Consider the following 144,179-nt stretch of genomic DNA (forward strand, 5'->3'; position numbering starts at 1 on the left):
TCTCTCTCTCTTTCCCCTGATTGTATGGCCCACCTATGATGTATGTATTTTTATCCATGCCATCCACCAAGTGGGATGCACCCACTGTCCAACCAGGGCCCACTTTGCTGCCCGTTTGGGTAGGCCCTATTTGAAGGGAAAACACAAATATCAACCTTGATTCAAAGCTTGTAGGGCCACACATGTGGACCCAACCCTGCTATATGTTGCTGCCCACCGTCCAGCAGGTCTGGACAATGGGAAAATATAAATATCAGCTTGATTCAATGTAGATGGGCCACGTATACGTGGGACCCACCTGCTGCACGTCCATCCTCACCATCCAGCAGGTCTAGACGGTGGAGAAAACACAAATATTTGCTTGCTTCAAGCAGCTGGTGGGCCACACGTGTGGACCCACCTGATATATATATTTTATCCATGCAGTCCATCCCTGGGACGGTGGGTCACACGTGTGGATTTTCCAATGTACATTTATCTCGTAAGAAGCATAACCATAAGCATAACCCACAACAATAACCAACAACATCAACATATATCCATTATAAACAAAAAAACTTTGAGTACAATGCATAAGGGAAATACAATAGCAATATCGGAAGCTCTAGAAGACAGCTACATGCTTCAATCTCAATGCTACTGTGGCGTTGTAGCGTCACTTGGACGCAACGATGGTGCATAAGCTTATAGAAGCTTAGAGGGTGGTGTAAGTGTGTGCGTAAGGTAAGTACAAAGTATGCAATATCAGAGCAATGCGGAAACATGCCAGTAAGTCCATAAATACCATCAGCCTTATCTAGGCTATGCAATATAAAAACATAATAAACCAATACCATATACTGAGGAAGCAATGTAGATCAACTATGCAATGTAGAGATATAGTAAGCTAAATATCATATATTGGGGATGTAATGTAGATTAGCTATGCAATGTGGAGACATAGTAAGCCAAATATCATATACTGAGGATGCAATGCAATATGCAAATCCTGACGAGTCCACGAATACCGTCAGCCATATCTAGGCCATATAAATGTAAAAACATAGCAACCCAAAATGTTATATGTTGCGGATGTAATGTAATATGTGGTGCGAATGAAATGACCAAGTAGGAGTATGTAGTGGGGATGATAGCACGTAGTATCGCAGGCTATGGAGTCCATCACAAGGGACTTCTATCCAAACTAGTCTTATACCTAAATTTGGATAACCAGACTGAATGTGGTAAACTCCTGATCTCAGGTTGGTCACGCGCCCCAACAGAAATCCTGGCCACTGCGAAGGTACACACGATGACTTAATTGCGCACCACCAGCCCGAGTGGATAGTGAATGAATAAATGAATAAGTCAAATGCTGAGTATGCAACTCCTACTCAGTAAGTTCACATATCAGTATAGCTCATCTCTAGGATATCACCGGGGTCTAATACACTCCACAATGGTTGCCGCCTCCCTAACCGTACAACCAGCAAGTGGAAAAGACCTCACTATCCTCCTAGCCAATAGTTTACGAATACCTACCCGGCTTATCGATAACAGACCCATTTAGGAGCTGGTCATACTCAGCCTAGCTTACAGCCCCCTCACTAGGGCGGATAAGGCCACACCCCCTCCCACCCGATCACGACACAGTGAGAGACGCCGCTTACTGGTATTCGGCACTCAGGCACTCATGTATCCACTCGGTCTAGACGTTGAAGTATCCTCCAATACCAAGAGGATTCTGGGACTCTCACCCAAGGACATCCTATGTACCCATAGTGCTAGAACTAAATATTTCTGATATCTCATCTGGTTATCCACGATGAACCTGTGGAGGCCACAGCCCTGATATCACTAGGGCGTTAAGTGAACATGTCACACAAATGCCAGATGCATGAGTCATACAATCAAATCATGCATCAATCCTAAGCATACCATGCGCTCATGTGAAATGACTCCGCTTATCAAGGAGTCTCATAAACAACCTGCCCTATGGCCCTATGGCATATGTAATGGTCAATCACATCTCATAAACAAACATGTGGATGATGCGTATAGGCATGTATCATGATGTTATGTTGTCACATACTCATAATCGATATCGATAACTAGTATCAATAATTGGCATCGAGAATCGGCCTATATGCAAGGCAGGGTCCATAGATGAAAAGCTGGTTAAAACTAAAATATAAAGATCGGCCCTCGACCGTGGATATGCCAAATCCGGTAGCAGGGAGCCATCTGCCTACGGTGATGATGGACCATGCAACATCAATGGGGCCCAATGATTTAGGATGACCCAGAATAATGAGAATAGGCCTAATAAAGGCCTAAAGGAAGGTCACAATGTAGACATTTAACCAACAGTGCTCCCGAGGAGTGGCCCACATAAAGCCAAACGTATAGTGGGCCCATGACCTCACACAAGGGCCTAATATACATCACCATGGGCCTCACTCAAGGACCTAATACACATCATGATGGGCCTCATTCATGGGCCACATATACATCACATCAGGCCTCATCAAATGAGCCGCAAATACATCATATTGGGCCTCAACATATGGGCCAATATATATATCACATCAGGCCTCATTAAATAGGCCCCAAATGCATCATATTGGGCCTTGCCAAATAGGTCACAAATACATCACCTGGGCCTCATCAAATGGGCCTCATATACATTAAGTGGGCCGCATCACATGGGCCTCGTATACATCAAGTGGGCCACATCTCATGGTCTTCATACACATCACAATGGGCCCCATTACTCGGGCCTAATATACATCACAATGGGCCGCATTACATGGGCCTTAGATACAACACATCGGGCCTCATCATATGGGCCTCATATATATCATTATGGGCCACATCACATATGGGCCATAATTACATCACATTAGGCCTCATTCATAGGCCACACAAATATCATATTGGGCCTAATGGGGCAGCCCATGATTTAGTAAAATGAAATGGCAACATGCATAACATATACATCAAGGTGGGCCTTACGGGTCAGCCCCTGTAGTCTATAAAAATAGATGGATGGTGTACTTACAATACACATATCAAGGTGGGGTCCCACAAATCTGGACGATGTAGATAAAATGCATCACGGCGGGGTCCACATCTGTTGGGCAGCATGGATAAAATACATCATAGTGGACCTGCTACCACTGGACCGCATGATGAAACACATCAAGTGGACCCCATTGCCACTGGACAGCGTAGATAGAATATGTACATTATGGTGAGGTCCACATTCAGAAAATGGACGAACGATGCGGCTGAAACACGTACACCATGGTGGGCCACGTCTAAGAAAGGATGGCCAACTGGGATATAAAACACGTGTGTTGTATGGGTCCCACCTCCCTATCTGGACGGTGAACTACATGGATGAACACATGCATCAAGATAGGGCCCACCATCCAGTCTGGTGGGCCACGTCAAAATGGATGGGCGGTGGGATATAAAACACATGTATCAATGGTGGGCCCCACGTGGCACCATCCAAAATGTACGGTGTAAATATACAATGCATACATCTAGTGGGCCCCACCTCCACACGTACAGCACGTGTGGAGTGGGTCCCACACGGACGGTTGAGATATAGAACATACCTCATGTCAAACCTTGCAGACATTAGTCCAGTTACTGGGCTACTGGCTAGCAGATGGACGGTTTGGATATAAGACATACCTCATGATGGACAGCTGGATATACAACACTGCATCAAGGTGGGCCCCATATAACTTTTGACGTCATTGCAGTAGCTGGGAGGGCTACTGGCCCACCGTCCAGATGATGGACGGCTGGGAGATGATGGATGGCTGGGATATAACGCATATCTCGTGCTCAGACCCATAGCTATATGGCTGATGGGAGGTACCCCAACCAATCTAATTCCAGGCAGGTGGGTCCCACGTGGGGCCCACCACAATATTATATTAATATATTATTATATTATATATAATATTTATATATATATATAAACATATACTTCACGTGGGTCACATCGTCCAGGAGATTGGACGGTGTGGAGGGAGGTACGCCATCCCATCAGCTTCCATCTCAATGTCCACAGATGGACGGTGAGGATAAAATAAATATATCAGGGTGGGTCCATGTCAGCATGGCCCACCAGAGATCTGAATCAAGCTGGTATTTGTTTTCCCTTTCATACGTTCCAGCAACAATTGTTGTTAGATGCCTGAGCCTGGATGGTCAAGATCAGGTGGGCCCGTGGTCTAGACAAAATGGATGGACCTGTGGATGTGGGACACACATCATGGTGCATTCAGCGCACACACACATTAAGGTGGGTCCACGCAGTGTTCCACCGGGTTTGGATTAAACTGATATTTGTGTTTTTCCTTCATCTAGGCCTGTCCAAACAGACGAGCAGCAAGGTGGATCCCGCAATCGAACGGTCTGGATATAACTCATCATGGTGGCCCACACACACAAACACACATTGGGTGGGCCACACACCTCATCATATCATCACCATACAAAAAGGAAAAGAGAGAGATAGAGAGAGAAAAGAAAAAAAGAAATGGCTAAAATGGGAGGAGCTTCGCCACTATGAGCTCCTCCATGTACATACATCAAGATGGGTCCCATCACAAGTGGTCCCTAAATCAAAATCATGATCTAGAGCTACGAACACCCACCGATTTCGCTTCTTCTAAGCTCCATGGACTCCTTAGCTCCTGGGCTTTCCCTTTGATGGAAGTTAATGAAGGTTGGAGGGTGAAGATGGGAGATAGAGTAGTAGGGAGTGGGCCACACATGTCTCTTCTTATGGAAAGCTTGGATGTTGGCTCTCCCTTGGTGCTTGGGAGAATGGGTGGAGAATGAGAGAGAGAGGGGTGTAAGGAGAGAGGGAGAGGTGTGATGGGTGTGAGTGATGGGTGTACTTAAGAGGTATGGTTATGTTGACTTTTGGGTGAGAGAATATGGGTGTTGTAATTAACTTGACTGATGTGATGTTTGGTAGAGATTCTCTTCAAATTTGCAACGGGCAACATTTTCCTCGAAATAAACATGGGCCCATAACTCCTGGCCTGGGTATCGCATCAGTGCACAAGACACGGCATTGGAACCACAGTGATGATGCGGTTGTAATGGTACAAGTCTCATGTTGAGTCGACTCGAATATACGGGACGTGACTTAGGATCACCCGCAAATGCCGATTATAGGACGCAATTTGTCGAAATTCGACCGAGAGGACCACGGGAGTCTACAAAATGGTACGGTCTAGGATACGGGTCTTACAGTGGGGATCACCGCGATATATGTGTCTTATATCCACACCATCCATCCACTTTGCTAGACGCAGGGCCACCTGTCATACGTGCAGGGTCCACCTGTTGTACGTGCAAGGCCCACCTGCTATATAGGGCTCATTGTGATGCATTTGAGGCCCAGGTGATGAGGCCCAATGTGATGTATATGTGAGGCCCATGGGATGTGGCCCAATGTGATGTATATGTGAGGCCCATGGGATGTGGCCCAATGTGTGGTATATGTGAGGCCCATAGGATGTGGCCCCACGTGATGTATGTGAGGTTGATGTATAAGGCCTAATGTGATGTATGTGAGGTCCTTATGTGAGGCCCAATGTGATGCATTTGAGGCCCAATTGAGTTATGTGAGTCCACCATGATGTATGTGATAATATTTATGATGCCCGTCCATCTCCTAGTTAGCATGACGACCATGGACCCCCATTATAAGGTAGGTTCTTAATGGGCCATGCCTTAGGAGCAATGATGGTTAAATGTCCATATTGTAAAAGCAATGGTGGTTAAATGTCCATCTTGTAATCCTCCCTAGGGCCCATTATTAGGCCCATTCTCATATATTTGGGCCCCCATAGTGTTACTGATCTAGTCTTAGTGGGCTAAACCAAACCGTTGGGCCCCCACTATTGATTATGTTTCCGTCATGCCTTGTAGACTTATCCAAGTCATAGAGCCCACCTTGTGCAATTGGGATCTTAAGAAACCCAATTTGCTACGTGATGGAATGGGTGAGGAAGCCCACTCCTTATTCTTGAGCCCATACTTGATATGAGTAGGCCGTCGAGGCCCATCCTTGTTATGAGAAGAGTACATCATCATCATATAACATGCTTAGTGTAACTTCATTATACATGCCCATACACATCATATATATGTTTGATATGAAGAGTGATTGATCATAGCATATGTCATTGGGCAGATTGTTTATGGGACTCCTTGATAGATGGAGTTACCCCACATGAGCACGTGGTACGCGCAGGATTACTACATGACTGGATAGTGTGAATCATGCATCTCACATTTGTGTGACATGATTATTATATGCCCTAACGACATCAGGGTCGTAGCCTCCACAGGCATATCGTGGATGGCAGAATTGGACACCGAAAATATTTTGGTTCTACATGGGGCGCGATAGATGTCCATGGGTGAAATTTCCTAAACCCTTATGATACCAGGAGGTTGCTCCAATGTCTAAACCGAGTGAATGCATGACGGCTAAGTGTCGAATACCAGGAGACCGCGCTTCCCACTGTGCCGTAGTCGGTTGGAAGGGGGTGCTACCTTACTCGCCCGAGAGGAGGGGCAAAGCTAGACTGAGTTTGACCAGCTCGAGGAATGGGTCTACTATCGACGTGCCGGGTAGGTATCGGTAGACTACTAGTAAGGTGGATAGTGAGGTCTCATACACTCACCTTATTGCACGCGATAGGGTGGCAATCTAGTTTAGAGTGTACTAAACCCCAGTAATATTACAGAGATGAGTTGTATTATTATGTGGATTCAGATGAGGATTGGTATGCTTGAGTTGCATCTCGCATATAACATTAGATATGTAGGCCCTGTATCGCATAGCCTTGGTATGGCTGATAGCATTCATGCCTTGCATCTCTAGCCTTAGTATGGGTGATAGCATTCATGTCTTACATCGCATTGCCTTAGTACGGCTGATAGTATTCATAGACTTATCAGCATATTTTCGCATTACTCTGATATTACATTCTTGGCATATACCTTCCACACACACTTACACCACCCTCTAAGCTTTCTATAAGCTTATGCACCACCGTTGCGTCCAGGTGACGCTACGACGCCACAGCAGCATTGAGATTGGAGTGTGCAACTATCTTTTGGAGCTTTCGATATTACTATTGTATTTCCCTTATGCATTGTACTTAAAGTTTTTTATTATAGTGGATATGTGGTGATGTTGTTGGTTATTGTTTGTGGGTTATGCTTATAGTTATGCTTCTTACGAGATAAATGTACATTGGAAATCCTCCTTGTTGGATCCTGGGATTGGAACCTGATATATGGTGCCAGGAGCCGAGAATGGGGTATTATAGAGGCTGTCGGTGCCGGATTCGGCGATCAGAAATTTTGTGAGCCTGGTTTCCGAGTCTAGGGCATGACAGAAGTTGGTATCAGAGCATAACTTAGGAATAACGGGGAACAACATCACATATCTGCTATGAGCTTAGGACAATTAGGTCCCAAGTGCGTAACCTTCCAGTTTAGTTCCCTAACATCTAAGCCTTCAAGGGTTCTTAAGGCTGATAAGCGCCTTTGTTCTTTTTTGTAGACCATGCCGCCTAGGCGAGATACCCGAGGCACCCGAGCAACCCAGCGGTTCCCGCTCCACCACCCACAGTTCCCGTTCCCCCACCTGACCCTCCTGCTCCCACGCCCAAGACTCTTACAGATCCTGTGCCTCCGTCTGAGACCAGCGCAACCCCTATTGTATCAATCAGTGCCGACCAGTTGCAGTAGATGCTTCAGGCTGTGACAACCACCCGCCATGGGCAGGGCAGGCGCCCACTGAGACCCCAGAGCAGGAGTGTGTGAGTGCCCTTCTATAAGATTTCCTTCTACTCAATCCCCCGCGATTTTAGGGAGAGCCTGATCCATCTGTAGCTGAGAGATGGCACTCCCAGGTGTAGAAGATGTTCGAGACCATGAGATGTACGACCCAGCAGTGGGTCCCTTTGGCAGTGTATATACTTGAGGGTGAGGCCAAGCATTGGTGGACCTCCATCGCCCGTGCTACAGGGCCTGATTTTGTTTGGACATGGGAGGACTTCATGGACTTGTTTGACCGGAAGTATTTCCTCGACCACATTCATCAGCAGCGTGCGCTAGAGTTCAAGACTCTAGTACAGGGAGATATGACTGTGGCATAGTACGCGGCTTATTTTATCACACTTTCCAGATTCACTCCGTACTTAGTTAATGATGAGGGATGGAAGGCCCGCCATTTCCAGAACGGCTTACCTTACGGTCTCCAAGGTCGTGTTGTTAGGCATGTGCTCCTAACTTTTGAGGAGGTAGTACAGAGGGCTCAGATTTATGAGGCAGAGTGGGACGGTTCACAGAGGGATCGTGATCAGAGGAGAGACCGAAAGAGGAAGGCCCCCTCTCGTAGCTCCCTGCACCAGCAGCATCGACCACGGTAGAGGCACATGGGCCGCCCATCGTTCTGAGGGCTAGCAGCACCTCCAGCACCACCCCCGAGGCAATTCACTGGTGGCTGTTTTAGGTGTGATGAGATGAGGTACCACATCTGGGAGTGTCCCCACCCTAAGCAGTAGCATCAGCAACCGAGAGCACTACAGCAGCCTCCACCACAGTAGCAGCGACAACATCTCCTACCACTGAGGCCCCCACAGCAGTAGCGGCAGCACCAGCCTTTGAGACCACAGCAGTAGAGGCAGAAGTTTTAATCGCCTCAATGACATCAGCAACAGCAGCAACCTCTGAGGGTACAGGCACCTCCCCAGCCGACTCAGGCTAGATTCTACCCGGCTTAGTAGGACCCGCAGTCATCAGGAGGGTCGTTGAGGGTATTCTTCCCATCTCTATATGCATCGCTCGAGTTTTATTTGATTCCAATGCATCTCATTCCTTCATGTCTGAGGACTTCTGTTATTCTACCAGATTACTGTTAGAGTCTGCCTGTGATAGATTACTAGTGTCAACGCCCTTAGGGAAGACCACAATGTTAGGCCGACGTGTTGGTGGGGGAGACTTTCTTACCTGCCGACTTCTTTGTACTGCCGACGTTAGAGTTTGATGTCATCTTGGGTATGGATTAGCTCACCAAGTACCACGCCATGTTGAACTACTCTGTGAGGACAGTTATATTCTGTATACCCGGCTTACCGCAGTTCCAGTTCGTTACCGAGCCCAAAGGAGAGTTGTTGTCTTATTTGATGTCGTGTGTCATAGAGGAAGCCTAGCAGTGAGCATGGATCAGTTGTCGATTGTCTGTGATTTCCCTGACATATTCCAGGAGATTCCGGGGTTGCCACCGCATCGGCATATTGAGTTTCAGATTGATCTTGTACCCGGTACCGCGCCTATCTCGAAGGGCTTGTATCGTATAACACCGATGGAGTTGCGAGAGCTGCAGAGTAGTTGGACGAGTTGCATGAGCTAGGCTTCATTCATCCAAGCAGTTCACCATGGGGAGCACTGGTACTATTCGTCAGAAAGAAGTATGGCTCTTTGAGGCTCTGCGTGGATTACTGCGAGCTCAACTAGGTCACGATCAAGAACAAGTATCCACTCCCAAGGATAGATGGTTTATTTGATCAGCTGCAGGGTGCACAATTTTTTACAAAGATTGACCTGCGGTCCAGTTATCATCAGATTCGAGTCTGAGAGGAGGACATCCCGAAGACAGCTTTTAGGATGTGCTATGATCACTTTAAGTTTCAGGTCATGTCCTTCGAACTGACCAATGCGCCCACCATTTTCATACAGTTGATGAATAAGGTCTTCCGTCCTTATCTTGATCAGTTTGTTGTGGTCTTCATCGATGATATTTTGATCTATTCGAGGACCCACGAGGACCATGGGCAGCATATGAGGATTGCATTACAGACCCTCCGTGCCCACCAGCTGTATGCGAAGTTGGAGAAGTATGAGTTTTGGCAGGAGAATGTGAAGTTCCTCGGTCATGTGGTGATGAGGGAGGGTGTTACAGTGGACCCCTTGAAGATAGATGTAGTGCGTCAGTAGGGCCAGCCCATGAACGCGTCCGAGACACATAGTTTTCTTGGTTTGACGAGATATTATCGACACTTTATTGAGGGATTCTCTCGTATCATAGCACCACTGACCAAGTTGACCCGAAAGGGCACAGAGTTTATGTGGAGTGACGCCTGTGAGCGAGCATTTATGGAGTTGAAGGACCGCCTCATGTCCGCTCCTGTCCTTACTCTTCCCTCTGGGAGTGAAGGATTTGTTGTATTTACCGATGCTTCGCATGTGGGTTTGGGTGCTATCCAGATGTAGCACGGGAAGCCAGTGGCTTATGCGTCTCGCCAGCTCAAGGTCCATGAACTGAACTACCCCACGCATGATTTAGAGCTGGTAGTAGTCATCTTCTCACTGAAGGTGTGGAGGCACTATCTCTATGGGGTCAGGTTTGAGCTCTTCTCCGACCACAAGAGTCTGAAGTATCTCTTCTCTCAGTCCGAGTTAAACATGCAGCAGATACATTGGATGGAGCTCCTGAAGGACTATGATTTTCATCTTTAGTACCACCCGGGTAAGGCGAACGTGGTGGTGGATGCCCTTAGCGGTCGGCCATGAGGCTTGGTGATGCATATGATGATCAGGAGTGTAAGATGCTCGAGGATATTGCAGCGTATGACTTCGAGTTTGACTTGCAGTCTTTTATCGTTTAATTATCGAGCCTGTCGATTCACCCCTCTTGTCACAAGGGTGATCGAGGCTCAGCAGTCAGACGAGTCACTTCAGAGTTATCGAGTAGAGGCGACATCTGAGAGTCAGTCAGATTGGCGGATTGGTTCTGATGGTGGACTTTGCTTAAGAGGCCGATTATGTGTCCCGGATATTCTGGAGTTACGCAAAGATCTTATGACCGAGGTACACAGATTGAGGTTTTCTATCCACCCTAGCTCGATGAAGATGTACTGCGATATGAGGCGATAGTATTTTTAGGCAGGGATGAAACATCAGATCATTAGTTTTGTGGCCGAGTGTGACACTTTCCAGCGTGTCAAGGCAGATCATCAGAGAACCCCAGGTCCATTGCAGCCGTTGAGCATGCTGACGTGGAAGTGAGAGCACATATCTACCGATTTTATCATGGGCTTGCCGAGGACTTAGCATGGTCATGACACCATTTGGGTTGTCGTGGATCGCCTGACGAAGTCGACACATTTTCTCCTGATTCGTGCCACCTGGCCTGGACCGACTTTCCAGATTGTTCATTGATGAGATCGTGAGACTGCCCGGTGTTCTGGTTTCGATCGTTTCTGACCGAGACCCGAGGTTCACATCTCAATTTTAGAGGAGCTTCCAGAAGACGATGGGGTCTGCCGTACAGTTCAGCACCACGTATCATCCGCGGACCAATGGGCAGACTGAGAGGGTCAACCAGATCCTGGAGGATATGCTCAGAGCTTGCGTGATCGATTTCTTAGGTAGTTAGGATGAGCATTTGTGTCTAGCTGAGTTTGCATATAATAACAGCTATTAGGTGACTATTAGAATGGCTCCTTTTGAAGCCTTATATGGTAGACCGTGTAGATCTCCCAGTTGTTGGGCTGAGGTTGGAGAGCAGCGTATCCTAGGTCCCGAGCTTGTGCAGAAGACATCAAAGGTTATTGATATCATCAGGTAGAGGATGCGCACAGCTCAGAGCAGGCAGAAGAGTTTTTCTAATCGTCAACGCCATCCCTTGGAGTTTACAGTTGGGGACTGAGTGTATCTTAAGACCTCACCCATGAAGGGTGTGATCTCGATTTAGAGCGAAGGACAAGCTTGCCCCAAGATTTATTGGACCTTTTGAGATTACTACGCGCGTTAGAGCCATGGCCTATATGCTTGCCTTACCACCTCAGTTGTCTGGCATCCACAACGTTTTCCATATATCTATGTTGCGGAAGTAAGGGTCAAACATTATTCCAGTTATTGATTCGCAGCTGTTGGAGGTTCGTGAGGACGCTTCTTACATTAAGTAGTCAGTTCGTATCCTTGATCGGAAAGAGCAGGTCCTTCGGACCAAGGTCATTCCTTTAGTGAAGGTCCAGTGGGGTCACCATTCTGTTGAGGAGGCGTCTTGGGAGTACGAGGTTGAGATTCGTGAGCATTATCCCCATCTCTTTGATGAATGAGTATATGATGTATGTTGTATGCTGCCTCTAATTATATATGATGCTATAATTTTCTCTTCTCTTATAATTTATGTCTAGTTGCGTGACGGTGTAAAATTTGAGGATGAAATTTTTATTAGGAGGGAAGAGCTGTAAGGCCCGTATCCTAGTCCGTACCATTCCTTAGACTCTCACGTTCCTCCCATCAAATTCCAGTGACCCACAACCTGTAGTCAACGTTTGTGCGTGACCCTAAGTCGCATCCCGTAGATCTGAGTCTACTCGACTCGAAACTTATACCATAACGACCATGCTGTCACCGTGGTTCTAACGCCACATCTCACGCTCCAATGCGAAACCCAAGTTAAGAGATGTGGGGCCATGTATATCTCGAGGAAACGCAGCGCGTTGTGAATTCTGAGAGAATCTCTACCATCTATCACATCAATCTGTCAAGTATAACCCATCACTCACCCATACCTCTCTCTTCACCAAGTTAAATAAACCCATACCTATCCCATCCCTTTCTTACCAATAAGTCAAGGCAACCCATACCCCATGCCACCTCATGCCCCCAAAAGTCAACAAAGCCTATACCCTCCATGCCACCTCCTATTACAACATCCTCTCTCCCTCTCATTCTCTCTACCATTTTCCAAGCAACCAAGAGAGGGTGGATGTCCAAGCATTCCCAAGGAAAGAAGGACCCAAAGTGTGGCCCACTTCCTACCCTTAAACTCTCATCTCCACCCTTCAATCTTCATATCCTCCATCAAAGTAGAAGTCAAGGAGCTTAGCATTCCAAGGAGCCTAGAAGAAGTATAATCAGTGGGTGTTTATAGCACTAGAGTAGTGATTTTGATGATGGGCCAAGTGAGGCCTACTGATTAATGGTAGGGATTTCACTTTAGACCCTAGGTGTGGCCGATGACCCACCATGATTCATATGTTCATCCCATGATGGGGCCATTCTCCATGGACACCATCATGATGTTTACTTTTTTTCTATTGTGAGAAGGTCATCTAGACCTTGCATTTTTGGTGAAAAAGGGATCTCCACCATTGATTTTGATTGGTGGGCCCACATGTAATGGGACACGCTTAACGTATGTTTTGTAATGCATGGAAGGGAGGGCTCATAGTGGCGGAGCCCTCCATCTCACATCTCTCTCTCTCTCTCTCTCTCTCTCTCTCTCTCTCTCTCTCTCTCTCTCTCTCTCTCTCTCTTTCTCTCTCTCCCCTGATTGAATGGCCCACCTATGATGTAAGTATTTTTATCCATACCATCCACCAAGTTGGACGCACCCGCGGTCCAACCGAAGCCCACTTTGTTGTCCACCTTGCTATCCATTTTGGTAGGCCCTATTTGAAGGGAAAACAAAAATATCAGCCTTGATTCAAAGTTGGTGGAGCGACAAACGTGGACCCCACCCTGATGTATGTTGCTACCCACCGTCCAGTAGGTCTGGAAGATGGGAAAATATAAATATCAACTTGATTCAGTGCAAATGGGCCATGTATACGTGGGACCCACCTACTGCATGTCCATCCTCACCGTCCAGCAGGTCTGGACAGTGGAGAAAACACAAATATCTGCTTACTTCAAGCAGCTGGTGGGCCACATGTGTGGACCCACCTGATATATATGTTTTATCCATGTAGTCCGTCCCTGGGACGGTGGGACCCACCCTGCACATGTGGGGTCTCCACCGTCTAGCTGGGATGTGGACCCCACCATGATTTATTTATTATATCTACACCGTCCATTACTTGACGTGGGGCCCACATGTGATGCATATCTCTTATATCCACACCGTCCAGTGGTCTGGACGGTGGGGACCACCGTAATGTATGTGTTTTATATCCATGCCATCCGTCCGCTTTTCTGGACACAGGGCCACCTGCCGTATGTGTAAGGTCCACCTGATGTACATGCAGGACCCACCTACTGGCTGTGCAGGGCACATTGTGATGCATTTAAGCCCAAGTGATGAGGCCCAATGTGATGTATATGTGAGGCCCATGGGATGTGGCCCAATGTGAGGTATATGTGAGGCCTATGGGATGTGTCCCCACGTGATGTATGTGAGGTCGATGTATGAGGCCCAATGTGATGTATGTGAGGCCCTTGTGTGAGGCCCAATGTGATGCATGTGATGCCCAATTGAGTTATGTGAGTCCACCATGATGTATGTGATAATGTTTATGATGCCCACCCATCTCCTAGTTAGCATGACGACCATGGACCCCTATTTTAAGGTAGGTTCTTAATGGGCCATGCCTTGGGAGCAATGATGGTTAAATGTCCACATTGTAAGAGCAATGGTGGTTAAATGTCTATCTTGTAACCCTCCCTAGGGCCCATTGTTAGGCCCATTCTCATCGATTTGGGCCCCCATAGTGTTACTGATCTAGTCTTAGTGGGCTAAACCAAACCGTTTGGCCCCCACTATTGATTATGCTTCTGACATGCCTTATAAACTTGTCCAAGTCATAGAGCCCACCTTGTGCAATTGGGCCCTTAGGAAATCCAAATTGTTACGTGATGGAACGGGCGAGGAAGCCCACTCCTTATTCTTGAGCCCATACTTGATATGAGTAGGTCGTCTAGGCCCATCCTTGTTATGAGAAGAGTACATCATCATTATATAACATGCTTAGTAGAACTTCATGATACATGCCCATACACATCGTATATATGCTTGATATGAGGAGTGGATAATCACAACATATCCCATTGGGCGGATTATTTATGGGACTCCCTAATAGACAGAGTTGCCCCACATGAGCACGCAGTACGCGTAGGATTGTTGCATGACTAGATAGTGTGACTCATGCATCTTGCATTTGTGTGACATGATTACTGTATGCCCTACCGACATCAGGGTCATAGCCTCTAGAGGCATATCATGGATGGCAGGATTGGACACCGAAAATGTTTTCGTTCTACAGGGGCACGATAGATGTCCCTGGGTAAAATTCCCTAAACCCTTATATACCAGGAGGTTATTCCAACGTCTAGACTGAGTGGATGCATGAGCACTAAGTGACGAATACTAAGAGGCGGCGCTTCCCACTGTATCGTGGTCTGTTGGAAGGGGGTGCGACCTTACCCACCTAAGAGGCGGTAAAGCTAGGCTGAGTTTGACCAGCTCGAGGAATGAGTCCTCTATCGACGTGCTGGGTAGATATTGGCAGACTACTGGAGAGGCGGATGGTGAGGTCTCTTCCACTCCCCTTGTTGCGCCAATGAGGTGACAATCTAGTTTGGAGTGTACTAGACCCCGATGATATTCCAGAGATGAGCTGTATTATTATGTGGATTCAGATGAGGATTGGTATTCTTAAGTTGTATCTTACATATAACATTGACCATGTAGGCCTTGCATCGCATAGCCTTAGTATGGCCGATAACATTCATGCCTTGCATCGCATAGCCTTGGTATGGCTGATAGTATTCATGCCTTACATCGCATAGCCTTGGTACAGCTGATAGTATTCATGGACTTATCAGCATGTTTCCGCATTACTCTGATATCACATTCTTGCCATATACCTTGCGCACACACTTACACCTCTAAGCTTTCAATAAGCTTATGCACGATCGTTGCGTGCAGGTGACTCTACGACCCTTCGGCAGCATTGCGATTGGAGCATTTATGTGCCAGGGTGGTCCATGACCAGTCGAAGGTGGCCCTTGACCAATTGAGGATGGTCCACGACTAGTCGATGGTTACGCAGATTTTGCGCGAACTGCATAAATTTGAGTTAGTTTCTGGAAATTTCCAACTCGGTGCTAAAGTTTAAGTTGCCAAACTATAAATAGGGGTCCCTAGAGCTCTCCTAGGCATCATTTAGGGTTTGGGGAGTGGAGCACAAGCGTGGAGAATCTGTCGCTAAGAGTTTTTTCTTCCCTTTCCTTAGTTGTTTTTATGCTTTTATTAAGAGATTTTAGTTCAATCATGTCTATGGTTGGCTAAACCTCTTAGTTAGGGCTAAGAGGTGAAGCTTCTAGCATGATGGGATGTTTCTATTGCTTTGATTCATATTTATATTGAACTCTCTTTGATTCTAGTTTGATTATAAGGAATACTTTCAGTTTTTAATGGTTTGTTATGACTCAAATTACAATGGATCTGCAATAACTTTGAGTATGTTCTTTTCATGTATTGAGATTATGAATTTAGGTAATCTTGTTGTTCACCATCGTCCCTTGGGCATGGTCGGATGATGAAATCCTCCCTAACTTTCACAACTCTCTCAGATTGGTTATGGGATTGGTAAATCCTGTTGTTTGCCTTGTCTCCTGGGCTTGGTTTTGTGACGGAATCACTTCTAGTTCTCACACCTTTCATCCACTGAGAACCAGATCAAAGGAAGTTCATATTTGATTTTACTGAGATATCTTCCAATTGGATGGGATGGGACTTCGATTCCAATCGTGTGACTTGAATCAAGCATAGATCTCCCTGATCTCTACAAGTGGATCCTTGGAAACCCTAGTTTCCCACCTTTGAATTTCTATATTTTTTAATTAAATCTCTCACAATTACTCTCAAATATTTCAGATTTGTGTTTTCATCTTTTTCTAGTTCTTCTTCTAGTTACTCTTAGAATACTCACGAGATTAATCCCTGTGGATTCGACCTCAGTCTCACCAAGATTATTACTACATCACAACCCTACACTTGGGATTATGAACAAGTTTTTGGCGCTGTAGTCAGGGATTAATGATTGCATTTTTCTGAGACTAGCTAGTTTTAGAATTAGGTTAAGATTAGGGTTTATCTATTTTTAGGATTAGGGTTTGTTTTCTGTTTTTAGAAACTTTCTAATTCTAGGATTTCTTTCTAGAAACTAACTTACTTTCTAATTCTATGTTTAGAAACTTTCCTAATTTGATTTTAAAAACTTCCTTTTTCCTTTTTTAGAAACTTTCTATTTTCTATTTTTAGACACCTTCCTTTTTAGAATCTAGTTTACTTTCTATTTTTATTTTTAGAAACTTTCTAATTTTAGAATTTCTGTATTTAGAAACTGACTTGTTTTGTTTTGTTTTGCAGGATTTAATTAGGAACTTCTAATCTGGTAACTTCTTTCCAATTCTCTCTCTTTCTATTTCTAGATTCCTATTTCGTTCTTTTCTCTTTTAGGTTTAGGTTAGAATCTAAAATTGAGGGCTGAGAGTGTTTCATGCCCAAGTGGGTCCGTGATAACACTTGACGTCTTTTGAGTGAAGGAGGATTGGTTGAGGGATTATCTATCCATCACAGGATTACACACCACTCAAGATCCTTAGAGTTAATTGAAGTGATGGCTGTAAATCAACCGAGAAGACAACCTCAACCTAGGGTTGAGGAAGTCTAGGATGAGAATGAGGTGCACCAAGCACCCCCTGCCTCGTGCTTTATGAGATTATTTATAACCGGCGGGGGTGAGCATGCCCTCATGTATTGTTTTTCCAGAAAATGCGGGACACATGGATATCAAGCCAAGGGTGATCCAACTCCTTCCAAAATTTCATGGACTTGAATCTAAAAGTCCATATTTGTACTTGAAAGAGTTTAATGAGATCCTAGCCACTTTATATTTTTTGAACGTGTCTGAGGACACGGTCAGACTGAAACTCTTTCCCTTTTCTTTGAAAGAGAAAGCTAAGACGTGGTTGCATTCACTAAGTCCCAGATCTATTGGCATATGGAATGACATGATAAGGGAGTTCATAAAGAAATTTTTTCCACATCATAAAACGAACAGCCTTAGAAAGTCAATCATGAACTTTGCCCAGGAGGATGAAACATTCTTCCAATGTTGAGAGCGATTCAAGGATCTTATCAGTTCATGCCCACAACATGGTTTTGAAATGTGACGCGTTACACACTTTTTCTATGATGGACTGACATCTTCCATGCGCCAATTGGTCGAGACAATGTGCAATGGGGAATTCATGAATAAAAATATTGATGATGTGTGGTACTACTTGGACAGACTTGCTGAAAATGCACAATCATGGGACACGTACCCCAAATCAAGCACCACTTCTAGGCCCACTTAATTAAAGGAGAGGGGTGGATCATACCTTCTGAAAGAGGATAATGATATTAATGCTAAAGTGGTTAATCTCATAAGGAAATTGGAGGCCATGGAACTAAAGAAGGATAAGGTTAAGGAAACTATTTACGGTATTTGTGCTTGCAATGTTCACATAACTGAAAATTGTCCAACAAAACCTGCCTTTCAAGAGGTGCTGAATGAGCAATCTAATGCTAAAAATAATTACCAAAGACCTTTCAATGGACCTACCTCCAATACATACAATCCCAGTTGGAGAAATCATCCAAACTTTAGATGGAAGAATGGACAAACTGCAACTCCTCAAGGTTTTTTAATCAAATTCAAAATCAAGTGAAACCTCAAAAGGATCCGGTTCTAAAACATATTCAAAACCAAGAGCTTATCACTCAAAGTATATTGCAAACCCTTCAAAACATTTCAAAGGCCATACAAGGGTGGGAAACAAAAAATTCAATTAGGGAAAAAGGGATTCTTCCAGCCCAACCTTTCCCCAATCTTACACCGCAATACGAAATAAGTGATCCAAGATCTTCAAATCAAATGGAGCAAGCTAAGTCTATCACCACTCTTAGGAGTGGGAAGATAATTGATAAATTGCTTCGAACAAGAAACAAAAGCATTTGATTCGAGGGATTTCATTCACTCAATACTAAACAAAAGAAGATAAAGAGGATAATCACAATATTATTCATACCAAATTCGTTTACATCCTTTCTCTCCTTTGATTCTAAAGTAAAATGTTTATAAAGTTATAATACAAAACCCAAAATGCAAATATTGAATCATGATCTTCAATATGCTTCGGTGTATCGGCATCAATATGCCGGTGTGACATGTGTCTTTATTGCTCCTTTGATCTAATCTGAAGCTTTTCATTGATCTCTGGTTGCTGAAGAAATCATACATATGTCACTACATATAGGTAACATTATGGCTGAAAAATAGCCACTGTACATTGGCATGCATTGTGCACTCACACATGTTGTGCGCTCGTGCACATTGTGCACTCGCTTACGTTGTGTGCTCGTGCACATTGTGCGCTAGCATAGTTGTGTGCCAAAAAATGCTTGTTCCGTACAACAGATGTGGATGCTACCTGTATTCGCCTAAGGTCCACTTCTCTCCTTCTCCTTCTCTTGAATCTTGTGTTAATGACCCATATAGAGGGGTGATGGGGTATATATAGCCTTTCCACACGTGCGAACGTGCAACCTGTCCATTGTGTGCTGAACCCTATTACGTGGTCACTTCTTTGTGCGGATGCCTCTGTGCGTGATCCCATGTGCGTAGCCCTTTGAGCGAATCACCTTTGTATGCTGCCCTGCCCTTTGTGCGGACCACCTTTGTGCGCTCCCCTTTATGCGGAGCTCATTGGGCAGCCCAATTTGACATAGCGCATAACACTCTTACGCACAACATAAATCTCTTTCTTTCTTTATGCCTCAACAGATGCCCCCTGGATCCTACATTTTTTATTTTTATCTACAAAATAATAAAATGTGGGATCAATCACTTAACATTTCAATTAATCTACTCTCCTTTTTTCGTTGTGTGCAATCTTCAAATCTTCGCACAACGGATTTTGCACACAAAGCAATTTGTGCATAACGGAACCCGTAGGCCTATATAAACCCGGTCAGGGTTCATTTTTCACATTCTTCGCTTCGTATCACTCCTCTTTTGTCCAAGCTTTCTTGCTCACTAAGCTTTCCTGCGCACAATGAAAATTTGCACACAACGACAATTTACGCACAATACTTTCTGCGCACAACGAACACTTATGCCCGATAAACTCCTTGCACAAAATAGACTTGCGCACAGTGGACTTTATGCCTTATTAGTTCCTTGTGCATAATAGACCTGCGCACAATAGGATTTCTGTACATGTGACCTTAAACTTTTACGCATCTCGAACTTCTTCCAATGTCTTAGTTTATTTACTGAACCTCTATATTTATAAATTTCACAGATCTCCCATGGCCCACTCTAAGAGACCTCATACTTCCCCAAATGCTGCAATCATCAGACCTTCGGTCACCTGAGATTCATACTCAGAAGAGGGCTAGATCTTCTGAAGGCTACTCTTCTTTCTTCAAAGAACCAACCCCTTCTATTATCAACTTCGCTGACCAAATTCGGCACCTGTCTGACCACATTCGCACAGTCGTTCTAATGAGAGAAATAGAAGGACCCCCTACCGAAGGTCAAGAATCCGATTGGGAGAATTGGTTAAAATATACTGCCAATTTCCAGACAGACGAAACTGCCTTGCCCCCGCTGAAGCTTCCCCTTCTCCTTCAATTTCGAAGCAGAGGAAGAAAAAGAGTAAAGACGATCCAAGAGAAAATCCAAGAGCACAACAAAAGACGCTTCCAGAACTCTTGAGATATGATCAAGTCCCAAGCGGATGTAATCAAATTCTAAAATCCCTACAAAGACGAGACCATAACCATCCCTCTACACCTTCAGCATCATCTGTCAATGATCTAGAGCGAACCGTCTGATTATATGACCTAAAACCGACTCTTATATTGTCAAACTGGGTCATAAAAGAGCCAAAAATTCTCAAAGGCTATCTCACGGAGAAATACTTAATCTAGACAACAAGGCAGATATCGTATATGCATTTTCTTACACCATGCTACAATCCTCACACCATATATACCACTCATTATTTTGAGACAATCCAATAGCATTTTCGTGCCCGTGATTCTTTGTGGGGCAAAGATGAATTTAGGACATGTGGTCTCTGGGTTGAACGCCCGTATTATAGTTCATAGACAAGGCAATTCTAAAGAAATATGGGGATGCTCTTGTCACGACGAACATATACAAACCTATAGAAGCCACTTTCGATTTCTTCTATAAGGATACTCCAATTTACAAAGGCTTCTTAAAGTATTGGTCTTCCACCACAAATTCCTTCCATCTCTCGGTTGGTGAAGTGAGCATCACTTTGTGGGATCTGTATAGGATGGCCAGTTTGCCTATCTCTAGGTCTTTTTTAGACGAATACGATCCCACAAATGAGGAATTTTCTTGTGTTGCCCCCAGTAGAGTTCCTAAGATTTCAGCCACCACCATTGAACTTTTACGCGAGACGTCTTACTTCCCTAATGTTCATACGATATCCCCATGCCAGTGGCTCGCACATTTCTCACGATTTCTACTGTAAATATCTTATTATCCCTTTTCTTTTTCAAGGCATCTGTATATATATATATATATATATATATTCTTATTTTCATATCTTTTCTCCTTCCAGGTTTTCTGACATCCACTCAGCTGAATTAGAAGCCATTCGCAAGAAGATAAAAGGTCCAGCCAACTTTACTACTGAAACTAAACTAGCTGCTTTCTTGGCTTATTGGCTAAGTTTGGTCATTCCACCCAGTTTAAAGTGTTCAGATTCTATTCGACCAACCCTGTTTGTAGCAGCAGACGCCATGGCAAAAGGCAAGAAGAAGTATTCTTTGGCCCCTCCCGTGTTATGTTCACTGTATAAAGCTTTTAGAAATGCTGCGGCACATTACTCAAGCCCAGCTATTAGAGCTACATCTTCTTTTACTCCGTGGCATTACTTCTCAGGTTAGCTAGCTGTATATTTCCCTTGGACTTATGGTGATCCAAAGAAGGCTTATGTTCACCCTAAACACCTACCTTTATAGTATTTCCTCAGATGAAAGATGGTGAGGAAGGGATATGAATGGATAGTAAACAAGATTGAAAATACAAAATCCATCAATTTCTTTCCATTTTATTTGGATTATCAAGCTGAGGACAGAGAAGTCGAAGATAATGACAGTTTGGAGCCCATTGAAAGGCTTTTCTTCCTTTGCATCCACTCTTGTAGCTTGCCTATGCGAGAAGGAGTAGAATTCTGGAGAGAGCCATATTATCCGAGTAGGTTTTCTAAACAATTTGGTAATGACCAAGCCGTGCCTCAGGTAGGAGAAGAAGTTACGCGGACAATGAGAAGTTACGGGGTTGGCCCATATAATTGGGCTTTAATATAGAAGCAACTCTTGGTGAGAAACTTTGTCTCCCATTTCCTCCTCACAGGGTTCAATCATCGAGTGACAACCTCGTACTCTTGGATGCGATAGTGGATGCACCATTATTACTTGGTGCGCAATTGCTTTCCTGTGGACCGTCCTATCTAGGTTCCTCCACGGTTGAGAAACTATAGACCAGAGCAAGGGATCAGATATTTCATTGAGAAGGATCACGCAGCTGTTCCGGGGCAACTCTGTCACAAAATTTCTGTGGAAAAACTGATCAGAGAGATAAAGCCACTAAACACTTTGGAGGGATGGATTGCTTTTAGATCTCCTCTTGATCTCATAAAGCGAAGAGGATGGCAGGCCACTCCCCCTGATGAATTTGAAACTCCTAGCGTTATTCTACCTTCCCCCACTCGTGAAAGAGAAGACCAGCCTGATCATCCTACCCATGCAGTCTCTCCTACCATAGAGCCCACCGCAACTACAATTTCTCCTGCCACAGATCGTACAGTAACTGCATTCTCTCCTATCATGGGTCACACAACAACTGCGATCTCTCCTGTTATAGCAACAACTGTAATTTCTCCTGTCGTAGATCGGGTTGTTGCCACCACATCACCTATGACTCACTCACATGCTAAGTCATTATCTCTCGAAGTTCTAGCACACCAATTTCCATGTCCTGTTCAAAGTGCTTGTGTTCTCCCTGTGAAGACTGTTTACAAAGGGAAACAAACCATCTCGGAGGAGGATAGTTCGTCAGACTATTCGGCCAATACTCCAAGCAATGAAACATCTTCCTCCACAAGTTTGATTGATGAAGGGGATGTCCTATTGGATCAAGGAGCTAATGCTGAGGTAAACATTGAAGAAGAAGGTGAGGTTAGGGCTGAATCTCCATCCCCTGAAATCCAATCCAATCATCCGGATGCTCCTCCCCCGATTGTAATGACTTCTTTCGAAGAAGAACAACTTGACTATTAAGGGTCTGGCTGTTCTCCTGGAGAAAATATTTTCATTTCTTTTAATGCTTCATATTCTCCATGCATTATAGAAACCACTAATGTAACTGCTCTCGAGGCATCTAGAGTGAGAGAAGCGGAAATCCCTCCATCAGAGATTCAAGTAGGAGTGGAAAATATATTTCTTCCCTAAAGCACGGAGGTGAGTCAAGACATCGCAGAGATCCCACCCGTGGTCACTGCAACGTCTGACATTCCTGTTCACGCCAATTGATCTCCTACTATGCAACCTCCTCTTATCCAACCAGTAGCTCGGAGTTTGGTATTCTTTTTTGACCCGATTGATGTTCCAAATCCGATGACTCTGGATTCGAGTACCGGAGGAGCTGAAGAGCTTTCTTTCAATGTCATCATAGCTACAGACATACCCACATCTGCAGAACCAGGAATCTGTTCTATTCAAGCTACTTCTGCAATCGCCTCTGGACAAGGTATATACTCTCTTTTCTTCCTTTCTTTATATTTCTAGATATATGTATCCTCTTTTTAATTCATAATTCTTCTCTTGTTTTTAGCTTTAGTTGTACCAACTCCAAGTGGTCTAAAGGTTCCAACTCGGTAGCTACAGTTTCTGATAGACTTTCATTGGAGAAGGTGTCACCTCTCATGCTGGTATTCTTTAAGAATGCAATCTTTGTTATTATAAGTGCTTTTAAGGATCTAGCCCAGTGGCCCTCTTTGGACAGTGCCTTAGCCGTTCTTGACCATTCAGCTCATCTGGCCCATATTAAGGTTCAATCCCTTTATGACTCCTTATCACAGTTTTATGATTCCACCAAAAATTTAGAGGCAGCACGAGGTGTAGTCATTGCTCCAAAGATTTTGAATCGTCAAAGAGAACTAATGCTGCTCAAGAAGAAACTTTCTCGAACAGACAACATCCTCTCCAATTGTGGCAATGGTAATCAATCTCTTTATGAAAGGTTGAAAGCTTCTGATAGAAATAAGACAATCATCGATGACCAAATCGCTCTTCTGGAGAAAGAGATTATGCTGCTCAAGGTTCGAAGAGAAGAAGAGGAGTCAAATATTCATCAAGTCAGGGAGGAGCTTGAAACGAATACTCAGATTGTCGACATTGAGAAGGCTGAACAAGTGAAGAATAGGGAAGTTGTTGCCTCTTTAGAGTTAGAATTGGTCGACGTTCCTAATCATGCCAAGATTATTCTTGAGGCTGAACATACGACTGTTACAACACAAATTCAGTTAAAAGAGGAATTACAGCGCTATGTAGAAGCTTTAGGCATGTCTGAGGATCTATAAAATTATATTTTTCATGTAAATTTCTTTGCTTCTTTTTGTGTTGTAGTGTGCGGATGAATTGTAATGTTTTGTTCAAAGAAAGCATATTCTTGGCAATACAATCATTTGTTTTGGGGTACATGTTAATGCTTCATTTATCTACAATACTTTCATAATCATACTTCATTATATCTACAATTCATCATATTTATGAATCATAAAACATTGCTATATGATGTTTATTTCAATAGGCGGAACTATTTCTATTTTAAAGTCAGTAGAGTTAGTTTTGCACACAGTTTAAGCTCTTGAGTAGTGGAGCAATCACAATTTTTTAGACTCATACGTAATTGGAGTCAGGTCTTATGTGAATGGCCTTAGTAACTCTCTAGAGTTCATGAGGCTTATCACTGCCCGGGAGTTCACAAACTGCGATCCATCAGAGGGGCCCAGTGAAGCTACCGGGGCCGTGAACTTAATGGGATTTACGCGCGGGGTTAGCCGCAGTAACTCTCGAGAGTTTACAGGGTGTGCAAGGCTACCTTTAGTACCAAATTCAAGGCTGCCAGTCCATTAATGAGGGGGTGTTTTTTTATTCAGACCCTGTCCTCATGAGTTACTACTGAAATCAAGCTAAAGACCTGGGGGGTCTTATTCTATTCCCCGTTTTTCTTCGTTTGTAAGTTCGGACCCATTCATGGGAGGGCATTTTCATCCTCATTCGTAACATTGTCGGAGAGCTTATAGATGGCATTGGCCTCATGCGTGACTAGCTGTAGAGGACTTTTTGGCCTTTAGAGGTTTTTAGTCACTAGCTCCGTCCGCTGCCCCATGGGTATGCATGTGATGTGGCCTATAGCTTTTTAGGGCCACTGGCTCCACACTACTGTTCGAATAATATATATATATATATATATATATATATATATATATATCTTATGCGTAGTTGGTCATATAGGGCTTAGTTAGGTGGCCTTAAATGATGAGCTATCATAAAGATCTGCATGAGCTTGGCCGCATAGACTGTCCCACTGCCATGAATGGTGAATCAAGTCCACTGCCATGAATGGGGAATCAATAATTGATACATCACTGTTTGCTTGCTAGGGCTGATAATATTTTGATGATATCTGTCTTTATTATCAAATTGGCTTGGCGATAATAACAATTTTGATAGGCGGCCAGTAATGACAGTGATGGCTACAATTTTAGTGATAGTCGTTGATGGTTAGTCTCGATATGCTTGAGAATTTGCCTTTTATTCATCATATATGAGAGGAAGAATACAAGGCTCCACCTTTTAAGGTTGTTTCATCATTTCATCTGTAGATGCCCCCTTTTTATGTAGAAGTATTATTCTTATAATCTTCTAGATCAAAATCTTTTCCGTTGTAAAGGATGATATTTCTTAATGAAGCGGGCGTTGACCAGTATACTAATGCCTCATCCATCCTAATCCATTACTCTGTATGCCCCATTAGAATAAACTTCAGTTATGATGTATGGCCCATCCCATTTAGGGTCGAACTTGCCCCTTATCCTGCGGGTGACCACTATCGCTCTTTTCAACATCAGAACCATGTCACCTTTCTTGAAGGATCGATGCTTTACTTTCTTGTCAAAGGCAGCAAAAATCCTAGCCTGATACAACTGTAATCGCTGCTGAGCCATTAGTCATTTTTCATCAAGTAGATCCAATTCTGTCAGTCTTATTCTTGCATTCTCATTATCAGTAATTGATTGGTGCACTGCTATTCTGAGTGAGGCAACTTGCGTCTCAATTGGCACGACAGCTTCTACACCATAAACCATCGAATACAGGGTAGCTTGTGTTGTCATCCGATGAGTGGTCCTGTAGGCCCATAAATCTTCTTGCAACCTTTCATCCCAATCATGCTTATTCCCGGTCGCTGTCTTTTTCAATATTTTCACAATCGTCTTATTAAATGCCTCTGCTAATCCATTGGCCGATGGATAGTAGGGTGTTGAGAATGAATGATGAATATTGAATTTGAGACATAGCTTCTCCATGCCCCTATTCTTAAAGGGAGTGTCATTGTCAGTGATGATTTTCTTCGGGATGCCATGACAATAAATTATTGTGTGTCGGATGAAATTAATGACGTCCTTCTCTTTAACACTTCACAATGCAATTGCTTCGGTCCACTTGGAGAAATAGTCCATTGCTACCAATATGTATTGTTTTCGTTTGGACGACGGTGGATTTATGGGGCCAATAACATCAAGTCCCCATGCGGCAAAAGGCCAGGAAGTAACTGTCTAATGAAGACCTTCAGGGGGTATATGTATAATGTCCCCATGAATCTGACATTCGTGGCCCCGCTTCGCATAATCTATAGCATCTTTAAACATTGTGGGCTAATAATATCCCATTTAATGCACTTGATGGAATAAATTTTGCCTAGCTTTATGCATCCCACATTCTCCGGAATGTGCCTCTCGCAATACTTGACCCGCTTCCTCCTCGTCCAGACATCGCAGCAATATTTCATTGTAAGATCTTCTGTATAACATCTCATTACACATAATAAATCTTTTCGATCTCTATTTAATTGTCAATTTCAACACTTGATCTTTTGGCAGGATATCATACTTGAGATAATCAACAAAAGGCTTACACCAATCGTCTGTTGTCACCTCTAGACACGATATGGGGAGTGCTTCAATGGCTTCACTAATGATTTCTGCTGAGGGTAAAAATCTTCTTTCTTTAATTATCACTTGCAGGGGGCTTCGATCTAGGTAAGATAGCGTCGCTGATAAACTAGCCAAAGCATCTACCTTTGCATTCTCGCACCATGGTACATGCTTGATCTCGACGTGCAGGAATTGTTCTAACAAATGTTGCACTTTTCGACAGTATGGTAGAAGCTCTTGTTTTCTAGTTTCAAACTCATTCGTCAACTGATTTATAATCAGCTTGGAATCCCCATAAATTCGCAGTGTCTTTATCTTTAATTCGCTGGCTATCTCCATTCCAATGATGAAGGCGTTATACTCGACTTCATTATTCGTGCATGGGGTACCCAACGTGAAAGAATAAGGTAATAAATTGCCTTGGGGGTGATAAATATCACTATGGCACCTGCTCCTGTCGCTCGTGATGCACCATCAAAAAACATTTGCCATGAATTTGGCGATTCGATCATCATGACTTCTTCATCGGGAAATTCATCAAGAATGACTTCGTTATCTGTTACTGGGTGAGCCGCCAGAAAATCTACCACTACCTACCCCTTTATCACTTTCGCTGACTCATACGTAATCCTATATTCTAATAGCAACAACATCCACTTTGCCAATCTCCCTGATAACATCGGCCTTGTCATTAAAAAACTTGATGGGGTCTGCTCCATATATCAGGATTATGTCATGGGACAGACAATAATGTCTTAGCTTCTGGACCATGAATATTAATGCCAAACATACTTTTTTAATCGGCATTTAATTACATTCTGCACCTATTAAAGTTTGACTTAGATAATAGAGTGTCGTTTCCTTCCCGCTTTTGTTCACTTGTGCCAACAAGGCTCCCAATGAATTTTCAGCCGCTGATATATACAGGATAAGAGGTTTACCCTTCACCTGAGCTGTTAGCACTGGAGGTTGCTTCAACAATTCTTTAATCGAGTCAAAGGCATTCTAGCAAGACTTGTCCCATATAAATTCCGTTCCTTTCTTTATTAAGTGAGAAAATGGCTAGCATCTTCCTGCCATATTTGAGATGAAGCGGCGAATATATGCTAATTTCCCTTATAAGCTTTTTAATTCCTTCAACATTTTTTGGGGGCGGCATATCTCGAATAGCCTTAACTTTCCCTGGATCAATCTCGATTCCCCTTGCCTTACAACAAAATCGAGGAATTTCCCTGATGATACTTCGAATGCACATTTGCCTAGGTTCATCTTTAACTGTTTCTTTCAGAGTCTGCAGAATACCAAAGTTAGATGCTCGCAGTGCTCGTCGTGGTGGTTTGATCTAACCACTAGATCGTCCACGTAGCACTCAACATGTTTGTGCATTATGTCTTGAAATATGTTATGCATCACCCTCTGATATGTTACGCCCGCATTCTTAAGACCGAATGGCATAACTTTATAGTAATATATCCCCAAGGAAATTTTGAAAGTTATTGCTTCTTCGTCTTCGGGGGCCATTCTTATTTGATTATAACCGGCATAACCATCCATGAAGGAGATGACAGCATACTGCATCGCACTGTCAATTACTAGCTTAGTAATTGGCAATGAAAAATCATCTTTCAAGCAAGCTTCATTTAAATCTCTGAAGTCAACACAAACCCTGATTTGTCCGCTTTTCTTCTTTACTGGGACAACATTCGATATCCATTTAGGATATTTGACTTCTCTAATGAACCTGACTTTTAGTAGCTTGCTTATTTCTTCTTCTATCCGAGGGACCAGGTCCAGATGAAATCGCCTTTGTGCTTGTTTGATCGGCCTCTTATCTTTGGAGATATTCAATCGATGCATTGCCATTGACGATTCTAAGCCTGGCATTTCTGTGTATGTCCAGGTGAAGACATCTTTGTTCTATTTCGGAAGCTTGATATACCAATCAATTTCTTCTTCTAGTAGACTGACACTTATGAATGTATTTTGTGGTTCTTCTTCCGTTCCCAAATTTATTTTCCGCAAACTGTCAATTGTCGGTTGCCCCCCATCTTCCATCTGCTTCGACACTGTTTCGGGATTTCTGACCATCTCAAAGTCTGTTTCTTCTACCTAGTTGACTGTAACCATGTTTACTGAAGCTTCTGCCCCCAGTCCTCAAAAATTTTCTCACTTTTTCTGATTAACTCCGATCAAAATCTAGATTCCCTTTCCGTAGTTTAAGCCAACTGGTTCTTCGTAATCAAAGCCCATATTCTTCATGATTTTCCTACTTGCCGGACTATATCTCTCAAGATCTTCAAATGTTAATTTTCCATGCTTCACATCACTGTCGACTGTTTCTTCTGTCTTTACTTCTGAGGGGGCATAGAATTCAATTGACTCTGGGTATTTTGCACTGGGCTTGACGTGAAATCTTTTCAGGATGAGGGGAATGGTTTACTCCTTTCAACATATGGGAGTGGCACTGTGTAATTAGACTACAGAATCTCCAACTATTCCGGTGATAATAATGTTAACGGTGGTTGTCCCGGCTGTCACAGATGCTTTGGTACAAAATAGAACTTCTTTCTCGTCTTTTCTGTTCCAGACAATTCTGTCTCTTCTTCCTTTACTATTTCCATACAAACATTTTCTGGGGCCTTATTCTCACCGTTTCTCTTTTCTTCTCTATTGAAAAATTCATCGTAATAACTAGCGTTTGTGAAGAAGGCTTCAGCTTCTGTATATAGGCTCGCATCAGCTAGCACTTTGTGTTGCACCCCATCTTTGCAGTATTTAAAGCACTGGTGTAAGGTGGAAGGTATGATGCCATACTAATGCATCCATGGTCTTCCCAGAAGGAGATATATATATCGTCACTATATTTATAATGTGGCAGACAACAATTGTAGTTAACTCTCCCATTTCCAGTGTTATTTTGATCTTACCAAGTGCACGCTATCTATCTTGATTAAAGCCTTGTATCATCATTCCACTAGGGCGCAGGTTCGAACGTCGATAACCTAATTTATTCAACATTGTTAGTGGTAATAGGTTTACCACAGACCCATTATCGAGCATTATTCGCTTGATCTGTTTACCACGGATATGACCCATGATCATCAATGGCCTATTATGTTCCCCATCACAAATTAGGTCATCATCGAAAAAGGAGATAATTGGCATACAATCTCTGTTCCTCATTCTCCATCTTGGTCAGCAACTTCCCTAATATCATTGTCAGATAAAGCTTTAATCAGGCTTTTTCAGGAGTTTTCTGACAATCTTAAAGCATCATAGACACTCAGCCGAGCTGGTATGCCTTTCAAGTGGCTTATGATGCCCTAAATCACCTTCCCTGTTTCCTTCTCTTTTTCTTTCTTGCCATTGTTGCCATTGGAGTGGTTCTTGATTACTTCTACTCTTGGTTTTCCACCTTTCGGATTTGGTGGACTGGCTATCTTCTTCCCCGATCGTAAGGTAGTCACTGTAACTTTCCCCATTATTTTCTGATTATCTGCCTTTGTTCTTCCTTGAGAGTCTTCTCGCATAGTAAGCACATTTGTTGTCACTCTTCTATCCCTTTCTTTCTCTTTCCCGACTATTATCTCCCCCCTGTTTATCATCCTCTGTATAATACATTTCAACGTGTAACAATTTTCAATCGGATGTCCTACTAAATGATGATAATGAAAGAAATCTCTTTCTTTTGTTTTTGATGCTTCTTCGGGGCTTTTTTTACAGAGGTAGCTTGATTATTCCGGCTTTCAGCAACTGGTTCAAACTTCTTCGGGGCTTTTTTACAGAGGTAGCTCCTCAGAATTCAACTATTAGAGTTTTTTGTCGTAGAAACTTCCTCTGGGACAATTCAACTCTTCTTTCCTTTCTGTCTTCTTACCCCTTATTTCTCTCGCATCTTGGCTTCTTTTCTCATGCTCGACCACATTTGTAGTCAATTTCTGAGGTCCTCTTCTAGCTATCTCATAGTTGAACACCGACATTTTTCTAGTCATCAGTTCTAAGGAGTGCGCTTTTATAGCCAAGTCGCGGAAGTTTTCGATGTCAACACTGGTGAGACCAAATGCTATTCTTGCTTTCATAGAGTTCAGGCACATCTTTACTTGTTCTTTCTCTTCTGGCAACTGCCTGCAAGAAGCCCCCAAGGTCTTCCATCTGTTTATAAACTTTTTAACCGGCTCTCCTTCTCTTTATCGCACTGAAGCTAGTTCTGTAATACTAACATCATGTTCTGACAAAAAGAAGTTTGATATAAACACGTCTTGCATTTGTTCCCATGTCCTCATCGACCCGGGTGTTAAACTGGAATACCATTTGAATGCCTTGCTCATCAGAGAAGACCTAAAAAACCGAAGGCAATATTGGGGCACCATGGAGAAATTCCCTATACTAGTGATGAAGTGCATTAAATGCTCCTCCGGTGATCCATCCCCATTGAACTTCTGAAAATCAGGGTGCTTGAAATTATTCAGGAATGGAATGTCTTCTACCTCTCTTGGATACAGTGTCCGATATCTGGACCTTCATGTACCCTCATGTTCCCTTTCTAACTTGACTGCTTCCTCAACGACTTGTCATATTTCTTCCTGGGTCATTGCTCTCATAGTAGGGGCAGATCTGTGTGATCCTGTTCTCGGCAGCTGTGACCCTTCGTGGTCTTGTTCTCGCTCATTCGCGTTATCGGCCACTGGGGGCACCGCCATTTAGTTTATGTTATGTGCAAGAGTTTCGAGAGCCTCCCGGAGGTTTCTGCATTCTTCCATCAGCGTTCTCTGTACCTGTGCCATTTCAGCTATGGGGTCTTCTGTAGTCGGGGAGGGCCCTTGATTTGTCTCGGTCACATAGACAGCAACCTCTCCCTTCCCTAAGGAAGCGGTAGTCGAGGCCGAATGAGAATGTATTGACGTTATAGGGGTTGCTGAAAGAGGAGACTTGTCTGATCTCCTTATATTTCCAGAATAAACAGTTGATCGAGGCGACATGAAGATTGGCGATGCAGAGATTGGCGAGCCTGCCAGTAACGACTTACCTTTCTGTTCACTTGTCCACCAAGAATTTCTAGTAGGCAAAGTAGGAAAATTGTGTATTATTGAGGGGATGACAGTTCGCTCAGGATAAATTGCCGACGGGGCAAGTTCGGGGTGTTTCCTAGCTGTATTTCGTGTTATCGGTCCCCTAGCTCTTCTCAGTGGTGAACTTGTCCCGGCAACAGTGACATTCCGAGTTCTTGTCCTCCTACGAGTGACAACGATCCAGTCATTTCTTTCTTCCTGTGCTACCGGCAAAGCAGTTATGAGTGCAACAGATGCTCATGGTTCTATGCTCTTGACTGACACTGCTTTTCCTATGCGACGCTCGGCTTGTTTATCGGCATATTCGATAACAAACCTTGTCGCAGTGAAGTATAAGAATGTTTTCTTTTGAATGGTTACCATTGGTTGATTGTAATTTTTTTCAATCTGTTTGATCATGAAAGACAGCATAAGTCAGTGTTTGAATTAAATTACATTCTACTTTAGAGATGAAAGGGAAGATGTTCCCACTGAGAGTCGCCATTTTGGCGCCTTAACGACGCCAAATAGTAGTGACTATCCTGTATAAAATCCTTATGTTAGTATTAACGGAATAGTCCCTAGCAGAGTCGCGATTTTGTTTCGAATAAGAAACAAAAGCATTTGATTCGGGGGATTTCATTCACTCAATAGTTAACAAAAGAAGATAAAAAGGATAATCACAATATTATTCATTCCGAATTCGATTACATCATTTCTCTCCTTTGATTCCAAAGTAAAATGTTTACAGAGTTATAATACAAAACCCAAAATGTGAATATTGAATCATGATCTTCAATATGCTTCAGTGTATCGGCATCAATATGCCGGTGTGACATATGTCTTGATTGCTCCTATGATCTAATCTGAAGCTTTTCATTGATCTCTGGTTGCTAAAGAAATCATACATATGTCGCTGCATATAGGTAACATTGTGTCTGGAAAACAGCCATTGTGTGCTGGCATGCATTGTGCACTCACACATGATGTGCGCTTGTGCACATTGTGCACTCGTGTACGTTGTGCGCTAGCATAGTTGTGCACTGCACAACACTGTTCCGCACAACAGATGCAAACGCTACCTGCATTTGCCTAAGGTCCACTTCTCTCCTTCTCCTTCTCTTGAATCTTGTGCTAATGACCCATATAGAGGGGTGATGGGGTATATATAGCCTTTCCACGCGTGCGAACGTGCAACGTATCCATTGTGCACTGAACCTTATTGCGTGGTCACTTCTTTGGAGTTGCCATATTATTTCGAACAAGAACCAAAAGCATTTGATTTGGGGGATTTCATTCACTTAATAGTTTACAAAAAAAGATAAAGAGGATAATCACAATATTATTCATTCTGAATTCGTTTACATCCTTTTTCTCCTTTGATTCCAAAGTAAAATGTTTACAGAATTATAATACAAAACCTAAAATGCAAATATTGAATCATGATCTTCAATATGCTTCGGTGTATCGGCATCAATATGTCGGTGTGACATATGTCTTGATTGCTCCTTTGATCTAATCTGAAGCTTTTCATTGATCTCTGGTTACTGAAGAAATCATACATATGTCACTGCATATAGGTAACATTGTGTCTGGAAAATAGCCAATGTGCATTGGCATGCATTGTGCGCTCACACATGTTGTGCGCTAGTTCACGTTGTGCCCTCGTGTACATTGTGCGCTCATGCACATTGTGCGGTAGCATAGTTGTGCACCACACAACGCTTGTTCCACACAACAGATGCGGACGCTACCTGTATTCACCTAAGGTAGACTTCTCTCCTACTCCTCTTGAATCTTGTGTTAATGACCCATATAAAGGGGTGATGGGATATATATAGCCTTTCCACACGTGCGAACGTGCAACGTGTCCATTGTGCGATGAACCCTATTACATGGTCACTTCTTTGTGCGGACGCCTCTGTGCGCGATCCCATGTGTGTAGCCCTTTATGCGGATCACCTTTATGCGTCGTCTTTTAAGCAGACCACCTTTGTGTGCTTCCCTTTATGCGGAGTTCATTATGTGGCCCAATCTGATGTAACACACAACACTCTTGCACACAACATAAATCTCTTTCTTTCTTTATGCCTCAACACAAATCTATTCTAGTAAGGGCTAAAAAGCCTAAGGAGCTAGAAGAGGACAACAATGATAGACCTAGCACTGCTCCACAAGAATTGGAACCAGAACTTCAAGACAAGCCGGTTGCCCCATTCTCCTAACGGTTGATTGCACCAAAACCTCTCTCTTACTCCTAGGACATTCTAGAGGTGTTGAAATAAGTGAAGGTCAATATTCCTCTACTAGATGCAGTTAAACAAATACCTTCATATGTAAAATTTCTAAAAGGCTTGTGCACGACCAAAAGACGGTAAAATATTTAAAGAAAATCTTCTTAACTGAAAAAGTGAGTGTCATCCTAAAGCAAGATGTGCCACTGAAATACAAAGATCCCAGTAGCCCAACCATCTCTTGTGTAATTGGGAACTATTGGATTGAGCACGCACTTCTTGACTTAGGAGTGAGTGTAAATCTGATCCCTTACTCGGTATATGAACAACTAGGTTGGGTGAATTGAAACCCAGTCAAACTACATTACAACTTGTCGATCGATCAGTTCGTGTACCAAGCGGGATAATCGAGGATGCGTTGGTCCAGGTTGACAGATTCTATTACCCGGTTGATTTTATCATCCTAGATACTCAACCCATCATAAACATGAGCACTCAATTTTTTTATCATTCTTGGTCACACATTCCTTGCCACATCAAATGTAATATTAATTGCAAGAATGAAGTCATGAGTTTGTCTTTTGGAAATATGACATTGGAGTTGAATATCCTTTTCAACACAGGTAAACAGTTAGAGAATGAAGACGATTTCCACGATATTAACCTAATTAATTCTTTTGTGGAAGATAGAGCACTTCTGACCTTATCCTTTAACCCTCTAGAGACGTGTCAGGCCTGCTCCCATAATTTTGATGATGACATGATTAAGGAGATGGAGACCATGCTGGATACTGCACCGGTCTTGAAGTTAACTGATGGAGGCCATAATTTGAAGAATTGCCACAAACTGATGTAGTGCCTCTACCCTCTAACCTCAAGGCACCAAAGCTTGACCTAAAAATTTTGCCCTCTGATTTAAAATATGTCTATTTAGGTTAAGATGAGACATACCCGGTGGTAATTTTTCCCACCTTGAGTAAGAACAGGAGAGTATGCTCATCTCTACTCTCATTGAGCATAAGGGAGCCCATGGATGGTCAATTGCGGACCTCAAGGGAATTAACCCTTCGATTTGTACTCACCGTATTTATCTTGGGAATAATGCAAAGACCTCTTGGAAATCACAACGTAGACTAAATCTAAACATGGAGGAAGTGGTTAAGGCTGAGATTCTTAAACTATTGGATGTGGGTATCATATACCCGATATCCGATAGTTAATGGGTGAGTCCAACTCAGGTGGTTCCCAAGAAGTCTAGAATCACCATCATAGCCAATGTCAACAATGAACTCGTGCCAAATAGAGTTACTACTAGTTGGAGATTGTGCATCAAATACAGAAAATTGAATACCGTCACAAGGACCACTTTCCTTTGCCCTTTATTGATCAAATTTTGAAAAGGCTAGCTGGTCATTCCTATTACTGTTTCTTTGACGGGTATTCGGGCTACAACCAGATAGAGATAACCCTTGAAGATCAAGAAAAGACCACGTTCACATGTCCTTTTGGCACCTTTGCTTACCGAAGGATGCCATTCGGACTGTGTAATGCCCCCACCACTTTTCAATGATGTATGATGAGTATTTTTTCTTACATGGTAGGGAAATATCTAGAGGTCTTCATGAATGACTTCTCTGTCTTTAGTCCATCTTTTAGCGATTGCTTAAAGAATCTTAAATATATGCTGAAAAGATGTGCATAAAAGAATTTGGTACTCAATTGGGAGAAGTGTCATTTCATGGTTCGTAAGGGAATTGTTCTTAGATACATCATCTCATCTAAGAAAATCGAGGTAGATAAAGTAAAAATTGATCTTATCTCTACCATACCTCCACCCAAGAACATACGAGACATGCGATCCTTCTTAGGACACGCTGGTTTTTACAGGAGATTCATAAAGGACTTTAGTCACCTCTCTCATCCTTTATGTAATCTACTTCAAAAGGATGCACCATTCGAGTGGACTAAGCAATGCTAGGAAGCCTTTACTAAGCTCAAGGGCATGTTAACCACTGCACCTATCATGCAGCCACCCGATTGGAGCCTTCCTTTTGAACTTATGTGTGACGCATCTGACTATGCTCTTAGGGTGGTTTTAGGCCAAATAAAAGACAAGAAGCCCTATGTTATTCATTACGCAAGTAGAACTCTAAATCCTGCCCAAGTGAACTACTCTACTACGGAAAAGGAACTCTTAGCCATCGTGTTTGCTTTAGACAAATTTAGGTCCTACTTGATCGGATCCAAGATCATCATTTACATAGACCATGCGGCACTCAAATATCTTCTTTCTAAGAATGATGTTAAGCCCCACCTGATAAGATGGATCCTCCTACTCTAATAATTTGATTTAGAAATAAAAGATAAAAAGGGAGTAGAGAACGTAGTGGCTGACCATCTTTCCTACCTTAATCTCTCTGATTCCTTTGAGACGACACATATAAATGACATGTTCCCTGATGACCAATTGTTCAAAGTCTCCCATTCACCTTGGTTTGCTGATATTGCTAATTATCTTACCACAAGTTTCACGCCGACACATTGGACTGCGCAAGATAAGAAAAAATTCTTCATCGAGGTTCGTAAGTTTTTCTAGGATGATCTGTATTTGTTTAAATATTACCCAAACTAAATCTTAAGGAGATTTGTGCCAGATAATGAACATCCAAGTGTCATCTCCTTCTGTCACTCTGAGGCCTATGGTGGTCACTTTTCTGCTAAAAAGACCACGGCCAAGATTCTACAGTGTGGCTCTTATTAGCCCACTATGTTCAGGGATACTTATGAGTTTTACAAAGCTTGTGAGCATTGTCAGAAGTTAGGAGAATTGTCTCATCGAAATATAATGCCTGTGAACCCCATTATTATCATAAAAGCATTTGATTATTGGGGTATCGATTTTATGGGACCATTCCCCCAATCTATTGGAAATTTATACATTATACTCGTAATAGATTATGTCACTAAATGGGTTGAAGCGATTCCTTGCCGGAACAATGATCATCAAATGGTCATTAAGTTTATAAAAGAGAACATTCTTTCCCGGTTCGGAATGCCTCGACCTATCATTAGTGATGGGGGCTCACATTTTTGTAATAGGCCATTTGCGAACCTAATGAAGAAATATGATATCTCTCACAAGGTGAGCACTCCATACCACTCACAAACAAGTGAGCAAGCTAAGATTTCCAATAGGAAAATTAAACACATTTTGGAGAAAACGGTTAACCCTGATCGAAAGGATTGGTTAATCCGATTGACCGATGCTTTATGGGCTTACCGTACTGCATTTAAAACCCCTATTGGAATGTCTCGCTTTAGAATTGTCTATGGTAAGACTTGCCACTTACCTGTGGAGTTAGAACATAGAACCTACTAGGCGATTAAAATTTTAAATTTCTATCTGGATAACGCTGGCTCGCTACAGAAACTATAATTGAATGAACTCGAAGAAATCCGGAATGATGCGTATGAGAACTCGAGAATTTATAAGGACAGGATGATGGTGTTTCATGACTAACACATTCTTCAAAAATCATTCATACCAGGTCAGAAGGTCCTCTTATACAATTCTCGGTTACATCTCTTTCTAAGTAAGCTCCGATCTCGTTGGACTAGCCCTTTCACTGTTACTAATGTATAACCTCATAGGGCTGTTAAGATTCAGAATCCAAACAATGACAATGATTTTAAAGTGAATGGACATCGATTAAAACCATTTGTCGAGAAATTTGATTCAGATGACACGTCCATACCTCTGAAATATCCTGTTTATCAAAATTGATCTTCTAGTCTAATGGAGGTATAGTTAGGTTTCCTGCTTTCCATTCTAGCATACTTTGCTTCCGCCATTTTAGGATGGTTTGTTTTTTATTGATTAACTCTTTTGCTAACCACTTTCACGCTGAGATCATTTGGAAAAGGCCTCAAAATTTCTTCATTAGGTACTATCTTTCCATCACTCCTCTTTCAATTACATTGTCTCTTTTGCAAATCACGATTATTTCTTTTACATTGAGGACAATGTAGAATTTAGGTTGGGGATGGGAGATTAGGTAAACTAATTAGTGTTTTCTTAGTTTCGAGCAAATTTTGTAAATTTTGTAAAATTTTTAAAAAAATTTCAATGTTTATCTGTTTGGAAAGCGATAAGTTGTGTAGTTAAGACTATTTTGAGTATGATGATAAGATAGAAATCGAATTTTCAATGTTGGAGTTGGAGCAACTAAGTAACCTATCACTTATGGTTCTTACACTCAATTGATTAAGAGGATGTTCGAATATTATGTTATTTAAATTGTTTCTGTGAATAGTACTAGATTTTCTGATTGTTAGTATGGTGATCATTGAAAGATATTGAGAACCGAGTCTGGAGAATTTTATCCACCTTAAAAGAAGAGAGAACCAGTTAAAAAATACAAGATCGGCAACGAGGTCATAAAGAATGAAGAATGACAACATCTTTGAGGTAAATGAAAAATGTCTTTGAAAAGGATGTAATGTCTAAAGAAGAAGAATAAATATAAATGATCGTCGATATAAAATTAAAAACTGGAAAAAAAAAAAAAAAAGGGATAAGTTCGAAATCAGTACTTGAGTTTTCAACCACTCTTAAAGTGATGAGCATGACTAACATTATGAAAAGATAGTATTTTCACTAAGCACATTGAAAAACTTGATATACGAACTATGCTCTGACCTAACAGATAAAGGACTTACTTGATTGATTTCTAATGTGATTCAACTTCAGGTTTTCAAAATCTCAATCTCTCATCTTGAGTCTACTCATTCATACTTGATTACACAAAAGATCATTTTCTGAAATAGGTTTAAACATTGCGCATTAAAGTTCATTTTTCGTATACTTTGTTTGGGACTAGCAAAATGCTGGTTAGGGATTGTGTTGAGGATCAAATATTACATATTGGACCCCATTTATTACTTGGTTTTATGAACATGATAATGCTTAATGTTCTATTTTAATTATGTTTGTGTTGCAAAGTGAATTTAAGAGCTTTGATTGAAAAGGATGTTAAAAGTATAGATTTAACGCTTAAGAATCACTAAAGCTAAGAATGGATCTTTCAAGACCAAGAATGAAGAATGCACATACTGTAGATCCAAGAAAACCAAGTCAAGAATGAAGAGAATTGAAGTTTTGAAGTGAATTTTCGTCATCTTCAACCAGTCCTGGCTCCTGCTCGACTAGTCCTGGCTTCTACTCGACTAGTTCTGGCTTCCGCTTGACTAGTCCTGGCTCATGCAGAACTAGTCGAGGAAACTTTGACTCGAACTCTAGCAATAGCAGATTCTAAATTTGTGCAATCTTTGACCAGTCGAGGGTGGTCCACGACCAGTCGAAGGTGGCCCTCGATCAGTTGAGGATCGTCCACGACTAGTCGAGGGTTACACAGATTTTATGCAGACTGTGTAAATTTGAGGCGATTTTTGAAAATTTTTAACTCGGTGCGAAAGTTTAAGTTGCCAAACTATAAATAGGGGTCCCTAGGGCACCCCTAGGCATCATCTAGGGTTTGGGGAGTGGAGCATAAGCGTGGAGAAGTCAACGCCAAGAGTTTTTTCTTCCCTTTCCTTAGTTGTTTGTATGCTTTTATTAAGAGATTCTAGTTCAATCATGTCTATGGTTGGCTAAACCTCTTAGCTAGGGCTAAGAGGTGAAGCTTGTAGCATGATGGGATGTTTCTATTACTTTGATTCATGTTTATATTGAACTCTCTTTGATTCTAGCTTGATTATAAGGAATACTTTCAGTTTTTAATAGTTTGTTATGACTCAAATTACAATGGATCTGCGATAGCTTTGAGTATGTTCTTTTCATGTATTGAGATTATGAATTTAGGAAATCCTGTTGTTCACCATCATCCCTTGGGCATGGTCGGATGATGGAATCCTCCCTAACTTTCACAACTCTCTCAGATTGGTTTTGGGATTGGTAAATCCTGTTGTTTGCCTTGTCTCCTGGGCATGGTTTTGTGATGGAATCACTTCCAGTTCTCACACCTTTTATCCGTTGAGAACTAGATCAAAGGAAGTTCAGATTTGATTTTACTGAGATATCTTCCAATTGGATAGGATGAGACTCCGATTCCAATCGTGTGACTTGAATCAAGCATAGATCTCCCTGATCTCTACAAGTGGATCCTTGGAAACCCTAGTTTCCCACCTTTGAATTTCTAAAAATTTTCATTAAATCTCTCACAATTACTCTCAAATATTTCAGATTTAGGTTTTTATCTTTTTCTAGTTCTTCTTCTAGTTGCTCTCAAAATACTCACGAGATAGTCCCTGTAGATTCGACCTCAGTCTCACCAAGATTATTACTACATCGCGACCCTACACTTGGGGTTGTGAACAACATTGAGAAGTTAAGGGTCAATCAAGGGCGGATTGATCTTAAATCAGACAGGTACGTTCTGTAGCCCAATGTTAGGCAATTAAATGGTGAATCTTAGGCAATCAAGAGATGGTGTTCTCAGACACGCTCATGCTAAATTTGATTTAAATGGTAACACTCAAGTACTGAAAAGTACGAGGTGTTACAGGGTTGATCTTACAAGATGATTGTACCTTATATGACATTATTATCCGCTTTCGGTTCTTCATTAGAGGTGGCAGGATAAAATTTGGCTTGTGTGGACTGTTGTCTGAATGGTTGTCATCCTTAAGAGTTTGCAAGCCGTGATGTTTGCTAAGGGCGATTCTGTTGATTTTAAGGCGGTCGAGACGGTGCAGAGAGAAATACCTGCGGATATGAGTGCGATGGTTTGGATGTCTAGGGTGACTAAATAATTTGGTGAGTTGATGTAAGGGATGGTATTCGTGAAGATGTCTGCCGGAATGGTGGTGGCAATTGCCCAATGTCTCTGAGTCGAGTCCTGCAGAACTTCATCTTATGCCCGTATTTCCAGTAATATGTACAATTCCCTGCAAACCGCCGCTCTTGATTGTTTGGGGCAGTGGTCCATTGCATCTTTTCTGGTGGTTGCTACTAAGAGGGTGCGGTCCTATTCTGATGTCCTCTCATCTAGGCACAGGTCTATTCACTGTCTCTTTCGGCTCATAGTGTTGCGCAGCACGCCAACAACGTAGTGAACCGAGGTCCAATCTCCGGTCTTACCCACAAACGATTAACAGAAAGAAATATAAACTAGAAAAAGAATCAAAGCATTCCAAACAAACCATAAGATAAGATATACGTGGAAAAACCCTAACAAAGGTTAAAAAAACCACGGATGCAAACTTCCACTATGAAGAAAAATGAAGATTACAAGGCAATATACTAACATCTCCCTTGGAAGTACAGAGAAAACCCTTTGCCCACACCTTAGAATTATTTTTCATACCTTAGAAAAACCCTAGGGACACCTATTTATAGTTTAGGCAACTTGCCTTTCGAACCTCTGTGAAAATCGACTCAAAAATCCGTAATCCGCATCAAATCCAGAAATGAATCTGCATAACCTCGACTAGTCGAGCAGGCTACCTTGGAACCCAAAACCTGATGCTTACTGGACTTTGAGTCGAGCTAGTCCTTGACTGGTCGAGTGGGCCACTCGATCGGTCGAGCAGGGCACTCGACTGGTCGAGCGGCCCCCAGATGTGGCTCACATCTTAACAATCTTCCACTTGGAGACACATTGCCATAAACCTTCGTCTTCTACATCTGGAGTGCACCACCTCTCCGTCTTCAAGCCTGAAGACCAGTCAAAGCTAAATAGAGCTTCATCTTCTCCCGTGTGATCGCCTTGGTTAGCATATCCACAGGATTCTCACTTGTATGAATCTTCTCCAGAGCAATCGATCCATCTTCCAGTAACGAATGTATGAAGTGATATCTGATGGCAATATGCTTGGTCCTTGAATGAAAGGCTGAATTCTTAGCCAAGTGTATTGCACTCTGACTGTCACTGTACAGCTTGCAATCTACTTACTTCTTACCCAACTCTTCCATGAAACCTTGCATCCATACCATCTCCTTGCACGCTTCTATAATCGCAACATATTCTGCTTCCGTCGTACTAATAGATACTATCTTCTGTAACTGAGAGACCCAATTGACTGCAACACTACCCAGAGAAAAAATATAACCTGTAGTGCTTCTTTTGTTGTCAATATCTCCTGCCAAATCTGAATCCATGTAGCCTTGTAGCTTGATTTTCGATCCTCCAAAACATAGCCCTACATCCTTAGTACCTACCAAGTATCTAAGGATCCACTTCACAGCTTCCCAATGTTCCTTCCTGGGGTTGTTCATGAACCTGCTAACAAATCTCACTGCTTGAGCAATGCCTGGCCTCGTGCTCACCATAGCATATATGACTCCCAATAGCTGACACGTATGGGACTTTAGCCATGTAGTCTCGTTTCTCCAGCGTCTTTGCCCCTTGCTCCTTAGATAGCTTGAAGTGGTTGGCTAATGGAGTGTTAACCGGCTTAGCACCTCCCATATTGAATCAATCAAGTACCATGGCTATGTACTCTGCCTGTGACAAAACTAGTTTCTTGTTCCCTGTCACGCTTTATCCTCATGCTTAGGATTTATTTTGTAGCTCCTAAATCCTTCATGGAAAATTCTCTAGACAGTTGTATTTTGAGATCTGAGATGTCCTTCATGCTTAAACCGGCCACAAGCATATCATCAACGTACAGAAGAAGGATGATGTATGACGTATCAAACTTCTTCAAATAACAACAGTGGTCTGCATGACATCTCCTATAACCATTTCCCGACATGAAACTATCAAACTTCTTATACCACTGCCTCGGGGCCTGCTTCAGGCCATATAAACTCTTCTTCAGTCTGCACACCTTGTTCTCCTTTCCTGGTGCCACGTATCCTGTCGACTGATGCATATATATCTCTTCTTCAAGGTCCCCATGAAGAAAGGCTGTCTTAACATCTAGCTGCTCTAGATGTACGTCCTCTGTAGCCACTATACTCAAGACCATGCAAATCATAGACATTTTCACTACCGGTGAAAATATTTCAGTGAAATCGATACCTGCCTTTTGTTGAAACCCTTTCACACTAGTCTAGCCTTATACCATTTCAAACCATCATGTTCCTCCTTCAGTATGTAAACTCACTTGTTATGAAGAACTTTCTTACCCTTGGGTAGAGTGACTAGCTCCCATGTACAATTAGACTCAAGAGAGTCCATCTCATCATTCATGGCCTACTCCCACTTAACCCGTGTATCCGACTGTAATGCCTCTTCAAAACACTCTGGTTCACCATTATCTGTTAGTAGTAGATAATGTAAGGAAGTTGAGTATCGAACCGTGGGTCTCCTCTCCCAAGTAAACCTCCTCACAACTGGTGTATGCGGCTTTGCCTCATAATGCTCTTGTGCATGATCATCCTGTGGCGTTGTAACACCCGTGTCCGATAACTCTTCTACCTCTACGAATTCTTTCTCCTCAGCCTTATTTTCCTGCACACTGTCCTTATGCATCACTTTTTCATTGAAGACTACGTCCTTACTTTTGATGATTTTCTTATTTTCTATATCCCAAAACCTGTATCCAAAATCATGCTGGCCGTAGCCTATAAACGTGCACCTCCTGGACTTCACATCCAACTTGTTTCTGTGCTCTACATCAATGTGAACATATGAAGTACAACCGAACACTCTGAGATGTGCAAGGTTCACTTCTTTCCCAATCCACGTTTCTTCTAGTAGCCCACCATCCAATGGTGTTGAGGGACTTCTATTAATGAGGTATGCAGCAGTATTCACAGCATCTGCCCAAAAGATCTTGGGTAACCTGCATGTAACCTCATGCTCCTGGTGCGCTCAAGGATGGTCCTGTTAATGCGCTCAGCCACACCATTCTGTTATGGTGTCCCTGGAATCATTTTTTGATGTTTGATTCCATTTGCTACACAATACTCCTCAAATCTCTTATCACAGTATTCCCCTCATTATCAGATCTGAGACATTTTACTGTTTTACCTGTTTCATTTTCTACTATTATTTTTCACTTCTTAAATACATCAAACAAATCAAATTTATGTTTTAAGAAATTAATCCACAGTTTTTTACTAGCATCATCAATAAAGGAAACAAAATAACATAAACCATCAAGAGATAAAACCAGTGTCGGTCCCCACACATCAGTGTGTACAAGCTCCAACAGATGCACCTTTAGAGCATGTCCTATCTTCTTGAAACTTACCCTTGTCTGCTTGCCATACACGCAGTCCTTGCAGAATTTGAAGTCAATAGACTTCAACCTTGGTAGCTTCCCTTTTGACAATAGCACTTTCATCCCTTTCTCACTCATGTCTCAACCTTTGATGTCATAACTGCCTATTCACTTCAGTTGACGCGACTGCGAGTAAACTATACAATCATGAAGTCACGTATAAAGTACTTTCCTTCTTGCCTCGAGATATCACCAAGGCACCTTTTTTGATCTTCCAAGAATCACTGGTGACTGTCGTCACATAACCGGTATCGGCCAACTACCCCACTGAGATCAAGTTTCGTTTCAAACTCGATATATGTCTGACATTCTTCAATTTCAAAGTTGTTCCGTCTTTCTGATTTATATGAACGTCTCCCTTTCCAACAATATTACATGGCTCATCATCACCCAGGTAGACTCTCCCAAAGTCACCTAACACATAATCACGTAGAACTTCCTTGCACGAAGTGGCATGAAACGAAGTACCCGAGTCTATGACCCAAGACTCATTCCTCGCATCAAGAGACAAAATCAATGCCTCTATGTCACTCTCCTCAGATAGATTCACTGAATCCTTCTCGCCTTAAGAGCTTCCTTCATGTTTCTTAAATGCCCTCCAATCACATTTCATGTACCCCTTCTTGTCGCAATGCCAACACCCGTCTCTGTCTTTCGGTCCCTTGGACTTCTTCCTCAACTTAGAACATTCATGTTTATTACCTCATTTGTTCAGCGATCTTCCTCTTCCTTCAACGTTTAGAGCATTCCTAAAATCCCCTGAAACCCCTGATGCCTTTCTTCTAGATTCTTCGCTGAGAATTAGACCAGCCACATCATTAAATTTCAGCTTTGTCAACCCTAAAGAATTGCTCACAGCAATCACCAAACCATCCCAACTGTCTGGCAAACTAGATAAGATCAATAACACCCTGACCTCATCCTTAAAAACTATACTAACGGATTCCAACTGGCTCGTGACTGTATTGAACTCGTTTAGATGTTCAGCCACACTCCCACCATCTGACATCTTTATGTTGAATAGCTGTTTCACAAGATGAACCTTGTTGAACGCTAAGGGTTTTTCATACATGGTGGCTAGGGCTTCTATTAATTCTTTTGTATTTTTCATCTTGGATATGTTGAAGGCAACGCTCTTAGACAAAGAGTTTCGGACAGTTCCTAAAGCCTTCCGATCCAATAAAAACCATTCATCATCTGTCATCTTTTTTGGTTTCTTCTCTTTTCCTCCTAGAAGAATATAGAGGTCCTTCTGATACAGATAATCCTCCATCTGTATCTTCCAGAAGGCAAAGTTTGAACCATCAAACTTCTCAATTCTAGTCTTCACTTCTTCCGTCATCACTCCCAATAGAACTAAACCTGGCTCTGATACCAGTTGTTACGCAACACGCCAACAACGCAGTGAACCGAGATTCAATCTCCGATCTCACCCATAAACAATAAACAGAAAGAAATATAAACTAGAAAAAGAATCAAAGCATTCCAAATAAACCACAAGACAAGATAAACACGGAAAAATCCCAATAAGGGTAAAAAAACCACGGATGCAAACTTCCACTATAAAGAAAAATGAAGATTACAAGGCAGTATACTAACCTCTCCCTTGGAAGTACAGAGAAAACCCTTTACCCACACCTTAGAATTATTTCCCATACCCTAGAAAAACCTTAAGGACACCTATTTATAATTTAAGCAACTTTCCTTTCGCACCTCTGCGAAAACCAACTCAAAAATCTCCAGTCCACATCAAATCCAGAAACGAATCTGCGTAACCTCGACTGGTGGAGCAGGCTGCTCGACCAGTCGAGCGGACCCTCGATTGGTCGAGCATGGGCCACGACCGATCGAGCACCTCAGAACCCAAAACCTGATGTTCGCTGGACTTTGAGTCGAGCCAGTCCTCGACTGGTCAAGTGGGCCACTCGACCGGTCAAGCAGGGCACTCGACTAGTCTAGCGGCCCCAGATGTGGCTCCACATCTCAGCACACAGGGCCTTACCAACGATCTTTGAATACTTTGTTATATCTATGCAACAAAATCTGGTTCTAATGTTCTAGCAAATGCCTTTTACAAATTTCTGAACTTTATATTCTTCATCTTTCACTACCTTCGGAACATAACAGGATAATTCTATGAATTTTGCCTCATACTGGGCTACTGTCATAGTCCCTTGCTCCAACTTCGAAAACTCTACCATTTTCTAAAGATGATAAACTTTGGGAAAATATTTGTTATGGAACTTGCTCCTAAAATCACTCTAGGTCCACAGATAAGTAGTTGTGACCATCCTTTTTGTTGCTCGCCACCATATATTCACTTCTCCTTGTAGCACAAACTTTGTCATCCAGACCTCGAGTCAGCCAGTCTTCTGCTATCATCGGATCTGAAGCTCCCTTAAACACAAACGGTCGTAATTTCGTGAATTTCTCCAATAGGTCCACTCCACCAAGTTGTTCGTGCCTTACAAAAGTTGGATTCCTCTGTCATAGAGGAGTCTAGCCCATATTAACTATCATGTTCATTTGGGCCGTAATTTCATGTTGTTGTTGTTTCATCATGGCCGTTAATTGAGTCACTAATCTAAATGTGACGTCCCATGGCTGGGGACTGGGTCTAGCAAAATTTGTGTGCATAGAAGTTGTCAATAATGGAAGTTGCGCACTAAGTCCAGCACCACCTGGATTTCCTCTTAAAGGGGCAAGATTTTCCGTATCATCTACTTCTTCCAATTTTCATCTTATTCTCCAGCTAGCATTTCAGATTCTAGTGGTGCATTTGGGTCCACCGTTGGTTCATGATGAATAACGACACTGGTCAATGGAGCTATATTTCAGATATTACGCTTCTTCTTTGGGACAATCGCATCTTATAAAAGAACTAAGTTTATAAAGTAAAAAATTCTATGTTATCTATCTCTATCCAGCAGAGGGTTAAAGACGTACAAGCATTCGAAGTTTGTGTATTTAATTATACGCACAGTTCAGAGTGTTGGCAGTACCTAATTGGTTTCTAAATCATTTCTCAATTATTACAAACAAGGAAAATCTTAGATGTAGAGCTTCTAATTTCAAGGATCTATCATTTATGCAAGTGTGTGCCTACAGGTCACTCTTTGTTTAATGAAAGCCTCTCTTTGATACCATTTTATCACGCCCAGCACTTCGAATACAAAGTGTGCACCCTCAGACTCAAGTTACAGTCCATAATGTGTGCACTAAGTGCACATAAATCCACCAATCGTACAATTATAAAGAGGCACAATTACATGTATTCTAGATGATCATCACATTAGCATTCATACACCCAACTATTTCCATTTCACTTATTATCGCTTCATCTATAAGATTCTCATTCATAAAATAAACTATCAAAACCAATTTAAGCCCACCCATTTGGGACTTTATTCAACTAAAATAATCAATGATCATATAACAAGGTCATGGATATAAACATATCTCGAATTGAATTATATCACCAGTAACTAAAATTAATGAAAACTAAGATTCCTAAAGATCCATTGTATAATTGATTAAGCCGTCTAATGCAGTGAGCTGATCTTCCGCCAAATATGGCCATTGGCCTTGAGTTTCATCCACCAACCCGGCCTTATTTTTCGGCACCTGATTAGATCATCCTACATTGTTCATCTCTATACAATTTTTTATCAACAACGTTACCTGGCCAGGCTAGTGAGTGAACCTAGCATGGTTCATACATAGCATAATATAAGATAGCACAACCAAACCATATTATATGTATGCAGCATGAGCATGGATGCAATGATGTCATGAGATGCATGCCAAGTGGGATGATCGTCCGCTTACTTGGGTTGAATATCTGTCAACTCGAAAACTACACCCTTCAGACATCCGCCATAGATAGTCATGAGTAACTTGTACCCGTCAGACATCCACCATAGGTAGTCATGAGTAACTTGTACCCGTCAGACATCCACCTTAGTAGACATGAAAAAATCATACATCTACTCCATGAGTAAGCTTCCACAATCGTGGGCATTTGGTAACGAATTTACTAGCCATAACCATTTAGGGGGATCCCATAGGAACTCAAGGTACAAGGTGTGCATGCATTTACATGTACAGTCAAATAGATACATCTCTATCTGAGAGGAAACACAGATTCAAGATATCAATGATTGGCATATGTTCATATTTAACATTCATCATAACCTTCCAAGTCATATATCATAAAGCAAGGATCATAATATACAACGTTTCAACAATCATACAGGAACCATATCAATCAAAGCAATCTCAACCATCAAATCATCTATCTTAATCACGTAGATATGAGACATGTCGGGATTTACTCGCCTATCTGTGGTAGGATCGAATCCTTCAAAAAATTGAACGCGTTGGAAACTATACTCTAAATCCCTATTAAGATGATTTAGCATAAAACAATTCAATCATATTATTTCAACAAGTGGGGTCCACCTTTGATCTAAGCAAGATGACCCAACATCAAATTCTAAATTTTAAATTTGGAAAATAACCAGGACTATTGATCAATCGAGACAACTCAAGAGGCCTCGATCGATCTTTCAATCGTTAAACCATTGATCAATAAAATTTGAATTTAATTTTCAAAGTCTTTTGACACTTTTCATCATTCTCGATCGATCGAACCTTGGTCGTCAATCGATTGAGCTTGGTTGGATCAAATTAGTTTGCTCATTGGATAAATTTGATCGTCATCGATCGAATGAGTTCGATCGATAAGGATTGCTCGAGGATCCCCTCGATTGATCAAATCTCGAGTTCGATTAGTCAAACTAGATTACAAATTTAGAATTTTAGTCGCTAGACAAAAATTGACCTTCTTTAATCGATTGAATGTTGACTTCAATCGATCGACCGAAGTTAGATAGGTTCTATTAAATAGTCCAATTTTCTAAAATATTTATAGTTTTTCTTCTTCTTCCATAGTTTTGATGGATTCCATTGATTATGAAATTAGGTCCAACCCATCCAATGATTTTTCTCATAGTCAAATTCAGAAAAACCAAAGGATCATTCATATTCGAATATTTGGCATCTATAACCGATTGTTGAAATTTGTTTTCGACAAAAGCTATTATTAACTGTCAGACTCGTATCCTAGCCCGTACCGTTCCGTAGGCTTCTACAGTCCTCCCGGTCGAATTTTCGGGACCTACGATTTGTAACCGACATTTGCGCGTGACCCTGAGTCGTATCTCGTATTCCCGAGTCAGCTCGACCTGAGACTTGTATCCTTGTGACCGTGCTGTCGCCGTAGTTCCAACGCCGCGTCTTGCATGCCGATGTGATACCCAGGCCAGGAGATGTGGGCCCGCGTTCAGTTCGAGGAAAACACCGCGCGGTACAAAACCCAAGAGAGCATGTCCCATCAATCCCATCAATCAAGTACATGTCCCATCCCCAAAAGTAACCCCTAAAGTCAACTCTCTCTCTCCGCCCTTACCTATCAAGTACACCCATCACTCACCCATCTCTCTCTCTCTCTCTCTCTCTCTCTCTCTCTCTCTCTCTCTCTCTCTCTTACAACCTCTCTCTCTCATCTCTCTCTCATTCTCCCAAGCAACCCACGTCCAAGCTCCATGGGAAAGAGCTTGTGTGGCCCACCTTCATACCTCCCATCTACACCATCCAAGCTTCATCTCAACCCTTAAACCTTGTTCCTTTGGAGCTAAAGATGAGGAGGAGTCCAAGAAGATCAAAGGTGGGTGATTTTGTTTGGATTTGATGATTTGAGGGCCCACATATGGTGGGACCCATCTTGATGTATGCATTATATATAGAGGGGCCCATAGTGGTGGGGTCCCTCCATCATCCGATCTCTTTCTCTTTCTCTCTCTCTTTTTCTCTCTCCCTCTTGTGATGCCATGTGGCCCACCTGATTTATGTGTTTCATCCAGCCGTCCAGCTGGGACGGTGGATCCCACCTGATGCATGTATTTATCCACGCCGTCCACCTGCATGGACCCCACCTGATGAACTCGTTCATCCAGACCATCCAACGGTGGAGCCCAGACGAAGGAAAATCATAAATATCAGCTTCACCTGGGGCTGGTGGGTCCCACACGTGTGGACCCACCTTAATGAATGGATTTTTGTTGGTAGCCATCCATCTACTGCTATTGACGTCGGTAGGGTATGGTCTGGAGATATGTGTTATATCTATACCATCCATCCATTTTATCTGGTGCGTGGGACCCACCCACATGTGTTGCACGTGTGGGGTGGGGCCCACCTTAGATGCATATATTCTATATCAACACCGTCCATCCAGTTCAGCACTAAGACGTGGGACCCCAGCAGCAGACGGCTGCTGAATTGACGTCAGCAAGTTCTATGGGTCCCACCTTGGTTGTATGTATTGTATATCCACCGCCCATCCATTTCACATGGCCCACCTCACACGTGTGGGTGGGATCCACATTGATGTATTTATTATATCTGCACTGTCCAGATCTTCTGGACAGTGGCCACACCTTGATGTAAATGTTTTATATCCACGTCGTCCATCTAATTTTGCTGGGACCCGCCTTGGATGAATGTGATCTATTTAAGTCGTCCATCTGTTTTGCCAGCATGGGACCACCATGATGTATTTATTTCATCCACACCGTCCAGATTGTGCTGGACGGTGCTGTCCAATGTTTGGACAGTGTAGATTTACATGGACAGTGTTTGGACGATGCTGTCTAATGTTTGGACGGTTCAGATTTACATAGGCAGTGTTTGGACGGTGTTGTCCAATGTTTGGACAGTGCTAATTTACATAGATAATGTTTGGCAGTGTTAATCATCATTAGTGAGCCATGTGCCCCATAGAATGATAGTGTATAATGATACACATGTTACACCTACAACTATTGAAATGATTTTTGGTGTAACCCAAGCTCTCACTTGAGGCCCATTGGTGCAGCCCATCCATGAGGCCCTCTTGATGAATTTGTGGCCCATTCGTTAAGGCCCACCTTGATGCAATTACAGCCCATGTGATAAGGCCCATTGTGGTGTGCATTAGGCCATGGGATGCGGCCCATTGTGATGTATTTTTGGCCCATCTAATAAGGCCCATTGTGATGTATATGTGGCCCAATACGATATTTGTGCGACCCATGTCATGCAGCCCATTGTGATGTGTATAGACCCATGCCATGAGGCCCAATTTGATGTACTTAAGGCCCACATGATGTGGCCCCACTTGACATATTTGAGGCCCATTGATGCGGCCCACTTGATATATATGAAGCCCATCGGTGCGGCCCATTGTTGCGGCCCACTTGATGTATATGAGGCCCATCACGATGTATGTGCGGCCCATGAGTGAGGTCCGATGTGATGTATTTATGGCCCATGTGTCAAGGCCCACTAAGATTCATTTGAGGCCCATTGTTGTGGCCCATTGCGATGTATATGAGGCCCTAAGCTGTGGCCCATTGTGATGTATATGTGGCCCATAAGCGAGGCCCATAGCGATGTGTATTAGGCCCTTGTGTGAGGCCATGATCCCACTATATGTTTGGCCCTATGAAGGTCATTCCTTGGGAGTAATGTTGGTTAAATGTTCACATTGATGGGCAATGATGGTTAAATGTCCACATTGTGACCTTCCCTTAGGCCTTGTTAGGCCCATTCTCATTGAGGCCGATTCCAATCGTCGAGGTCGATTCCAATCATCAATGTCGATTATCGATACCGGTTATTGATACCAATTATGAGTATGTGACAGCATAGCATCATGATACATGCTCATATGCATCATTTGTATGCTTGTTATGAGATGTGGTTAGCCATTGCATATGTCATAGAGCAAATTGTTCATGGGGCTCCTTGAGAGACGGAGTTACCCACATAAGCGCACAATATGCGCAGGATTGATGTATGATTGGATTGTATGACTCATGCATCTTACATTGTGTGATGTGATTACTGTATGCCCTATCGACATCAGGGTCGTAGCCTCCACAGGCATGTCGTGGATGGTCATATGGGACACCGAAAATTTGTTACTAGCATCGGGGCACCATAGATGTCCCTAGGTGAAAATCTCTAAACTTCTATGACCAGGAGACGCCCCAACGTATAGACCAAGTGAATACATGAGCACCCGAGTGCCGAATACCAGTAGGGCGCGTCTCCCACTGTGTCGTGATTGGTTGGGAGGGGTGTAGCCTTACACGCCCGAGGGTAATGTGCATAGCTAGGCTAAGTTTGACCAGCTCATAATTGGGTTCGGTATCAACATGTCGGGTTGATATTGGATGACTACTAGCCAAGCGGATAGTGAGGTCTCTTCCACTTGCATGGTTGCGCGTCCAGTAGGCGGCAATTGCCTGTAGAGTGTACTAGACCCTGGTGATGATCCCAGAGATGTACAGTACTAATATGTGAACTTATTAAGCAGGAGTTGCATACTCATTCATTCATTCAGTCACTATCCACTCGGGTTGGTGGTGCGCAACTAATTATTATGTGTACCTTCGCAAGGGTTAGGATTTCGATTGGGGCGCGCTACTAACCTGAGATCTAGAGTTTACCAGATTGAGTCTGACTATCCAAATTAGGTATGTGACTGGTTTGGATAGAAGTCCCTTGTAATGAACCCCATAGCCTACAATACTACGTACTATTATCCCGACTTCACACTCCAGCATGGTCATTCCATTCGCACCGCATATTACATTACATCCGCAGCATATGGTATTTTGGGTTTCTATGTTTCTGCATTGATATGGCCTAGATATGGCTGACAATATTCGTGAACTCATCAAGAATTGTATTTTGCATTGCATCCTCAGCATCTCATATTTGGCTCTTTATGACTCCTCATTTGTATAGTTGATCTGTATTGCGTACTCTCATATTATATGACTCATGGACTTGTCAGTATTTTCGCTTACTCTGATATCGTATAATTCATGATCTCGCCAGTATTTTCGATATTGTATGATTATAGCATTGTATTAAATACTTGGCACTTACCTTGTGCACACACTTACACCACCCTCTAAGCTTTCTATAAGCTTATGCACAATAGATGCGTGCAGGTGTGTTGGGTTGCAGCAGCATTGAGCTTAGAGAGTGCAGCGGTCTTCTGGAGCTTTGATTTTTGATATATCTATTTTCCTTTCAAGATTGTATTCAAATGTTTATATTAGTGGATATGTGATGATGATGTTGTCTTTGTGATTTAGGTAAACTTGTGGTTATGCTTCTTATGAGATAAATGTATGTTGAAAAATCCTCCTTGTAGGATCCCAGGATCGGAATCTAGCGTATGGGCACTGAGAGTCGAGAATGGTGTACCACGGAGGCTGTCGGTACCGGATTCGGCAATCGAGAATTTTTGTGAGCCCGATTTCCAGGTTTGGGGCGTGACATTAACTATACAACTTCTCAAATCATTGTTAATATCCATAGGTTTGTTGCAGAAATTTATTCAAAAAACGATTACTATCATCAAAACTTGCTCACTGATCAGAACCATGATCATGGGATTGATCTGTTTCACTCATTGTTTAAATTTGAGCATGTTAGATAAATTTTCAAGATTAAAAATAAGAAATTATATTGAAATCTACCAGCATAGGCAAAGAAGAGCCCTGATTCTAAAAGATTCCACCAGAATTTCGTAGGTTTTTGCATAAGCAAATTTATTGCTGCGTAGGGAGTCAATCCCCTGACATATCCCTCTATCGAGAGTGCTCCTACTAACTGGGCCAAGTTCTTGGTTTTATTAATGAAAGAAATATTAAATTATTAATTTATTAATTTATTTAGTAACGGTCTTAAGTGAGTCACAAACAAAATCAGGATCGTTACACCACACACCTACGAAAAACACATTGCAGAAGATTTTGGCCTCCTTAACAAAACAATGAACCAGGTTTTATTATATAAAAGAAAATTTGGGGTGTGTGAAACACGTTGTAAAAGATGTTGGTCCCCTTCATAAAACAATGGACTAGGTTTTATTATATATAAAAAAGAAAAATATACTTGGGTGATTTAAAATGAAGGGAATTTTACAAAACCACCTACGTAATGTAGAGACTACGTTTTACAAACTTTTTCGAAAAGATTTTCAACAAACTACCTTATTGATACAAGTAATTATCACTAGAGTACCTTCAATTATATTTAGTAATGGCAATTTGAGTTGGCTAAGAGAGTGAAGGGGCCGGCAACTCAAATGGACCCTACCATGATGTTTATGTGAAATCATAGATGAGGCCTAGTGTACAGGGCAATGCTTACCCTCCAATTTACTTCCCTTGATGGGGCCTAACAAAATCATAGATGGGCGTGATTATTATTGGGACCCAAGCCTAAATTTTGGTGTGGCATTTAATGAGTAGATTGGATTTTTATAATCAGAGACTTGTAAAAGTCAAGGGTAGACATCTCTCTCCCAATTGTTTCCTTTGGTGTGGTTCACTCAAGTCAACATATGGCCTAACATGGGATTAGGCATCTAATGATTGGAGTGGATCTCACATATACCATGGTGGGTACTATAACAAATCAAGGACAGATGTTGCATAAAAATCTCTTCTTCTTTTTTTTTTAATGTTTCAGCTGTTTTTTAGAGGGACGTGGGCCCTTGACTTTTGATGGGCCCACCTTGATGTGTGTGTAAAATACATTCCAACCATTAGATGTGTAATCCCACATTAGGTCCAAGGCCAAAAGAATAAGGCTAGCCTATGATTCAAGTGGGATATACCAAATGAAATAGTTGGGAGAGAGATGTCAACCCTTTATATGAAATACACTCCAACCAAGCCCATCTAAATTTAGGCCTGGGCCCAATAAATCGGGCACATCCATAATTTAGGGCCACATTGAGGGAAAAAGATTGGCAAGTGATGTTGCCCTGTGCATCATTCCCAATTGTGGATGGAGTTGAGTTTCGGGCCCTTGGGCCTAACAAGGGGGGTGACACACCTAGTGGTCGGGGTGGATTTCACATAAACATCACAATGAGGCCCACTCAAGCCACCCACCCCTTTGTTCGCATGGCCAACTTAAGCTGCAATTAAGAAATCTAATGAAATGTATGTAATGATAATTACTTATGTTAATAAGGTAGCTTGCTTAAAATCTTTTTTGAAAAAAAAAAGGTACTAGAATGTAAATTCTATATTAAATTGGTGGTTTTTATAAAATTACTTTACATGAATTTTCTTTGTTAACTCATTGGTCAAGTGTATAAAAAAGTATTATAAAATTCTTAGGGTACAATTGTAATTAGATAATGAATAGTTAAATGACTGTGATACACTTTAGTGATAATTACTTACATTAATAAGGTAGCATACTTGAAACCTTTTTGAAAAAAGCTATTGGAATGTAAATGGTAATTTTTTATAAAATTACTTCACATGAATTTTCTTTATTGACTCATTGGTCAAGTGTATAAAAATGTATTATAAAATTCTTAGGGTACAATTGTAATTAGGTGATGAATAGTTAAATGACTGTGATACACCTTAGTGATAATTACTTCTTTTTTTTTTGTTAGCTTGTTAGTACACCCCACTGTCAGTTGACACTTCACTGTTAGCCACTCCCACTAGGGATCGATACTAAGACCCCAGTGTTGAAATGAGGTATCTTTTGTAATTAGATGATGAATGGTTAAATTAACTCTAATACACCATAATGATAAACACTTACATCAATAAGGTAGCATACTTAAAACCTTTTTGAAAAAGGTACTAGAATGTATTTTCCTTGTTGACTCAATGGTCAAGTATATAAAAATGTATTATAAAAATTTTAGGGCACAATCATAATTAGATGATGAATAGTTAAATGAACATAATACACCTTAGTGATAATTACTTACATTAATAAGGTAGAATACTTGAAACCGTTTTGAAAAAAGGTGCTAGAATGTAAATTCTATATTAAATAGGTAGTTTTTTTTTTTTTTATGAAAATTACTTACATGAATTTTCTTTGTTGACTCGTTGGTCAAGTATATAAAAATGTATTATAAAATTCTTAGGGTACAATTGTAATTAGATGATGAATAGTTAAATGACTGTGATACACCTTAGTGATAATTACTTCTTCTTTTTTTGTTAGCTTGTTAGTACACCCCACTGTCAGTTGACACTTCACTGTTAGCCGCCGCCGGATTGATACCAAGACCTCAAGTGTTGAAACGAGGTATCTTTCACTCAGTCTACCACTTGAGCTATGGATCAGGGTGTCTTAGTGATAATTACTTACATTAATAAGGTAGCATACTTAACCTTTTTGAAAAAAGGTACTGGAATAAAAATTCTATATTAAATAGGTAGTTTTTTATATAAAAAAGAAATTACTTTACATGAATTTTCTTTATTGACTCGTTGGTCAAGTGTATAAAAATGTATTATAAAAATCGTAAGGTACTATTGTAATTAGATGATGAATAGTTAAATCACTGTGATACACCATAAAAATAGATATTTGTCTGCAAATTTTCCCTTTTCCTTTTTTGGCATTTTATACACAAGCAGCAGCAGCAGCGACTATTGATTCGCAATCACCAAAAATTGTATTCAAATCAAATCAAATCAAAACAAACAAATTTGTGAAACCCACGGTCGCTAAGTCAGTCTAAAAATCAGATCAGTTAGCACTGCTGCTTCCTGTGGTGTGGCCCACTTGAGTATTGGATCTACCTTATTTTTGGTCCGATAATCTAAAATGATATGGAAAAATAGATGGACGGTGTGGATAAAATTCATGCATCACAGTGGCCCCTCAATGGCCCTCGGAGCCTCCGCCTTTCCCAAGCTCTGAACAGGCGGGGCTAGTACCTAATCCGCGCCCGGCACACATGCCAGAGAACCAAGACGTAGGTAAGGTACTTCGTTTACATGCCATGAATTAAAAATAATGATGGTCCACTGACCAGTCAGGTCAGGCATGGGAAAATGACCGGTTAGAAGGAAAAAAAAAAATTTTAAATAAGTCCAATCTATAGTTAACCTCTGGTGCATCTTGATTGCTGTGCATGCATGATTACAATGCCACTGACTGATAAATGGCCCAGATTTTTTTATACACGTGCAGCATAGATTCTCGCATATGAAATAATGTGATCCCACATCTAAGATGCACGCAAGACGCTTCAAGGGTTGAGTTATAGGAGATTTCTGTAAGGATGATAGGCAATTCGTGTCCATCCAATACAATGTTTGGATTGAGATATTCTATACTAGATTTAAAGTTGCCAATGGCTTGGCCTGAGAACAGAAAACGTGAAATTTTGACTAGGCCAGGTTGGATGGCTTGGCCTGAACAATTAACAGCCCTGAGCACTGATGAAGGCATTGAGATAATCGAAATGATAAAAATGATTATTCACCCATTTTTTATGCTGGAACACTGCTAGTCAGAATCTTGTTGCACCCATTTTCGATGCTAGAACACTGCTATTAAGAATCTTGTTGCCAAGATTTGAAGGTTAGAACTTGTGTTAGAAAATCTAACACTGAATCTAAAAAGGTATGGCTCATACATATCGCTATGGGTCAAATCTACACTGCAGAAATCTAATTAAAAGTGTATTCGTAATAAGAAAGATTTGGCGTCTCAATGGCATTCCTCCACTAAGGTAAACGAGTTTAGATGGCCGTGATAATGCATTAGCTATACCTCGTGTTATTATACCCTTTCAAATTTCAAACATATATATATATATAGGCAAAAAATTCGGCCATCTTTTGGCCATCACTTTCCCTAAGGAATTCTTAGTCGCTCAATTCTGACCCGGACACATGATGATGGACAGGTTGCCAAGTGACTTCGGATCATCAACCCTTTCATTAGAAGGCTAGTCTGGTCGGCATCAATTTAGGAGATTGTCCCATCCACCGAGGGGTCCAGCAGTTGCAGAATTTAAATTATCCAAACAAGTAGCCCTCGTGCGAGCAAGGCGACGGACGGGCATTTGATGAGATCAATGCCATAATAGCTACTTCAAGTCACCAAGAAACTCATTTCAAAGATTTCAAGCTAAATTCAGTCTAATGTTTTGCCGTCCAAAAATATATATATAGCCTAAATTTTAAAAATGAGAGAGAGAGAGAGAGAGAGAACCCAAAGCCTTGAATCGCTGTCTTGCTAGCTTAAGCAAATAAAATATATATACTTACGGTTCTGAAGGATGACAGATCACCAATCTTGCAAAGAGGCTCTTCATTAGGTAGATAATATCATATTTAAGATCATAAGCTTTTGCTCAGACAAAATCAGTCCATCCCACCTCAAAAGAAGCATTTGCTCCCTGCAGCCCGAAGCCTCAAAAGAAGCCAAACCTCAGACAAATTCAGTTTGAACTGTCAACTCTTGTATGCCCAACTCATGGTACAAACCATGCACATGTTGGAGTATTGGAAGATCATCTGCCCCCTTCTTCACCTGTTCCACCAAAACAATCACTGTATTCAAATTCCTATGCACAATGCATGCCATTGCATGTATGGCAAACCATAGTGAAGAATGATAATGCAACTCAGTATTCAAAAATGTTTTTGACATGACAAAGAAAATTGAAAAAAGAAAAAAAGATGAGGAATATAACAGCGGCGCTATCTATTACTTTTAAAATCCCGTGCTGTGGCATCTTGCTGAAGGTTGCACAAAATTCCAACTTAACAAAATATCGAAAGAATTACAAGGCATGCATCGAAAAAGAAGAAGACTCCGGGCACTAAGAAGCCTTGACCAAGGCCAAGGCTCATCCCCTTTCAGCTCTTGCAATTTTTCTTATACAGGGGCTCTGGTTCATCTTGCAGTGAGCCAGTATTGGTTCATTGCTGCGCTATTGTGTGCTTGTAGCTGTATAGTTGGTGTACCCAGAATCACAATATCTATCTAATGACTGGTTGGCCCACAGTAGAGAAAACTAAATTATTCATAAAATCCTAGCTCCCTAATCAAGGCCTTCAAAAAGATGGTTGGTCCACAGTATGTATACAAAGAGATGTCCATTAATCACTAAAGTCCAGGATCATTTGACCCCCAAGGTATTTAGCTTGAACCATCCACAGCAGAATTAACCAGATGGATGTTCAGGATTCATAGATGGAGGTTTGAGTTGCAATGAACGAAGACAATTCAATATATGTCAAAAGAGTAAATATTGCTCTTTACCTGTATCAAGAGCGACCCAACAACAAGACCAGGTACCAATTCCCAAAACCGAGCTTGTGAAATATCAGAAACATCCTCAAGGGCAGTAATCTAGCCATAACATATTTTAATGTCATAATTAAATTCAGAGTGGAAAACAAACTGACTATATAATTACTGGAATAAGCGGAGTAGGGAGAGGAAATATACCTGCCTCAAGCACTTACTGAAAGCCGAGGGTGGTATGCTAGGAGGCACCATCTGAAGCAAGATGCTGCCAGATGCTCTAAAAAGTGGCATGACGACCATGAACACCACAACTGAAACAAGCCCCATGCATAACACCTCAGCATTTTTTACCCTGAAATGAAAGCGTAAAATATCATTCACAGAATCTTCAAGGAGAAGGTTTTCAACACTAATTAAATGCAAAGGGAAATTAAATTGAGATTTTACCCAAGGGAAAGAAACCATGATGCAAGGATCAAACCCGCACTGCAAAACAATTGACAAAATGCAACTGAGAATGGATCTTTCAGCTACAAACTTCAGAAGAAAAATAGGGAATATAAAATAGAATGTAAGAGAAAAAGGTACTATCTTTTATTTTACTAAAACAAAGAAGATATAAAACCTTCTAATAGAATCTGCAAGAACGTGTAAGCACACCGAGTGGTTGTTCATATCTTCAGCTTTCCTGTAAACTGCAAAAAAAAAAAAAAAAAAAGAAAAAGAAAAAAGAAAAAAGAAAAAAAAAAAAAAGAAAAAAAAAAGAACAAGAACAAGAACAAGAAGAGAACCTTCAGCACAACATGCAAGAGACGACAAAAAGTAGCATTTATTGCTGCAGTGTCTCAGACAAATTCAGAATTCAATGATACAAGCAGAAAAAAAAAATTAGTTGTGAAAGGGTGTTTCATGATGGTTCTCGTTTGCAATCTGCAATGGAGAGTGGGCAATATTTCAAGTAGATATAAACAATTCCTGCAAATAACTTGAACAAGACAACTCCCAGCGCTTCTTTACATCAAGTTGCATTAATCCATTCTACCAACTTAAAAAGACTCCACATGGCTTAAAACAAGCTCCAAAAGTTATGGCATGATAAGTTCAAATGGTGCACGCAGAAAGAACAATTTTAAGAGGGCATGCTACACAATTCCTTGTGTTGACCCCAAATGGAAGGGAAAGGACTATCTATGATGACGATGGTGACAATGATCAAGTATTCGTTGTCTGTGAAGAAATGGAAGCCTGGCATTGTTCTCGTCTATCTCAATGATATCATAGTTGTGGGGACTGAAAAGATCAGTAAAGGTTGACAACTTCAGGTCAAAGGATTTTAATGAATCAGTATGATGTAAAGAACCAGAAAGCAGTGAAGTAGTTCCCTGGAATGGAGATCGCCAGGCCTGGCAAAGGGATCATCTAAGCATGAAAATCTGAAAAGAGAATAGGAGTTGATTAATAAACCGGGACAAATGATGGTGAGAATCTTATAAATCACACTATCATCACAACATGGAGGGGGAAACATGATTAATTTGACAATGGTTAGAACAATAACATGGTGATGTAGGACGGCCTAATCTAACCTTAAATGAATGTGGTATTTGAAAGGGGCAGATTTATGTAATCTTTAACAACAAATAAAAAAATAAAAATAATCAGTCTTATACATCATAAACACAAGAAGGAAATAAGGTGAATGCAGCAACGATCATGGTCATCCATCACAAACACGAAGTATTGAACTTTAAAATCTAAATTTAGTCAGATCCGGCGAAAGATAGAACTTTCATCTTACAATAGGTCCGTCTAACAATCCAAGTGGATTTTTTAATATAGAAAATAGGAATTTTCTGGATTGGGAAATATGAAAAATTCAGAAAAAAAAAAAAAAATTGATGGTTTTTCAAATCTAAGGCTTTCGGTGATGGGATTTGAAGAAGGTCAGAGTATGTAAATGTGGGGATGAAAATCTTCCAAGATATAATGATTTAGATAAAAATTAAAATTTAAAAAAAAAAAAATTTTAAAAAGAAAAGGACAGGCTTCCAGATCTAAAGATTTTAGAAGAAAATGAAGAAAATAAGTTTAAAGAAAAGAGTACCTTGAGAAAAGAAAGAAGGAAAGAAGTAGAGGATGAGAAATCACTTCCTTGGGCCTCACACCCACCTCCAATCACTGGAAGTTGAAGACGAAATCGTCTGAAACAAAAGCTCTCTTTCTTTTCATAAACATAACATAGCATGCTTTAGGTTTAGGGTAAAACACTCTTATAAATTCGTAATTACATGAAATAACCAAAATAGCCCTACTGAAAAAAGTTTCAAAAAAAAAAAAAAATCGCACAAAAATTGTGCGCGCAGTCTCAAAACTCAAATAAATCAAATGTTCATAAACCAAATTCAAATTCAAGATATCCGATGGGCCCCAATGATAGCGTCATAAAGGTGGTGCAATGAAGGTGGGCCATGACAATCCAATGGTCCAATCACACCATCCTCGCAATCCAACGGTCCAAATGTCTCCTTCAAGCAGCTTACACATGTCACGAACACGTGTAAGGTCTTCAACCTTTAGAGACCCAACCCGTACCCGTCATCTAACTACATTGACACGGGTAACGCATGCCTCCTGCGTTGATATACTTTGAATGGCCTGGTGTCCGCATCAACTCCCCTCGGCTAAAAAGAGCTCAACTCCAGCGAGATGAAACTCTTGTACCTTTCTAACAAATCTAGATCTAGCCTCTGCAACTCCGCTTCTGTCAACCATGTTCTTCCACTTCACTAAGTACCTCTGAAATCCACCGTCTCGAGTGGAAACAATTTGCTCATCCACAATTCCTTCAATTTCTTCTCTTTTCTCAGGTATAGTGGGCATAAATGGTGTAGGTTCGGAAGAAAATTCAAAAATTGGCCAATGGTTTGGAACAAAATTAGGGTCTATAGGATAGCTTAAACAAGGCATTAGATCCTTCACATTGAATGTTGAACTAATCCCCATGCGAGGTGGAAGATCTATCATATACGCATTGGACCCAATCTTTTTTCAGTATCTTAAATGATCCAGCACTGCGTAAGGTGTCCCGTATCGGTATCGGTATCGGTATCGGTTGGCGTAGCGGTGCCCTCCGAAACCGATACGGATACGGGGGCGTAACGGCGATACGGGGGTGTAACGGCCCGTAACGGCGCATTTTATTTTTTTTGCCAAAAAAATATGAAAAAATATGGATTAAATCCGAAATATTCTAAGCATTCCAAATATGCATTCATTTATAAATTAGAACATGTTTATGGTGGTGTAACGGTCCACTCTTTGGTGAGAAGTTATATCGGATTGTCTGATGAATTTATGAACCAAATAACCTGAATTTGACTACAAAATTCATATATTTATTTTTCTAAATATCTAATTTATATGCTTAACAATTTGATATCATTTCTCCCAATAGTTCTTTAAAAAAATGAAATTAAATTCAGGTAGATGGCGTTGCCAATTTGGGGCTGACTTGGAGGACAAATCCATGCCCCAAATCAGCCTCAAATTCATGCAATTTATTGGAATTATCCCACTTATGAATTGGTGGACATTTATTGGATAGTGAATCATGAAAAAAAATAAATCAAAAGGCCCTATTTTAAAAAATAAGCGTCCACAAATTAACAATTAAACTATTCAAACAATTTGATTTTGGCATTATGAGTTAGCAATTACAGTCCATAATTTAATTGGTAAATTTTAAGTTAATACGTGTCTTGTATACAATTTTTTAAGGGCCCAAATTAGGTGGGACTCGGATTGTGAAGTGTAGCACACGAGTGTCAAAGTTTTTTGGGCCCCACCTGTGATGAATGTGTTATATCCACACCGTCCATCCATTTTGCCAAATAATTTTAGGGCATGAGCCCAAAAATGAGGCAGATCCAAAGCTCAGGTGGACCGCACCATAAGAAACAACAATAATTAAACGTCCACCAGTAAAAATTTATCGGGGGCTACAAAAGTTTTAGATCAAGCTGACATGTGTGTTTTCCCTTCATCCATGTCAGTGTGACCCTACTAACAGGTTAGATGGAAAATAAACATTACAATGGACCTTAAGAAATTTTTAATGGTGAGCATTCTATAACCACTGTTTCCTATGCTATGGTCCACCTGAGATTTGGATCTTACTAATTTTTTGGATCATGACTTCAAATGATGTGGCAAAATGGATGGACGGCATGGATAAAATACATATATCATGGTGGGGCCCATGTGGCACGTGTACCATTTATTAAGTTATCCGTTAAAAGGGTGTCGCGTACCCAGTCCATTCATTTGACGTCAGCAATTCCTGTGGGCCTGATCATGAGGTATGTGTTATATCTAAACCGTCCATTCATTTGACGAGCTCGACTTAAGGATTGAAACGAAAAATAATACAGATCTAATTATCAAGTGGACCACACTGCAAAAGGCAGTGGGGGATTGAACGTCTACCGTTGAAACCCTTTTTGGGATCACAGATGTTTTGGATCAATATGAAATTTGATTTTCCTCTTCATTCAGGTCTTTTTGACCTTACGAACAGATTGGATGGAAAATAAACGTTACGGTGGGCCCTACGAATTGTTTAACGGTGAAAATCATTATCTCCGCTGTTATTTTTGGTGCGGTACAGACGATCTTTGGATATGATTCATTTTTTGAGTAATGCTTTAAAATGATCTCTAAAATTAGATGAACGGTGTCGATATAATAAATACATCACTATGGAGCCCATGTAACTTTGATCTCCTTTGAACCGTTCGTACAACTCGGAGCTCGAGGAGTGTCAGCGCTCGTCTTCGCATGACACGTACCTGTAGCAGCTACATAGCTGGTGTGTGGTACACCAGCAAATCTGCTTCCCATTTTATTTCCGACACCAAATGAAAAAAGAGGAAAAGAAGAGGGAACCCGAAAAAGAAAAAGAGGGAGAGAGAGAGAGAGAGAGAGAGAGAGAGAGAGAGAGAGAGGGAAGAAGAAGAAGGCCGCAGCCGTAGCCGCAGCAATCCAGAAGAAGAAGAAGAGGAAAAAGAAGAAGAAGAAGAAGAAAAAAAAAAAAAGGTACATTTTTTTCCCTTTTTCTTTAGCCCGTAACAGCTGTTACGAGACGTAACGACCGTTATGGCCGGTAATGGCCCTGTAACGGTCGTTACGGTCACAAAATCGGGAGGGTGCCCGTTTCGACCCCGTATCACGTAACGATGTCGGCCGTTACCGTTACATATCGGCCGTTACGAACGATATGTAACCGATTTGGGACACCCTGCACTGCGTGCTTGTAACTTCTTAATGGTACCTTTTGGGAACCATTCTTGCCTCATCCTAACCATTACCTAATCACCCTCAGTAAATTCTTGAATTCTACGATGTAAGTCAGCTAAAATTTTGTATTGTTCATTACTAACATTTATCTGCCTCCTAATCTCTGCATGCAACTCATGAATGTGATCGGAAAATGCATCGGCTGACTCTTGAGGGCCTCTGGGTGACTGACATAGGTAATAAATCCATGGGTAATCTAGGTTTGTAACCACTAACAATCTTGAATGGACTTATACCCGTATACCCATTAACTGAACCGTTGTATGCAAACTCGGCAACTGGCAAGACTAAGTCCCAAGTTTTAATGTGTTTACCCACCAAACATGTAGCAGATTTCCGAGACTTCGATTCACAACCTCAGTGTTGGCGCACAAAAAAATGTACAAAGCTTGTAGACATTTTCCAAAAAGGCAATCCTCTCTCTCGGGGGCATACAAGTGATAAAGAAAGGATTTTTGAGAGGTGAGAAGAAATCGAAGACTAAGAAGAAAGCAGAGCAGAGCATAGTAGAGCAAAAGGGAATTGAGTTGCACGGGTCCGCGTAACATAGAGGAATATATGAGGTCTATTGCGCCCCGCGCAACAAAAGAGATGAGCACAATGGGCCCCATGGCACAATATTCGAGGTCTTGCACGTGTGGAAGCCCTATAAATACCCCTCCCCTTCTTCATTTGAACAGAGAGAGAAGTCTAGAGAAATGCAAGAAACAAGGAGAGAGAGAGAGAGAGGACCCCCCCCCCCCCCCAACGGCGCAACTCATACGTGTTGCGCGCCCCCGCGCAACTTATGCATGTTGCGTGTCCCTACGCAACTAAAGTGAGTTGCGCGGTCGCGCAACAAATATGGCTTGCATTTTTTTAGTTTTGTGGCTTCCTTCGTACTTCAACTTATACACATACTTCTTGTATGTTGGCTTGAAACAAGGATCTTGGACCCATACAACTCTTCTATCAGGAAGATGGATGCAAGACACCGAAATGCTGCTGAAATTGTCATTGAACTGTCTCTCTATGTTGGTTCATTGTACTTTGTTTCATAATCAAGGGAAACAAGAGGATGTAAATGAACTCAGAAATAATGAAATACATTGCGATGATTGTTCTCTCATTCTTTCTTTATTATTATTGAATGATAATTCTCCAAACCAAACACATTCGTTTCTTGTCGAAACAAAATGACGACTCTGTTGGGGATCTATACTATTATTCAACGATAACTTAGAAAATATTCAGAGAACTTTCGTCACTGTTTGGCGTCGAACTCTCAACAGGAACATCCTCCCCCTCATCTCTAAAACAAAGTACAATTTTATTTAATTAAAATAACTAATACCCTGTTTTGAACAATAGGTATTCCGTCCTTACACAACCGCAATAGCTTTTCTCACGACTAACGCAATTGTTTACTTCATATTCAACGGCTTCGCGCAAGATTGCATCAACAATATATGATCACCGCTACAGAAAATACCAAAGAAAGTTGAAACAGTTATGATCAAAGATAAATGAGACCAGAGAAATCAGTTTGACTGAAACGAGAAAGACGAATCAGTTGAAAAATTCATTAGTCGATGGAAAGACTTGGGGGCATCATGTCGATATCTTCCGGGAGAATCGGATTAGGTCAAGTTATGTTCAGGATGATGAAAGAAACAGTAATGAAGAAGATAGAAATGTGCGATTACAATGACATATGAAAGAGAGCATGACAAAAAAAGGAGAACAGCGAGCCCAGAGCATTGATGATTTTTCGAGAAAGCAAACAATATAATAAGACAAGCAGTATTTCAGTCATATGTCTTCATGAACCTTCGTTCTTTGGTGAAACAAATTATTCTTTTTTAAACATATCCTTCCGAACAGCCATGCGAAACTCTTGATTCTTTGATCCTAGAAAAGGTAATTATTGATTTTCTAAGATAATAATTGTCAGTATCATTTTTGTAGGTCAACATTGGAGCCAATATCATCACCACAGCTGAACCATTATATGATAATGCTCAAGCCCGGGAGTATTATGGCGATCGAATTATTGTTACGGCCGAAAGGTAAAATGGTTTTGATTGTGAATATTCTCAGAGAAAATTGCACCCAATCAAAAGGGGACAAATCAAGTAACATTTATACATTACATAATATTATATCAGTCAATCGACAGAATCACTACAAAAGAATTGCTGCCTTATATACATAATATTATATTGTGACCAATTTATTTACTAATTCATTTTATTTACTAATCCATCTTCAACAGCAATAAAGCTTCATCTACAAAGCTCCAACGCGAAAACTCCATTAAAGCTCCATCCACAAAGCTTCAATGCAAAGCTCGCTAAAGTTAAGCAACAATCGAAAGGTAAAGCTACCTTTATAATATCACTAGGCAAAGCTACAAAGGTAAAGACACCTACAAATACTATGAAACATTACCATTTATCATTTACGACAGCGGAGTGCGCCTATATGGCCAACCATGCATAAGACCTATCATATAAACAATTCGCCAAAATATTATGCGGGCAGCAGTGAAAAGCCAGTGGCCCTAAAAAGCCCGCGAAGGCAATCGCATGCTTAGACCCATGCGAGAGGTGAATTGCGCCTATATGGCCAATCACGAGTGAGACCAATGCCGTCTGTATAGCTTCTGACAGCGTCATGGGGGATGGTGAGAGAAAATGCCCTCTCGTGTATGGGTTAGACCTTGCAGATGAAGAAAAAGCGGGCTGCAGTGTGCGCTCATTGGCTTGTCCATAGATAGGTCAACCATGTATAAGACCCCCCAGATTCCTGGCTTGATTTCAGTAGAAACTCATCGGGACAGGCCTGTAAACGAGCTACCCCCTCATCGATGGACTGGCGGACTTGGATTTGGTACCCCTTAAGGTAGCCTTGTGAGCCCCGTGAACTCTAGAGAGTTACTGCGGCCAATCCTGCGCGTAAAGCCTACCGAGTTCACTGCCCCGGTAGCTTCGCTGGGCCCCTCTGATGGATCGCGGTTTGTGAACTCCCCGGCTGCGGTGGTTCGGCAAACTCATAAGAGTTACAGAGGTCATTCATGTAAGACCCCTGACTCCAACTACTTAAGAGTTTAAACTGTGCTTGCTCCAACTATTTAAGAGCTTAAACCGTGATTGCTCCAACAACTCAAGAGCCTAAACTGTGAATGCTCCTCGAGCCCAGCCCGAAATCGGCGGTAAACTATAATTGCTCCTTGAGCCTAGTCAAGTCAAGTCAAGTACATTCGAAATCAAGTCCAGTCAAAGTATGTCCAGTAAAAGTTATATTCGCTCCAACACCTCAAGAGCTTAAACTGTGATCTGAAGATGCAAAGCACTAAAGCAAAGAATGCAACAAATGCAATGCAAAACACTAAAGAAAAGAATACAACAAATGCAATGCAAAGCACCACCAAACAAGAAATTGGAATTAGGGTTTTTTAGAAATTGGGGAAAATAAGAAGTTGTAATGGAAGGGAAATGAGGAAGACGAGAAGAAGAGAATACCTTTCGAAGAAGAGGAAGAGGAAGGATGTACCTTAGAATCCACCACCAAACAAGCTTCTACCCTTCCATAATTTAATTGGAAGGGAGAGTATATATATATATAAGAAAAAACCCTAAAAAATAAGGAGGAAAATTCCTTCACACAAGAGAGCTCCACTCTTCTTCTTTTTTTCTTCTCAATAACGCCACTAAGGTTGAAACTCCTCCCCCCGTGCTTTTAAAATAAAAAATTCGAAATTAAAATCTAGCATAATTACAACTGTCACTCACTTAAGTGACCCATCGTCCAAAATAAGAAAACTAAAACATATATTATCAATCTCAACCATCAAATAACTCCTAAAAATACCAAAAACCATAAAGAAAGCCAGATCAGAGTCCAAGGGGCCCAGATCTGGTGGCCCAATGGCCTGATCGACAAGATCCAACGGTCGGATCGACACGAAATAGAAATCTTATGACTAAAATAGTTTCCTAAGCAGCCCACATGCATCATCCCAAGGTGGGGTCTTCCTGATGCACGTCCAATGCATGTGGGGTCTTCAAAACAGCCCAGCGAGCCCCATCTGGAACTCTTCTCGCATCCACAAAGAAAGTTGTGCTGATGTGGGTGATCGTCTTCGTCTCTGGGAAACTCGAGTAGGTCCTCTGATGTCCCCATCACTCCCCACAAGGGGTCTCAAAACCTGGGTCATCACACGCATAAAAGTACTGGGTGCATTAGTCAACCCAAAGGGTATGACCGACCACTCGTACAACACATCCTTCATCTTAAAAGTTGTCTTCCACTCATCTCCTAGGCATATGCGTATCTGGTGATACCTACTCTTGAGGTCTATCTTGAAAAAAATGGACCTGACCATCATGTGTAACATATCATCAAGCCTCAGTATCGGAAACCGATACTTGATCGTGATCTTATTAATGGCCCTACTATCCACACACATCCACCATGTAACATCTTTTTTAGGCATTAATAGTGCTGGTACGGCACACGGACTCATGCTCTCACGAATGAAACCCGTTCACAGGAGCTCATTTACCTGTCTATGCAACTTTGCAAGGTTCATCCTATAATGAGGAAGGTTTGGTAAAGTAGACCCCGGGATGAGATCAATGGCATGCTAGATGTTCCGCATAGGTGGAAGCTCATCCGATAAATCCTCAGGGAGTACATCACTATACTCCTCTAGAACCGGAGTCACCTTAGGTGGTAACTCTACATGAACCCCGAGTGTAACTTCCCTAGCCATTAGAGCGTACACCGTCGAATCATCCTCAGTCTCTTTCTCAAACTCTGTTGCATTTATGATATGTAGAGACTTCGAAATAGATTTCCTCTTCCTTCCTTGACTCACTCGTTTTCACATCCCTAGCCTTGTCTATATGGCTCTTGGGTGGCAATGGATTAATCTTGATTTTCTTGCCCTCATGCGTGAATGTATGCACATTTGAGCAACAAAAAATCGTGACATTTCTATTGTATAACCACGGCCTCTCTAAAATGATGTGACCTACATCCATAGGTAAAACGTCACACCACAACTTGTCTTTATATGAACCGATCTGGATGGGGACTAAACACTATTGGGACACAGGCATAGAAGACGTGTCAACCCAAGAAACCTTGTAGGGTTGAGGGTGTGGGATGGGCTTCAAACCCAAACAAGTGATTATGCTAGCTGAGACCACGTTCGTGCAACTACCACTATCCACGATGACTTTGCAATTTTTGTCACTGCTCCTGATAAATGCGTAGAAAATTGTGCTTATGCGCCAATCATCACTGTCCTTGGCCTGCGTTAAAGCATATCTAACTACGACTAGTAGTGCAGCCTTTGATTCTTCTTCTTCATAATCATTAGCACCTATCTCTGGGTGATATTCCCCAACTTCATAATCACCCATGTCATCTACATTTTCATTTGACTCGTCTATGACTAAGGCTTTCCTGCGAGTCTTTGTCGTGCACTGGTATGCGAAATGACCTATACCTCCACACTCATAACATCTCAAGTGACTACCACTGCCAGGATTGGCACCAAGAACACCTCTACCCTTACATCATTAGGCTTAGGCAGTGCATTAGCCTGCATCCATGCTTACTTCCAACATTAGGCTTGGTTCCCTAAAAACCAGATCTAACATTGGAGTCTCGGGACTCAAAGCACTCGTGACAGGAGACTTGAGGTAAAGCTCTAACTCCTGTACAACTTGGTAAGCCTGATCCAAGTCACCCACTGCATGGGTCATAAGCTCACACTGCAGATCCATGCGAAGACCCACCTTGAAACGCGCCAGCGTCACTAAGGGATCTTCCTGAATATCACACCGCATCATGTACTCCTTAAATTTTGCAATGTAATCTGCAACCGACATACATCCTTGGTGTAATGCTTGCCATTGATCTAGGAGCTTTCCATGGAAAGAGAGGAATATAATTTTCCTTTAATAACTCCTTCCTCTTTACCCAATGCACAATTGGGACACCTCCTGATCTCTAGATCCTATGCTCCATATTTGTCCAAAACAATTTAGACTGACTCACGAGTTTCGTCTTTGCAAACCACACTTGTCCATTCTCGGACATTTCATACCATTCGAAATAATGGTCCATGTCCGCTAACCAATCAAGGAGTGCTTTTGGGTCAAGAAGCCGATCAAAACTAGGAACATCTGCTTTAACACTCTTTAAGACCCTCTCATTGGCATCATAACGGTCTTGATACTCGACTGCGGGCTGCAGATTTCGCGCCCCTCCACGGCCTACCCCTTGGCCACGTGCTCCACGACCTCTACCACAATTTCCTACCCATTCCTCAACTACTCCCCCTACATGAGACTATTCATCCCCTCTAATGTCGGAGATTTCTCTTATGGACGCTTATATCTGATCCATACGGGTAATCGTGTTCCTAGATTACGCCTCTATGGCCGTCAAACGTTGGTTGATCATGTTCATCATCTCAGTCAACTGCTCCATGTTCAAGATTGGGTGGAGACCAAACCCTCTACCAGTTCGAGTGGGCATACACTAAGACTCAACTTAGGTTTCCTAAAACATGACTCTAGGAGACTGTTTTGACACAAGACTATGGACACCGATGATCCTAACCTTTAGAATGATGCAAATGTGGAAATTTTCAGATCTAGACTTTTAGTATGATGCAAATGTGAAAATTTTCAGATCTAGGCTTTTAGTATGATGCAAATCTGAAATTTTCAGATCTAGACTCTATATGCTATGCATGAAATCCTAGAAAAATAAATAAAAATCTAGACTCTTGATAACTCGATCTAAGACGACCCAATGCAAGATCCTAGGCTTTGATACCAAAAATTGATGTAGGATGGCCTAATCTAACCTTAAATGAATGTGGTATTTGAAAGGGGCAGATTTACGCAATCTTTAACAACAAATATAAAAAATCAGTCTTATACATCATAAACACAAGAAGGAAATAAGGTGAATGTGACAATAATCACGGCCATCCATCACAAACACGAAGTATTGAACTTTAAAATTTGAATTTAGTTGGATCCGGCGAAAGATAGAACTTTCGTCTTGTAATAGGTCCGTCATGGATTTTCTAATACAGAAAATAAGAATTTTCAGGATTGGGAAATCTGAAAAATTCAAAAAAATAAAAAAAAATAAAAAAAAAAATTGACAGTTCTTCAAATCTAAGGTTTTGAGTGATGGGATTTGAAGAAGGTCAAAATATGTAAATGTGGGGATGAAAATCTTCCAAGATCTAATGATTTAGATAAAAAAGAAACAGGATCGGCTTCTAAATCTAAAAATTTTAGAAGAAAAGGAAGAAAATAGGTTTTAAAAAAAGAGTATCTTGAGAAAAGAAAGAAGGAGAGAGAAGTAGAGGATGAGAAATCACTTCTCTAGGCCTCACGCCCTCTTCCAATTATTGGAACTCGAAGACGAAATCATCATAAATAAAAACATTGTTTTCATAAACATAACATAGCATGCTTTAGGTTTAGGGTAAAACACTCTTATAAATTCGTAATTACATGAAATGACCAAAATAACCCTACTATAAAAAAGTTTTAAAAAAGAAAAGAAAATCGCATAAAAATTGTGCGGTCTCAAAACTCAAATAAATCAAATGTTCATAAACTAAATTCAAATTCAAGATACCCGATGGGCCCCGATGATAGCGCTGTGAAGGTGGCGCAATGAAGGTGGGCCGTGACGATCCAACGGTCCGATCACACCATCCTCGCAATCCAACGGTCCAATTGTCTCCTTTAAGCAACTTACACATGTCACAAATACATGTGTAAGGTCTTTAACCTCTAGAGACCCAACCCGTACCCGTCATCTAACCACATTGACACGGGTAACGCACGCCTCCTGCGTTGATATACTTTGAATGACCTGGTGTCCACATCACATGGTGTATTGTTTGCAATTTCTTGTTTATACAGACGAGAAGAATGTTCTTTGGCATACTCGAAATCAAGGTAGTTGTAGATAGTCAACAGTATTCATCATATAGTATGTTAAAATGACTAGTGACTCATTCAGTCTTGAGTCGAGTTGAAAAAAGTTGCCATTTAAGAGTTCTTTATAGCTTTTGCTCGCTAATTACTGTAGTGAACCTCAGATCATGAAGATTTGATGAATTAAAAATAAACAAAGCCCTGTATTTACTATTACTTGGAAAGTTGTTTCCTGATTCAAAAATGAGAATCAAGCACAGGTCTTTAGTGCATTCGCTGGGAAGAAGAACAATAAGAATATAATCATTGGTAAAGCAACTCAGATAACGAGTTGTCAGAAACTTACCAAGATTAATGCGAGCATAGCTTCGAAAGAACCAGACACCGATTAAATTCACCAAAAGATTTGTCACTGCTGAAACAATCAAGTAATGCCTGAAAGTAATAAACCATTATCAAGTAAGGATGCATGTCCAGATCAAAGTTACTTAAACAACAGAAAACCATAATAGAACACCAAGAAATAAAATAATGCAGAACCATGTGATCTATTGTTTAGAAAGTGTAGCTGGGGAAAATGAATATAGAAGTCCTGATATAAATCATCGTATTAAAAAAATGGTTACATAACAGCCAGTACGCAACATTAATGGTGAGGGCCATTAACGATATGGGGCTGAAACAGCCATTCTGGAAAAAAAAAAAGGAAGAAGAAGCCCGTAACAGACCAATACATGGCATATCCTGTATCAGGCTGATACAGGGCCAATAGATTTTCTTGCTTTAATAATAAATAAATAAAAGACCAATACAGTCAATATCGTAATGACCATAAGGATGGCCGTTATAGCCACCATTACCATTATTGAATACCTTGATATAAATACATGATTCATTTGTCAAGAACTTTCAAAGTGACCAGAGGCAAATGAGTTTGGCATTCTCCATTAGTTAGCAAATGGTTTAAATAATTCATTTCAATTGATAAAACTCAAATTAAGCTGCTCGAGGATCAAATTTTGATTTTTTTCTTAATAAACAGGTTTTTTTCCCTTTTTGAATATTTTTCTTTATCAACAGTTATCCCTGATTCTTGTCCTAGGTCCATTTTTCCAAGTTTTCAAAAGACATCCAACAAAATCAGGACGGGCAAGACGATGCAAGGGGGAATTATATCACACTCAACATGACAAATGTATATGATCTTAGGGTTCTCAGTTCATAGAAGTGGTTCCCATGGTTATCTAAACCATTAATACAATGGGAACTACATTGGATCTACCACAACCCAAATCTTTTATTGATGGGTCAATCCTGAACCTTGATGGGCTGTCCGCAAGTAGATGGTTAAGAAAAGTTTTCAAATAATAATTTAAAAAAATAAAAAAAAAATTTGCAAAGATGGCTAGGATATTCCAATTTGGAAGATTGTGGGATATGCTCCATCTACAGTGAAGCTCATCGGATCAATGGTCTGGATTATTACGCCACAATTACGCCACAGGCCCCACTCATGAAAACTGAAAACCCTGGGATATTATGCATATCCTCAGGTCGAAGATTATACAACTCTTCCACATTAAAAAAATGCATAAATGTAAAAAACAAAAAATGCATAAATGTAAAAAACAACACAGAAATCATTGAATTAAACAAAAGCAAAAAATGGTGGTAAACAGCATTTCTATCTTGCGAAAACATATGAAAGACAACTGAGAACTACATAAATTGGATATCGGCATTTGTCACGGCCCAAAATTCAGGGACCGAGCACGCATCCCAGCCCGAGATCCATGTCGTGACCCATACACTAAGCGTACGTAATAGATATATTAAATGCAATTTACGCGATTTCCAGAATCGATAATTGTGTATTTATGATGTAGATTCCAAGTTCCATCCATTGTAATACACACATTGAAACATAACTAACTACCAACCATTTCCATCATCTAATGAACATCTAAGGACCCAACCATTTGGCGTCTTATTCAGACTGAATGTACTAATATTCAATTCAAAGAATGTAAAATTTGAGTTCACCATAAATTAAGCCCAGCAAATGTAAATAAAAGCCATATGCCCAATAAATCACATAGCTTAAAACAGAAACCCTCAAAGAAGGTAAAAATAATAATAAATAAATAAATAAATCCCAAGTAACTCATAGAAACGCAACTATAGTTAATCTAATGCAGCAAGCTCTTCTTCGGTTGGGTAGGGCCACGTGTCTCGTGGGTCGTTCACCGGCTCATCATCGCGTTGTTCTTGCACCGACGGCTCATCGTCATTCACATATGTATGGTTTTTCATCAATAAAAAGCATAAGCTGGCCGGACCTAGTGAGAATTCCCAGCATGGTTCGTCCTCATTACAATTAAGATATGAAAATAAACATCAAACATGCATAATAGCCCTTTGTCTTGTTTATATGCATGAGATGTATGAGTGCATTAGGTGGGATTTTCGTCTACCCGCTTGAGTTGGTATATCGTCAACTTGCGTCCGCTCTTTCAAAAAGACATCCACCATTTTGGTAGGCATGGGCAAGGCCCGCATCTAAAAGCAAGGCTACGAGGAACAACTTCTCATCAGGGAGGTCCCCAGGAAAAACTATGCACGGGAAATGCATGCAAAAATGTTAAGGTTTCACCATTTACTTATAGCGCGCAGGGCCCAAAAAACACGAAGGCATTATGTTATTTTACAGAAATGGAATTGATTACAGAAGCAGCGGAAAGCTCTGTATACTTATATTTCTAGCTGAAGCAATCTGTGACAGTTCGCTTATTTTCAGTTACAACGATTTTCCAGCATACGTAAGACAATCAATTTACAATTATCGCAATTCGCAACACGTCAATCATCTATACATGCGAACAACAGTTGACAGGAAATAGATAGTTTTATATATCGCCAAATCGTATCATGTATTAGATACAAACCATCAAATCAGATAAATTCTAAGTCAGTCAAATCAACACAAGCATCAAACGGAACATAAATCATATATAACAGATAACAACAATACTATCTTGATTCCAATGGGAAGGAAACATGTTGGGATCACTCACCTTAAGATCTGGTGAAGTTGAATTTCAGAATAACCAAATCAACAAGATTCAGGAAATCCCTAAATTACAGTACACAATAACAATCATTTTCTGATTTATGTGGATTTACATATCTAATTAATCAAGTTCTTAAAATCAGAGTTTATGTAGTTTGTTTAGACCTCTGTCAATCAAACCGGCTGACTGTCGATCGGACCGAGTCGAACCAACGATTTGTCGGGCGAATCGACGGACTCGAAAACTCTATTCTGGTTTGACATATGAAACAAACTTTGGGATTTTTCTTAATCTAGATCTAGGGTTCATTCTAGGCATCTTTGTGATATTTTAACCATCTACATGATCGTTACCCTATTAATGACCATTGGGCAAAAATCTTGGCCGCAAACGAGATCTACCGAGTCACAATCGAACACGATAGAACTAGGTACTCCATGAAAATGCACTTCTTCCTTGATATACAGTTTAGCAGGCTCATCCATCGAGTAGTTAATGTGGATGGGAATAAAGTACGTTGACTTCGTCAATCGATCGACGATGACCCAAATCAAGTCATGCTTCTTCTGAGTCTTAAGAAGCCCACCCAACTATGAAATCCATAGAGATACAGTCCCATTTCCATTCAGATATTTTCAACGGTTGTAAGAATCCTAATGGGTTCAAGGTCTGCTTCACCACGAGATTATTGATCTGTTTGACTGTGCAGTGGGCTCCCTCCCGACAACATTCGTGGGGCTCCCTGATGCAGGACATGAAAATTAAATATGATATGCGAGATTTCAGGCTTAAGATCACGTTAGTTCAGAAACAATTACACAAATTTCATATCCCACATGAAAGTTCAAACATTCAATTAAGGGGAATCTATGCAGGTCCAAGCCTACACATGATAGGGCTGGATCAATAAAAATTATGAACCAAACGATACTCAAAGATAAGAAATAATCATCCACACATGCATAGAAATCAGTCCCTAATCCAAGGGATTCAGAAATTCCAATTCAGGGAACCCTAGGGTAAGAAAAGGGGCATAAAATTGGAGATTTGAGTAATTAAGGATTAGGTTTAGGGATTTTGGGTGAAAGCAGAGTGAAAGAGAGGAGAGAGACGAATCAGAGAAGTACCGCACACGTGGACAACAACAATGGCCCAAACGCACGTGCGTGTGATCCCGGCCACACGTGTGTTGGACCCACTATTCAGAAAAAGGCCACCTTGGCCTTGGTCGACCAAGGATGGACTCCAAAACTCCCAAATCTCAGCTCGATCCGATGTACGGTTTGTGCGTGGTGCTCCGCCGAAGTTTCAGCCCTCCTGTAGGGCCAAATTTTGAAATTCTGCTGTGGGGAGGAGAATTGCTGCAATAGATGATTGATTCGAAGTGTATATGATGGGGTGAGATGAGAAGGGATGGTAGAAGATGGGCAGTAGAGATGGCGATGGATGGGGGCGAATCGAGATAGATGTGGCTTCGCACCACGGTAGTTAACCCTTCGATGAAGGGAGGGCTTCGCACCCAATTAGGCTTCACAACTCAGAGAGTAGGAAAACGTAAAATTTTTATTAATCTTCAATGGAATCAAAAGAACTACAAGGGATGCCTATTTATAAGAAAACCCTATACCTCAAAACTCGCGCCATGTACACAACCCATTACTTGGCGATGAAGTAAACTAAAATAAAAATCAAACAAAGAAATCTAAAGCGTTCATGATGTTCTAAATAATAACAATAAGCAAAACCTAAAATATGAAATCAATCCGACTAGTGGGCCCCGATCATGAGATCCCATGATGGGCTTTATTTGATTATCGGGCCCACTCTAAGGAACCAAAACTCCGTCTTCTAGCTAGGGGCCCTCTCTGGACGTCGTCATCGATCCAAATCGATGGTGGAGCTCTCTTTCGTGCGTACGTGCGTAACGGGCGGCGCTCATGCACATGTGCGCGTGATGTCCCCATCAATTCTCCCCAGCTGCGAAGATTTCGCCACCGGTGAAATAAAACTCCTAAACCACTCTAGGATGTCAGGATCAAGTCTCTGAAGCTCCTCCTCAGTGAGCCACATACTGTCTGAAGCTGAGCGTGACTTCCATGTAACTAGGTACTTCTGAAACCCGCCGTCCGACGTTGAAACTATCTGATGGTTCAAGATATCCTCTACTTCCTCTCCGAGTGTATGAAGGCTAGGTATGGGAGGCAGAGGCTGGGAAGAAAGGTCAGGAAGAGTAAGTATGGGAGGTAGAGGCTGGGAAAATGGACCCGGACGGATAGGTATGGGACGTAGAAGCTAGGAAAATGGGTCGGGAAGGGTAGATATGGGAGGTAGAGGCTAGGAAAATGGGTCAGGACGGGTAGGTATGGGGTGTAGAGGGTGGGAAAATGAGTCGGGAAGGGTAGGTACGGGAGGTAGAGGCTGGGAAGATGGGTCTGGAGGGAGTCATGGATCAAGGAATAAATTTGGAGAATCAGGATGGGTGGGCGAAGGGCCAGACAAAGTATCAGTGGTCCCCTGAAAAGTAACTAGATCCTCCACATTGAATGCGGAACTAATTCCCATGGAAGGTGGAAGATCTACCTCATATGCATTGAGATCGTTTCGTTTTATAATTTTGAAGGGTCCGGCGCTACGCGCGTATAACTTACGAACGACCTCCGGAGGAAACCACTCGGGCCTGATGCGAACCATCACAGAGTCCCCAATATTGAATTCTTTGAAACGTTCATGCCGGTTTGCAAAAAATTTGTAATGTTCATTACTAGTAGTGATCTTCTGCCTGATTTCTTGATGTCATGAATAAATGTGATGCGCAAAAGACTCTGCAGGCTCTGACGGCCTGTGGGACAGAGACATAGGGATGATATCAATAGGTTTCTTAAGTTTATAACCAGTAACGACTTCATAAGGACTAGGACCTGTGGACCTATCGACAGAACTATTAAACGCAAACTCGGCTGTAGGTATTATGGTGTCCCATGTTTTGATGTGCTCTATATCCCTCCTAAGGGGAGACTCATCCGGTAAATCATTAGGAAAGACATCACGTAACTCATCCATTACCGAAATGGCCTCAGTGGGTAACTTTACACTAGCCTCTGGTGCACTCTCTCCAGCCACAAGGCCGCACATGTTGTACCTCTCAAAATAGTGGTCTTAATGTCTCTCATGGGGTGGGTACACGGGTGCACACCCATAATTAATTCTTTGACCAACTCCATTCATTGGTCTATCTTTCGGGCCACCTGCCTGAGATTGGACATCTACCCCAATGGTGGGGTTTGTCTTGGCGATGGCCTTTAGTCGGGTAATGCGTACATCAAGTTGTTCAAAGCATTGGTCCATTTTCAAGCGCTTAATCAAAAACTCCAACTTTTGGGATAGCTTGTTTAGTGAATCTTGCAATTGTTCCATGTTTAGTGTAGGGTGCCAACCAAAATTCAGCAATATAGTTGTCAAAATATAAGGATTTAAAAAAAAAAAAAATTAAAACAACTTAGTTTCTAAAAACGAACAGGAAAGTTTTTAAAACAAGTTAGGAAAGTTTCTAAAATTTAAAAAAAAAAAAAAAACAAATTAGGAAAGTTTCTAAAAGAAAAGGTAACCTAGTTTCTAAAAATGAAAAAGGAAAGTTTCTAAAAACAAATTAGGAAAGTTTCTAAATAAACAAATTAGGAAAGCTTCTAAAATAAAATTAAAAAACAAATTAGAAAAGTTTCTATAAAAAAACAACCTAGTTTCTAAAGAAAAAAAAAGGGAAAGTTTCTAAAAATAGAAAGTAAGTTAGGTTCTAAAAAAGAAAAAGAAAAGTAATAGTTTCTAAAAAAGAAAAAGAAAAGTAAACTAGTTTCTAAAAAAGAAAAAGGAAAGGAAATTAGTTTCTAAAAATAGATTAAGAAAGTTTCTAAAAAACAGAAAAGGAAAGTTTCTAAACCTAGAAATAGAAAACTAAGTTAATTTCTAAAATAATTCAAATAAGGGGATAACAGAAAATTTTAGCAGCTTATGACAGGGTTTATGGACCTCTAAATAGCCATATATGATGAGAATTGATGTGTAATGGACATAAACAACCAAACCTTAAACATGTAATGAATTCCCCTACAAGAACCCTAGGCTTTGATACCAAATTTGATGCAGGACAATTAACCACTTGCTCTAAATGCTCGAACTGTTAGAGTATGGCGAATTAATCCCTTTATCTCATAGCCCAGGCCCCACATCGCATGGGTTAGGACCTCGGCCGAACCCCCTTCGTGGGCCCCAAATCACATGGGCCGCCCACCCTGAGTGCGTCCCCGCATCCCATGGGCTACCCCACTCGAGCCTGGTGTGAAATGCGCATTAATCACCCCTGGTAAGGAGTCTCGAACACGAGACCTCCTCCGTGGGCCGCACCCACCTCGAGTGTGCCCCTGCATCCCACAAGCGACCTCACTCGAGCCCAGTGTGAAAATGCCCCTGCATTACTCCCACTTTGTTTTGCAAAGCCTCCGTTATATATGTGGGACAAGGTTACTTCCAGATTCGACACATCTAGGTGGGAGAATCACTCTTATAAAGGCAGCCCTCTCGAATCTCCCTCTATATTTTGTCTCTGTTTTCTTGCCCGGCTGCGATATTGGAAAAAATGGAGAAGCTAAGGAGAGATTTCTTATGGCATGGAAAGGAAGACAAAAAGAAATATCATCTTCTAAATTGGAAAGAGGTTTGCAAGCACGTCCGGAATAAAAGACCTTGAAAAGATGAATAGGGCTTTGCGAGGAAAGTGGATTTGGAGGCTGGGATCGGAGGACGGTAATCTGTGGAATTCTTTAATAAAGTGTAAATATGGGAGTTCAAAAGGGGGTTGGTGAACCAAACACTCGACCAACTATAGAGCCTCAGTGGTGTGGAAGGGGGTGCTAGCCATAAAAAACGAAGTTTTCAAAGAAATCGGCTTTGCAGCTGGGAGAGGTGATAGAATCAGATTCTAGACAGATTCATGGGTGGAGGTTGGAACTTTAAAAGAGTTCCCACGTACATATCGTATGACATCTCAGTAGCTGCTAGTTATTCAGTGATTGGGGGTGTGGTGGTGTGGAATGTGGAGTGCGGAAGGAATCTCCTTGAGAACGAGGCCAAAGAATATGTGGCCCTGCTAAATTGTATTCAAGATGTCAAGATAGATTTGGAAAGCGAAGATAAGTTAGTTTGGAACAAACACAAATCAAGAAAGTTTTCGATTAAATCATTCTACAGGTGCATTGATAATGGAGCTGAAAAGAAAGAACAGATCTACACCAACAAGGTCTAGAAGTACAAAGGTCCTCCAAAGATTGTTGGTTTTACTTGGCTAGTGGGCAAGAGGAGTGCTTGCGTTTGATAATTTAAGGAAAAGAGGGATGATTATCACTAATGTTTGCTTATGTTGCATGTCTAATGAGGAATCGGTGAATCATCTATTTATTCATTGCCCCTTCATCAGTCATATCTGGACAGACATTCTTTCTCGTTTTGAAATGGCTTGGGCCGCCCCTAATTCAAGAGGAAGTTTTCTAAAGGCTTGGCATGGTATTTCATTGGGAAAGAATAGGACGACGCTATGGAGAATGTCCCTTCTTGATGTCTGGTGGGCAGTTTGGGAAGAAAGAAACGGCAGATGTTTCAACGGGATCTCTAAATCGGCGGATTATGTTGCTTCTAAAGCCAGATTGTTAGTTGTTGAGTGGGCTGTTAACGTAGATAAATTAAGGGTTGTAATTTGCTATTTTTAGGTATATAGTAGGCTGTGTAGCTCCCTCGGCGGTGCAGCCTACTTTCTTATGTATTTTCTTTCATTTATTAATATATTATGTGACTTTTCAAAAAAAAAAAAAAAAACACCCTTGTTTAAAATATAAATAAATAAATAAATAATCAATTTTTCAAATTTCAAATAATTTGAAATTTGAAATAGTAATTGCTGAGGAGAGATTTTCTCCTCATCTCTTCAAAAGAGAGCGGCTCTCCCTTCTTAAGGAGGGGACGTTTGTTGAAGTCATGAAATCCCTCAATATACATTGATACACCACACTCTGACAGCTTAAGCTTTTGGAGTAAATGGTTGTTTGACATGGTATCAGAGCAGAAGGTCCAATGTTCGAATCTTGAGAGCAGCAAATATGCCTCACTAATATATTATTCTCCCACGGGAGGTCAGGAAAAATCAGGTCCTACCCAGGGACCGGGAAATCAAGCTCGGCCTATTTATGGTGTGAGTGTCCCTCAACCCTTGTTAAAGTCATGAAATCCCTCAATATACATTGATACACCACACTCTGACAACTTAAGCTTTTGGAGTAAATGGTTGTTTGACAACGTTCTCTCCAAGGACATTCCAGAGAGGAGAGAGAGAGAGAGAGAGAGAGAGAGAGAGAGAGGAGGCACACAAGGTTTGAACTTTAATTTTTATATTTTTTTTTATATAATCATAAGATTTATGCATGGGGCCCATGAGATGGACGGTGCGGATTAACCGTGGGTCCGCACCATGCACACATATAACGGTGTGTGCATATACACGGTGTCTGTTGAAGCACAGAAAGCATGTAAAACAAAAATCAAACAAAACACATACATCATAGAGACATGTTTCCTTTTTTGCTCTTGACATGGGAATCTGTGTCAATCCCGTTGTAACATGTAGGGTCTAATCCCCAAGGTCCACTCGATTCTTGGGATCGATATAAGGTGGGACCCCAAAAATCAGGCCAACTTGATCATCAAATGGGCCATACCAATCAAAGTTGTGGATATTGAGCGTCTACCATTAAAAACTTCTTGGGGCCCAAAGGGATTCCAGATCAAGCTGACATTTGTACCTTCCCTTTAAACATGTTAATGTGGCCCACTAATCAATTTGGAACAGATATAAACGCCATAATGGGCCCTAGATAGGCCCTAGGAAGGTTTAGGGGTGAATGAACGATTCGCACTGTTAATGACAGTATGGTCCACCAGAATCACAAATCTGCCTCATTTTTTTACCCATGCACTAAAACAATGGTGTTAAACTGATGAACAGAATGGATCTAACGCACACGTATCATGTGTGGGCCGACCAAGAAAAAAATTATAAAGCTCAAAGTCTCACCAATGTCCAAAGGCGGATTAAATGAATTTACGGATCCGAAATTGCTCCAGGTCCATGGGTCATCTTTGTGGGGCCCATCTTGATGCGAGTGGCAAATCCACGCCATCCATTTTCTCCTCCAGCCAAAAAGAGACTTGGGGTTGAAAAATCAACTCGAAAGAACACTTAGGTGGACCACAACTAAGTAAACAGTGAATATTGAATGCCCATTAGTGAGCCTTCGTGTGGGCCACATAAGTTTTGTATCAGGATGAAATTTTGGCCCACTGATCATATGAGTAGAACCAATCAAATGGTGGGCTTAGATTCCCACTGTGGGACCCACTTTTACAATATATATAATAACAATAATAAATAAACAAATAATGTAAAAGGTTCTAACGCTAGAACCAAAATTGTTCCAAACGCTGGAACAGTTTATGTTTTTGGGATTATGGTCGGGGACCCCAACATGATGTATATGTTATATCTACTCCATCCAATATATTTTGAAGGCCATGTAAGGCCTGAGATGAAATCTTGTGACAGATCCGAGATCTGTGGTCCCCATCGAAGTAAAATAGTGGGACTGCATGTTAGGCTTTTTCTGATCGTTGTGGACCCCACAAATCTTGTTTGGGGCCAAGATTTTTTCCCCAACGGTCATTATTAGGGCAACAATCATGTAGATGGTTAAAATATCACATAGATGCCTAGAGTGGACCCTAAATCTAGAATAAGAAAAATCACAAAGTTCGTTTCGTACATCAAACCAAAATGAGTTCCCGAGTCTGTCAACTCAACCGACAGATCTCAGTTCAACTCAATCTGACTGACAGTCAACCGGTCTGACCGACAGAGGGCTAAATAAACTACATACACTCCAATTTTAAGAACTTGATTAATTAGATAATGTAAATTCACATAAACCAGAAAATTATTGTTATTGTGTATGGGGCAGCATGGCCCACCAGATTAAGGGTAGATTATACACATAAGATTGCCATTTTCTAAGGTGTCTTTGGGCTTCATTTATGTATGCTTGGAGGCCCACTTATTTTGGATTTATGTTCATAGTTTTGATTGGCCTTGGTAGGCCCATTTATCTTGGAATCTTCTAGTTAGGTCCCTTGACCTTTGGGCCTGTATCTCACCACTTATTGTGATGGGTTTGTGGGCCGTAATGTGCAAGTAGTTGGGCCCTTGGCTGCCCACCAAAAAAACCTTGTACCTGGGCCAAGTTGTGAGGCCCAACTCACTTGGATAAAGCACAGAAATTGCCCACATGGTTGGATTGTCGGGCTGCCCACTAGGCCCACCACAATAACTGGATTTATGACCTTCATTGTTGGGCCTAAACCTTGCTTAAGGGCCCACCATATTGCCTATGTGTTGGGTTTTGAGTATAGCCCACTAGGCCATGGATTTCCTTAGGCCTTGGGCCTTGTTTCACGCTCGCATAGTAGTGAGCTACCTTTTTGGGACCCAGTTGAGGTTGGATGTCCTCTTTGGTGACCCTAAGGTAGGCCCATAGGGTTGTTATAGGTGGTTAAAGGCCCACCTTGGACCCTTGCTAAGACCGCTTAATCCTCTTAAGACTTATGTCTAGTCTTCCTTAGCTTGTGGGCTACCCCAAAGTATCGGGCCCCCACTAGAGGATTGCTCCTTAGAGTACCTGTCTATATATCTAGACCTAGTCCCTCCCTGGGAGGGAGTATATTCCACATCATCATCGCCGTGTGGCGCACCCTTTTTACCCTCATGACCCATAAGCATCATTTGCGTGATTGGATTGCATTTGTGTGTGGTCATTAGGTTGATACAATAAAGGGGTGGAGTTTCCCCTCTCGTGCACATTGTGTGTGCTTGGAGCTAGTGCATGATTGTTATGCGTGACTCATGCATCTGGCATCGCATCTCATGGATATTGTTGCCCTCGCTTCATCAGGGCCCTGCCTCCACAGGGGTATTCGTGGATGAGTCATATGTGGACACCGAAAATGTTACTTGAGCATATGGGGTGCATAGGATATCCCTGGGAGAAAGCCCATAAACCTTCAAGGTACCTAGAAGACGCCTCAACGCCGTGACCGAGTGAAAATCATGAGCGCCCGAGTGCCTTACACCGTTAGGCCGCGTCTCCCACTGTCGTGTAGTCGGTTGAGATGGGATGTGGCCTTATCCGCCTGAGTGAGAGGGCATGACTAGGCTGAGTCTGACCAACTCGTAAATGGGTCTGCTACCATTGAGCCTTGCTGGTGGTTGGTTGTCCACAAGTGGGTAGTGTGGTCTCTTATGCTCGTTGACTGTGCGGTCTTGATATCGGCAGTCATCCTGTAGTGCATCAGACCCCGGTGATATTCCTTATGATGGAACTGTATGGGATATATGGACTAGTTATAAGCATTGACATCACTTCGCATTGCATTGATATCCACTATATAGGCCTTGTTGCATTGCATAGCCTTAGTATGGCTTCCTACATTCATGACTTAGCCTTAGTTAGGCTTATGGCATTGGCATCGGCATCGATCATGTTTCCCTTCTGTATCTCCTATTATTCTTCTGCGCACCATTGTCACACACCTTCACCACCCTCTAAGCTTCTATAAGCTTATGCACGATTGATGCGTGCAGGAGATCCTAGGTCGGCGTAGTAGCAACTAAGCTTGAATAGGAGTTGAGCCAAGGACCCCGGTGTTGCAGATCTTTCCCGCTTTCTTCTGTTATCATATGTATTTCCTTCAGCCATGTATCTAAAGTTCAAACTTATAGTGGACTTTGTGATGTGTGCCTTTGTTATTTCTCGGATATACTTGTTGTGATCTTGGGTATGCTCTTATTGGAATGGATATATGAACCATGAAAATCCTCCTTGTAGGATCCCAGGATTGGAACCTGCTCCAGGAGCCAAGAATGGGGTACTACGGAGGCTGTTGAGGCCAGAACCGACTATCGGGTTCCTTGTGAGTCCGGTTGCCGAGTCTGAGGCGTGACAACTACAACCTTCTAAACCCTATATCCTTTGAATCCCTAAAAACCCCATTCTTAAATTTCCATCCATAAATCCAAAACCCTAATCAAAATCTGAATTTTTTTATTTTTATTTTTGTGAAACTTTTTCAAAACCAGAATTTTGTTTGCATCATTATCTATCCACGTGTTTGTTGCACTACCCACGCTAGATTGGAAGTCCCTACTTCCAAGTGGGCCACTCTTGAACTATTTTATATTTTCGTGCACCATGTATGTGAAAACCTAGGATCTTCATGTTATAAATCTGAATTTCTGAATCTATTATGAGGATATGCTTGATTTTACATGATTGATTGCTGAAATTAATATGTAAATTGATCTCTCATCTTGCATCCTAGGTAGTTTTCATCATCTTGCATCAATAATGAATACATTTTTTTTAATCAAAATCTACATATAAATGGAGATGCGGAAAATTCTATTTTTTTAATCATATAGAAAACTTACATGCACAGGGGATGGGCAAAGGGTTATTTTTTTAACTTGATCATGACATAATACCACACCATAATACATTTATACATAGCATACAGTTAATCACAATTCACAAGATTATTAAATTAATGTTATGGTTCTTTTTTGTGCATATTCATGAGAAAATGGATGATTAATGTGTTTTTTAATTTTTCTGATTTATATACATTTTTGTGTTTTTTTATGATAGTTATATAAAAATCTGGAAAAAAAAAATCTTATGATTTACGATACAATACACGACAAGATACAATTCAGACCCGTTTACGATTTACGAAACAATAACGATTATGACAACATTGGCTATACAAGGTATTGTTTAGTTCAAAAGTGTCTTGTCAAAGATCGTGTTGTGGAGATGAAGATGTTAACATGATGTGTAAGAGGACAAATCTGGTAATCCAAAACAAACTAGTAGCCCGATAGGGGGGAAATTTATGGAAAAGAAATTTATATGGTTTAATCATGTGCAACAAAGACTAGAGATGGCTCTAATAAGGATGGGAACATTAAGTAGGGTTGAAGGGCTAGAAAAGAGGATGAGAAGAAGACCTAAACAAAACTTGGGCTAAATTGGTGAAAAGGCACATGAAAGCTTGTTCACTTTCCAATGATAGGACCTTGTGATATAGCATTGTAGAGCCGACTCCAAATAGTTAGGACAACATTATGCTAATGATGAGAACTAAAACTGCAAGGAAAACATTAAGAAATGGAGAAGAAACTCTATACAAATAATCCATCAAAAAACTCCCTCGCAGGCACGAGAATCGAGCTTCACTCGACCAGTATAAACAAACAAATGTTTATCCCAAATGCTGAGTCTAAAATCTCAGTACAAATAAAGACAAGTTTCATGGGTAGGGTCAAAAGAAGCCAATTAATGGTGTTCGCAGAGTCACCTTAGAAAATTAGGGCCTAGAGGATACTGAGGAAAATTCTCAATCATTCCTTACAAGCAAGAGCCTCCACCTCATTAGCCTCCCCCAACCCTGTCGGACAAGAGAGAACCATGCACACAAGACCCTTCACATCCCAAAATATACCACCTATACCACAAGGACTTGGATTATCAAGAGAAGACCCATCAAATTAAGCTTCAAGGGGCACAACCACCCACATTTCTTCAAGGAAAAAATTCATCATTCAAAGAAGACAAGACTTTGCACTTTAAAGGTTGCGAGCACATGATGACACTACTCTAGGAGGGAATAAACACAATGTTTAACTAGATCCCAACTCTAAGACCTTATCATGGACAAAAGACAACCCCCACGGTTCCAGCCAGCTTGAGATGACCAATGAGGTTGTGAGCACTAAGCACATGAAGACACTACTTAGAGAAGGAAATAAACAAGATGTTTAAACTTGATGCCAAGTCCCTGACTCTATCACGGACAAAAGACAATCTCCAAGGTTCTGGCCGGTTTGAGAGGTGACCCATCCCACCCACTTGAATGGGGCCAACTTGATGATGACAGGTTGTCTTCAAAGTTTACCAAAGACGAAGGTGGCCGACAAATACATCTTTATGGCTCGATTATAGTAACCAAGGATGATTTTGAAGACCTGGTTAATAGCAAAACTAAGGATGTTTTTGAAGACCATACATGTGTCCTTGGATTGATTGAAGGCCCCACATTAGGAGGACACACATGTAGGATAAGTTAGAAGAGTGATCTGTTACGCGGGATTTTTTTTATTTTTTATTGTTTTTAGAAAGTATTGTTTTGCGCCTTTTTTTTCTTTTGTTATAGGGGTAGTTTAGTCATTTTCTTTTAAATCCAAATTCTATAAATAGGGTGCTTTCTACCCTAAACCTAATAATGTTTTTTTTAATGGAAGCTTGGTGCCTCCTTCCCCTTTCTCTCTGTGGTAAGTTCTACTCTTCCCCTAATCTCTTCTCTTCTTCTAACTTCTATTTCTAGCCCTCCAACCTTATTCTTCTCTTTTTATGCCTAGTATTTTTTAGTTTTTTTGCTATTGACCCTGAAAATCTAAGAATTGATCCCAACCCTCTCTCTGAATTTCCAGTCGTCCCTATTCCAGAAATCCTTTGATTTCCTGAACTAGAGAAGCTACATTGATTGTTGGATTGAAACCATGCAAGATCGGGAGATCCCATCCCTCGCCAGATCCAATCCACGCATGATTTGAATACGGTATTGCAGGATTGTGATGATGGTCTGCAACCATTACATGTTTCCTTTGTTATTATCTTTACTATGATGTGGAATGTTGAATATTTCAATTGATTTGCTTAGTTTATTTTGCTGGATAATTTCTGTGCTCACACATGCATTCTAGTTTAGACCGTCCTGCATCAAATTTGGTTTCAAAGCCAGGTTTTGCATGGTTTTTGTTAGATCGAGTTATCTGAACTTAAGATCATATGTTTTCTCATCTAGGATTGTCTAGATAATTCCATATCTACATCCCACAGAAATTACGAACCTAATTTTTCAGATTCACAGTCCTGTGAGATAAATCTGAATTTCCATATTTGTGTTTTCATTCTAGTTAAATCTGAAAATCTGCAGCATTCATATACCATATAGAAATAGGATCATACATCCATATTGAGGTCTGTTCAAACCTTGGAGTCAGGCTTAGGAAACTCGAGTTCGATTTTTTGGTGTATATCCACTAGAAGTGGTAGGGGTTTTCGCCAACACCCCATCATGAGTAACGAGCAATTAAGCGATCACCTCGCTCAATTACTCCAAAAGATTGTCATAGAGACATCCAACAAAAATATCGAATGAAAACTGACCGCCATTGAAGCTAGACTTGAGCGATTGGAGGCATCCCAAAGGGAGAACCCCGCTGTTGGGGGAGATGTATAGTCGCAGGCATGTGGTGTTGGTGGGGAGCTAGCCCTTGAACAAACCCCCGCGAATGGCGGGCATGTGGGTAAAGAACGGGCATATCAGGACCGCTTAGATCCTGACGAGAGGGCCATGAAGAATGTCAGGATTGATGCCCCAAGCTTTGATGGTCACTTTGACCCCAAAGCATTCCTTGATTGGTTAGCTGACATGGACCACTTGGCATAAGATGTCAGAGAACCAACAAGTGCAGTTTGCCAAAATGAAGCTTGTGGGGCAAGCGAAGATATATTGGATCAATAAAGAGTGTAGGATTGAATGGGTAGGAGGAGCTCCCGTTACCAAATGGAGCAAGATGAAAACTATGCTAAGAGACTTCCCTCTCTCTTATCTCCAGAAGCTCCTGGAACAATGGCAATCTTTACGCTAAGGATCCATACCTATCACGGAATACATTGCAAATTTTGAGGAATTTATGATGCGGTGAGACATTGAGGAAGACCCTCTAGTAACGCTCACGCGTTTCAAGACGGGCCTTCGATCGGATCTTCAGCATGAGCTTTGGGGTCATCCCGTGACAAATTGGGACAATATGTACCAAGTGGTGCAGGAATTAGAGCAGTATCTAAAGACTCATGTCACAAGATGGTTCGATTTCCGATACTCTTAATGTTATGACTAGTTCTCGGGGAACTAGACCCCAGTGTTCGCATTGTCGACGAAATGTTGATAATATCGCCGATAATATCGGTGTCGCTAGACTAGCGACACCGAAACCCCCATTTTTCGTCTATCTGGATTATCGGCGAAATATCGGCGATATCGTCGATAATTTTGGATTTTTTGCAACAAAATAGGTAAAAAGCGAAATTAAAAAAAAAAAAAAAAAAAAACTTTGATTTCGATAATACCTGGTTGATGGTTGATCGGAACTCAGAAGAAAAGAATCTCGTGGGCAGCAATCAACGGCTCTCGTCTTTGACAGAGGTAAAGAAATCTGAAATTTTCCCTTTTCTTTGTTCGATTGGAAGATTGATGTCACAAATACATGATTTCGGCGAAAAATCAAGGATTTTGGGAGATTGAGATAGGATTTTGAAACCCTCATTCGAAAATCCCCCCTCTTCGCAGACAAAATCCCCTCCTTTTTTTTCTTTTTTTTTTCCCTTTTATGCTTCAGAACTATAGAAGCAGACCGGGCGCATGGTGCGCTTCAGCGTACTAAGTAAACTCTCTGGGCCCACCATGAATGTATGTGATTTATCCACACCGTCCATTCATTTTTCTAGATCATTTTAGGGGTAAATCCCAAAATTAAAGCATATCCACAGCTGTAGTGGACTACACGACTGAGAATGATGATTTTCACCGTTGAAACCTTCTTAAGCCCCACAGTGATGTTTCTTTGTCATCAAACCTTTTTGTAAATATAAAAAGGCATGGATGAAGGGTTAAAATAAATATCAGCTTGATTCAAAATTTCTGTGGCCACCAAGAAGTTTTTAACGATATGCGTTCAATTCACACAATTTCCTGTGGTGTGGTCCATTGAAGATTTGAATCTGGTTCATTTTTCGGATCACGCACTAAAATAAGCCGTCATATGTGATGGACGATGCAGATGTAGGGTACATACTTCATAATGGGTCCCACAGTTAGGGATCCACCGAAAGCGGATTGGCTAGTGTACCTCACACCAACTATATAGCTGTTGTAGGTACGTGTCGTGCGAAGACAAGCACTGACGCTCCTCGAGCTCCGAGTTGTACGAACGGTTCAAAGGAGATCAAAGTTACATTGGCCCCACAGTGATGTATTTATTATATTTACACCGTTCATCTGTTTTTAGAATTCATTTTAGAGCATTATCCAAAAAATGAATCATATCCAAAGATTATATGGACCACACCATAGATAGCAGCGGAGATAATGATTTTCACCGTTAAACAATTTGTAGGGCCCACCATAACGTTTATTTTGCATCCAATCTGTTCATAAAAACACAAATATTTGAATGAAGAGGAAAAACAATTTTCACATTGATCCAAAACTTTTGTGACCCCAAAAAGGGTTTCAATGGTAGACATTCAATCCCCCACTGGTTTTTGCAGTGTGGTCCACTTGATAGTTATATCTGTCTTATTTTTCGTCTAAAGCCTTAAGACGAGCTCTTCAAATGGATGAACGGTTTAGATATAACATATACCTCATGATCAGACCCACAAAACTTGCTGACGTCAATAGCTGGTGTGAGGTACACTAGCCAATCTGATTCCGGATCCACCGACCTCGGTAAATTTTGGGATCCATACAAACTGCGCTAGAACGGAAGTGGATTGCGTACTAAGTAAACTCCGTGGGCCATAGTAATTTACGTATTTGATCTACTCTATCCATCCATTTTATTAGATGATTTTAAGGCACTAGCCAACAAATAAAGCATATCCAAAGCTTAGGTGGACCACACCACATGAAACTGTGTGAATTGAATGTTTACCATTGAAAAATTCTTAGGGGCCACAAAAGTTTTGTATCAACCTGATACTTCTGTTTTTTATTCATCCATGTCCATGTGATCTTATGAACAGTTTGGATGACAAATAAACATCACTGGGCCCTATGAAGATTTCAATGGTGGAAATCATTATTCCCACCGTTTCATATGGTGTGGTCAACTTGAAACTTAGATAAATTTATTTTGGTTATTATTAGAGTAATTTCTTATGGAAATGTATGCGCTTTTTGGGCCCCATTAAATGAAAACTTATTATTTAATGCATTTTTTTACAAATTTTTAATTTCTAAATATGCAAATATGTATATTTAGGCATGTCCTGAAGTTTCATTAAAAAATTTCACCGTTATCTCCATGTTTTCGTGTTTTTCTCCACATTTCCGGTTATCGGCGATAACGATATTATATCTTTATCCCTAGCCAGCGAAACTTGTAGCGATATCGACAACTCGAACACTGCTAGACCCAACATTGGTAATCAACCCAGGGCGTAGGCGAATGTTCCGCCTAGGCATAGGGATGACAAGGGAAAAGGCGTCTTTGGTGCTGGTCCAAGTGGAGGACAGAATGTGCAATGCTACGAATGTGGGAATATTAGTCATTTTGTAACTCAGTGTCCCACTAAGAGCAAAGGAAAAGCCTTAGTCATAGATGATTCCTAGGATAGTGAGTATGATCAGGGCAACTCTGAAGTTAAAGAATATCAGCCGGTAGGATCATTGAGTGATGAGGATAAGGTGGGTGATGATGCCACACTAGCAATTGTTAGGTGTGTGCTAGCCCAGACTAGAAGTAGTGTTGATTGGCGCCGCAACACTAACTTCTACACAATCGCCAAGTGTGGTAAGAAAAATTGTAAGGTGATAGTGGACAGTGGGAGTTGCCAGAATGTAAGTTCCATTAGCACCTTAGGCCGTCTAAAGTTATAGGTCACCCCTCATCCTGACCCGTACAAAGTCTCATGGGTAGACAAGACTTCCCTTCCTATCACCCATCAATGTCTTGTACCCATTGAGTTCAAGTCTTATGAGGAGTCCCTGTAGTGTGATGTGTTGCCCATGGATGTAGGTCACATCATCCTAGGCAAACCGTAGCTATTCGATAATGACATCACGATCTACGGCCGTTCTAATGCATGTACCTTCATGCATAATGGCAAGAAGATCAAAATTAATCTTATGCCACTGCAAAACACTGTACAGAAGAAAGGTGAGAAGGCTAGTGAGCCTAAAGAAGGGAGGAAATCCACACCCAAGTCTCTCCACATCATCACAGCTAAAGAGTTTGAAAGAGAGACTAAGGAGGATTCGACGGTGTATGCCTTAGTGGCTAAAGAGGCTACACCAGAAGTACCAGTAGAGTTACCCAACGAGGTAGCCCGTCTTAGAGGAGTACAGAAATGTATTCCCTGAGGATTTGCCAGATGAGTTGCCACCCATGAGGGACATCCAGCATGCCATTGATCTTGTCCCTGGGTTGACTCTACCAAACCTTCCTCACTATGGGATGAACCCTACAGAGCATGCAGAATTAAAGAAGCAAGTAGATCTCCTGCAAAAGAGTTTCATCCAGAAGAGCATAAACCCGTGTGTCGTACCAGCTTTACTGGCACCTAAGAAAGACGGCACTTAGCGCATATGTGTAAACAGTAGAGCCATCAACAAAATCACGATCAAGTATAGGTTTCCCATACCTAGGCTTGATGACATATTAGACATGATGGCTAAATCCACCATTTTCTCCAAAATAGATCTCAAGAGTGGATATCACCAAATTCGTATACGCACCGGTGATGAATGGAAGACAGCCTTCAAAACAAAGGATGGGCTATATGAGTGGTTGGTCATGCCTTTTGGCTTGACTAACGTACCCAGCACTTTCATGCAGGTGATGACCCAGGTCTTCAGACCGTTCATAGGGAAATTCTTAGTGGTGTAGTTCAACAATATCCTGATCTATAGCACCACTAGATAATCACACCTTGAACATTTGAAGTTAGTCTGCAGCGTCCTTAGGGCAGAGAAATTATACGCTAACCTTAAAAAATGTTCGTTTATGTCCAGTTAGGTTGTGTTCTTAGGGTTTATAGTGTCAGCAGAAGGGATGCGTGCAGACCCAGAGAAAGTCAAGCCATAGTTGATTGGCCTGAACCGAGGAACATCCATGAAGTGCGAAGCTTCCATGGCTTAGGCACATTCTGTTGTCGGTTCATTAAGAGTTTTAGCACGATTATGGCTCCCATTACAGAGTATATGAAGAATGGAGAATTAGTGTGGTCGAAAGTTGTAGTTAAGAATTTCAAAGAAATTAAGGGCAAGATGGTCGAAGCTAAGCTCCCGTCATGCGCCTTCCCGACTTTTCTAAAGTCTTTGAAGTTGCGTGTGATGTATTTGGTGTTGGTATAGGTGGAGTCATGAGTCAAGAGGATCATCCTGTTGCCTATTTCAGTAAGAAACTGAATGAGGCGAAACAAAAATTCTCTACCTATGATAACGAATTATATGCGGTAGTGCAGTCTTTGAGACATTGGCACCACTACCTCCTACCGCAGGAATTTGTCTTATTCTCTGATTATGAGGCCTTACGTTATCTTTACTCCCGGAAGAAACTTAACCCAAGGCATGTTAAGTGGGTTGCGTTCCTTCAAGAGTATTCGTTTGTCTTAAAACACAAGGCCGGAGTAGAGAATAAACCAGCCGATGCCCTTAGCCGTAAAATTGCGTTATTCAATTCTTTGAGTGGAGTTGTCGGCTTTGAGCAACTGAGAGATGAGTACCTCACATGTCCAAATTTTGGGTGTACCTATACGTCACTCTCGAGTGATCAGCAAAGTGTGGGGGATTTCATGTTGAGAGATGGATTCTTTTTTAAAGAAAATCGTTTATGTATTCCCCATACGTCCTACCGTGAATTCCTCGTCTAGGAGCTTCATTCAAGAGGGATAGCTGGCCACTTTAGCCGCGATAAGACTATTGCCCTCATAGAGGATTGTTTCTACTGGCCGAGTCTCAAGCAAGATGTCGCCAAAATTTTAAGGCAGTGTAGAACGTGTCAAATGACGAAGCAGCAAAAGAAAATTTTTGAATTATATACGCCATTACCTGTGCCACATGCTCCGTGGCAAGACGTTAACCTGGATTTCCTGCTTGGGCTTCCTAAGACGATTAAAAAGCATGATTCCATTTTTGTTGTTGTGGACCGCTTCTCTAAGATGGTGCATTTCATCCCATGTTCTAAAACTTCAGATGCGTCTAATATTGCTAAGGTCTTTTTCAATGGTGTGGTCCATCTCCATGGTTTACCTAAGACCATAGTGTCTGACCATGATGTCAGATTTACCAGCTAGTTTTGGAAGACACTATGGCATATGATGGGAACACGTTTGCAGTTTTCTGCTGCATACCACCCCCAAACTGACGGCCAAACTGCGGTGGTTAATCGCAGCCTGGGAAACCTCTTACGATGCTTAGTGGGTGAACATGTGAAAACTTGGGATTTAATTCTACCTATAGCCGAGTTCGCCTACAACAGTTCAGTCAATACTCAATAGATCTACAAGGTTGAGTCCATTTGAAATTGTTAGTGGGTACAAACCTCGGATGCCCATAGACTTGTTACCCAAAGATCTTTTGAGTCAGCCGATGCATTTGCACGACACATTCGTGACTTGCATACACATGTTAGACAGCGAATAAATGCGAGTAATGATAATTATAAATATTCAACTGACCAACATCGTAGGCGAACAAAATTTAATGAAGGGGATTATGTAATGGTTAGGATTAGACCAAAGCGGTTTCTTACGGGTTCCACTAAGAAATTACAAGCTCGCAGTACTGGACCATTCAAAGTATTGCGTAAAATTAGGTCTAATGCGTACAAGGTAGACCTTCCACCTGAAATGGTAGTCATCTATCCTAACCCTTCCATTGTTTCCTCTTCCCACCCTTGGCCACTTTCCGACTTTACTTCTCAACCAACTCCACCCCTTCCACCATCAATTGACCGTAAGGAAGAGATTGAAGGGATAGTGGATGAGGAGATTGTTTCCACACGAGATGGGGGCTTCTAAAGGTACCTTTTCAAATGGAAGAACAAGCTACCATCCGATTCCACATGGCTTACAGAAGTGGAACTGCAGCGGATTAATCTGGACCTTCTCAAGATGCACAAAAATTTTAACTCGTCGAAGCCAAGTTCTTCTCACCCAAAGGGAGTTGATGAGGACATCAAACCCTTCAAAGTTTATCAAAGACGAAGACGGCCAACGAATATATCTTTATTGCTCGATGATGGTTCATGGCACAACCAAGGATGATTTTGAAGACCTGGTTAATGACACAACTAAGGATGATTTTGAAGACCTGGTTAATGGCACAACTACGGATGATTTTGAAGACCTTACACATGTCCTTGGATTAATTGAAGGCCCCACATTAGGAGGACGCACGTGTAGGATGAGTTAGAAGACTGATCTGTTACGCGGGATTTTTTATTTTTTTTTAGAAAGCTTTGTTTTGTACTTTTTTTTTCTTTGGTTATAGGGGTAGTTTAGTCATTTTCTTTTAAATCCAAATTTTATAAATAGGGTGCTTTCTACCCTAAACCTAATAATATTTTTTTAATGAAAGCTTAGTGCCTCCTTCCCATTTCTCTCTGTGGTAAGTTCTTCTCTTCCCCTAATCTCTTCTCTTTTTCTAAATTCTATTTATAGCCCTCCAACCTTCTTCTTCTCTTTCTATGCCTAGTATTTTTATTTTTTTTTGTTGCTATTGACCCTGAAAATCTGAGAATTGATCCCAACCCTCTCAGATTTTCCAGTCATCCCTAATCCACAAATCCTTTGATTTCCTGGACCAGAGAAGCTGCATTAATTGTTGGATTGAAACCATGCAAGATTGCGCGGTCTCATCCCTCGACGGATCTAATCCACACATGATTTGAATACAATACCGCAAGATTGTGATGATGATCCGCAACCATTGCATGTTTCATTTGTTATTATCTTTACTATGATGTTGAATGTTGAATATTTCAATTGATTTGCTTAGTTTATTTCGCTGGATAATTTTTGATCTCACACATGCATTCTAGTTTAGACCGTCATGCATTAAGTTGCCTTCAATCCTTCATTACGAATTCCAGCATCATCCATTGTTGCCTTTGATCCACAAGAACTTATAATGATTCATTTCTCGTCAACCACCCAAAACCCAATAACATAGCAGCCTGGACAAACAAATTTGTGATGCAACAATGGAGAAGCCCGCATCCCTTTTAACGGGACCATCTATCATCTTTCTTCACACTACCGACAAGGTACCCAACATGATTAGATATTGCCTTCCTACACAATTAGAAACTAGAAAGGGCAATGGGCCAACCTAATACATAGGCCCCAAGGCCTAAGCTAGCACGGGCCTAGTTGAGCGGGTCAAAGCCTAACCTAGCCCTCCCTAAAAATTGATAAAATCCGTATTTCCCACTTGAATGTCCTAATCCATCCATCAAGTGGGCCACACATGAGCGAAGAAAAAGACATTTAAACGAACAAAACCAGAGGTCTAAATTCAAGATGCATGTGTTGTCTAAACAAGGATTGGAATGACATATTTGTAAAAATCAATGTACACATGAAGTCGGATAGGACTAAAATGGCATTAAGCCCAAGCACAGCCTAGAAATTAATTGGGCCACACATACCAGGCCCAAGCTTGGGTCACGGGCCAACTAGTAGGTCTAAGCCCGGTCCAAAGCCGAGACAGGCTTGCCGAGCAGCTAGGCCACCCAGGCCATTGCCAGCTCTGGTAGATACTACCCTCTTACCCAACAATATCCTTTACTAGCATGCGTTCAGACTCTTTGCTAGTTGTTGCCCTGTTGGTTATATAAGTTTTGATTCTCTCTAAGATACGATCCCCTCCACTATGACTTATCAAGAAAAGTTCTTCGACTTATGTCCTTCCAAATGCTCCACAAAATGGAAGAGGAACTAACGACCATGGACATCTCCCCTTTTCCCAAAAGAAGCCTCCCTCCCAAGAAGTGAAAATGCATTCGATCGTTCCTTGGATCACACATGCAACCTCAAAAGGTTGGATAAATTCACCCAATAAGTAACGAGCTTCCAAGTATTCAATAAAGAGATGAGTCGTTGTTTCATTGCTTACCTTACACAAAGCAAATATTGGCCAAACAATGCCGCTTTCTTTGGAGATTGTCAAGAGTTAGAATCTTGCCACATGCCATTCTCCAACAAAAAAGTCTAGGGGTGATCTTGCACACACAAAAAAATGCTCACATTGTCCCTAGTGTTGGTCAAACTTTCAGAAAATGCTTTGCAACAGACAAGGCTTTGTTCGACTACTTCCGTATTCTAACATCTTCTCTTCGTTAGACAATATGAGTTTCATCAAGGAGAGAAAGCATATCCATAAAATCCTGTTACAAAAAATCATTTATTTTCCTCTTAAGCAATATGTTCCAGACCACCTTTTCTCCTATTCACTCTAAGCAATCTTTAATGAAATCTTTCCAAGAGGTAATGTTGTAGAGCCAAGGGAACTTCGAAGCAAAATGGTTTCACCTGCCCAAAAATCCTCTCAAAATCTTACCTTGCACCCTCCCCCACTTTAAAAACAAATCCCCACCTAAAATTCTTCCAAATACATCGTAGCGGCATCATCCATTGTATAGATATTTTTACATGATGCCAACATAACCAATCTTTTCCACCACCATTTTGCATGCCAACATAACCAATCTTTTCCACCACCATTTTGCCCATCAATACCATATAACCATGGACCCCATATATTGGTAGAGAAGTGCCAGCCAAACCCAAGACCACATGAGGGTTGATGTAAGGTGGGCATCCAGTCATCAAATATTTCCAAGTAAATCATGAGAGTTTTTGTTCCAAATCTTCATTAGCAGATGATGATCAATGATGATGATGACGACGATGGCGATGGCGATGGCGATGACAATGATGATGGTGATGATGACAACAATGATGACGACGATGACGATGGTGATGACGACGAAGATGATGGTGATGACAACGACGACGACAATGATGATGATGATGAGCATATGCACTGATGGAATGCAAGTATTATGTGGTTCAGGTGCCTGAAGCTTCTACCCAAAAACCACAGACAACTTAATATAATACCAAATTTATAGAAATACCATGTAATACACAAAATATGCATACAGCCACATGCAAGATATATACACTAACAGGATATGAGTGTTATGAGGCTTTACTTGAAAACTTCTGTTCAGTTACCACATAAGCAACAGAATACAAATTATACAATGACAGATTTATGTAAAAGGCATTGACGAATATTTGATGGTTTAACCTTACAAAATTCTGAAATTTCTGACTGTATCCTTTTTCTTCTTTTTTATCTGGAAGGGGCGGAAGGGGTGGTGCTTTAGAAACGAGAAGACCACAGTAGATGGGGTGATTAGCATTATCAAGGGCTTTGTTTCGGGATGGGCTTCTTATGTAAATGCAGCTAAAGCTACCATTTCTTCTTTTGTTCGCAAGCTTCAGCATACCTTTGTATTCTTTTCTTGCCTTTTGGTGGGCATCTTAACAAATTCTCAATCACCTCTCAAATAAATAAATAACTAAACATTTTTTCTTCTTTTTTAGGGATATTTATAAATATCTACAACCAAACCTTGTGTAAATCAACGCTTCAGTCAATTCATCCAAGTGTGAATTATATATTCATTCTATGACCATGTAGGGACAAATCAGTATAAGAGTAGTTGCATAAAATAGCATTTCAACCTAGCCAAAACAAATGGGGAGAAAAAGAACCATGAAATTAGCTGTGAACTATCTCCTTTCAATGACCTTCTAGGGAAAAATAAAACAAGTGGTACTTAAAGTAGCATTACAACCTATCCGAAAAGATTGCAAGAAATTGAAACATGAGATGCAAAAGAAATAATCAATAATGGTGCAAAACATGGTTAAATCCTGCTAACATGATAACTGGACATATGAGCTGATAGAGGAGCCATCTCATGGGAAATAAGTGGTAATTAGGCAACTCATCTTATAAGCATCCTAAAAGCATTGTATATTGCAAATTCAACCAAATCAACACAAGCTACTTACTTGTGCTCAGATTCATCTTGTATAAATGCATGAAGTGCTTCCACGGCTAAGGAGAATGACATAAACAAAAGAAACAGCTGTCTACACATGCAACAGAAGCAACATATCCATACGTTAGCTCTGATGGTGCAAATTATTACTACGAGTACTAAGATTATTATACTATGCATAAAAAGAACAGTGAGATTGAGTTTTTTTTAGATGAATATATATATATATATATATATATATATATATATATTATTGAGGTAGCTTTTTGAAAACTTTGGAAAGTCTCATTTCTTGATTTTTGGAAATTATACTAAGAGTAAAAATCCAAAAACAGAAAAAAAAAAAATAATAATAAATAAATAAATAATAATAATAATAATAATAATAATAATTGTAAAACAATACTTGTACTTTATTCCATTGAGTCTTGTTATACTATCCATATATGATAAAGATCAGGCAGACGTGATCTCATACAAGATCACCAATTACAAGTAGGATAAAGTTTACAAGATATATCATGCGCATTTATTGCTGTAGAGAAACTGTGTCGATTTATAAAATATGGCCATAGAAAAGTTCCTTGATCATGTCATCATAAATAAGGGAAGAAATGGCAAGCACTTACAGCATTAGTAAAAGCAGAAAGGACTTCTAGCCTTTTGTACCTGAAATAAAAGAAACAAAATTTCTAAATCATCAAACAGTTAGAGCTCTTCAAAATTTAGCAAACAGAAACATGGCATTTCCTGTGGAACCATGTGACAATTAGAAACTGGAAAGAACCATGTGCCATAAAGGAACTTCTGTGGGCAAAAAGTTGCACAGCAACAAAGTGCTACAGAAACAGTGTATAACAACAACAGCTTCATAAAAAATAATAGTAAATAAAAAGGAAAAAAGTTGAAAAGACAAGCAAATAAGAAAAGGTTGTTGCCTAGCACTATTCAAAAACTATGATTTTCAAACCAGAATCCCTTATTATTATATGATAAAATCACTAACCATAATAAAAACAGAGGTAAAATCAATGCTTCAAAGGACTTGCTGCATCCTCAATCCAATGATCAGTACAATGTCCCCCAGAACATGGGTTTTTGAGTTGGGCCCATGTTTTGGCAGTCCTGACCATTAATCTACCGACCACTTCGTCAATGAGTCACGCTCAACCATTTCCCAGATGGGAAGACCTATGCATTCAGCCATTGGACTTTTTGTATGGATCACTGATGCATTTTTTTGTATCTATTTGCAGCAACCAAACTTTTAACCGTCATGTGCATGTGTGGAGTATATGTGGGTGTGCGTGTGTGTGGGTGTGCATGGGTGGGAGGATGTGAATATGTGGATGTGGGTTGTGTGTGCATGTGTGTGGGTGGGTGTGTAGGTGTGCATGTGTGTGGGTGGATGTGGGTGTGTAGGTGTGCATGTGTACCGGTCGGGGTTACCAAACCACATGCCCCACTTGTACAAACTGAGGGCCGAAGGATGCTATACAAATTTTTGGAACAAGGGATCATGTAATTCCTCTTTAAGAGCAAAGCTATTCCGAGTCCAAACTCAAACTCCAGTGTAGGTTGAAACAAAATTTTCCACATCATTCCAGAAATAAAATCATCAAAAAAGTAACAAAAAAATCACCCATATAGGCCACATATGAGATAGTGACTCAAAGAACTAAAAGTGAACTCCCTGGGGTTTCTGATCTCACCCGTAGGTGTAGACTTCATCAGGCTTCTTCCGGGAAGTAGCCATCGCAAACAATGAAAATGTTAAGAGGCCACAACCAAATGTCAAATGAAAAGCATCGGACACCAAGCCTGTAAAAAATATAGAATTTAGCAAAGAAATCAGAGAATAACACCAATAGAGACTCAGTAAACATTGAAGAGAACACATCATCCCTCAAGTAATGAATTTGATTGTCTTCAATTTGTCACAATGTCAATTTAACCAATAGCATGTTGCCATCATCATCGTCATCATCTAAGCCTTATCCATATTAATTGGGGTTGGCTTATCCCAATAGCATGCTGCCATATGGTTTATAAATGACAAGAGCGACCCTAGAGAATGATTTATCTGAAATAAGACCTCTTATTCCAGACCATGTTACTGGGTGCATTATAGAAAAATAAAAAATAAAAAAAATAAAGGAATGCAAGGGACTACAAACTGGAAACTAATCCGACCATCACTTTAGAACAGTGAAAACAACAATGTTCAAAGCTAATGCAATCAAATGATCTACCTGTCGTCTCTTACAAAAGCAAGAAATTCTTAACATTAACAACTTCTACGAACTCTACCAACATCTGCAACTCCATTTAAAAGCATGGACTTAAAGATGGAGCCTTTTGTTGCAATGACTAACCACCACAAATTTTTCTCATGACAAAAAACAATTGAACTTGGCTAGGTTTTCTTTTCAGTGGCAGCCACAAGTAGGAATACATACTTGATGAAGGCCCATTGCCTACCATGGGGCCCAAATTTTTATTTTTATTTTTTTTTGAAAGACGAATTGAATATGTGAAAAACCAAGGAAAAGGGAGAGAACTTTCGATACAAATATAGGGGCTCAAGGCCCTAGAAGGAAGGTATTCCACAATGGTAACAGTGGCCATAACAACCACCACTGTTACCTTTACGATACGGGTCGTAAGTTGTAACAGTTGCGCCGCGGCCATAACGGTCTCTTTTTTATTGGAAAAAAAAAAAAACCTGAAAAACCTATATTTGCCCGGTATCGTTGAGAAGAAAAAAAAAATCCAAAAAACCCATATCCGCCCCATAACAAACCATTACGGGGCTGTTACAGGCTTACGGCCTCTACAGGGAGTGTAACGGGCTGTTACAGGCTTACAGCCTCTACAGGGTGTGTAACGGGCTGTTTACAGCAATTACATGTTATTTTTTTCCATAATGGTTATTACGGCCATTATGATCCCATAACGTGTAACGGTTGCCACCGTTACCTTTACATAACCGTAATGGTCTTTACAGCACACCATGCCTGGAAGAAGCCAAATCAAGAACCACCAGCTTAGTAATGCTAGTTGAAGGGTTAAATGGAATATCTAAACTCAATGCCAAAGATCTAATCTCCTTGAACATAGAATCTACACTAGACTCCATGGATGATCCTTGATCCCTGCTACCCAACACCATGGGCCCTGAACTTTAGACTGTTTGTTGCTAGTTTCGTGGGATTAATTTTAAAGACTACAGTTTACTATTTTTGGAAGATAGGTGTGTTGATTTTGAAGATATGGTTCTTCATCTTAAAGATTCTCTAAACATTTTGGTAATGATTCTCTAAATTTACTTCTAATATTTTTAGGCCGTTACAAATGGCCAAATATTTATGGGTAGAATTTTTGCTTTCTTAGATATAGATTAGACTAAATTGAAACTAATCAAATGGTCGGAAAATCTTAATTAAGGATTCATAGGGATTTCAGGGTATGTCTTTTAGGGTCTATAGAAGGGGTTGTTCTATGAGGTAGGAGCATTGCATTTTCAGAGTTCTTGAGATTTCATTTAAGTAATCATAAGATGTAAAGTTCTAATGAAGCAGGTTATCCCTCTCTATTCCATTTCCAATATTCTGATGGGTATGCTGTTTGTCCATTTCTATGATTCGGGTATCGAAATTTCATTGATTCAAGAACCAGATTACATCAATAGATTCAATACTGTGTGGACTATAGAGAACGTTGTCCCATCTAGCATCAACCTGGGCACTTCATAACGATTGATTACTAACATAAGGTCCAACTATACATGTGATCAATCTAGAAAAATAATGCTATCACGGGTCTTTAGTTCAAGTTATAACATGTGTTCACTCTTATGAGCAGCCATGGCCAACAATGCAACTGCATCTTTAAGATTCTCTCATCGGATCTACAACTATGACGAGATGGATTAAAGGCCTTCAACATTCTTGCATGTACGTGGATAATATCTGAAAAATGAAACCAATGCAGCAAAAAATTCCAGCAACCTGCACCATCTGCCTTTATGGAAATTACCAGGGTGTTGGGAGTTTGAGAGGTCAGAAGTTTTGATGTCTAGTATAAGAGGAAATCTGGTAAGTTGTTTTAAAGGACTTTAATAACTTCTTGCAGTGGGCTTTTCCTGGTGGCAGTACTAGAATCAATTGAACTCAATTGGCCTTGTATTTGAGCAACTCTACTCTATGGGTTTGCAAACGTTCAGGAAAAAGATTCAAGTTCACAACTTAAATTTGGATGAAAATTACAATCTCAATTCAACATCTTAATTTCACCACTTGAAGAGTCATTCCTATCACAACAAAAACCTACTAAAACAATTTATCATACAAGGGCTCCACTTTCAGGTACACAGCTATTCACCATGTAGTCAATGGGAAACTGAAATTTTTATTTTGAAAACTGTATTGGTATGTCAGCCCACTGTCTTTGGAAGCTGAAAGATAGTTGTACGGTGACTTTCAATTCTCACTGTGCCACACATTCTATTCACATCAGATAATGCTATGGCAGAAAATGGTAAATCATAGTTATGCACATGTTCACCTTACATGTGGCCCATCAAGTCCATCTAAATATTACGCCCACTACATAAGGGACCAAGCCAAAAGAAACAAAAAATCATGCTGACCAGACAATCCTTACCATCCAATCCTGGCCTACAAATGGATGGGTAGAGAAAAATATTTTCAATCAAAATTCAACAGCCAAATGTCCATTGATGATGCTTAGGATCACCTGATAAATGATATTTCTTGAGCAAACCCCCATCTGTAGTATATCCCACAGTGTGGAGAGTCTAGATTGACGTAAATGGATTGTGAACAGTCACGTCTAAGTGACTATGCTCCACCATACTTTGCCAGAGTCTGATATAACCTCTACACTATCATTCACACAATATGCATATGTTTTATGAGCTTTCAGATGAGAAGCCAGATCTACAAGCAAGGATAAATCAATTTTCTTACCAAAACGCCGGGTGAAAATTCCTATAACCAATTCAGCAGTTGAATAAGCCACGTTGAGTGTGATCATCACAAAGAGCCGCTTCATAGGTCTACTCCCAGATCTCATAACTTGAAATACAGACAACATACGCAACGGAAAGGAAACATTTTTAGGTGAACTTCTCTCCTCCCTAAACGAGGACTTTCCATGTCCTCTCCACACACTCTCGTTTTCAAGTGGCGGATAAATGCCTGGCGGAATATTGATGCTGGAAGAACTCCGATAAAGCACTGGATGAACGGACTCATTTGAAATAATAGGTATGGGAGTGTGAGCGTCGTGTTGACGGAACGAAGGTTGGCGTGAGAAAGCATATCGACGATCACTCCCACTGCCGAATCCGATCTCCCCATTCCATGACTGCTGAGACTCGCCATTTTCAATCCGATTCTGGAAAGAAGACCTTGAATCGATTCCCGTGCCAGGAGCTTCCCGTACAACAGTCTGATTCTCCATATCTTCAGAGATTTAAAGACCTCACATCTGGTTTCAGCATATAAACCCTGACTCTAGTGCAATTTTGAGACGAACACTTCAGGAATTCAAAAGGGGATCGCTTCTTCTACCCTACAACACAGAAAGACCTCAAGAACCGGAAGAAAAAAAAAAAGCGTAATCTTGCTTTCAGAACCTCTTTATGGGATTTGAAAAAATAAAAACCAAAATTCTACCGTCTGCAGGGATCGAGCTTCGGATCTCACGATCAATCGATGGATATATAAAGTAAGGGGAATTGGAAATTAGGGTTCCAGAATAGAAATCGATCGCTGTTTTACTCCTCTCTGAGGCTCTGTTCCCCGACTTTTCGCGTCTACGCGCCCTCGAAGATGGAAGAATGAGGAGACTGGTATTTATAGGGCGGGGATTGCCCAACAGCCCAAGTCAAGCAACGGAGACTGCCTCCGATACCCACATTCGTAAGGCGGAACCATCTAAAAGTGTACTCCTCAGGTACACCACCATATGTGGGCCAGTCGCTGGAAATCGAGACCATTCATCGGGTGAGCCTCGTTGTCATCAGACCCGGTCTCTCGGATGAGCGGTTCTGATCAGGTGCGGTGACCCCATGCAACGCGGAGGTCCTTGCAACCAACGGTCCGATGACATGAATGTGCGAGATCCACACCGGTCATCGAAGGCGACCCGTCAGGTAGACTCGTAGCCGGAAAGTCGCTGCAACTTTCCTCGTGAGTAGGCCATGAATATTAGGGCCTGTTTGGCCGGGCAGATCCCATGGCATTAGGAGGGATGGGATCAAATTTAAGGTAATGATGGTGGTGTCAGTGGACTGCTGGGAATCCGGATGGACTAATCCCGGGACAGAAATGGTGGGTCTGTTTGGGTCGTCCATGTGATGTGGGCCATATCCCACGGAATGTACATATAGGGCATGTTTGGTTAGCCGTGGGATTGCAACAATCCCTCCCAAATTTACACCCACATGAGTTGATGTCCGTTGCAATGGGGAACGGATTGGCTACTCCCCCTGACACCAGCCCTGCGGCTGGTGGTCGGTGCTCAGTGGGTCCCACCATGATGTACGTGTTTTATCCCATCCGTTCAACCATTCTTACAGATCATTTTGGGACTTGATACAAAATATGATAGGGATATAAATCTTAGGCGAGCCACACCGCAGGACAAAAAATACCGTGGGATATTCACAATTAAAATCCTCCTTAAGGCCCACTGTACTGTTTACTTGACATCCAATCTGTTGCAATGGTCAAGAAGACCCAGATGAAGGGTAAAAATAAATATCCCGAAATCCATGTTTCTATATGGCCCCCAAAACTTTTTTAATGGTCAAAATTCATTCAACACTATTTCCTGTAATGTGGTCCACCCAAGATTGAGATGTGCTTCATTTTTTTATCATATCATAAAATGATATATAAAAATATATAGACGCCATGGATGACACACATACATCATGGTGGGCCCCACGGAGCACCGATCACCAGCCAATGGCTGGTGTCAGGGGGAGTAGCTAATTCGTTCTCGCTGCAATGGTCTAATGTGGGCCCCACCATGATGTATGAGAGTTACTCCCTCCAAAAAAAAAAAAACAATACAATCTGCATATATAAAAACCCATACAATCTAAGGTAGATGAAAGATAACTAAAACAAAACCATACAATCTGAGATAAAGCTAAAGAAAGCTAAGCTAAATAAAGCTAGGGAAACATACAATCAAACTCCCCGAAAAAAAAATAAAACCAAAAAATAATATTCATTATGTTATAAAACCTCTACAGCTTGAATTTAATAATGATAAGAAACTCTCTCCACGGGATGGGGCAAGATCATCAGTCATCGTGGACCTGGAAACCCTGCCATGGGTCGACTGATGGATAGACGAAGTCGACGAACGATGGATGTCGACCTCATCTAACTGTGCGGCGACATGAACCACATGAGTTTCCGTCGCAGGCCGCAATTGTGCACCAGTCCCACCGAAGTAACTCTCCCAACAGGAAACCGCTTCCCTCCAATTCTTGAATGCCCGGTGTCTCACTCTGCTGAATCCTTCAACCTCCAGCCTAGCATCGTCCCACGTCAGATAAATGCCCGGTCGATGGCCCACGAGAACAACATAGTATTTCTCCTTTATCATTTGCATTAAAATGTATATTAATACCATGTTCAAGGTGCAGCAAGTCTGAATGTGTATATACTAAATACGAAAAATTGTTATACGACAAATAAATCAAAAATACGATTAGAGGATTTGAATTTCAAATAACTAATAATACATACCCTTCGTCCATACGATGTGTGTGGCTCCATCTGTCTTAATGTGCTGAGCAACAAGCATGTGGCGGAACATATATAAAATATATTAAATCAGAAAATCAGTCTATTACCACACCTATTAAATTAGTATATACGATATACCAATTGTGTCATCCAAACATCCAAAAAAAAAACATCAAACAAACAGTCCCCAGTGTATAAAAAGTTATTACAGTCCCATAAAACAACAGATCAACACAACGACGGGTAAGAGCATGTCAGACCGACCCAACTACTACATTGACATCATTCTCGTGGAGTGTTCTCCTCAGCCACTCAACGCACCTCTCGGGTCGAAGACTGACAAAAAATGATGCCAGCTTCTCGTCCCTGCTCAACAGTTGCCCAACTTTGATAAATTCCGAGTTGGTCAACCCTTGCACCTTCTCAAGAACATCAAGTACCTTTGTAGTACGATTTACCTCCTTGCTGAGGCCAAAATCGCGCATAGCCTCTGCAACGGTACTAAGGGAGATGCCGAGTACATCACAGGGACAAGGAGGCCGCATACGTTTCTTTGATGCACCCCCATCTCGGTTACAGTCAGACTCTGGAGTCAGACTAGGAGTGTCATGGGTTCCGCGTCTTCCCATCGATGGAGTATCTGAGGAAAAAATTTCGCTTGACAAGTCCGCTACATGGTCCTGAGAGAGGTCAATGGTATCCTCCAGATCATCTTCAGCGTCTCTCCAGGACTCATTGAGATCTCGTTGAATCCTAATGGATGACGTGGCCATAGTCGTACTTCCTTGCGTATATCATCTAGTTGCTTGATCGGAGCCGACGATGACCACAAGGTCATCCATTCTCTCAATCCTTTTCCTGCGTAGATGTGTAGCACGCGAGTGAGACTGCAACCATAAAATGTAGTTGTAAGTTAGGAGAAATATATTCGATTGATGGGTTTGTGAATGTCTGATGGATGATGCATTTATATAAATAATACCTTCAGGTAATCCTCCCAGACCTCATCAGGGGCCGTAATGACCATGCGCTCATTATCCCATCCAAACCCACTAGCTGCTAGCATGTCCATGACGACAATATATTCGTGCTTGCAATACCTCAGACGGTTCTGCACATTCTGCCAGTTGACAGGTATGTCTGTATGCTTCATGACCTCTTCTGCTGTTACTTGGTAGGCTTCCCTCTTGAAACCATTATTTGCCTTACGTCCCAAAGCAACCTGTTCTAGCAGGACGTCGAAAAACACTTGATCCATTTCTGCACTCCATTTTATTTTAGCCGCTCGAGACAGAGGCTTAGCGAGGGATTTGACTGTCTTCCCACGTGGTGAATTTCGTGTCGGCATCACAGGTGTCCTAAGCGGTGATTGTGTCGGTGTTGAACTATCATTAGACCTTGGGTCTACCATGTCACCTATGCAGCATATGTCAAGTACACATTAATTACATACAAAGTCAATCTTCTTCTGCTGAGAACATGAGACATTGTGGAGCAAAAATATGGTGCATCCATGTGCAACACAGCTATATTTCCATAGTTAAGTAATAAATATTACGAGGATTTAAATATTATTCAGTTTGCAGGTAAAATTGTAAAAGGAAGAAGTAAAAGTAAATTGACTATCTCCTCCTACTGTTCTGTTGCGCATCTGCCCACATTCAAGCAGCAATATCATCCCGCACATGATTCCAAGTATCCTTTTTCTTGTTGAGTGACGCATAGCAACCATTGCCTTTCGTCATTTGTTGACACCTCATGAGGTGTTGGATTACTCTCCTCTACAGGAAAAGATCCATCGTCACGAGACTGAAGTACGGATCGTATGAAATTGTGTAGAACGCAACATGCTATAACAATTTTCACTTGTGTGTGAAACTCATACGGAATGGTCATCTTCAATATGGGAAATTTATTTTTCATTACACCAAAACAACGCTCGATTGCATTACATAATTGTGCATGTCGGTAATTAAACAGCTCTTTCATATTCACAGGCGCTCTCCCGGTTCGATACTCTTGTAAGTGGTATCGCATGCCGTGGTATGGAGCCATAAAACTGGGTGAATGTGCATTTCCAGCATCGGCAGCATAATATTTTCCTACACATTTAAATGAATGTTCCATCAAATGGACACTCGAATATTTTGTGAATATGAAATGGATGGGTAATCTAGGAGAGATATAACCAGTACCATGCGGGACATGTAATGGATCATCTGATCGGGTCAAAGCATTGTGTAGCACCCGCGCATCTGAGGCTGAACCCTCCCAACCGGCTAATATGTAAAGGAAATTCATGTCAAATGAACATGCCGCGAGTACATTTTGTGAGAGGAATCCTTTTCGATTGCGGAAGCTCACATGATCTGCAGACTGGACCAGAGCCGGTATATGTGTCCCGTCAATTGCACCAACACAGTCCTATATGCATAGAGTCAAATTTATTTTAGGGTCGGATTTGTTATTCAGGGTATGAGTATAGCAACGTACATATACATTGATTGTCATTGAAATTGATACTTGAAAGTATGGAGCCCAACTAATATTCATCTGAATCTCGGGTGGTGTTTCTGAGCTTGGCTGTTTAACAAACTCTGGGTATAATGATACAATAGAATCCAAAACATGGTTAAAGTGACGGCTAACAGTTTTCCCGGATCGAATAAATCTGTACCATATGACCCTATTGCGATCATTATGGTCAACTGTAGAAGGAACATAACCACCTGTTCTTCAAGACTGACATGACGGGTGTCACGCAAATGTATTTTCTCGCGAAGTGTAGTACACAACTCAAAGAAAGCATCTCGACTCATCCTGAGTTGAGCTATACAATCCACTTTTGTCGCCCGAATGATAGAGTTGATAAACCTCACTCGTTCATCATCTCCGTGTCGCGCCGGCTGTCTGAACATATATATGCGACAGTATTCCCGTACAACTGCTACACAAGCTGTCATCGCTTGCATGACAATAGCCCTTTCCCTCTCTTATTCCTCTGCACTGTCCATTCCAGATCCAAATGTGCACCTACCCTGATGGATTTTATAAGTTTTAAAAAACTTACATCATGACGGGACCACACAGTGATAGGGTAGTCTGAATTTTAGGATTCGGGGTGAGAATGTAGCCGTTCATTTAATGAATGAGTTGGATCTATGCATGTTCTTCTCTGGCTAAGTCACAATCCTCCCCTTAAAAGCAGGAGTGCCCATTCACGGTAAATAAATGAGAAGGATTTCTATCAAACCATTTATACCACCATGTCTCTTACCTTATATAATATAAAGATAACAGCTAAGATCTCTTGAATTATGTCCTCAGGTGAAATTAGGCTCTTTTACTTTGAAAAAGAAAGTAGTACCCACGCCAATTGTATAGTCAAAAGCTTTAACTATTCAATATGAAAAATATTTGGGTATTCCCAAAAAAACTGCAGCCCGTCAACTAAGATGATTTTGGTCATTCAACCTGTTCTATTTTCAGTGGCTAAAGTCCCAGCCTATCTATTGCAATATCTAAACATGTAATAGAGCAAACCTCTTACATGAGTTGTGAAACTTCTCTTGTGTTCTAACTACCAGACTTGGAACATGCTCCCTGGTATGCTAGTTTGTACTGGAAATTGTACACATGACATATATGACATGCATGTAATTCAAACTAAATCATATGGACCCACTGTAGATGGGTCTTAAAAGATAATTGTACACATGACATAGATGACATGCATGTAAGTCAATGCAAGTGTAGACCACTTCGTAAGCAAATAAGCTTAATCTTTTACGTCTAATACCGAAAAGAATACCAGGCTTAAAGTTCAGATGCGGTACATACTTGGATATCAACTGAAAGTAGGCCATGTGCAGAGAATTTTGCCTTTTAATCAAAGTAGTAGATCCTGTAACCTGAAACTACGGAAATATAACAACAAATTAGGAGTAATCGGACTTTTGAATATCCAACTCCAACACAGAGAAATGAAGCTTGCATACACGATGAAGATGACGAATGGCATCTAAACTGCTTATATCATACAAAGCATGAGACATGAAACATCAGACCGAATCACATCTCTGACTAAGAGGATGTTACTGGCACATGAACGCATGATCCTAGCCATTTACAAAGTAGGTCATAAATGGCAAGCATACTCTGTCCTAGAAAATCAGGGCAATCTCCATTTGGTTACATGTAATGGATATGGTTGGAGTAAACAACAATCCTTTGTGGAAAGGTTTGTTCATGATAGCTGAGTTCCAACCAACCACATGAAGAATGAAACATTCAATTTCTGTAAAAAGACCCTTGTCTTAATTGGTGTTTTCCACACAACTAGACCACCCCCTTACGGAAATATAACAGCAAATTAGGAGTTGGATATTAACATAAATTCATATATAGCAAGGTTGTACCTGTACATTTGAGATGAAGTGAAAGCAACATAAATGATTGAGATGAAAAATAAATAATTTGTTGGAATGCACACGATTGAAGTACAACCAGAAAATGTTGTAGCAAATATCCCTAAATATACCAGCACTATTCTCAGATCTTGGCAAGTCAAAATCCCATCTGAGTCCATTCAGTACAGATCCAGGATTCCAAGCATAACCCCATGCACCAGAACTGAACATCATCATGATCCAATGCACCAATTGTATCAACAAAGTTTTTTTTTTTTTTTTTTGAAAGATGAGCTATCAACAAAATATTAATAGCACGCAGACCCATAAAGAGTTCAACACTATTGTGTGAATTTTGTTTTGTAACCAATGAAACCTAAGCAGACCCAATCTTCATGAAACCAAGAAAACATACGGAGTGCTTTAGCTTTTTAGGAGTAAACAGTGGCAAATAGCTCAGTCAACAACCCCCCTCCTCCCACCAAACTAATAAAAAATTCCATTCATGAATCTGACCAAATCCCAGTTCAAAACCTATAAAATCAAACCAAATGAAATGAGGATTTTGTTGATGTAAATATCCGGTTCGTCCTCTTTGACCTTCGTATACCTGCACAGAGAGAGAGGACAAAGGAGACCCTGGCTTGAGCAGGGGACCCTCCGATGCCAAAGTCAGGCCTGGATTCTGGGTCTAAGTATATTGATGAGTTTTTAGAGAGAATTCTTTTCGTACCTCTCAAGGTGACAGGGGTCCCTCTTTTATAGCTGCGGGGGCATTTAATCGTACGAGGATTCTCTTCCTGATATTGTGCGCGGGATCTTCTCCTGGGATCACGGAGATAGGATCGTGCCCCTCTCGGGCCTTCATCCGATCCCGTGAGCTTCGGGGTCGGAAACCTTATCCCAAGATATCCGGGACGAGGCTTGATCTTGCGATGGTCGATCTGGTAAGGAGGTCCGCCCGACGCATGCCCGGAATGCTGATGAGTCGTCCGAACCGACTTAACCTTTGTCTCGGTTCAACGCATGCCCGGAATGCTGATGAGTCGTCCGATCCGACTCAACCTTTGTCTCGGTTTAGCGAATCATGCCTCGGATTTGGCGCATCCTTTGATGATCCGAGGCATTAAGTCCGAGTCTGCGGACTTGTACTTTTTGTCCCCAACAGATTTTGTTAACCTTGCACCGCAAAAAGAGATTAGCAAAAGAGAGCGCTCTTATATGTAATTGACAAAGAGCCAACGAATCAGAACATAATACGATTCAAATCCAATCAAACTCGTTTTTTTCTTTTTTTTTTAAAGACCTACATGCCTTCTAGCTGTTTCATGCATAATTTCTTGAATCGAGCAAAACTCAATTCAAATCCAATCAAAACAAACCAACCACGAGCTAGGTTCTTTAAAAAAAAAAAAAATTTCTGAACAAAAGAGCAATAGATTCGAAAAGAAAGCCATGCTCTTTACGCCACCATCCAAATAATTATTGCAAAATTCACAGGAATCCACGCATCCAATCAAAACTCCCTTTGGAACCAATCAAATCGGATCAAATAAAGAACATGCCATGGAGAGAATCCAGTCCTTTAATTCTTCAAACAAGAGAGTCAAAAGAAAGAAAGGCAAAAGAATCTAGAAAAAAAATGGATAGAAAAACAGACATGCATGGATCTTTCACATAAAACAGAATACAACACCTCACAATTTTATTTTATTTTTGTTACCTAATTACTACACCCACTGTCAGTTCCCATCAACCACCTGTTATTCGAGACTCACATGACAAGTTGCTATATTGGAAACAAGATACCAGATGTATATATACACACTTCAACATCAACATATTCCAAGAAACAGAGTAAGCTAGGCCATGATTCAGGTTGGCAAGTACATGTGGAGCAAATATACAATAAGAACTTTACTACCCAATTATATATGTTTTGAGATCAAATAGCTGATACAATGTAGTTGTATAGAAATGCTCGTGAATCTGACAGTGAATCTGTATGTCCACATCTAAAGCAATTCAATCGGATTCTGCAATATGAGATATCTGAAACTGAAATCGGATGTGAAACTAGGACTATACATATATACCAGTGCAAGCTGGATCTTAAATCTGAATATGAGGCTGATCTGAAACTAAACATACATACCTGTGCAAACTATATCTAAACCTGTTTCCATTCTGAAACTGAATCACAACATCTATAGTAACAGAAACTGTTAAACAATTAAAATCCTATGTGTGTTGTTGCATGTACAATGGAAGAATTTCTAATTTGTTAGGAAATAACAAAGTTGGTGTGATTCACATCTGTAACAATCTCTCCACTGATTCTGACATCTGAAATCTGAAACCGATTTAGTGTTTTGTAAATGGTACTGACATTACATTTCGGTTTGTTAGTTGTTCCAAATCATATATACGTTCTTAGCATGCACAAGGGCAGAGGGATGCCGAGTACAATGACAGAGTTCTTGATGTCTCTGGAAAAAACAAAGTTGCTGTGATTCATAACCTCTCTCACAATATAGACAGCGAGGGATTCATTCTAAGTTGCGTTACCAGAACTCATGTTTTAGCTACTTGAGATCCCCATCCTTTTTATGTATGAAATGAATGTCACTCAATTGCATTATGAGGAGCATAGCTACCCATGACATTTTAACAGGAACTCTGATGAAACAAAACAAAATAAGAAAAAACACAAAAAACATGCATCATACCTGTGTGGCTCACAAAATCTAGACGATCAATTTATCAGGTACCTATACATTTGTTACAACAATACATAGCTTGTCAATATAGCTCATTGATTTATAATAGAAGATAAGAATGGACAAACAGTTCATTTACTTTGAGGTTTATAGAGAAATACAAATCAAAGATCTACATAGAGCACTACATGTATATTCAAATGGACATTATAAAATAGAGAGGGAAAGATGGATGGAAATAAAACAAAAGAAAACTGAATCAGTATCGATGGTGGGAATCCATAAGCGCTTCATTGCCTAATGGATTATAGCAATGACATTAGAAACACAAAAATCATATTACAAATACATTTATGATGCCCAACAATCACAACAAAAATTGCCCAATTTCAGCTCCATCACCACCCACCTCAGGGCATGAATTTGTAGTCGGACGCCGGAAAATACCAAGCCAGAAAATAGTCCAGGAGAGACTATTTTGGACGGAGAAGGAAAATGACAACATCCAGATCGCAAAACCCCCAAATTATGGCTTTCAAATCATTCTAGGAATCAACTTGCAGGGATAAAAAAATCCTGTAGAGGAAGGCGTTAAGATTTTTAAATCCACCAAATAAGACACACAGGTAGCAAAACCCCTAAATGGAAAGTATAAAACCATAATGGAATGAACATGTAAGGAGGAAAATAGCCAGAGTAATGCATCAACACTGAAATCCGGCAGTAGAACATGCAAGTAGCAAAACCCCTAAATGGGAAGCTTCAATCCATAAGAGCATGCACACATGCAGGGACCAAAACCCCCTAGAGGAAGGCATCAACAGTGAAATCCGCCAACAACCTCGTTCAGAATACATAAAAATCTGAAACTGGAGATGACAACGTGCACGAGGTAGAAGCCCCAATTTCTAGGAGAAATTGATAGCTGGACCATACATGCATGAAGAAATCCCCAATCAGGAAAGCATGAGGGGCCTGTTAACACATGAATTTCAAATGCGATTATGAAAGAAGCGTAGATAGAGGCTTCCCTTCAGAGGGAGATGAACGCATACCTTCCACAAGTAATCCCTCAGATGAAACTCATAGGGACGAAGACTCTACGGAAGGCGGGTATTTGTACGCTTACTAGATTCGCACGAGAATGATGATCTCCCGCCATCTCCAGCGACTTCCTAACTGCTGTCATAGCTCGATCCCGTCGGTTCGTACGTGGGATGGGAGAGGTTTCCATAGGATGGGCTCGAGGTTCCAGCGCGGGATGGCAAGCGATCTCGAGAGTAATTTCGCAATCCTTCTTCAGTCCCACTGACATATACGTTCGTCGCGGGATATATGCCGCCCCAAACAGCCGGGTGGGATGGACGGTGGGATTAAGGCGATCCCATCCCTACTAATACCGTGGGATCTGCCCGGCCAAACAGGCCTTTAAAAGCGTGGAAGAAATGGAATGCGGAAAAATTGAACGAATGTTGATGATCAGTATATATGTGGGAGCGGATTCGGTGAGGCCCCGGATCCACCGAGGTGGGTGTGGGACACCATGCTGTGGGGCCATCGTGATGTAAGCTCATTGGGTAATTTTTTACTATAGAAACCTTCCATCCACCTTCGTCCTGAAAAAAACCTACCTTGCCAATCTAGGCTCCTACCTATATAGACAACTAATAAAAACAAAAATACCCCTACTTTTTCAACTGCTTTTACCTTAAAATTAGGGATATTTTCGTCCAAAACCCTCTTTCTGTACCTAAAAAATTTACTTTCGTAACATAAGTTTTTGGCCGTTCAGAAAAAAAAAATGCATAAAAAATAAGCATCTATGGTGTTAATTTTTTTCAAGCTCATTTTAGGGCATGTTCCCGTAAATGCCATTCCGCTAGTGTACATGAAGACTTATATCTTCACTTTTTTTTCTTTTTTTTACTTTCGTGTATCAATTTTGATTTGATTTGATTTGAATGTGAGTTGATTTAAAAGATAAAATAACATTTGACTTACATGGTATCTTATTTCTGATTATTCTTGTGAAACCCTATTACAAAAGACACGTGTTATATGAAGAGAAATATAGAATATGTTAAAAATCTTCAAAAATGCTTAGAGTGTTTTTCACAAAAACATGGCTAACATAACGACAATATAGGGAGCAGTTGAAAGGAATTCCAAAGAAAACCAAGTTGCTAAGAGTCATCCAGGAGGGTGGTCGAGTGGAATGCGATCGAGTCAGTAAGGAAGCCTTGAGCAGTTACTAAGACAGGTGGCAAGGAAATCTCCATAAGTTCATGTAGTGCTGAAACAGTTAAAGCAACTGTCAGAACATGGGAAGTATCTAGATAGTCAGGTTAAGACTATAAATAGTAAACTAATTCAGTATAAGAAATCATTACATACCAACCAAACAAACAAACCAAATTTATCTTTCAATTATCCTTTCAGTTATCAGTCATTAACATTACTTAGTGTAATCTTTTATTTTTATAAGTCATTCACATTCATGTAACATCTCGAAAAAATCCGTACAATGACCCGAGTACCACATCAGGTAGAAATTGCTAAGGACCGAATCCTTTAGAAATTAGACGAAAATTAATTAAGTACTAAACTGAATTAATCGGCGAGTTAGTTCGAATTACTTTCTATACGAACTGTAAGACCCAAAACTAGTAGAATCGTTAGCTCTACATTACTTAAAAACCTAGGATCAATCTTAAAATCCAGTTGCTCTTGGGAGCATCTTGAAATTTCGTATCGGACTTGGACCGCGTGTTGAAAGTCCGATTAATGCGAAGCTATACGGTTATGACCGCCTTATTGGGCTTGACAACCATCTCGGGAATCAAGTCCAAATAGTATCCGAAAATGCACAACTTGAGCTCAGAGCGAAGTGTGTGAGAAATGCGAATATCTTTAGAAAATGAACTCAAACTTAAGTAAATTGGGTCGTTCGCTTGCAGGCCAAATGTAAGGTTTCAGACCGTCAGATTCTTACCTAACTACACCCTTGGATCAGGGAAATTTCCTAACACATGTCAGTGTACTTGTGGCCCCGATCGAGTGACAATAGCTGTTGAACTGAAATTGGTCCTCCATGGTCGATCTACAAATCTGATCGGACCAAAACTTTAACCTAGTATAGATCCATTGCCAGGAAACTTTCTCCGGACAGTATGCAGGCAATGAACCTCCAGATGAGCTCCGTTGGCCAGAAACAGATGCCCTTTGGCTATAGCCTAAGTATACCACGACCCTAGGGCCATTTGAACCACTTCTGGGGCTATACAAGGGCCTTAACCCACTCCTCTCTCATTCCATACGAATTTCCTAAACCCTAGGAGAGAGAAGAGAGAAAAGAGAAGGAAATAGTGAGAAAAAGTGAGAGAGAGTTGTGGCTTGTTGCTGGGATTCATTCCTGCCACTCCACGTGTTGGATTCCCTCTTCCATGTTGCTATATCGGCAATTTCAACTCCATTTTTGGGTAAAGAATCCTAACCATAATCTGTTTTAGATATCCAAATAGGTAAATCGGTGAAATAACTAACCTATTTCATGCTATAGGTAGCCGTTGTGCCGTAAACAAAGGCGTAGTGTACGAACCGAGTTCGTAATCGGCATACCGATGAAAGGTGCGGACTATAAACGTTTAGGTTATGGTTTTTAAGGCTTTCAATGTCAGTTAATGATTTATGACTAACTTGATTGCTATCACATGTGCTTAAATACGGTGTTTTCCGTATATTACACATATATATGAACTATGTTGAATATAATGCATTCCATGTGTTTGTTGAAATGTTTGAATGAATATGGAATTATGAATTGTGTTTGCCATGATTGTTAATTGAGGATACATGATCGTTGTATGTGTGACAACTCCTTTACGAAAGGAATTGCCATAATATATGTTATAACTAATTTATTATATGTATGTTGATATGTGTAGTTTAAGTGTTTGATAAAATGTCTCAATGAACAATTGTTTGATGAAATGTATTTATTAAAGGTGTTGAGATGAGATTCTCAATTACCTTAGCTATATGAATAGATTCCTTCGTGTAATTTAAATTCGACTATGTGATTTATGTTATGAAATGTATATGACGTTATGTTCACTATGTATTTTATAAAATGCTCAAATAATTACAATGATTGAATTGTTTGTTCAATACTGTTATGACTACCATATGTGAATGCTATTGTATTGAAGTGTGATTGGGACTACGATGTAGTCCAGGCAATCAGTAATGGTTTCCGATTGAGTGGTCGAACTAGTTTCACCATGACGAATATGTTCGATGAATCCGAGTCGTACGGTGATTATTGACAGTGGTTAGGCCATGAGGAGTGCGTACGCGCTCTATTTTGATTAATTCAACATGCGCTCGTACCAATCGAGCTTGTCAAGTAACCTGATTGGCCTAATGTATGTTCATCATGTATGGACGCAACTGCTTGAATCTAAGGTACCACTTACTACTGAAAGCCCATTTAACCTTGGTACCACGATCCGCTAAGACTCATGAGCCGGGCATGGTGGTATGGGATACCATAGTCGAGCTGTCGGCCTACGCTGGGGTGACAAGCCTCCTCGTAGTATTCATTGAGCAACCTAAACTCGTGAGCCGAATATGGTGGTATGGGACATTGTATTCGAGCTGTTAGCCTATGCTAAGGTGACGAGCCTTTCCCGTAGTGACCTCAAGTATAAAATAGGCCTACGCCGAAGTGACGAGCCTCCTATAGCAACCTGAACTTGCCTGTCCACTGTTTTTAAATTAGGGGTGACGTTGCCTTATAACTTGCTTATCATATGTGATTAATTAGGATTGACGACCTTAGATGGATCATTGTTTGGGTAAATGATATAAAGGAGTACCTTAGCTTCCTGAACCGGCTGTATGAATAAACCTAATTAAGTATTGGCTAACATGATCATGCACTGCATTGCATGTGCTTTGGCGAGAAAGTGCATGTGTCTGGAGTGGTGCATGCTGCGATCGTGGGATGATGTCACAGAGGGAGTGCAGGCGAGGGCATGCATCATTACAACATATCATTCCTGCATTAACAAGAATATTTAGGACATAATTGTTGTATTGCTTTATCATTACTGCTTGATTGAATTGATAACAAGTTAACCTTTACCTTATATCTCCACTGAGTTGATCACTCACTCCCACTCTAGGACAGTGTTTTAAAATACCAACTAGACTCTGTTGTAGCTTCAGGTGATGGCGATGCTTATGAGGTAGAGCCTGACTTCTATGATGACGAGGAGGAGTTCTCCTATATGCAAGTCTCTGGTGGGTCTACGTAGACTTAGAGTTGCGCTGACGAGATTGCAGGGATACAAATTGGTTGGACATTACACTTGATCATTTTGTGAATTTTAGAACTAAACATGTAATTATTCAACCTGACGACATGTTCATACTCCGGGGACTTACAACCACTTATATACTTTATATACTTATCACAGTCTTCCACTTGCATAATCAAATTGTCTCTAGAGTATGATATGCTGTTTTAGTGTAATCCCATTCGTGTTTAATGTACTAATATGGACAACATTTAACCATCATTATCTATGTTGCATAAGTGATGCGTTGAAACTCGGGAGCTGAGCTTCTCCTCGACCCCTGATTTTCAGGGCATTACAAGTTGGTATCGAATCATGATTTGGATTAAACTGGAGCTGGGTTATGGTAACACGATGCACACTGACGTACTTTGACTTAGGAGGGGGTGTTGAAATGTAGAAATGGTTGTAGAATTCTAAGTTTTACCGACAGGCAAAACTAACCGTTGAAATTAGACTCGTAGACATCTGTGATCATGCGTGATGATCCCAATTCTTTTCCAGGCCGTCAATTGACGGGTTTAGACGATGATTCGGTGTATTCCACACTCAAATAACTCGAAAAGCGTGAATATACGCAAGATGGAACCTGAAACTGCACCAAACGAACTCGGGGGCCTGAACCTCATAAAACAGTGGGACCCGAGGTGGGCCCTGCGCATTTTCGGCAATTCGGGGGGTGCCATACAAACAGCGGGCCGATCGGGCCGGTCAGGTCAGCCATTGTACATGCGTGTGGGGCCAACGAAATCATGTGGGGGCCCCCTATACCTCCCCATTTGCTTCATTTCTTCCATTTCCACCCCTCCAAGCTTTCTAAATCTCCCAAAATCTCATTTTTCTCTCTCAAACCTTCCCTCTATTCTCATAGCATCTTCTTCTTCATCACTACATACACATCTCCCACCATTCCTTTCAAACCCATCTCCTATCTCCCTTATTTCCTCCCATTTTGACACACAAACGCTCGGTGTCTTAGAAATCTCAAGGTCCAACAACCCATTTTATCCCTCCATTTTGTTTCACTTTCATGGCTCCTTTTGAGCTAGTGGCACTCATATTTTAGCTTTCCACACTTCTTTCCCTCATGGGAAAGAAGAGGGCTTCCACAGATGAAATTGGGTCTAGCCGCCCAACCCGTCCAATGAAGAAATCGGGCGTCAATGTTAGTGCAAGTGCCACGCGAAAGCTGAAGACGAAGTGAGATCTCGATCCCAGATTCCTCTCCAAAGAGCTCTACTGGTGGATATGGCACATGGAAGGTTTCAAGGCTGTAGGGTCATCTTTGAAGCACACGTGGACAAAAAACTATTCAGGCTTTATCCGGCGATGGACCTCCTGTTGGACGCCGGGTGGGGTCCCATATTTGAGGGCAAGTTGCGTGCGAATAAGAGCACTGTCCGAGCCTTTTACGCCCACATACGAGACCCATTGCTGGAGCCTCTGCAGTTCTCTATCCTCGTGGGAAGACCGGAAGCCATTGTCAACGTTGATTTGATAGCCCAAATCATGGGGATTCCGCGTGGAGTGGTTCATGCTAGCGAGAGGAATCTCAGGAGTGTGCGTGAAAGAGATTGTCATACTTGATTTCTTTGTGGCCGATTGATCCATTGGAATTGAGGCAACTGTCTCTCAGCGACCAAGATGACTAATGACTTTCGCCTACTCCACCACATCTTCACACACAACGTGTATCTTAGGTGGAGCAATCACAGCGAATGCACGCGCCTGATGGTAGACTTCCTATACAGAGCTGGGTAAGGAGACAAGCTATGCCTGCCCATGTACATACTACTACAAATAGTTCAGACCGCACGCTCTCCTAGGACAGACATTTCACTCCCATTCAGCTGACTCATATGTAAGCTTGCTCATGAATTCGGCTACAGACTTGGCTCAAAAAAGCTTCGCCGATCCATTTCATCAATGACACTACTCTCAACAACATGGGTATAGGGCCATGACAACGTCAAGCTTGACTTGACGAGAGTGAGGATGAGACGGGAAGTGAAGAGGAAGAAAGTAACGAAGAAGAGGATGAAAATGAAATAGAGGAAGGAATCGAGGAAGAGGAGGAACAAGGAGAGGAAGAAGAGGAGGCCCAAGACACTGATAAGGGCTCTCCACCTGCTACACACGAGCCCCACCGTGATCAGGCCGCTTTAGAAGCCCGCTTGGCTCAGATTGAGGAGGGCTAGGTCACACTGTGACGGGAGGTCAAAGAGACCCGGGCTGAACTTGAAGAGAATAGGGCCTTCATGAAAAAGAAATTTAAGAAGGTGTCTCGCACCTTGAAGGCTCTCCTGTGCTGTCTGCAGGACAAGGGCACTCCCCCACCATCACCAGATTCAGACGACTACTCCTATGTTGTAGTCGTCATTGGGTCTTTTCTTTCCTTGCTTTTCTTGCTTCCTATGTTACAGCCTTGATAGGCCTAGTAGTAGGGTAAAGTTGTTGGTGTGTTTTGGTGTTTAAAGCTTTGATTAGATTAGCTCACAGGCATCTTTTGTCATGATCCATGAATACTACATCTCATGTATTGTGACAATTTTGGTTAAATGAAATGCATGAAGCTCCTTTTGCTATGAAATGTATAGAATGCTTGAGAAATTAAGTGTTTTTATTCAAAAATCTTACACGTGTTGTACCTTATGTTGTGTATAGGGAATGCCTCCGAAAGTCACTCAGACTACAGCATGTCTTGCACTTGTCGGATCATTTGATGGGGCACATCCCCTAAGTGATAGCCACATGGACCCCAGTTTGGGCTCTGACAATGACGCTATGCCGGATCCTTAGTCGGCCACTGACCCCATAAATGGGCCAACACCTACTGCACCACTGGTTTCAGAGCAGAACCGTGCATCTTCGTCGACACCCCACATGTATTAGGCTTCTCTTAATAGGTTGGAGCAGATGATGCTCCTTATGCAGCAGCAGCAGCAGATTTGGACCACCATCGCTGGGGCCCTTATCTAGAATATGAATGTGGTTCCACCTGCACCACCTGTGCACCCTGCTGGGAACCTGAATGCCAGCGGCTTGTTTGAGTGATTCTAGCGCTTCCGACCTCCCACTTTTGTGGGTATTCACAGACTCGAGGAGGCCGAGTATTGGCTTGACCACATCTCTAAGATGCTGAAGCCGCTGCACTGCACTGAGGCAGAGTAGGTTGAGTTGGTCACGTATATGTTTGAGAATGAACCAGTCTCTAGTGGGACAGCGTCCTATGGACAGTGCTTGCTGTGTATGTATGGACACAGGAGGCTTTTGAGACCCGCTTCCATGAGAAGTACTTTCCCCTCACGTACCGTAATGAGAAGGATAGTGACTTCCTTCACCTCTGTCGGGGAGGGATGACCGTGGTAGAGTATGAGAATAGATTCACGGAGCTGGCTAGATACGCTCCTCTGATACTAGCAAATGAGCCGATCTGAATTTTCTAAGGGTTTACGGCCTGAGATACGTACGAAGATGTGTTGCACTGGCATTACCAATTATGCTGAGCTAGTGAGCATGTCCCTATAAGCTTAGCAGGATGGGGATAGGCTATCTCATACATGTGCACCCGTAGGTCCGAGGCCTCAACCAGATTTATCGAGCAGACCGTTCCTCAACAAGAGGCCACGCGCAGATTCGCCTCCCAGACTTACGGCTCCACCAACTCAGTTGAGGCGAGCAGACTTGTGGTGTACTTACTGCAAAAGGTCGGGCCACACTGACACTTACTGTTTCACCAAGATGAGGGACATTGGCTTCACACCTCCTCAAAAGATCAACTGTCAGTTACCTCAGGCCATCTCAGCTCCACCTCTACGATCAGTACCACCTGCACCTCGATTTAGGCTGCCTCAATGGCCTATGGCACCACAGCCGAACCGTACTCAATAGGTGCGAGTACATGCTCTTTCAGCTGAAGCGTCTTAGTCAGCAGCTACAGTGCCTTTAGCCTTTGAGGTCACTGCCCACATCTAAGGTACACCCGTATTCCTGTTAGTGGACACTGGGTCCATTATTTCGATGATATCATGTTCTACGGTCAAGTGCTTAGGGCTGAATATGATCCCTATGGCTGGGGTGAGAGTTATCGCAGTAGCGGGAACTTTTACAGATCCCACTAAGTTGTGTGAGGGTTGCTTGATAGATTTAGGGAGCAGAACGATATGCATTGACCTAATTGTCACCATGATATACCATTACATTGTCATCCTCGGCATGGATTGGCTTACTAAAATGAGGGCCGAGATCAACTGCGAGACCCGACTGGTGATGACACACGGACCCGAAAACATGACCTTCACATTCCCTGTTCAGCTCAGTTACCCCTTTTAGGTTCTTTGTTATTCTGCCCTATTGAAAGATCAGAATGGTCCAACACTTGAAAACACGCCCGTGGTCTAGGACTTCTGGGAAGTATTTAAAATGATACCTGGATTACCTCCCCGGCGCGAGATCGACTTTACTATCAACCTTGTGCCTGGTGTGACACCCATTTCCTTACCTACGTATCGCATGCTTTCATGTGAGATGGAGGAATTGAGGAGACAGATTGATGACCTGTTGGAATTAGGTTTCATACAGCCTAGCGTGTCTCCTTGGGGAGCACCTGTGTTGTTCATGAAGAAGAAAGATGGTTCGCTGCATTTGTGTATTGACTATCGCAGGTTGAACCAAGTGATAGTGAAGAACAAGTATCCTTTGCCCAGGATAGATGATTTGTTCGATCAATTGAAAGGGGTACAATATTTTTCAAAGATCGACTTGCAGTCAGGGTATCACCAATTGCGCGTTAGGGATGAAAATGTGTAGAAGACAACGTTCAGAACCATCTTTGGGCACTACGAATTCCTCGTGATGTCATTTGGACTCACGAATGCACCGGTCGTGTTCATGGACCTTATGAACTGGGTTTTTCGACCGTATCTATACCGATTCATCATCGTATTTATAGATGACATCCTGATATACTCCAAGAGTAGAGAAGATCACAAGGAGCACTTGCGAGCAGTCTTTGATACACTCAGGAAGAACCAGTTATTTGTCCAGTACAAGAAGTGTGACTTTTAGAAAGAAGAGGTCAAGTTCATGGGACATGTTGTGTCCAAGGAAGGAATAGCTGTGAACCTTGCTAAGGTAACCGTAGTTCAGGACTGGGAGCAACCCGGTTCGGTTACTGAAGTGAGGAGTTTCCTTGGCCTGGCAGGTTGCTATCATCATTTCATTAGAGACTTTTCCAAGATAGCCAGACCGTTGTCTCAGCTCACTCGAAAGAATCTCAAGTTTGCCTGGAATGAGAAGGCAGAAGTAGCCTTTCAAGAGCTGAAGGAGAAGTTGACATCCACACCCACACTAGTATTGTGAGAGCAGGGGGTCAGATATACCATTTACACCAATGTCTCTCACGTTGGTTTCGGTTGTGTTCTGATGCAGAAGGACAGAGTGATTGCCTTTGCATCACGACAGTTAAGGAAGCACGAGGAAAACTACCCTACACACGACCTAGAGTTAGCGGCTGTCATCTTTGCATTGAAGCTCTGGAGACATTACCTCTATGGAGAGGAGTTCGAGCTCTTTTGCGACTACAAGAGCCTCAGATACATATTCACATAGAGAGACTTGAATATGAGGCAGCGACGGTGGATGGAAACCTTGAAGGATTTCAAGTTTGAGGTTTCCTATCATCCTGGCAAGGCCAACCTTGTGGTAAACGCGTTGAGCCGTAAGAAGATGATAGCATTTGCAGCTCTGCTGATGATCGATGAATGGAACATGGTAGAGTTTGTGTGAGATTTTGAGCAGAAGCTTACAGTGGAGGAACCGTTCGAGAGTGTCACACATATTCGTGTGCAGCCACTCATCGATGATCGAATCATAGTGGCTCAGGGGGAAGATGAATGGTTAGTGGAGTTGAGAAAGCGAACTAGTGACGATGAAGACTCTGAATGGAGAGTTGGTACGAATGGGGGTTTATGTTATCGTGGTCGCCTATGCGTCCTAAATCTTCATAACTTGAGAAGGGAAGTTCTCGAAGCTGCTCACAATTCAAAGATGGCGATGCATCCTGGTAGTATGAAGATGTATCGAGATATGAAGCGCTCGTACTGGTGGGACAACATGAAGGCTCACATAGTCGACTATGTATCCCGTTGTCTCACATGCCAGTAGGTCAAGGCTGAACATCACCGACCTCCTAAATTACTTCTGCCCATGCCCATAACTGAATGGAAATGAGATTTCATCTCTATGGATTTCATTTCAGAGTTACCGAAGACGAGGAAGGGACATGACTTCATTTGGGTGATTGTGGACCGATTGACGAAATTGGCTCATTTTCTCCCTATTAGAGTTTCAAACTCAGCAAATGATTTAGCCAGGCTATACATCAAGGTGATCATACGATTGCATGGAGTGCCTATAGAGATCGTGTCGGATCGAGACATCCGATTCACATCTATCTTCTGGACTCATATCCAGGAAGCAATGGGTGTGAAACTGAAGTTCAGTACCACGTTCCACCCACAGACGGATGGGCAGACGGAACGGGTGAATCAAGTGTTAGAAGATATGCTGCGAGCTTGTGTGCTTGATTTCAAGGACAGTTGGGATGACTGTCTTCCTTATGTTGAGTTCGCTTATAACAACAGCTTTCAGGTGAGTATTGGCATGACCCCCTACGAAGCACTGTATGGGCATCTGTGTAGAGCACCGCATTGCTGGGCAAAGGTTGGCAAGAAGAGTTTGATTGGCCCAGAGTTAGTGCAGGCGACCTCAGAGAAGATCGACATTATCAGGCGTTGGCTCCTTACAGCACAGAGTAGACAGAAGAGTTACACGGATACGAGGCCACGACCGCTAGAGTTTGAGGTCGAGGACCATGTATTCCTTAAGGTTTCCCCGATGAAGGGAGTCCTCCAGTTTAGAAAGAAAGGGAAACTCACGCCGAGATTCACTGGCCCATTCCAGATACTAGACCGAGTGGGTGTGATAGCGTACTGCCTTACTCTGCCCACACCACTCGCAGGCGTGCACAACGTATTTCATATATCGATGCTGAAGAAATACGTTTCTGATCCTTCCCACATTATCAAATGGGAGCAGGTACAGTTGAGTGAAGATGCTACTTATGTACTGCGACTGACGCGTATCCTAGACAGGAAGGAATAAGTATTGCGCAATAAGGTTATCCCACGTGTGAAGGTACGATGGACGCACCACACTGAGGAAGAGGCTACTTGGGAAACAGAAGCCGAGGTCCACAAGAACTACCCTCAGATTCTCGAGGAGTACGAAAAGGTACTAAATTTCGAGGATGAAAATTTTCTTTAAGGGGGGTAGATTGTAACGTCTCGAAAAAATCAGTACAATGACCCAAGTACCACCTCAGGTAGAAATCGCTAAGGACCGAATCCTTTAGAAATTAGATGAAAATTAATTTAGTACTAAACTGAATTAATCAGCGAGTTAGTTTGAATCACTTTTTATACGAACTACAAGACCCAAAACCAGAAGAATCGTTAGCTCTACGTTACTTAAAAACCTAGGATCAATCACAAAACCCAGTTGCTCTCAGGAGCATCTTGAAACTCCGTATCAGACCTAGACTGCACGTCGAAAGTCCAATTAACATGAAGCTATACAGTTACAACTGCTTTACTGGGCTTGACAAACATCTCGGGAATCAAGTCCAAATAGTATCCAGAAACACACAACTTGAGCCCGGAGCGAAGTGTGTGAGAAACGCGAATATCTTTAGAAAATGAACTCAAACTTAAGTAAATCGGTTCGTTAACTTGCAGGCCAAATTTAAGGTTTCAGACCTCAGATTCTAACCCAACTACACCCTTGGATCAGGGAAATTTTCCAACACATGCCAGTGTACTTGTGGCCCTGATCGAGTGACGATGGCCATTGAACTGAAACTGGTCCTCCACGGTCGATCTACAAATCCAATCGGACTGAAACTTTAACCTGGCATAGATCCATTGCCAGGGAACTTTCTCCGGACCGTATGCAGGCAATGAACCTCCAGATGAGCTCTGTTGGCCCGAAACAGATGCCCTTTAGCATAACCTAAGTATACCATGGCCCTGGGCCATTTGAACCACTTCTGGGCCTATATAAGGGCCTTAACCCACCCCTCTTTCATTCCATACGAATTTCCTAAACCCTAGGAGAGAGAAGAGAGAAAGAGAAGGAAAGAGTGAGGCGAAGTGAGAGAGAGTTGTGGCTTATTGCTAGGATTCATTCCCGCCACTCCACGTGTTGGATTCCCTCTTCCGTGTCATTATACCGGTGATTTCGACTCCATTTTTGGGTAAGGAATCCTAACCCTAATATGTTTTAGGTATCCAAATAGGTAAATCGGTGAAATAGTTAACCTATTTCATGCTATAGGTAGTCGTTGTGCCGTAAACACAGGCGTAGTGTACAAACTGAGTTCGTAATCGGCGTACCGACGAAATGTGCAGACTATAAATGTTTAGGTTATGGTTTTAAAGGCTTTCAATGTCAGTTAATGATTTATGACTGACTTGATTGCTGTCACATGTGCTTAGATACGGTGTTTTTCGTGTATTACATATATATATGAACTATATTGAATTTAATGCATTCCATGTGTTTGTTGAAATGTTTGAATGAATATGGAATTATGAATTGTGCTTTCCATGATTGTTAATTAAGGATACATGATTGTTGTGTGTGTGACAACTCTTTTGCGCAAGGAATTGCCATAATATATGTTATAACTAATTTATTACGTATATGTTGATATGTGTAGTCTAAGTGTTTGATAAAATGTTTGAATGAACAATTGTTTGATGAAATATATTTATTAAAGGTGTTGAGATGAGATTCTCAATTACTTTAGCTATATGAATAGATTCCTTCGTGTAATTTAAATTCGGCTATGTGATTTATGTTATGAAATGCGTATGTATGATGTTATGTTCACTATGTATTTTATAAAATGCTCAAATAATTGTAATGATTGAATTGTTTGTTCAATACTGTTATGACTACCATATGTGAATGCTATTGCATTGAAGTGTGATTGGGACTATGACGTAGTTCAGGCAATCGGTAATGGTTTCCGATCGAGTGGCCGAACTAGTTTTGCCTTGACAGATATGTTGGATGAATCCGAGTTGTATGGTGATTATCGACAGTGGTTAGGCCACAAGGAGTGTGTACGCACTCCATGTCAATTAATTCAACGTGCGATCGTACCAATCGAGCTTGTCAAGTAACCTAATTGGCCTAATGTATGTTCCCCATGTATGGACGCAACTGATTGAATCTAAGGTACCGCTTATCACTAAAAAGCCCGTTTAACCTTGGTACCACGATCCACTAAGACTCATGAACCGGGCATGGTGGTATGGGACATCGTGGTTGAGCTGTCAGCCTATGCTGGGGTGATGAACCTCCCCTTATTGTTCATTGTGCAACTTAAACTCGTGAGCCGAATACGGTGGTATGGGACATTGTATTCGAGCTGTCAGCCTACGCTAAGGTGACGAGCCTTTCCCGTAGTGATCTCGAGATAAACTAGGCCTACGCTGAGGTGACAAGCCTCCCATAGCAACCTGAACTTGCCTGTCCATTGTTTTTAAATCAGGGGTGACGTTGCCCTATAACTTGCCTATCGTATGTGATTAATAAGGATTGTCGACCCTAGATGGATCATTGTTTGGGTAAATGATATAAATGGGTACCTTAGCTTCTCAAACTGGTTGTATGAATAAACCTAATTAAGTATTGGCTAACACGATCATGCACCGCATTGCATGTGCTTTGGCGAGGAAGTGCACGTGTCCGGAGAGGTGCATGCCGCGATCATGAGTTGATGTCGCAGAGGGAGTGCAGGCGAGGGCATGCATCATTACAACATATCATTCCTGCATTAACAAGAATATTTATGATATGATTGTTGTACTACTTTATCATTACTGCTTGATTGAATTGATAACATGTTAACCTTTGCCTTATAGCTCCACTGAGTTGATCACTCACTCCCACTCTAGGACGGTGTTTTAAAACACCAACCAGACTCTATTGTACCTTCATGTGATGGCAATGCTTATGAGCCGAAGCCTGGCTTCTATGATGACGAGGAGGAGTTCTCCTATATGCAACTCTTTGGTGGGTCTACGTAGACCTGGAGTTGCGCCGATGGGATTGCAGGGATACAAATTAGTTGGACATTACACTTGATTATTTTGTGAATTTTGGAACTATACATGTAATTATTTAACCTGACGACATGTTCATACTCTGGGGACTTACAACCACTTATATGCTTTATATACTTATCACAGTCTTCCGTTTGCGTAATCAAATTGTCTCTGGAGTATGATATGCTGTTTTAGTGTAATCTCATTCATGTTTAATGTACTAATACAGACAACATATAACCATCATTATCTATGTTGCATAAGTGATACGTTGGAACTTGGGAGCTGAGCTTTTGCTCAACCCCCGATTTTCAGGGCGTTACAATTCTATAGTGTAATCAGTTATTTACATTCCTTAGTGTAATCCATAGTAGTAATCAAGTAGCCGTTAAACTTTAACTGCAATTTGAGTCTGCACTCATACGTTGAATTCAGTTCAAGTATCAAACATAGTTCTCCATCCAAAAAGGTGTTTTGCAGCTGTTATCCATGACCGACTGTAAGAATTTCATTTTTTTGTTCTTTTCTGTGTATTAGAAAGTCCTTTCATACAGAAGGAAAATGTGTAACCCATTTTTAGATGACGAACTCTACCCTCTGATTATCGTCTGATCATTATTTAAAGCATTGTGTAAGTGGCTGAATTGGCAACTGATCTTATTCGATCTTGAACACATACTACGTATATGCCTATCTTAGCGCTTGAGATCATAGTTGTTTGGTTTGAATTTAGCCACGCATTCAATTTTGGCACTCCCGCATTTATCACGTGACTGAATTTGTAAATCGAACCACAACAGCTTTTGGCATGCCCAATGAGACCACAAACAACTTAGTTGCCACAAATATTTATTGTGCGCTAGCTATGCAATAATTTTGGCTAGCGCCAACAACAACTTTTGGCATGCCCGTTAGAATTGATAACATGAGCCAATATGAAAGTAATGAGAAAGCGAGATAGCCGACAGATCTTTTTGAGATAATGATGGTTAACTACGTGATATGCAAATAGCGAATCAACATATGGTAGAGCAATTACGAGCTTAGGCCGAGCAGACACGAATTTAGGCTGAGACCTTCAACAGATAGATGGCTAGCCAGGTCGGAAGCCTGAATATAATGTTTTCTGGAAGAACACCTACTGTGCCTAGTGCGCATCGAGTCGAGTCGAGTCGGATCGGATTGGGTCTAACTCGACTCGGTCTGAAATTTACATGGGCTGACCTGAACTTGATCGATCCGGGATCGAGTCCGGGTCATCTGACTCGAACCGATCCGCATTACTGCTGGTCTGATCCGATCCGAGTCCGACTCGATCAGGGAAATCGAGTTGGATCGGATTGTGCACGGTTTTGTATTGGTCCTGATTTTATTTTATTTTATTTAAAATGAAAAAATTGTAAAAATTTTAACAAAATGGTGGTGATTCTTATATCATACAGAAGGTATAGTTTCATGGAAATCTAAGTCGTCAAAGTTGTCGACATAACTAGTAACTATTGATGGTGCAAGGCCTAAAAGTTTTATTAAGAGTCTAAGACGATGATACTAATTACCTGATCTTTCCATTTGAATAGTCATTGATAATATGGCTAACATATTTATTATTTAAGAGATATGCTTCATCCACAGTATTGCTCATAAATCATAATAAGAAATTAAGGGTAACATGCACATACTGACATAGTGACATAAGATTAGGTAAATCTAACATGCGCATACTAACATAAAATGAACAAAGTAAATAAACTCTATCTAAAATCAAAAGTAAATAAACCTAACATGCACATACTGACATACAGATTAGGTAAAACTTTCATGCATTTAATACCTTCTGTATAATGAATGCCTTTGTGGCATGTAACTAGATGAACCTTACCTGTAACCGTAATAATAACCCCCTCCTCCACCTCCACCGTTGTCGCCAGAATCATCCTTCGGTTCTCTTTTTACGGATTCAACTGCAAGAGAACTCTGGGCCGACTCCGAGCTGGATGTGTCCAAAAAATAGTTGTTCACCTCTGCTGAATCAGATGGTGGGGATGGCTTCCCATTGTCCTCATTCATAAATGCAACAGTTTTTTTAGGTGCTTTTTATGATCTTATTTATATGAGATTCCCAACCGCCTATAAAATGTTGCAAGACTTTTAAGAAACTTTGATGGTTTACTCGTGCCTGCTTCAGCATCATGTTGTTTCGGAGGTGGATGTTGTTATCTGGTACTCCTTGATCAAAATACCAGTTTCAAGCTTTCTTTAACGGCCTCTTTATAATCGCGTTCTTGTTCCCTTAAAAATTCTCTTATTCTTCTTCTCTACTAATTGTGGAAGGCTTGGAACTAGAAGCAGTTCCTCTGCTTAACCCTTCTTCATTTATAATAGGCCTACTATATATTCTTTGGTTGGTTGTATTGGTTATAGTTGTAGGGTGAGAGATATAAAAAGTCTTCGTATTTGAGTCTAGAATGGCTCGAAATAAATCTCAGACTTCCTAAGGAGCTTTGCTACATGGTGCCGTGTCTCCTCCCCGACAAGCCAAATGTAATTTGAGCCAATTTATTTTGTTGACAAATTGCTTTTCACACAACTTACATTGTAACTTTATCTTTCCAACTGGGGAGTAGACTTGGACTCCATAATCCCTAATATCAGCCGATGCTTCATCTTCCAATGACATATCTACAGGTGTATATCTAGTTAGGTTAAGACAACATTGTAAGGCCGTATCTTAGTCCGTACTGTTCCATTGACTTCTGCAATCCTCCCTATCGAATTTCGGCAACTCGTGACCTCTAGTCGGCACTTACGCGCGACCCTGAGTCGCACCCTATCAACCTGAGTCAACTCGACCCGAGACTTGTACCATCGCGACCACTTCATCGCCGCGGTTCCAATGTCGCGACTTGCGCACTGATGCGATACCAAGGCCAGGAGTTGTGGGCCCATGTTTATTTTAAGAAAACGCTAGGCGTGCAAATCCCTAGAAGAGAATCTCTAAAACATATCAAATCAATCTCATCAATCAATTAAGTATAACACCTATCCCTCTCTCACCCAAAAGTCAATATAACCATACCTCTCAAGTCAAGTACACCCATTACTCACCCATCGCACCCATCTCTCTCTCCTTACATCTCCTCTCTCTCTCATTTTCTCCACCATTTTTCTAAGTAATTAAAGGAAGGTGACCATCTAAGCTCCAAGAGAACCTAGGTGTGACCCACTCCCCACCCCATATATCTTAATCCAACCCTTTAATCTTCATCTCCCACCATCAAAGAGGAAGCTGGGGAGCTTAGCATTCCAAGGAGCCTGAAAGATTAGCAATCGATGGGTGTTTTGTGGGGTTAGATTGTAATTTTTGTGATGAACCAAGTGAGGCCTACCGATTGATGGTATGGATCCCATTTGGGACCCATTTTGATGTATGTGTTATAAACAAAGAGGGGCCCATAGTGGCGAGGTCCCTCCATCATCACGCTCTCTCTCTCTCTCTCGTGATGACGTGTGGCCCAGTTGATCCAGACCGTCTGATCATGAGGCCCACCTTGCTGCTACTCATTTTTGGGCAGACCCTGGATGCAGGAAAATACAAATATCAACTAATCTAAAACTCTGGTGACCCACACCACGTGGGACCCACCTGCTATGTATTTGAGTCCACCGTCTAGCAGCAGGACGGTGGTATCCACCTTGATATATGTATTGTAGGTGGCCCATCCACGTGGGACCCACCTGATGTGTGCGTTACATCCATGAAGCCCACCGTCTAGTAAGGGACGGTGGGGCTTTGTCACGCCCCTCTGTAAATGATACGAATCATGGTAATCCATAAGGAACACGTGTACCCAATGCCATCAGGAGTGGTTTACTTGTGAGTAAAGTAGATAGGCCATTAAATATTTTTAAGTTGTTAGGGTTAGACCAACCATCTGGATCATGCTTCTATAACCTTACTCCTAAAAACCTCCTACAACTAAGGATTTGAAGAGCATGTTGCACGTTTATGCCACTCACCTTGCCTCCAGTAGTAGTATGATGCTCATCTCCACCTCTGACAAACCGCTACATTCATGGACTCGAGGGACATTTGCACCTTAACGTCAATAAACGCCTTGTTTCTGTCGTTCACCAAATCAGAGGCGTCACCTCAACAAGTTTACAGGCCACCTCCGCAGAATGCGTTGTCATTTACGCACCAAAGATCTCCACCATACTCTTTAGTGCAACCATAATTTTGAGATCATCTTCATCGTATCCTCAGAGGCGTCATAATTGTAACCGATGACACAACAGCAAGAACCATCCACAAGACATCTCAAGGCCACCTCAACAGTCACATCTACATGCATTAACAACCGAGACCAGAAGGACAAACACCACAACCTCAAGCTCATGGACACACCTACGCCATGACACCACCCTCAGACAATATGATTCAATTTTACGTGTGTTTGTACCCTATCTGGCTGAGTCCTACTTTTGGCCAATTAAGGCTGAATACATGTGATATGTATGGATGTGGGTCTACGGTTGGAGGATTTTCTGCAGATATGTACGGTCGCATTTCAGAAAACAGAGCCATAACGTATCAATTGCATTAAAGTGGTCGAGGAAAGAGCAATCGAATTCAGTTGGCTAAGTGACAGGTGGCCAACGATTAAATTCGCACAACCGTTAGATAGGTGGTTGAAGGAGAATCCAAAGAAGGAGGAACGTGAAAAGCATCTAGAAGCAAAGTAATGGAGAAACAGTTACTGTAACCGTTATGACGTGGGAAGGATCTAGAACTGTTGATCATAACTTATAAATAGGAAAGCAAAGCAAGCAGAAACCTCGTCTCATACCAAACCAATCAAACCAAAATCTATCTTTCAATTACTTTTGCAATTATCTTGTCAATTTACGTTCCTTAGTATAATAATTTACTTTCTCTGTTGAGTAAATTACTTTTCTTAGCGTAATCGTTTACTTTTCGAACTTGCCATTTACATTTTGTAGTATAATAAGTAGCATTAATCCAATAGTTGATAATTTTACCTGTAATTGGAGTTTACGCTCATACGCTGAACTTCATCTGATCATCAAAGGAGTGTCCTTTAACAATCTATAATGGTCGATTGTAAGGATTTCTTTCTCATTTTACTTAATCTATACTGAAAAGTCCTTTCGTATGAAAGACAAAGGAGTAACCCATTATCAGAGGATGAACCCCACCCTCTGACTATCGCCTGATCCATTTACACATTAAGCGAGTAGCTGAATAGGTGACCGGTCTTCTCAGAATTAAGTCATACTTTGTGTCTGCCTACTTTGGCGCTCAGGGTCATTGTCGTTTAGTTTGAACTGGAGTCACAATCCCAATTCTGGCACACCCACAACCACCCGTGCTAGGAAAAAACTGACGAACAATATTTTCTGGCATGCCCAGTGGGACCTTGTTTTGTTAACTACCAGTTTGATTTATGCCGAAAATGAGAAGAATAATTCGCATTTCTGGTACAAAACCCGCAACACCAACCGCACTACCTCCTAGTGATGATGTACAGGTCCAAGTGCCCCCAGAGGCATCTAATTTGAACACGAACTCGATTGAAAATCAGGCTGGACCCTTTATGTCTTGAGCTGTGCTCCCAGATGAGGTATTTATGTTGCTTCGAGATGTCCAAATGAGCCTCCAAATGGTATAGGAATACAGGAGGGTCCAGGCTAATCAATTTCGTTTCCAAGCCGAAGGCACCAATCATTTCATGACCAGTCAAACTGAGGCCATGCAACGGTTACTAGCCGTAATAACGGAACGAACTCAACCGTTGCCCCAACATAATGGTAGCTCAGTCGGTAATGCAATTCCAGTGCCACCCATGCACCATTACAACATAATCCACCATTGACTCCCGTCCTGAATATCAGGAACATGCCACCTCCTTTGGAAGTTAAGAGACCTGAATGGGAAGTTAGAGATTTTATACCTGACAATAAAAACCAAGGCCGCCAGTCAGATTCAATCCATGACAGGGCTTCAAGTTTCATGATAATTTCAATCGATTCGGCCTAGACCAACCGCCAGTTTGAGAGCCTCGACGAGTCAATGAAGATCAGATCATACAGATCGTTTAGGAGGTCATCGGCCAAGTGTGGGCCACAATACTATTCCTATGTATCACAAGCCATACCATGAGAGGGTAGATTGGCAACATCTATTGCTGAGGAATTATCAACCAAATTTTGCTCTATTTTCTGGTGAACCCGATCAGTCCACTATCAAACATGTCGGCCGATTCACCATGCAGTATGGTAAATTATCCAACAATAATTACTATAATTTGCAACTATTCGGTCACTCTTTGACGTTGTAGCATTTACCTAGTATTCAAACTTGCTCCTAAATTCGATACATACTTAGCAAGAGATGGAAGAGAAGTTTCATGCTCAATTCTTTTCTAGAAACAAGGAAATAACTATGGCTAATCTCGTGCGGTTCTGAAAATTGCCTGGAGAACTGTGTGAAAGTTATATTATGCTGTTTAAGCGGGCGAAAAGCCGCAGTAAAGTGGTCATGACTGAGGCCGAATTCGTGTAGCTTGCACAAGACGGCCTAAAGTACAAACTCTGCAAAAAATTCATTGGCATGGAGTTTATAGACATGTATGATTCGCCTAAAAAAGTTTCTCGCTATGAAGAGCTTATATAGGAAAGAGCTAGGTGAGTGAATTCATCGCTAGGATCGTATTACAATGACCCTAACTATGAAATCGCAATTATTGAGGTAGTGGCTAAGAAGTCATTGGTATGTTCATCATTGGTCAAAGCAGAGTCGTCCACCCCAACCACGCAGAAGGCTTAGAAAGTATATACTTTTGATATCACCCAAATCGAGGAAATATTTGATATTTTGCTAGTTGGAAAATTCATTAAAATTTCCATCAATCATAAAATACCCTTGGCCGATGAATTACAAAAGACCGATTATTGTAAATGGCGTGGCTCTCGGTCACATTCCACTAACAAATGTGTTGTTTTCAGGAATGTAATCCAAGACCATATCGACCGTGGCTTATTGAAGTTCCCTGAGAAGGACAAGGAGGCAATGTTGATCGACACCGATCCATTTCCAGCCAACATGTAAGTAAACATGGTCACGACTGATTTGCAGAGTCATCTAAGGCCGAAGATCAATCTCAACTCAAGTAATTCATGGGAGAAGGCCAGTCGACAAGGGGGGAGATACCGTTGGGCTCCTCGTCCACATAATGATTGACCAATCATCACCGGTGATAGGCAACAAAACTCTCAGATTTACGGCTGATGCGCACGAGAAATCATGACACAATCAGGGAACCCTTCCGAAAGGGGGAGTACCGCAATGGCATTCGTGGTCACCAACGACCAACGAATTCAACTTATGTTCGCTGCTCACGTTGGGGGCCACCCTTGATGAGGATGGTCAAGCCACCAAACATGCTAGAAGGGATATGGAAACAAATTGTTCATCTAAAGTTTCCAATGGTGCCGGAAACCATGACAAAGATCAAAAGTGTCGATAGTAGAAACAAAAGGCCGCAGTAAACAGAGAAGCATAAAGGGGAGGAGCACTTCCCCAGCCAAGCTACAGACTTCCTCGTCCATTTTGGAAAATCCTAAGTTAGATAAGCAAGTGGCGGTGAATGCAGTCGAGCCCGTCATACCAGTTGAAGCACAAGCCATTGCCGAGTCGCCAAATGACTTGGCATGGTCAAAAGATTTTTAAAGAAGAAGATAGTGGTGGCAATCTGTCCGATTATTTGAGTGAAGATTGTTTCTTGGCAAAAGAATGGCTGGTCAATGAACTCTCGTCGACTGCAGAAGCAGAAAAACATGCATCGATGATCGAATTCTCAACCGAACCTACAGCCGAGGAACCCTATAATAACCCACTTTTTATAGTTAGTCATATACACACTTTTTATAGTTAGTTATATACATTTATACAAACATGCAACCTTTAAGGGAAAATGGTGAAAACTTAGAAACACTGTAAATTAGATTGTCATCGTTCCTATCCACGGTAGAAGTACTGAATTTTGGGGACGAAATTCTCTTTAAGGGGGGTAGATTGTAACACCCCATACTTTTCAGTACTCGGGTGTTACCGTGTAATCTAACTTAATGGAATGTTCACCTACACCCTAGCCTAATTAGGTCAATATGAGATATCTTCGTCCATTCATCGAGCCATCCAACTATTCGTTAATATCTGGATAGTCACTGAACCATGCTAGAGACAAACCAAGCCATTGATTAGTAACACTAGGTAGACCATACATTTGCACTAGGACTCTTTAGATACACTATAAATCGATCACAATGTTCCATTAATCGATCTAATGACCAAATGCCCTAATTTGACCATCGATTTATAAAATTGACTGTAAGACTGCTTAAGTAGTAGATGTGCGTGAGATTGGACACATGGCTCGTTAGGACATGATTCAATTCACTGATGACTCAAATCAAAGGTAGGTCAAACAAGATAGTAATAATATTATTAATAAACAATAAATAAGTACAATATCTATGTATGCACACATAAAAATAATATAAAAATAAAAATGATAATGATAATAGAGGTTCTTATGATAATAATGATATTGTTAACACGTAGAATAGGCGGACCTGAGCACACAAAGGATTCCCAAGACCTTCTAACCATTAATGGTTAGATTGGAATTAATTTAACCGTCGAATTGATGTAATCGACACTTAAAGGCTGTGAAACAATTAGTGTGGCCCACCTACGCATTGGATTTGCCACATCTCCAGTCAAAATGGCCCAGTTAAGCCCATGAAGCATAATGGATGGTGTGGATTGCACAGGGCACCATTATGGACCCCACATCTGATGTATGTACACCACATTGGGTGTGCACTTACAATGTACCATGTTGGTCAAATAGCGTTTGACATGGCTGTCCCGAAGAGGAAACATCCTCTTTCTCTTATGGTGTACATTGCATGTGTAGTTCAAACAGACAACGTCCGTGGCCCACCATGATCACCCAACTGGGAGATCTGAACCGTCCATTTGATAGAACGCCCCCGTTAAACCAAAACCCAACTTATCCCGCACACGAAAACACGTGCGCTTACACACGATTCCTAACACAATAGAGGTGTGTGCGGTCGTTTTCCTTCCAAAAATGGAAAAACTCTATTGCTCCTTCTGTTTTTCAGCTTGGCAATCCAAGGGAGGAGAAGTCCTTCGATCTCAGCCATCCATTTGGTGAGATCTTAGCCCTCAAAATCCCTGGATTAGGGCTTCCATTCGTGATAGTAAAACTGCGACCGATTTTGCATTACCGGCCGTATTTGGAAGTTGTTTCGAATAGATCATATCCCAACCATTTAATTTCGATCCTACAGTCAAGGGACTTAGGTTTGATATAAAAAGAACAAGAGATCAAAGCAACAACGCCTTATCTCCTGTTCTTATGGTAACACAAAGAAAATCGGCCGTTTCCCTTCTTCATTTGAACCCACCAATAAAATCTCCCTCAAGCTTCAGAAAACATCATTTAGAAGCTTCCTGGGGTCCATTAAGACTGCTTCTAAGGATTAAATCAGAGGAAGGAGCAATGTTGTCGAAGATGCCATTAATGGTCGTCTTCTTCACTAGCGTTCTACTGCACCAAGCATCTGGATCGAGTCAGATCTTGTTGGGCAAGCCAGGATTGAGTCCAGAGCTCCATGAAGCTCTGAGGAGAAAGAAAGAAAGAAAAAAAAAGGGAAGAAGAAGAAAGAAGAGAGAACGAGAGAGTGGAATCGAGCTGGTGCCGCACTACACCACGACTCACTGCTAAGTCGAGCTGTATGAGTTGGATCGTTCCTGGGCGTTCAGTTGCTATTGCTGGACCTCCATCAGAGGGAAAGATAGAAGGAGAAGAAAAAAGAAAGGGAAAAAGGAAGTTGAGGTAGAGAGAGACAGAGAGCTCAGGAGCGGGTAGCCGTTGCTCATGGTGGGGGCCGCCTCGCTCGGACCCACTGCTAAGCCACGACGTCGAGTAGGGAGCTCAATTCAGTTTGGTTTTTTTTTTATTCTGGATGAGTCCAGAGCTCCGTGAAGCCTCAAGGAGAGAGAAGGTAGAGGAAGAAGATAGTGAAGAAGGGGAGAGTTGGGGCTGATGTGCATTCAAGTTGCATCGAGTCAAGCTGACTCGGTTTGAGTCATGCATTTGGGAGAATCCAAGCCCTGTCTGGTTGTAAAAATAAGGTAGGGAAAGGAAGGAAAGAAAGAAAAGAATGGAAGAAATGGAGGAAGAAAAAGAAGAAGAAGATAGAGGCAAAGGGGATGGGGTGCTACCGAGTTAACTCGGATCAAACTCACTTGAGTCACAAGTTTGAGCAGAGTCAAGACAGGTTTGATAGCCATTGTTAGACCTTTTCCCAGCCAGAAGGAAAATGAAGAGAGAGAGAGAGAGAGAGAGAGAGAGAGAGAGAGAGAGAGAACTGATCAAGTTGGGAGTCGACTAAGGTGAGTCCACGCTTTTTCTCCATATCAAAATTCTTTCAATTACAATTATCATTGTTACCATTTCTATCATTATTAGGATTATTAATATTAGAAATGAATAACCTTTAGTAAATTATCTATACTGATATTAGTTATTATATATAAAAATTATCATTATTAAATATTAGTGTATTATTTTGTCATTATTAAATATTATCATTGATGTTAGAGCATACTATGTATTTTCATCACAATGATTATTAGTGTCACGTTAGCTAATATTAAGTATATTATTAATATTAATGGTTGTTTTGAAATCATTAGTATTATTAGCATTATGATCGACTGTAAATCAATTAGCATTCAAATCCTAAAATCTAATCCCAGGACTAAGCTCTAGGTTGAAGCCCTAATTCTACATCAAAACCCTAAAAAATAAGTAATCCAAACCCTAGGTTATAATCTTGACCATAGATAGTTCGTATGACCTTGATTTAAACACATGATCTCATAATTTGTGGTAGGATTCAACTTTAAGGGCACATGCACTTCTAACAATAATGTAGGCAGTTCAAAACATAAGGTGATGATTTCTTCCCCTTGAGCTTTCCATTTTCCCATTAGCTTAAGTGATAGTTTTTACTTTAATTTCGGTTGATAATTGATATCTTTATCTTATAATTACATGTGCTAGTTGTTGAAATTGAATGCTAGATTACAGACTCAATATTTATCCTACATATTTTCTCATGCTTGTGGATTACTTGTAGATTGTTTAAGGAACTTAAACTGGTATATCAATCAGTGGGAAACCCCACTTATAAATGTACACCCATACTTGGTATGTAACTTGATTGATTGTGTTTATAATGGGCCCTCAATCTAGTGATTATTTGAATAATGTGAATATTGAAGTGGGCCTACCACCTATGGGTCATTATGTCTACGTGGCTTTTGAGGATGGTCTTTTTATCTCATCTATTTGATATTTGCTCTATGCGACTTCGATTTGATATTTTTCCTATATGATTTTGATTTGTTATTTGCCCTATGTGGCTTCGACTTAGTATTTGCCTTATGTGGTTTTGATGATTTATTTCTACATAACCATGCGATGGTAAGTTCCATATGTTGAACTATGATTGGCTACTAGTCGATGGGTTTCCATTAAACATCTTAAGGTGGTAGTCTCATGAGCCGGGGATGGTGGTCATGGGACACTATATTTAAGCCGTCAGCCTACATTGGGTGATGAACCCCCCATAGTGACCTTTGAGCTTTCTTAAATTGGCTGGTTGTAAATTGAATAATAATAGTTGGGCTAATCACACATTCATAGCATACGAGCGATGACGAGTGGCTAATTCTGGATGTTATAGCACGTGCCCATAAGATTTAGTTGGGGTATCATTTCGCTAGCTCCCAAACCACCTACTATTAGCCCACTTTCGGTGAGCTTGGCACTATGCATGTACGATGTATTTTCGCTGGTGACCGGCCACATGCATGGGTTTTGCACAAAAGCTAACTGGATGAGCATCCCCAGTTGATGTGCACTCATACATCCATGCATTTAATAAGACTGCATCATGCATTATTTTAAATGCCTTTTTGTTTATAACTATGCTTACCTAATGTGGCGGTGTGTAATCTTGAGGGGAATTCACACTGAGCTGGCCACTCATTCATCGAATATATAACCGTAGAGGTAGCACAGGTGGCCTAAATGATATTCATGATCAGCTTATCGAGGTGCAGGGTACGATTGTCAGGGATGCATGGCTGTATCTGCCAAGTGTGGCTGCGCAATCTTGCGGCTCAAGTTTATATGTATTTTATTATTTCTCGTGTGTTAAATTGTGTAATTCTTGTATTTGTTAAGCATAAAGACATTGGTTTGTATAAGTCATTTGGGCAACCGCTCGTATAATTTGAATGTATATGCAATTTCCCTTATGTTCGATTTGCTCCTATTTCCCCTAAATGCTCACTCTAAAAAAGAAAATAAGAAAAAATAAATATATATGGGATTTGGTTATCTTTAAAGGTTAACACTCAGGTTTTTGAAAAACGAGTCATATACTCGTATTCTGAAAACTCGGGGCGTTACAAACCCCCTATTTAGATTGATAGAATCGGATCTGAAACACTAGGGGGCAAGGTTTAGGTGGTGAAATTGTGTTTAGTTCGTTATCCCCTATAATGTTTCACTTCAATATGGTCTTGACGTTGCCAAATAGCTTTTAGGCATGGCCTACACAACCAAACACAATGCATGGGGATGTGGAAGAACATTCTCCTCCGATAATCATACAACATGCTTCATTCCCATTTGAGGAAGAAGAGAGAAGCGAAGCTAGGGCTGAGAAAACACCGCACGTTATTACAGTCATTATAGCAGGTGATTGCGCATCTGAAAAAGTAATTATTGATAAACCTACCATCGACATGATGCAACACCTTAAACCATTATATATATCGGCCCATTTAGATGGATGTCCTATGACCAGGATAATAGTAGATAATGGGACCGCAATCAATCTATTACCAAAGAGGATGATGGCTAAATTGGGCAAGACACCGACTGATTTAATCCTGTCAAACGTAACAGTTAGCAATTTTGTTAGCCACATTACAAAAACACATGGCATCTTACCGGTCGACCTGACTGTGGGCACTAAGATGGTGTTAGCACCATTCTTTGTGGTGGATACTTCATTGAGTTACAATGCGTTGTTAGGGAGGGATTCGATCCATTCTTTCGCGTGCATCCCATCCTCCCTCCAGCAATTCATCATTTTTAAAAATAAAAACAAGGTAGAACTAGTTCTAGTTGATAATAAGCCATTCTTGGCCACATCAAAAGCCAATGAAGCATATTATTACGATGAAGAGGTAGGACACATAGAGTTTATTGGGAGAAATAAACTTTGCCGTCCTACTAAAATTATC

General features: G+C 41.2%; 2 protein-coding genes and 1 non-coding gene across 5 annotated transcripts; all 3 read right to left on the reverse strand.

Moving 5' to 3' along the window:
* Nucleotides 1-17,892: 17,892 nt before the first annotated feature.
* On the reverse strand, nucleotides 17,893-17,996 carry LOC131244805 (small nucleolar RNA R71). Its single transcript, XR_009170579.1, has one exon. It is a non-coding gene; the product is annotated as a small nucleolar RNA R71 (small nucleolar RNA).
* A 40,768-nt stretch (nucleotides 17,997-58,764) lies between these two features.
* On the reverse strand, nucleotides 58,765-106,210 carry LOC131243106 (metal tolerance protein C2). Of its 3 annotated transcripts, none has more exons than XM_058242203.1 (11): nucleotides 106,014-106,210; nucleotides 105,273-105,879; nucleotides 101,994-102,102; nucleotides 100,911-100,950; nucleotides 100,292-100,368; nucleotides 73,478-73,566; nucleotides 60,438-60,507; nucleotides 60,260-60,298; nucleotides 60,014-60,164; nucleotides 59,825-59,914; nucleotides 58,765-59,089 (listed from the first exon to the last, which is right to left on the reverse strand). In XM_058242203.1, exons 2-11 carry the CDS (start codon nucleotides 105,766-105,768, stop codon nucleotides 58,988-58,990), a joined length of 1,263 nt encoding a protein of 420 aa, XP_058098186.1. In that variant the 5' UTR covers nucleotides 105,769-105,879; nucleotides 106,014-106,210; the 3' UTR covers nucleotides 58,765-58,987. The 3 variants fall into 3 exon arrangements, with proteins under 3 accessions (XP_058098186.1, XP_058098185.1, XP_058098184.1); XM_058242202.1 differs by having other exon boundaries at nucleotides 105,273-105,874; nucleotides 105,984-106,210; XM_058242201.1 differs by having other exon boundaries at nucleotides 105,984-106,209.
* Nucleotides 106,211-108,190: 1,980 nt separating this feature from the next.
* On the reverse strand, nucleotides 108,191-110,760 carry LOC131243107 (uncharacterized protein At2g29880-like). The gene is made up of 2 exons (XM_058242205.1): nucleotides 109,057-110,760; nucleotides 108,191-108,961 (listed from the first exon to the last, which is right to left on the reverse strand). Exons 1-2 carry the CDS (start codon nucleotides 109,483-109,485, stop codon nucleotides 108,869-108,871), a joined length of 522 nt encoding a protein of 173 aa, XP_058098188.1. The 5' UTR covers nucleotides 109,486-110,760; the 3' UTR covers nucleotides 108,191-108,868.
* Between the last annotated feature and the right edge of the window lie 33,419 nt (nucleotides 110,761-144,179).

Source organism: Magnolia sinica, chromosome 4, assembly GCF_029962835.1.
Source record: "Magnolia sinica isolate HGM2019 chromosome 4, MsV1, whole genome shotgun sequence".
In the NCBI taxonomy this organism is placed as follows: Eukaryota; Viridiplantae; Streptophyta; class Magnoliopsida; order Magnoliales; family Magnoliaceae; genus Magnolia; species Magnolia sinica.

Coding starts and splice junctions, on each gene's coding strand:
- LOC131243107 (XM_058242205.1), bottom strand. CDS start 109,485: ATGGTAGACCCAAGGTCTAATGATAGTTCAACACCGACACAATCACCG. Junction 108,962..109,056: donor TCTGGGAGGATTACCTGAAG/GTATTATTTATA, acceptor TTATGGTTGCAG/TCTCACTCGCGTGCTACACA.
- LOC131243106 (XM_058242203.1), bottom strand. CDS start 105,768: ATGGAGAATCAGACTGTTGTACGGGAAGCTCCTGGCACGGGAATCGAT. Junction 73,567..100,291: donor CAAGATGAATCTGAGCACAA/GTAAGTAGCTTG, acceptor TATTACTTTCAG/GCATTACTTGATTGTTTCAG. Junction 60,299..60,437: donor CTTGCAGATTCTATTAGAAG/GTTTTATATCTT, acceptor ATTGTTTTGCAG/TGCGGGTTTGATCCTTGCAT.